This window comes from Gopherus flavomarginatus, chromosome 18 (genome assembly GCF_025201925.1).
Source record: "Gopherus flavomarginatus isolate rGopFla2 chromosome 18, rGopFla2.mat.asm, whole genome shotgun sequence".
Lineage (NCBI taxonomy): Eukaryota > Metazoa > Chordata > Testudines > Testudinidae > Gopherus > Gopherus flavomarginatus.
This window is the reverse complement of record NC_066634.1, coordinates 18,357,757-18,482,461: the sequence shown is the minus strand read 5'-3', so window position 1 is coordinate 18,482,461 and position 124,705 is coordinate 18,357,757. Positions and strand designations below refer to the sequence as shown.

The following is a 124,705-nucleotide window of genomic DNA, read 5'->3' as shown; positions in this document are numbered from 1 at the left end:
GTAGAGGGGCCCTGCAGACTGAGGCCAGGGGCACGTCTGCTAGCTGGTTACAGATTGTTCTAACTGAAGGAGTGAGCTCTGAGAAGAGACGGCTGGATTAACCCATCGCTGGGCCCTAGACAAATGCACACTTCTGGGCTCCTGCTTTCTAATATGAACACCAACAAACAGACGTATAGGACACTCTGCAGCCAAGCTCACCCGGTTGTGGATCTGCTGGGCCCGGCTCTTGTCTCACTGCTGTGGGTGCTGCTCACCATGATGGGGGCGTAGCCTGGCCAAACCTGAGTGGTGCTACAACCCTGTCAGCCGGGTCACAATGCCACTCACTCAGGTTTGGCCCACCCACCCCTGTCATGGTGAGCCTCACCCCCAGAAGCAGCAGGATGAGCAGCTGGTCCCAATGGTCCACAGCAAGGCCAGACCGGCCATGAGCAGCATCCTGTATAGCTGTTTGTTGGGCCAGCCCCTACCTGCCTGGGTGCCAGGCACATGTCTAGTTTGTTTATGTGTTAATCTGGCCCTGTGAAGAGATGGCCTGACCTTCCGCAATGCTAAAAAATAAACAGGGTGATTTCCTGAATGGCTCCATGCTGCCTAGAGCCCTCCTTGATTACTTGAAATGAGGAGCTTGGATTCTCCCAGGTTCAACTGCAGCTTGGGGAAGAAAATGGTGAGGTGGATGGTTTGGTTTAAATGAAAAATCGGACACCACCTCAATGAGGTGCTTACGGTGGGGCCTTAGACCCATCTTCTCCCTGTGGATGACAGTATAATGGAGCTGTTATTAGTGCCTGACTCTCACAAAGCCTCCTAGCTGGGGTGACAGCCACCAGGAAGGTGGTTTGGAGAGTGAGATGGTGGTGATGGTACCCGGATAAGGGTCAAAGGGGGTTCCTACCAGGCTCCATAAGAACTACATTAAGGGTCCGGGAAAGAGGGGCTCACGGACCAGAGTTAGGTGTGGACCAGTCCTTTTAGAATGAAACAGCCGGACAGGAGAATTAGGGTGATGAGACAGCAAAATGAAAAATTGGGACGGGGGGGGGGGGGGGAATAGGAGCCTATATAAGAAAAAGACCCAAAAATCGGGACTGTCCCTATAAAATCGGGACATCTGGTCACCCTAAGGAGAATACCATACAGATTTGCACTGGAGCATGGCTAATGGTGAGGCTCAATAGCCTGAGGTGAAGGACATAGTCCAAAATCTTGGCATCTAATGGGCTGACACTGTATTAGAAAGGAAGCCCAGATAGAAAATCTTTCCCACTACATGATCAATCTATGGATCAGGGCGCTTCCTCCTCTCTATAAGGATTTTTTTTGTCTTCTGTAAAGCAGACCCTGGCTGTAGTGCACAATCAGCCAATCTTCAAGCCATGAGATGTAAAGAGGTTGGATCTGGAAGGAGAATTTGCCTCTGCTCCTCTGAGATAATACATCTGGCAGACTGGAGCCTTGCAGACAGTGCAGTAGGTCTGTGAAGCAACACTGATGCTACAAGTATTACTGTGGTCACATCCTACTTGATCTCTTTTTATGACCCTGAAATCAAGGAAACGGGAGGAAAGGCATATAGAAGGCCTTAAGACTGGGATATGGGGGAAGCATTTAGGAGGGAACCTGGGCTGGTACCTGCTCTGGAGCAGAAGAGAGGGCATTTGTTGTTCTTGTTAGTGGCAAACAGGTCTACCACGGGGAAGCCCCCTCTGTGGAACACAGGCTTGAGAACAGAGACCACTGGTGGCTGGCGGAGTACTGTCATTGAGGTAATCCTCCAGGTTGTTATTTGTTCCTAGTCGGTGAAGGGCCATGGAAGTTTCCACAATTTGATTCCCTTTGCACAGAGCCCCCCCCCTCCTCCCCTACCCTGACCTGTTGATATAATACATTGCAGCGGTGGTGTGTCTGTCAGGATCTGTACTGTGGTCCCTTCTGTGACGAAGTGGGACTGGTTTTAATGTTTCCTCTGAATACTGTGTTGGTGCTTCAGCTCTGGCTGACCCTCTGTCGCCTGGCAACTAATGGCCAGGCCCTTCCTCCCAGCAAGGGGATGCTAAAGGTGTTGGAGATAGAGAGATCAGGTGACCTCCTGGCCCGGGAAAGAGACAAAGCTGAGAGAGGAGGGGCTGAAGGGGATTTGGCAGTCTGGAGCTGGCTGGGGACGAGGAGTGAGGGCAGACGTGGGGGTCTGCCTCGCTGGGCCCCAGAATGGATCTAGCCGAGGGGACTGGTTCTCTGTACCTACAAGCTCTGTTTTAGACCGTGTTCCTGTCATCGAATAAATCTCTGTTTTACTGGCTGGCTGAGAGTCACGTCTGACTGCAAAGTGGGGGTGCAGGACCCTGTGTCTTCCCCAGGACCCTGCTGGGGCAGGCTTGCTGTAGGAAGCGCACAGAGGGGCATATGCTGAATGCTCCAAGGAGAGACCCAGGAGGTGAAGACGTGTGAGCTTCTTGCCCTGAAGATAGTCTGCTCCAAGGGAGAGGAGGCTCCCCAAAGTCCTGACTGGCTTTGTGGGGAGCCATTCCAGAGCATCGCCCAGGGATTCCGTGACACCTTCCAGCACAGTATTTCTTGTGGTCTCAGGTGGGCTGCTGCTACTGCCAGGCATTTTGTGAATACTTCTGGAGTATAAACAGGCAGGACAGTCGTACCCAGTATCGGTAGCTGTTGTGTCCCACTGGAAACTGGAGATATTTTCTGTGGGCTGAATGAATCACTGTGTGAAACAAGCATCCTGAAGGTTGAGGTGGTAGAGATTCTCTGTCCTCTATGCCCTAGTGTGGGGGACACATGGACATGCAGGACCCAGGCATGGACCCAATGGACACTACTGGTCAAAAGATTCCAACCTCATGCATGTGAGATGCATGCGCACCATACTGGATCCAACTGGACAAAATATCTAGAAGAACCCCACTTCCTGCAAAGGACAATAGAACCTTGATTTTACAAACTCCAGCTTTGGGAACGACCAGTTTCATGAACCCCTTTTCCTGACCAGGAAAAAAAATCCTCACATAACAAAAGTGATGTCGATGAAGACTAAGTCAACATCCCTTCACATTCTGATGCCTTCAGTGCACTGGAAATTGCTCTGCAGTAGCCTGAAGGACTGGAAGAAAGCAATATAGTGCCCTACATCACAGATCCACAGGGTCTGGTCTAGGCCCCAACATGTAATCAGTGACATGGAGTGACCCTTTTAGTGTGCTGGGCCCCCAGCATCCACACACTTCCACAGGGGTAGGACCGTGGACTCCATAACTGAAACTGGGCCTTTGGGTACCAGTGATCCCTGAGGTTCCCTGCTGCAAGTCCAGACTCTTGTGGGAGGCTTTTACAGTGCCCCTTCAGGACGCAATGCTCCCAGTAAGCATTTACAATGACACCAGGCAGCCTTTTCAAAAGAAGGTAATCTAGTAGTCACCTGGCCTACAAATCTGATAGTCGTTAGAGGAAGCAAAAGTCAGGACAGAGTTCAGCCTGGCCAACATCAGGGCTCTACCCCAACAAGCTCCTGTAAGCTCCATTTTGGCCCTGTCTCTGTACCTCTGTGTTTGGTTCCACATGTGTGTGCTGTAGGTATCTCTGAGCTCAGCTTTTAACATGGCCACCAACCACTTTTCCCCTTTGTTCTCCTGCTCGGAGCCCTTGCTTAGCTTCCCTGCAGAGAGGTGGGGGAAAATCTCCTTCCTCATGCCAGTTGGACACTCGCTAGATGGAAATATCTTGGCCATTGGGGTTTCCATTTTCTCTTTGGCACTTTCATTCACACATGTAGACTTTATTCAGTTTATTATTGACTCTGATTTCCAACCAGGCTGCTGAATCAACACCTCATCCCGTCTCTTTATACTCAATGCAAGGCAGTGTAAAGCCCAAGGGGAAACTGAGACGCACATAGGTATCATAAAAATATTACCAAAATTCCCACATTTGTCACACCACACTCATGCACCAGACCGACTCTTTTTGAGATGTTCAATTCTAGGAACTTTTCAATCCTCGATTAGTTTATAAGAACGGCCAAACTGGGTCAGACCAAAGGTCCATCTAGCCCAATATCCTGTTTTCTGACAGTAGCCAATGCCAGATGCCCCAGAGGGAACGAACAGAACAGGTAATCATCAAGTGATCCATCCCCCATTCCCAGCTTCTGGCAAACAGAGGCTAGGGACACCATCCCTGCCCATCCTGGCTAATAGTTCTTTTTTGAACCTTGTTATAGTCTTGACCTTCACAACATCCTCTGGCAAAGACTTCCACAGGTTGACTGTGCATTGTGTGAAGAAATACTTCCTTCTGTTTTAAACCTGCTGCCTATTAATTTCATTTGGTGTCCCCTTGTTCTTGTGTTATGAGTAAACAACACTTTCTTATTTACTTTTTCCACACCAGTCATGATTTTACAGATCTCCATCCTCTTAGCTGTCTCTTTTCCAAGCTGAAGAGTCACAGTCTTACTAAGCTCTCCTCATACAGAAGCTGTTCCATACCCCTCATCATTTTTGTTGCCCTTTTCCAATATATCTTTTCTGAGATGGTGCGACCACATCTGCATGCAGTGTTCAAGATATGAGTATACCATAGATTTATATAGAGGCAATATGATACTTTCTGTTTTATCTATCTCTTTCTTAATGATTTCCAACATTCCGTTCCCTTTTTTGACTGCTGCTATACATTGAGCAGATGTTTTCAGAGAACTATCCATAATGACACCAAGATCTCTTTCTAGAGTGGTAACAGCCAATTTAGACATCATAATTTTATATGTAGACATAGTAGAGACTGTTTTCCAATGTGCATTACTTTGCATTCGTCAACGTTAAATTTTATCTGCCATTTTGTTGTCCAGTCACCTAGTTTTGAGAGATCCTTTTGTAGCTCTTTGCAGTTTTCCTGGGACTTAACTCTCTGGAGTAGTTTTGTATCATCTGCAAATTTTGCCACTTCACTGTTTACCCCTTTTTCCAGACCATTTATGAACATGTTGAATACGACTGGTCCCAGTACACACCCCTGGGGGCCACCACTATTTACCTCTCTCCATTCTGAAAATGGACCAATTGTTCCTACCCTTTGTTTCCTTTCTTTTAACCAGTTACCCCAATCCAGGAGAGAACCTTCCCTCTCCTCCCAGGCAAGCCCACTGGCCTGCTCAGGGGCGGCTCTAGATATTTCGCCGCCCCAAGCACGGCGGCATGCCACGGGGGCGCTCTGCCAGTCCCGCGGCTTCGGTGGACCTCCCGCAGGCGTGTCTGCAAAGGGTCCGCTGGTCCCGCGGCTCCACCGAAGCTGCAGGACTAGCAGACCCTCTGCAGGCACGCCTGTGGGAGGTCCACCGGAGCCGCCTGCCGCCCTCCCGGCGACCGGCAGAGCGCCCCCCGCGGGATGCCGCCCCAAGCACGCGCTTGGCCAGCTGTGGCTGGAGCCCTGCTGTAACCATTCTGTGGGCACCGCTCTCTGCACCAAAGGGCCGTGCCAAGGTCACCAGGGACCTTCTGGCCAGGGCTAAGCCAGCCCCTGACCCAGCTTCGCCCCCCGCCCCCCGGGGGTTGTGCTTTGCCTCCCTCCGCACCGGCCCCTCCCTTCGCCCAGTCCCAGGCGCCCGCCCCGTTCCCAGAGCTACTGCGCTGCCGCCGCCCAGCAGGGGTCAGGCACCTCACCCCGCCAGCTGAGCCCAGCCCGGCCCCACCCCGCGGGGCGGGGCAAGGGCAGCCATTGGCTGAGGAGATTTGTTCACGTGATCGACACCAGCGACACTCTCTCTCACTGTCCCGTTTCCGGTTCCGGGTCAATGACCGCGGCCTTCGGAGGTGAGTGGTTGTTGGCGCCGCTGGTAGGAAGCTTCCGTGCGGGGCAGGTGGGGGCCGGGGGGGTGATGGGAGCTGGGCACGTGCCCCCCCATCTCCCCCGGGCGGGGCGGGGGGGGGTGATGGGAGCTGGGCACGTGCCCCCCCATCTCCCCCGGGCGGGGCGGGGGGGGTGATGGGAGCTGGGCACGTGCCCCCCCATCTCCCCCGGGCGGGGTCGGGGGGGTGATGGGAGCTGGGCACGTGCCCCCCATCTCCCCCAGGGAGGGGCGGGAGTGTGTGTGATGGGAGCTGGGCACGTGCCCCCCCATCTTCCCCGGGCAGGGCCGGGGGGGTGATGGGAGCTGGGCACGTGCCCCCCTATTTCCCCCAGGGAGGGGCGGGTGTGGGCCGGGGGGGTTGATGGGAGCTGGGCACCTTCCCCCCTATTTCCCCCAGGGAGGGGCGGGTGTGGGCCGGGGGGGTGATGGGAGCTGGGCACGTTCCCCCCCCATCTCCCCCCGGGCAGGGCTGTTGGAGGCCGGGGGGGGGGTGATGGGAGCTTGGCACTTTCCTCCCCAGGCAGGGGGGGTGACGGTAGCTGGGTATGTTACCCCCTCCCCTGGGTGGGGACCGAGGTGTGTGTGACAGTAGCTGGGCACATTCACACCTCCACCGCCCCCGTGCGGGGGGTGGGGGCCAGGGTTAATGGTAGTTGGGCAGGCTCTGGGGGTAATGGTACCTGGATATGTGGGCCCCCCCCCCCCCCGGTGTCGGGCGAGTAGAGGATGGGGCTATCAATAGCTGGGTATAATGATATAAATTGGGTTCTCAACCTTTTTCTGAGACTGTGTGTGCCCTCCCCCCGCTATAAAAACTCCACTGCTCAGCTGTGTCACAGCTGCTTTTTTGCATATAAAAACCAGGCTGGCATCAGGAGGTAGCAAGAAGGACTGTTCCCCAGGGTCCCAAACCAATTGCTGAGGCGAGTGAGTATAATGCTCGCACTGCTTGGTGGACCCACTGAAACCTGCTCCTGCTCCCCCAGGGAGCCTCAGATGCTCTGATTGAGAACTGATGATATAAATAAAAGAATAAAGTAAGCTGAGCGAGTTCGGGCCACTGTGTGATGTGAATGGGGAGAAGGCTGAAAGTAATCTAGGTATGAGTGGGATTTGGTAGCAGCCTTCAACTACCTGAAGGGGGGTTCCAAAGAGGATGAAGCTCGGCTGTTCTCAGCGGTGGCAGATGACAGAACAAGAAGTAATGATCTCAAATTGCAGTGAGGGAGGTGTAGGCTGGATATTAGGAATAACTATTTCACTAGGAGGGTGGTGAAGCACTGGAATGGGTTACCTAGGGAGGTGGTGGAATCTCCATCCTTAGAGGTTTTTAAGACTCATCTTGACAAAGCCCTTGCTGGGGTGATTTATCAGGGGGTTGGACTAGATGACCTCCTAAGGTCTCTTCCAACCCTAATCTTCTATGACCCTAAAATGTAAATGAATGTTTTGCTTCAGTTTTCAGTAAGGATTGTACTCTGGAACATGTGCAGGAATGTGCCTGGGAGACTGTCCTGGAAAGCAGTTACCCCTGAAAAAAATGTGTGACCTCACATATTATGGCCAAAAGAGCTATTGCATCCCAGGACTATATAGACAGAGGATTCTCAAGTAGGAGGAGGGAAGTTCTTTTACCCTATGTTTGGTGCTGATGTGACCATTGCTCTAATTCTGTGTCCAGGTCTGGTGCCCACAATTGAAGGATGTTGATAAATCAGTGAGGGGTCAGAGAAGTCCCACGAGAACAATTGAAGGATTAGAAAATATGCCCTATAGTGATAGGCTCAGGGAGCACAATTGATTTAGCATAACAAGGGGAAGGTTAAGGGGTGACTTGATCACAGTCTACAAGTGCTTACATGGGGAATGAATATTTAATACTGGGCTCTTCCGTCTAGCAGACAAAGCTATAACATCCAGGGGCTGGAAGTTGAAGCTAGATACATTGAGACTAGAAATAAGGCTTACATTTTTTAGTGAGATTAATTAGCCAGTGGAACAATTTATCAACGGTTGTGGATCTCCATCACTGACAGTTATTAAATCAAGAGTGGCTGTTTTTCTAAAAGATCTGCTCTGGGAATTATTTTGGGGAAGTTCTCTGGCCTTTATTATATAGGATGTCAGATTGGATGGTCACAGTGGTCCTTTCTGTTGTTGGAATTTATGAATTAATAAAGATATTGAATAACATTGGTCCCAAGACCAATCTTTGAGGAACTAAACTAATAACCTTTCAGTTCATCTTTCAGCACAAGCTATTGTCTTCTCCCCTTAAGTCAGTTCCTTATCTGCCTTACAGTGCTTATCCTGATCTTCCCTAATTTAACTAATAATTTCCCATGTGGTATTGTGTCATATGCTTTACCGAAGCCCAGGTATTTTAAATCTACTGAACTTCTCTTATCTGAAAAATTGCTTATTTTCTCCGTGAAGGATATCTGATTAGTCTGGTGTGATCTGCCTTTGGAAACCCATATTGCATTACATCCCCATCACCATTTACTTCTAGGAATTTAATTATTATTTACTTCACAATTCAAAGCCTTGCATTCTACTGAGGTCAGACTAACAGGTCTGCAATTGCCGAAGTGATTTTTTTTCCCCTTTCTCAAACATAGGCACAATGTTAGCTGTTCCTTGGTGATATGGTTCAATGCCTACGTATGAATATTTATTAAAAATTCTTGCTACCAGATTAACTAGCTCATATGCCAGTTCTTACAGTATTCTGGGAGGGAAACTATCCAGTCTCACCGATTTGAGAGTATTAAGTTCTTTAAGTTCTTGTTCCACCTCAGATGTGATAATTAGCATTTCTAGACACTCATTTCCATCAGCTGTGCTGCTTTCGTGCACATGTTCCATGTTTTCCTCGTCGCTGAGAACCCAGGCAAGTATACATTTAGTTTTTGGGCCACACCTAGATTCTTTAGTCTTCTTCCCATCTGCACTGCATAGTGGCCCAACCTCATCCTTTCCTTATTTTCTTTTTATTTATATAACTAAGAAAGCGCTACTTATTTAGTTTAATGTCTTTGGCAGGAGCTAATTCGGCTTGACTTTCAGTAAGCCTCCCTTTATTCCTATGTTTTCTTACCTCCATGATGTAACTTTCTTTGCTTTATCAACCCCTTTTTCCATTCCCTAAAAGTTCTCCGCTTACTCCTAGTAACCTTTTTAAGGTGACTATTTATCCTGCTGGCTCTGGAGTCTTTCCCTACAAATTTTTTTCCCTTGTGATGCAAATTTCAGATAGTTTTCGATTAGGTGATTTGAAAAAATTCCAGGCCTCCTTCACATTTAAGTCCTTGAACTCCTCGGTTCTGTTGACTTCCTTAACGAATTCCCTTAATTGCTCAAAAGTCTGCCCTTTTGAAATAAAAAATCATAGCTGATGACCTGGTTTTGATGACCTTTCCATTTAGTTTTAACTCAGTCAATTTGTGGTCACTTGTTTAACGTTATTTCTTACAACCAGCTCTTCTGTGATGTCCTCATTACTTACCAAAAACATGTCTAAAATTGCATCACCTCTTGTTGGTTCAGAGATGATTTGATGAAGAAAAACTGCTGTCATCACATCCAGCAATAAGTGGGCCTAACTAGTAGCTTTTATTCTGTAATCTACAGTACAACCTCAGAGATATGAACACCAGAGTTACGGACTTACCGGACACCCTGTGGAACCGGAAGTAATCAGGCAACAGTGGAGACAAAGAGCAAAAAAACAAACACATACTGTTCTGCCTTGGGGTTTAGCCCTGGGGCTCAGGGCTTCAGCTGGTTGAGGCTGTGGAGTGGGGTGGCTCAGGGCTTCTGCCTCATAAGAACACTGAGGGAGGAGCACTGGGACTCGGGGCTTCAGCCCAACAGGAGGCGGCGGGGCTTGGGGCTTTAGCTACAAGATGAGTGCTAGTTTCATCCCCAGTGTTCCCCCTGTAGCTAATGCCCCAAGCCCTGGCGTCCCCCATGCTGAAACCAGGAGCAGAGCCACAGGGCTGAAGCCCCCAACCCTAGTGCTCCCCCCAGGTCTAAGGCCCTGAGCCCTGGTGCTCCCCCAGGGCAGAAGCCCAGAGCCATGATCCCCCCCCCCACCTGGAGCACTGACTCCATGCCCACTGTGGCTGAAGTCTGTAACATCTTGTTCAGAGTTATGGAACATTTCAGAGAGAGACCAAGGACAGGGTATGCATGTTAATCAAGGAGGCAGGAAAAATAATAACAAAAAATGTGGAAATGGCAGAAGTGCTAAATAACTTTTTTGTTTGTTATTGCCAAAATGTTCAGTAGTAATTGGACATCTAACTTAATGAATGCCAGTGAAAATGAGGTAAGATCAGAGGCTAAAATAGGGAAAGACCCAGCTAAAAATTGCTTAGACAAGTTAGATGTCTTCAAGTCACCAGGGCCTAATGAAATGCATCTAGAATACTCAAGGAGCTGACTGAGGAGATATCTGAGCCTTTGGTGATTATCTTTGAAAAGTCATGAAAGACTGGAGAGATTCCAGAGGAGTGGAAGAGGGCAAATATAGTGCTAAACTAATAAAAGGGGACCAAGGACAACCCATGGAATTGCAGACCAGTCAACTTAACTTCAGTAAGATAGTGGATAGTGGAGCAAATAATTAATTGATTTGAAGACACCTAGAAGCTAGTAAGGTGATAAGTTAACAGCATGGATTTGTAAAGAAAAAAATTGTGTCAAGCCAACCTAAAAGCTTTCTTTGAGAGGGTAACACGCCTTGTGCATGGGGTGAGGAGAGCGGTAGCTGTGGTACATCTTGACTTTAGTAAGGCTTTTGATACTGTCTCGCATGACCTTCTCATAAACAAACTAGGGAATTACAACCTAGATGAAGCTACTGTAAGGTGGTTGCACAGCTGGTTGGAAAACCATTCCCAGAGAGTAATTATCGGTGGTTCACAGTCAAGCTGGAAGGACATAATGAGTGGGGACCCGCAGGGATCACTTCTGGGTCCAGTTCTGTTCAGTATCTTCCTCAGTGATTTAGATAATGGCATAGAGAGTACACTTATAAAGTTTGCGGATGATACCAAGGGTGGGAGGGGTTGCAAGTGCTTTGGAGGATAGGAATAAAATTTTAAATGATCTGGACAAACTAAAGAAATGGTTTGAAGTAAATAGGGTGAAATTCAGTAAGGACAAATGCAAAGTACTCCACCTAGGAAGGAACAATCAGTTGCACACAGACAAAATGAGAAATGACTGCTTAGGAAAGAGTACTGCGGAGAGGAATCTGGGGGTCATAGTGGACCATAAGCTAAATATGAGTGAACAGTATAACACTGTTGCAAAACAAGAAAATGTTATTCTAGGATGTATTAGCAGGATTGTTGTAAGCAAGTCACGAGAAGTAATTCTTTTGCTCTACTCTGCGCGGATTAGGCCTCAGCTGGAGTACTATGTCTAGTTCTGGGTGCAACATTTTGGGAAAGATGTGGACAAATGGAGAAAGCCAGAGAACAGCAACAAAAATTATTAAAGTTCTAGAAAACATGACCTATGAGGGAACAATGAAAAAATTGGGTTTGTTTAGTCTGGAGAAGAGAAGACTGAGAGGGGACATAACAGTTTTCAAGTACATAAAAGGTTGTTACAAAGTTGAGAGAGAAAAATTGTTCTCATTAACCTCTGAGGATAGGAGAAGAAGCAATGGGTTTAAATTGCAGCAAGGGCAGTTTAGGTTTAACATTAGTAGAGCCCTATGCAGATACGAAATTTATATCTGGAAGCGACTCTCACGTTCCTGGACAGGAGTCCCTCCATGCAGTGGTGTGTGTTTCCTGACCAAGAGCACTTGCACACACACAGCGTGAGCTGAGACAGCTGCCGGTGAGCCTGATGCCCACCCCGGTGGGCGGGGCTAGAGGCAGTACAGCCACAATGGAGGAGCTGCCTGGACTGGCCACTGGCTCCTGCGAGCGGCAGCCCAACCTGCTGCTGCTGCCACCACTGCAGTTCCTGGTCGAGCCCTGCAGCTCCACAGATATAACATTTGTATCCACGCAGGGCTCTAGACCGTGTTTCTCAGATGTTGCCACTGTGGCCGCAGGCTTTTCTTGCAGCCACAGCATCCTGTGGTGGGGGTAGGGTGGCCACAAGGAGGGGTTGGGCCCCTACCCCCAGCTTGAGGCACAGATGCTGGATGAGCAGACAACCGGTGTGAGTTCTTCACCTTTCTGGGGGTGGTAGGGCTCAGGTTTCCAGCTTCAGCACTGGTGTGGCAGGCGGCAGGTTCTGGCTGTGCGGCAGTGGGCTCTGGCCCTGGGCTCTGAGCATGGGGCTTCGGGCTCTAGGTTTTGGCTGCCAGGGCTGAGTAAGTCTGCTGTGAAAAGTGATATTTGTATGTTTGTTGATGTCACTTTTCACTGTCTCCCAGCTAGCTAACAAGTCTGCTGCTGTGAAAAGTGATATTAACAAACATACAAAGCAGACTTACTGGGTAGCAAGTCTTAAAAAACCAAACACATGACCTCAAAGGCAAAGGAAACAACCAAAAGAAAAAAAGACAAGATTGTGCAGAGCACCCTATTTGGGTTTCTACTCTAAAGAATAGAGACAAGTATGTTTTGTTTTGAATCTGCCAAAAAAAAACCCAGCAACCCTACATAAATAAATTACAATGATTTGGACATGGACATGTGCATATTTATTTGTTTTTTCCCTAAAGTTAAGTATTTTAGGAAAAATCGTCAAAGCGGCCACCAGCAAGAGTTGGTGGCCGCACTCTGAGGCCACCAAAAAATGTGTTGTGAGAACCCCTGCAAGACATTGGGAAAAACTTCCTGTCAGTGTGGTTAAGCACTGGAATAAATTGCCGAGGGAGGTTGTGGAATCTCCATCATTGGGGATTTTTAAGAACAGGTTAGACAAACACCTGTCAGGGATGGTCTGTACCAGTGGTTCCCAATCTATTTACCATTGTGGGCCACATGCAGCCCATAATGTATTATGTGAGCACATCCAATGCTACCTGTATGGCCCTGAGGATGTCGCATGGGCTGCAGCTATGTGCTTATTGGGCCGCAAGGGGCCCGCTGGCTGCAGGTTGAGAACCACTGGTCTAGGTAATACTTAATCCTCCCTTTCAGTCCTACGGTTCTATGAAATTTGAGTGTGATTGTGTGACCGGGTTGCTTTTAATAGGGTAGGGGACAAGGCTCAGCAGCCCTGGTGCTCTCTTCTGATTTGTGTGTCATGTTCCTAAAAGCTCGTGCCTCAGGGCTTCGGCCAGCTGCCTGCTGGGGTTAGGAAGGGATTTTGTTTTCTTCAAAGTATTCTGGGCTTTTTTTTGGCCTGCTACCTCTGATGCCTCAGGCATGGCTCTAGGTGGAGAGGGGATATTGGGTGAGGATGGCACTGAGCACTGTCTCAAGTGCTTGGCTGGCTGGTTCTTGCTTACAGGCTCGGGGTCTCCCTGGTTGCCATATGTAGGGTGGAGGAAAAATTTTCTCCCAGGTCAGAGTGGCAGGAACCTTGGGGTTTTTCATCTTCCTCTGCAGCATGTGGTGCTTGTCCCTTGCCAGGATTATCTGGGTGTATCTCACATAATCATTTCCCTGCCATTGTGGGGGCCCCTCAGTCCCTCCTGTTCTCTGCCTGTGGCATGTAATAGTCTTGTCTTCTGTGGGCTGCAATGCTTAGGTTTCATTTCGGTTGTTGGGTTTTGTGGTGTTGGTGGCCTGTGACACAGGAGGTCAGACTAGATCATCTGGTGGTCCCTTCTGATCTTAAACTCTATGGGTGCTGCTGCCCCTCCCACCAGTTTGATGGGGGATGCAGGGTGCTGATGTCTGGGCACCGTCTCCCTGGTGTGGGGCGGGGCATAGGAGGTTGCCAGTGTGTGGGTGCTGCCCCCCATGTGGGGCAGGGAATGGGGCGGGTGCTGGTGTCTGGGCACTGCCCCCTAGTGTAGGATGAGATGGGTGCTGCTGCTGTCTAGGTAAAAGCTACTCAGCTTTAACTTTTGCCCATCCTGTGCCCTTTCCATGCAGGAGCTTGTCAACTTCTTCAAAGAGAAGCAAGACGTGATGTAGCCGCCGCCGCTCTTGGATTGGGAATATTCCTTCAGTAGGTCCATTAACAGTGAGGAAAGCCTTCTGCCCTTAACCTCAGGCTGGAGATGGCAAACTTGGAGCTAACAGAGCTGGGCTCCTGGGGGTGGGGTCCCTAGTAAGCTTGGGGTAGAAGCAGCAGCAAAGTCTGCTGAGCCAAAGGAGCTCCTGGCTAGCCTGACTCTCCTCATGTCTTTGCTGTGATACTGAATATGAATGTGTGGGCCAGGGCCCGTAGTAGAGACCTTTCCCTGCAGAGTGGGAAGAACTCCTAGGCCAGGTTGGGGGCAGCCCAGCTCCTGTTCTGTGCTGGGGTCAGTGAGGTGATTCTAATGAACCTGTGCTAAGGGCAGAGCTGCTCCTGCACACAGCGTGCCTCCCCTTGAGGGAGGGACCCCCATTCCCCCACGCAGAGAGACCCCTGGCCTTCGCTCTGTTTGTTGTAGCCCTGTGGTGTCCCTGCCCAGGTCACTGACCTGCAGTGTTCTCTTTGTTCAGGCTCCTCTTCCCTTGGCTTATGGGCTGTGCTAACTGAGCACGCGGCTGCTGTTCCCAAGTCTCCACGCTGTTGTTCTGTGAGTATCGCCCTCCTCCAGCTTGTGACCTCTCTGAGGTGTCTCTTGAGATTAGCCTCCTTCGGCGGGGCACTCAGAGTGTCTCTGCGGAAGGGCTGGGTAACTGTTCCGGGGGGGAATTTGTGGGCAGGGAAAGGCCTGCACGTGAGGTGTGAAGTGGACTGGAAGGGAGCTAATGGGGCTTTTCAGTCCTTTGACGCCATCCAAGGGCTCTTGGGGCTTGTCCTGATGTGAGCGCAGCCCATGTCTGCAGGGTGTCTTTGGGATGCTCATGATGGAAGCACCAGTCTGGCTTGGCCATCCTTCCTTTGAAGGCTGAGAGCCAGTGGCAGCCCTGGGGTCAATTCCTGCCCCATCACAGACATCCTGTGTGATTCTGGGCAAGTCACTTCATCTCTCTGGGCCTCAATTCCCCTCTGTGCAATGGGGGTAATAGTCCTGCCCTGCCTCACTGGGGCATGCGGATAAGTACATGAAAGACTGACGTGCTCAGATGTCATGGTGATTTGGGGGGAGGGGGGGCGCGGGGGAGGGCGGCAGAGAGGTACCCTGACCGAGTAGGTGTTCCTGCTGCCCTGCTCACTCCCTCTTGTGGTGTATTTCCTTTGAATTAGCTGTCCCTGTGCTAAGATGTTTTTCTCCTTTCATTTCCCGCCTGTGTCTCTAATCTCTATGCATTGTCTTGCACCAGTAACCTCACTACTGTAATATCCTTCCAGCCTAACTGGCCAGCCTCAAAGCCAAGAGGCTGTTTTTCACCTGCTCAGGCACAGACCAAATAGACCCCTTGCTGCAGTTATTGCCAGAGGCTGGGACTGGAGGACGGGATGGATCGCGCCATAATTCTGTTCTGTTCATTCCTGCTGAAACGCTGGCACTGGCCACTCTCGGAAGACAGGATACTGGGCTAGATGGACCATTGGTCTGACCCAGTCTGGTTATTCTTATGTTCAGCCCACTTCTCCAGGATGCTGCGACTCTCCTATTCACGGCCCTTGCCTGATGCTCTCCTCTGTACTCTTCTGCCTAAGACTTTGTGTTCCTGGGGTCTCTCAGGGCAGGTGCAGTGTAGGAGATTTTAACAGCCTCTCATTCCTGGTCCTGGAACGAGGAGAGCAGCATGATGCTTTTCTGCCCTAGAATACTTAGCCTGGTCTACGCTCCAAACTTACATTGGTGTAACTGTGCATCCGACAAAGTGGGTATTCACCCATGAAAGCTCATGCTCCAATACGTCTGTTAGTCTATAAGGTGCCACGGAACTCTCTGCTGTGTTGCTCTGGAGTGTGGAAAATCCACACCCCTGAGTGACGCAGTTATACTGACCAACCTTCTGGTGTAGACAGCACTATATCGATGGCAGGGTTTCTCCTGTCAATGTAGCTACTGCCTCTTGTAGTATCTTCACTAAGTGCTTCAGCAGCACATCTGCACCAGTGTAGGTGTAGACAAGCCCTTAATGTCTTGAACCCTGTGACTGGCTCCCTGGGGCTGAGGCTTGGGGAAGTATTTGATTGCAGCCATTGGTGATGGCTGTGGCATCCACTGCAGTGTTCTGCAACCGTGTTTGTTCCTGGCTTAACCCATAACGCTCAGTCACTGTGCTTGCTGGTGTCTGTGTGCAGAGTGGAGTCTGCATTTCTATCCTCAGCTGTGTGCACACATCCTAGAGGGCCCCTCAGTCTCTGGGAGTGCTGAGAGGTTGTTGGTTTTACTCAGTTCTGTATTCCCTCCCTTTGACAGCTTTCAGAGAGCAGGATGTGGCACGAAGCCCGGAAACATGAGCGCAAGCTCCGTGGGATGATGGTCGATTATAAGAAACGAGCTGAGCGTCGGAGAGAATACTATGAAAAAATAGTGAGTGTCCCTGCACAGTCCTGGCCCCGCCCCTGCCATCCCGATCTGTGGCCCTTGCTTTCGGGTTGGGCAGCGCTCCCATTGCTTTCTCTTCGCATGTCTGGCTTTATGCAGCTTTATATATTGCTGCTCAGTTGCAAAGCATGCACAGGAACTGTCCAAGGTGTGTGTCTGCTATTGCTGGGACCTTCGGCCCTTCCTCATTTCTGTGACTTCACTCTTGCATTAAGTTTTTGCCTTTAACGGTGGTTAGGCCAGGACAGGTAGTGCCAACTCTGTTTGTCTCAGGCTAGAGACACCTCTGTACGGTGGGGTTTTGCTGTTGATCAGGTGGCTACAAACCACATTATAGTGTCTCGCAGGGAAAAATTAAAAGAGTTGAGTCTCTGAAAGTATCGGCTTTCCCTGTGCAGAGTGTGGGCCTGCACTCTGAGCTCTGGCAATATTCATTGTGCCTCCCTCCAAAGCCGAGGAAGGAGAAATGGAATGAGGCCTTGTGGCAGCCACTCCCATTGCTTTGAAAGCTCAGTCCTCCCCTGAGAGCTGCAGTCCCCCTTTTCCTAAGTGAATTGATACATGCTGAATCCCATACCAACGTCTGACTTCCTGAGCAGCCGCTGCTTCAGGACGCAGAACTGTCCCAGAGGTGCTGTGACCGCAGAGCAACATGCCCGCTGTTCCAAGGAGAGAGATGCAGAGTTGTGATGCTGACTTGGGGGCTGTGTGGTTGTCATGGTTTGTTGGCCTGCTGTGCTCTTGTGAGGTATTATGTAGAATTGAATTCTTGCAGGTTCAGTTTCCTTTCTGGAAGAACAGCAGGATTACAGGAAACATGTCACATGCAGGAGTGCCTGATCTGCGGCATGACTCTTTGGCCTGCTTCCCTGGGGTGTGTCCCTCTCTAAAATGCAGTCCTGCTCTGAGCCGTGGTTAACGCCATATCAAGTCTGCTCAGTTTACATGTAAAATGGCTTTTTTCCTAGCTGCCAGCATCACAGAATTCATCTGGGATCTGTGAGCAAACCCTGATTCTTTTGTTGCACAGCAACACCAGTAACAAAGGTTCTGCAGGCCAAGCTGGGTCTGCTGTACTGCGTGTGCAGTCCCGTAGCCTTTCCTGAATGTGCTCAAGTGCCGCTGCCTGCTGCCTAGGAAGCAAACTGGGTGACGCATTCGAAGGAATTAAATCCAGCTCCTTCCGTCTCGGCTGTGCTGGCTCTGCAGGGCTAAGAGCAGTGACAATTGTTGTCACTAATGGCATCAGGCTTGCCTGTGATAAGCACATGAAGCAGATTCGAGTAAGCAGGGACTGCTTCTGTTGTCGCTCTTCAGTGTAGCTCGGCACTTTAACTGCTGCTGCCTGAGATCCCCAGGAAGTGTTTAACACCCCCCTTCACATGGTACTGTCAGACTCTCTGCTCTGGAGGGATTTCACTTGTAGCTTTAATGAATCCTCAGACCTCTTACAATGGCTTTGGACTCAGCCATACAGTGTCTGCATAACTTGGTGCCTTGCTCAAACTGACCAGATCCCGTAAAATGCCAGCTTTATACATCTTGGTGTTTGTGCTTCTTCCAGAAAAAGGACCCAGCTCAGTTCCTCCAAGTGCATGGCCGGGCGTGTAAGGTCCACTTGGATTCTGCCGTTGCTCTTGCAGCTGAAAGTCCTGTCAACATGTGAGTAGCTTGAGAGGGCCCTGCCTGCTAGCTCTGCACTGACAGGCTGGGAGCATAGTGAAGCAGATGGGGATTGTGGCTGGAAGGCCCTCGAAGGGGCACCATCAACTTGTTCTCCCTCTGGTGCGGCTGTTGTGTTACTAGTGGGATCACCTGAGGTGACCGAGTGAAGGAGAAGAGGAGGAAGGTCTGGAGTGTTCCTGTTTGTCTGCTTTTGTGGGTGGTCCGTGATGCTGGGTCCCTTCTGTGGTCAGTTCCTTCCCCTCATGTTCACACAACACTTAGAAATCTCTTTAAAAAGTGGGAAGAAGTGGCTGTAAATCCCCCAGAATTGGTGGGAGGCTTGAGGCCCGTTGCACCTGAAGCTCCTTTGCTGTCTGCACTTCAGGCTGACTGTCCCTTGAGCATGCTGCCTGCCAGCACAACTACGCAAAGATCAGTGTTGGCTTGCCAGGAACATGCCATCTTGTGAGTACAGTTCTGTACCCTAGGGAGTGACACACACACACATACGTATCCTCAGGGCATATGATCAGCAACTCAGCACAGGGATCTTGGGTCTAATCCCCAGGAACAGTGGAGCCTGTGGAAATGGCTCCCTGTAATATGTCAAGGTACATGAGTAGGGCCCTGCCAAATTCACAGCTGTGAAAAACACATCACGGACTGTAACATTTGATCTCCACTGTGAAATCTGGTCTTTTGTGTACTTTTACCCTATATTATACAGGGGAGACCGGCATTTCTCAAAGTGGGGGTCCTGAACCAAAATGTGGATTGGGAGGTGAGGGGGTTTGAAAGGTTATTCGAAGGGAGTGGCAATAACGACCCTCACTTCTGCACTTCCTTCAGAGCTGAGTGGAAAGAAGCAGCAGCTGCTGGCCAGGCGCCCAGCTCTGAAGGCAGCACTGCCAGCAGCAGCACAGAAGTAAGGGTGGCAGTGGGTGGCTGCTGGCTGAGGGCCCAGCTCTGAAGGCAGCACCGCCAGCAGCAGCACAGAAGTAAGGGTGGCAGTGGGTGGCTGCTGGCTGAGGGCCCAGCTCTGAAGGTAGCACTGCCAGCAGCAGCACAGAAGTAAGAGTGGCAGTGGGCGGCCGCTGGCTGAGGGCCCAGCTCTGAAGGCAGCAGCTCAGAAGTAAGGGTAGCAATACCATGCCATACCATTCTCACTTCTGCGCTGCTTCTGGGCTCCTGGCCAGCAGCTGCCACTTTCTGGCTGAACAGTTCTGAAGGCAGTGCCGCCAGCCGCTGCAGCGCAGAAGTAAGGTTGGCAATACCACAACCCCCCTACAATAACCTTGCAATGCCCCCAGTACCCTCTTTTGGGTCAAGACCCCTACAGTTACAGCATCGTGAAATTTCAGATTTAAATATTTATGATTTTTAAAATCCCGTGACCATGAAATTGACCAAAATGGATCGTGAATTTGGTAGGACCCTGGCAAAGCAAGGCCTTAGCCAAACCTCTCTGTGGAGCTGGGGTCCTGCTTCAGGTTTGTGTTGGGGATGGGAGACCACAGGGAACTGTTCTCTCTGGCACAGGCTGACTATGGGACAGTGGTTTGAGGGGAGACTGTCCAGGCTCAGACCCTCCCTCCTCAGGGCTCCTTCTGACTCTTTATCCTCCCTGAGGCCAGGTGGCCTCTTTTCAAACTGAGGCAAGTTCAAAGATGTTGCCCATTCCCCACTGCTCCCCAGGAGTGGGGCAAGTGCTGGATAGAGGCACCTCTGAAACCATGCTCTGCCTGGCGTTTACCTTTAGAACAGTGGTCCCCAACCTTTTCGTCTGGTGGGTGCCAGACGAAGGACCACTGCGGCTGTGGAGCATCCACCGAATTTCGGCGGCAACGCCTCTTGATGACGCTGCTTGCCATCGACAAGCATCGTCATCGAGAGGCGTCCCCACCGAAATGCTGCTGAAATTCTGCCGCGTTTCAGCAGGTGCTCTCCCGGGGGCCAGGACCCGGGCGCTCACGGGCACCGCGTTGGGGACCACTGCTTTAGAAGAAGCAGGAACATCCAGTCAGCTCTTCCCCACGCTTGTGGGGCACTCGTTGATGGGTGGGCAGTCAGCTGGACTGGCTGCATTCTTTGCTCTTCATTGGAGGGCTGGGCATGTCAGATCTTTCTGCCAGCTGCCAAGTCTGAATGAAATACCCGGGAACAAGGAGTTCTAAGGTGTTTGGCTCCACCTCCCTCCCCTCCTGAGTGCTCAGTTTTCACGAGTGTTTTCCAGCAGATTGAGTACGCTGTGTGGACAATTCCTAATGTAGTTATTGAGCAGAGACCCCTCCCCTGCACCTTATTTTAAAGGACCCCACAGGCCCCAGGATTTTCCTTTGGCAGCACCTCTGAGGAGATACCCGTTACACGTAACAAGTTCACTTGTCGTCCTCCCCACTGAGGGGTGAGTAAAGTACAAACATCCAAGTGCACCAGTGTTTTTATGCTGGACCATTTCCACCTGCTGAGGTGAAGAACAAGACTCTCAAAGGGAGGGCGCTAAGGCTCAGGGTAACAGGTGGCCGCTGAATTAAGGGGGGAGGGATAGCTCAGTGGTTTGAGCATTGGCCTGCTAAACCTAGGGTTGTGAGTTCAATCCTTGAGGGAGCCACTTAGGGATCTGGGGCAAAAATCAGTACTTGGTCCTGCTAGTGAAGGCAGGGGGTTGGACTTGATGACCTTTCAAGGTCCCTTCCAGTTATTAAATTAATTTAGGTGGAATAAATGGGTCAAAGAATCAAAGGTGGTCACGTGACCTGGTCAGAATGTTAAACAAGGTTCAGGGTTTGGTATGCGGAGACCTCAGCCTGCTCAGTGCCATGGCAAACATACAGTTAAAAATCCCTGTAGCCTTTTATTACAGATAAGAACAAGTAGAAACAATTGAAGCATTTGAAATGTAAAGTATTGAGGCTTTTATTGCAACAGCATCTCTTGTTTTCTTTCCCTTTAGCTGGAGACCATTTTTAGAAGGGGAAAAAACCCTTGTGGGATAGTCTGTTAGATGAAATCAAATATAAATCTTTTTTGGGGAAAAGAGAAAAGACGGGCTGGAGCTGTTGTTGTTAAGGTTTAATCCTGTTTCCTAGAAGACAAGACAAATACTGTTAGAAAAACACAGGCACACCGCATCATCCTATCAGCCCCTTTAAGACCTGGCAAACTTGTACCAGCATCAGGCTATGTAGGGCCTTTCCTTTAGTTGCCTGTCTGATCACAGGCTTACAGTGGTGTTTGCAAAATACACCTCTACCCCAATATAACGCGACCCAGTATAACAACAAATTCGGATATAACGCGGTAAAGCAGTGCGGCGAGGGGGCTGCGCACTCCAGCGGATCAAAGCAGGTTCGATATAATGTGGTTTCACCTATAATGCAGTTTCACCTATAATGCAGTAAGAGTTTTTGACTCCCGAGGACAGCGTTATATCGGTGTAGAGGTGTATACAGTCTTTGCCTACTAAGCCAGATCCTTATTAAACAGAAGGCACGGAGAGAGGGATAGGACAGAGAAGGACAAGGGTGCACAAGGAGGTGCGGGACAACAATCTCATATCCCTGATAGTGTTTTGGGGTTTAGCTGGTGGAGGTGGTACTGTCATCCGAGTCCCTCTTTTTGGTCTGGTCTGGGATTAGAATTCTCTTGGGATTAGAATGCCCAAGGCTCAACGGTGGTATGGTGGATACCAGTGTTTCAGGAGGTGGTGGGGGTAGCAGCCATCGCTCCTCCTTGATTTAGTCACCCAGCATTGTTCTTGTTGGTTTTTTCCCACCCAAAGTCATTCCTTTTGAGGACCCCAAGACGGAGTGATGGAAGGAATAGCACACCCCTTCGTTATCTTGTTCATCAGTTTGGCTTTGTTGTTGACACACCAGTGTGGGGTTATTGATTTCTGGTCCCACACATTTTTGTTTACCTGACATGATGTCCATCTCACATACTTGAGTTCTATCAGGAGGTCTTTCTATTTAGACTCATTTTGTTTTCTCTGTCTCACTTTGGCACCACTGACAGTTATTGTTCTAGATTATTGTGACATTTGATGAAGTTTTAGCCACTTTCCCACAGTTAGGCTTATCCCTGGGGTAGGCTGACTAGACACCGATTGTCACTGCGAACTGGCTCTGGCTAAGAGTGTATCCCATTGTGTACCATGCAGCAGAGCCAGTGCACAGACGTCACAGGACTGAACTGCATTGGATCTAGACTGACTTCCTCAGCACCTCTGGCTTTCTCTTCATAGCAGTTTGTCTTGCCGGCAGGTCTGTCATTTGTACCCAGTTGAGGTGCTAAATGACCATGGTTTGTCTGTTGCTCTCTTGCCTGCAGGATGCCCTGGCAAGGGGACACGAACAACATGATTGACCGGTTTGATGTGCGAGCTCACCTGGACTACATTCCCATGTACACCCCACCACTGCTCAACCCAATGTAAGCCATTTCCATGGAGTACTGCTTGGGAGCTCTTCTCCGGAAGCCCCCAACCTCTTCCTTTCTAGCAGGGCATAGAATGCTGGGTGATCAGTGCAGGCCAGTGGGATTTGGGAGCATTCTATGTTGTTGCTGTTGGTATCCTTTAGGGCATAGGGTTGGTAAATGTAACCTGACCCCTGACTTTTCAGGCTGTCCAACACCGATGGTGATGGGGAGCTGCAGTGGGTTCTCCAAGGGTGGATCTGCTTCACATGGCTCTTGAAGGACCATGTGGCACTGGGTTTCCATGTTTCTGATCGGTTCTGGGTTAAGTGTGCTTAGCTTCCAGGTAAAACGACTGTCTCCTCCATCCTCCCTCCATCTACCAGCTCTGTAGACCTGAGTCCTACCAAGGTCTCTTTTCACATGTCATTGCTATAATGTTCCCTCAAAGGAATAAGGGGACCAGGGCAGCTCCATGGGCTTGCCCAGGTATGACTGGTGGGAACAAAGCAAGCAGGACTGCTGTGGTTGAAGAAAGGATCGGATTCAGCTCCCTTAGCTCTATTGGCTCTGCTGCACTAAGGAAAGCCAAAATCATTGATGGCGGGAGGCCCTAAAGCCAGCTGAGACTGGTTCACACATGGAGCAGAGCTAAGTAGAAAGCTCCATTTACAGAGTCCATTTTGGAACAGAACTTCACTAAATGGGGTTTTTCCCTTGAACAACTGATCTCTGGTACTTGCAGCTCTGACCCCGGCATTAAAGGGAGCTGGGATCTACCTTAGTTTAAAAATTTGATAAGAATTGCCAAGGCAGATGACTCTGGAGTCTGCCAGATGAAAGGAGCAGGCTCCATCCCTGCACAACTCTGCCCATGTGGCTCCCTGCTTCCCATCCTGGTTTAGAGAGAGCTACATTGAGTGGACTGGGCTGGAGGTGGATTTATTTGGCAAATGGCCAGTAGACTTCTAGATGGGTTCCCTTCCTGCCCATCCCTCCATCTGCCACTCCTCCCATCCAGATTTCAGACTTTGCAAAGTCTGTACCGAGGCCTGCAGAAACAGCTTCAATAGCTAAATTTCACTAGCCAGCTCTCCCCTCTCAGAGCTTGTCTTCACTGAACTTAATGTTTCTAAGCCAAGTCAGCTGTAAGTGAGGACGACCCTGCGTGTCTCCCAAGCACCCCAGATTTCCCAGAACTCCAGGCATGTTGTCACCCGTGAAACTTTAGGCCAACTGGTTTTCAGGGGAGGTAGAGTTGCACCAGGTTTGTAAAGGAGAGCTGGCTTCAGCCTTGCCTATGGAAACTCCCGTGTAATCGTGCAGCCTCCTGCTGAACTCCGTTAATAGCCCAGGGAAGTCATTGATGCACGGGGACAGCCACCAAGGAGTTAATGTTGCACTGTTTGAAAAATGGAGTTAGCAGAATCCTGCCGCAATTGCTGTAGGGTCCAATTTCCATAAATGCTTTGCTGAGATGTGACGTGGGAGCCTGAATCTCACAGGAAGTGACTTGTGGAAATGGGCCATGGGCTGCTAAGTCACTGAGATGCTTCTGAGCCGGTCACCTTTTAGTTCTGTCCTGTCTGCCCAGTCGTCTCCTGGTGCCAGTGTGTGTTCTTCCTTCTCAGCTCTCCTGAGCAGGAGTCGGACGAGAGGAAATGTAACTACGAGCGCTACAGGGGTCTGGTGCAGAACGACTTCGCTGGCAGTAAGTGTCTGTTGGAGACCACTGTCCACTGGGGCACGGAGACATCCCTGGGGGCGATGCTGTGAAGAGAAGCTGGCTCTGGTGAGAGGTATCAGCTGGCAACAGCAGGGCATGGTTCCTGACACCGCTCTGTGAACTTCTGCTCTGCTGTGCTCTCCCAGGAGCCCCCCCTGGAAGGGAGGGAGGGACCCTCCCTCATGGCCCATTTGGCTCTTGGGTTCTCTGCCAAGAATAACACTGAAGGGGCAGTTAGTGCACATTTGGTAACTTGCACATGTCACCCAGCCCTTCACCTTGGAGTCCGCAAGCAGTCGTCAGCTGGTAACAGCTTTTAGCCGCTCCTGGGCCAGGCTGCATTCCAATCAATGGCTTCTAGGATTCAGGATCAGCAATCCATCCCCGTTCCCCTATGCTCTCCCAGCTCTCGAGGCAGGGATCCTGCTCTGCCCGTGTGGTTTGATGATGCATACAGGAGAGGCTCCCTCTTACCTGTATCACCTCTAATGAGCCCCGACGCTCAGCTATAATCAAGGCCTGTTGGCATGGGTGTTTGCCCTCAAGCTGGCATGTAACTCTCTTGTCTATCTGTCTGTCTGAAGTCTCGGAGGAGCAGTGTCTCTATCAGATCTATATTGATGAGCTCTATGGGGGACTCCAGAAGCCCAATGAGGATGAGAAAAAGAAGTGAGTATGGGGGTTCGGTGCTGGTCCCCAGTGGCGTGCGTGCTGAGCTGCCCCTCTAGGCATGCTTTGGAGGAGACAGAAGTGAATGTATTTGTGCCCCAAGTTGGATCAGAATGAACAGCCACTGCCCTCTGAGCCCCATCTCCCCGGGTCTGTGGGGAATCAGTCCTTCCTTCCTGCCCTGCCTCGAAATTAGGCTTTCCAGGGAGTGTGGGAGAGGCTGATACCTGATGCTGCAGAGGAAGTCCTCCCCTCCTCTTCCTGAATAATAAAGCTGCTGGACGGGAGTAGCACCGGGGACAATTCCTTCCGGACCCTGCGGTGCTCAGCTTGTCCTGAAGCCGGAGACTGGGTTATTTCTGCCTCGGTGCCAGTAGTCCGACTAGTCAGACTGCATGTGTAGCACCGCCAACGTGGTGGCTGCTGGCCAAAGCCCTGCGGGAGGGCCCTGCCCAGCGTTTGGGAGAGCTGGAATGTGAAAAAAGGCAGCCCTTTTCCCCTGGGCCTCCTCGCCGGGTGCCTTAGCATGGCTTCAGGGGAGGGCAAGGTGATTCACTTAGGTGTCTGGGGCCAGGGGAGGCCTTCGGTGCCCAGGGGTCTTTCTGTAGTGGTTCTCCGTTAACTACGCTTTGGGTTTTCAAATGTAACTGGGGCAACAGGGGGGTCAACAGAGCAGCCCACTGAGAGCAGAGGAGGCTGGTGCTGCAAGACTCCAGGGACCTCGGGTGGGTGCCCCGTGCCCTTGCCCTGGCAGCACACGTTCACAGCCAGTGTTTATGCCCAGGCTCGCGGAGAAGAAGGCCTCGATTGGCTACACATATGAGGACAGCACCGTAGCTGAGCTTGAGAACTCCTTGGAGAAGCGGGGAGACGAGGAGGACTCTGAGGAGGACAGCAACACGGATGAGGACGAAGTCATTCCGGATATCGGTGTGTCTCTCTTGCCCAGGCAGTTTGCCTCGGGATATCGCCTGTCCAGGCTGTGCTTGGGCAGCCCCACTGCCCCACCCCACATGCACAGACCGACTTTCCCAGGCTTGTGCTTACAAATTCATCCTTCTGGTGCCAACTCCCCAGTGTGTTGGGCACATGCCTGTTTTACGTGGTGCCTGGGTGTATCTCTAGGGGAGGGGTGTAGGGGAGCAGTGTGTTGCAGTGCAGTTGTTCTGGGGAGTCCTGGCTAACATGGGGAACCCCAGCTAACCCTTCCCAGTCGCCGCCTCCCTTCGTGCATCGGTGGTGTTTGCAGGTGCCTAGGGTGGTGGCTGGGGTTGTGTGCTCCCCCCTCCCCCCAGCAGACTTCTCTGCTGCTGCTTTGGGGATTGTAAATAGCTCCTGGGGAATAGGAATCTGGTGGCTGACCTCAAAGCCCCGGGTTGGGCGGGAGCTGCTGTCCCTGCTTCCCCAGCTGAGCTCAGGTAGAGCTGCTGCAATGTGTTCCAATGGGGAGGGTGAGAGGGGCTGCTCCCCAGCTCTACCCCCTCAATCCTGTGAGCAGTGGGTGGAGGACCATGCTAGGGAGGGGGCATGTCACTGAGCACAGCACCAGAAATGGGCCTCCTGAGAGGCCCAAGAAAGTCCTGTGGCCCCCAGTTTCAAACCTCAGCTGCATTGTGGTACAGCAGATACTCCAGCAACACCCCAGGTGGCCCTGGGGCAGCTGGAGAGCAGCCCAGCTCTGCTGTCTGCCCCGAGCGCTGGCGAGGTCTGCAGGCACTCTGACGCCAGTACTCTGCTTGCAGATGTGGAAGTTGATGTGGATGAGTTAAATCAGGAGCAGGTGGCTGACCTGAATAAACAGGCGACCACGTATGGGATGGCTGAGGGGGACTTCGTCAGGTAAGGCCCACATGTGAGTCAGGGCTCAGAGCCGAGCTCCAGGTGCACCACCTCATCTCAGAGAGCTTCAGATGCTCTGGGGGGTTGGATTGCCGTAGTCACGAGCCACATAGGGGAGCTGTGGCTACTGCGGGCTGTAGCGGGCAGATGTCCCCACTGTGGGTTGGTGTGGGGGCTCCCGTGGCAGCAGGTCCTTGGCAGCCCTGGCTTATGTGAAGCTGCTGCTGCCCCTCTGCCCACATGCACTGAGAAGGTTGCTTTGGGGCAGATGTGTGCAGCTGTCTGGATGCTGTAGATATTGGCCAGAGGCTGGTGCAGCCTCAGGGCAGCCTCGTGTGTTTGGCTTGGCTGGCTGCCTGCTGCATCACCTACGATACGTGTGAAGGGCCAGCCCTCGGTGGGGAGGAGCATCCAGCTCTGGCATCAGCACTGCTCCCATCGAGGGGCAAAGCATCAGACCCAGGTGGCAGGAGAGCCAGGGAGAGGTGCAGGGTTAAACGCGGCTCCTCTCTTCACTGTTGCACCTGGGGCAGCAGTGGCTGCTTAGTTAATTTTAGTGTAAGACCCTTTGGATGGCACCTGTCCTGCTTTCCAGGGGCAGCCCAGACGCTGCTGCTGCTGCTGCATGGGCTGCTCCAACGTGGAGCTTCCTCCCGTGTGCCAGTGGCACCCTGGTACCGATGGCACTGTTCAGCTGTAGGCCCAGCTTAGCCCTTGACTCTTCCATTGAAGGCCCAAGCGCTCTGGTAGCAGCCTCTGTGCTAGAAGCAGATGCTGGGACTGCGTCAGGGTGGGGGCAGAGCAGAGGCTCTTGTTTGCCATCACTTGTTGTGGCAGTGAAGTCCCTTTGTCACAGCGCACCCATGCCCCCGCGCTGTGTACCTCCATCCAGGGGCTGGGCAGGGCAGGCTCTGCGAGCGCTGGAAACAGCCACACTTAGCCAGCTCTCTTTCCTTTTCCGGAAGGATGCTGCGGAAGGACAAAGAGGAGGCAGAAGCCATTAAACACGCCAAAGCCCTCGAGGAGGAGAAAGCCATGTACTCGGTAAGGCGCAGCCCTGGGGAGGGCTGTCCCAGCCAGGCCTCTTCCCGGCCCTGCTCTGATCTGTCTGTATTTCCCAAGCCTGGCAAAGCTCCTTTCTCCATGGGTCAGCAGTGCCCTCTGGAGACCTCTTATGCTTTCCAGGTAGGCCCTGCTTCCCGAGGGTTAGCAGTGGGACGCAGAGGAGGTTTTAAAAGACCTGGCCATGTTAGCTAGGGCTCCCCACAGCTGGCCTGCACCCTGGCTGGGGCAGCTCAGCCCAGAGGAGCTGGATGGGGCAGACTCTCATTTCCTACCTCCTAGTACTGGGATAGAGCAATGGAAGTGCTGAGCCTTGGGCTGGGAGTTCCTGGCAGGCTTTCCTCCACCACTCAGTGCTGGGCCTTTCTCATCTAGGGCCGTCGCTCTCGCAGACAGAGGAGGGAGTTTAGAGAGAAGCGCTTAAAAGGAAGAAAAATCAGCCCTCCCAGGTAAGGCAGTGACAACATAACGACCCCCTGCAGCAAACTAGTCAGCCAGAGGAGGCTGGTGAGCAACGGTGCTGGGGCAGGGCCTCTGGCACTGGCTGTCCTGGGCAAAAGGGCTCTTGTCTCCCGTGTCTGGCCCCTGCTGCGCTGTCAGGGCAGCTCCCCCGACACTGAACACTCCTGCTGGAATCGTGGTTATTTCAAACAACCGGCTCTGAAAAGGCTCCGTCCACATGGATTCTGCTAGTGCAAGCTTGCCAAGGGGCCAGGCGGTGTGATGCTTTCTTTGGCCAGGGGTCTGTGTGTAAGGTAGGGACTCTCTTGCTCTCTCACGAATTTATAAGTCAGTGATCTGGTAAATTCCCTAGCTCTGTCCCTTAAGGCCTCGGGGCGGCTGGCTTAGCTCCAGATGTTCCATATGCTTCCGTCCCTGCTTCTCCTTGTTTGGACTCTTCTCCTCTGAACCCTTTTAGGAGGGAGGCTGGTGTCACCGTTCCTTTGTGGGTCACAACTGAGAATACCAAACAGAGGACAAACTGCTGAGAAATAGGGCAGACACCCTTCAAAACTGGTGGTTATTCTCCTATAAGATATATCAAACCAGCAACAAAAGGAAACTTCTGTTTCACCATTTTCACCACACTGGCTAACAAGAAGTCAGAAAAACAGTCTCCTTAGCCATTCCAGTCCTTGTATCACCATCAAAAACACTGGACTTAATGAGTGGTTATTCAAAACCAATTTCATCAAACAAAGGGTTCTTTACCCAATAATCATGCTGTTGCCAATCCTTTAATACCTAAAATCTAAAGGTTTATTTATAAACAGGAATGTGAGAATTAAAATTGGTTAAAGGAATCAAATACATACAGTAATTGCAAAGTTCCTGAATCAGGCTTGTAGCGATGATGGAATAAAGTGCTGGCTTAAGTCAAGTCTCTGGCTGCTTGCAAATCATTGGAAGGTCCTCGAACCCTTGATTAGAATGCTCCCATTAGTATGAGTTCATAGTCCAGAGGTCTGAGCAGGCTAGAGGCAAAATGGAGATGTTTCTAGGGCCTTTCATAGCTTCTGCCAAGTGAAGGGAAACCCATTGTTCATATTGTGGAAAATTACAGGGAACAAGATGGTGTTTGGAGTCACATGGGCAAGTCACATGTCTGTGCATGCTTTGCTTCGTCATAGTAAAGGCTGTCACAGGAGGCATCTTCCCTTGTGAGTTAAAGCAGCAAAGAGTCCTGTGGCACCTTATAGACTAACAGACGTATGGGAGCATGAGCTTTCGTGGGTGAATACCCACTTCGTCGGATGACATGCATCTGATGAAGTGGATATTCACCCACGAAAGCTCATGCTCCGATACATCTGTTAATCTATAAGGTGCCACAGGACTCTTCGCTGCTTTTGCAGATCCAGACTAACACGGCTACCCCTCTGATTGTGAGTTAAGTGCTCTTCAATGGCCCATTCAACTTGAAAAGTTCCTTCACAATGTCCTGGCTAAACACCTTGTGGGTGTTTCCACATGAGCAAACATTTGATATGCAGGGACATAGTTAATATTCATCACTTCAGATACAAAAATGATACATGCATAAAAATAGCATAATCCTACTCAGCAAATCATAACTTTTCTATTGACACCTTACTTTGACATACTTCTTATAAGATCTGTTGCTATTATATAACAGTTGTAGCAACAATCATCTACATGGTCATATTGTAATCAGACAACGAACGTCACACCTCTAACCCTAAATTGGTGCAGGAAGGGGTGTCCCAGACACTGCTGAATATATCATAGGAGCTTCCCATTCTTGGTTCTGTATTACCATAGCTTCCAACCCAGTGTTGGAAGTATCAGTGTCTAACAGAAATGGTTCATCAGAATCATGTTTGGCTAAAACAGGCTTTTTCTTTGTAAGGTTCATTCTGGAAGTAATAATGTTATTGAATTCCTTTACAAACCAAGGTAAGACTTGGTTAGACCATTAGTGGATTGGATCTGCTCTTGCATGTCTCATATGATCTTGCCATGAGCTAATGAAAACAGGTAATTTATCCATGCAAGCTCTGGCAAATGTTTGGAACCCAGTTAACATCAAGTCAATGTAGATATTAATGTTCTCCGTAGTGTAGGAATCTTGGCATTTAGCCATGAAAGCAATAGGGTGACGTGACATGCTTTAGTTTCCCTTTTCATGCAGCACGTTAGCTCTATAATGCCTTCTCTGATGTGAAAAGTTTTAAGACTGGTGTGTCGGAGAAAAACTCAGTTCTCGCTTTTTGTTTGGGTGCAGCAGAGTCAGATACTGTATTCTGTTTAGCAGCTACAACAGGACACTAGGACATAGGGTCTCCCCTTCCTATACAGGTCTCTCAACAGGTAAACAATTACAGCAAGCATTTATACTTTTGTTATAGACAATAATAAGCAACAGCTGCATTTTGTTTATACATAGGTCATCCTGATATCTTGTTTTTCTCACTTAAGAGATGCCAGTCTACATATTGTATTATCTACACAAGGTCAAAAAACAACTTCTCACAGTTCTTTTCCACTCGCCTCACACAATCCTTGCTTTTACAAATCTCACGTTATTAGGGTTACAGCCAGCCTAACTCTGGCTAACAGAGACTGTCATGCATTAAGATCCCCTACAGATCCATGTCAGTTCTTTCTGTACTTCCGCAGGTGGTTACAGGCACTAGCTGTGAAATATCAGTATCACAAGGCCTTTTAACATAAAGTGTGTTGTCATGTAAAGAAACAATAAACCTTAAAGGCTTCTAGCACATGGTGAGTTCTTATGTACCACTCCCAACATGTTTAAGGGTTTTTTCCGAAAGATTGTGCACACTGTACATTTTTACAGTTTTTGGTATCAGCAACAAACAAGGCACAGGAGTTAACATTAGCAATAATATTAACATCAGATCCGTCACATGTACATTTACAAGCATTTTTTGTCATGCCACGCCTCTGCCTCAAGACAGTTGAGGTTTTGGCATTTTAGGGTTAACTAGTGGCTTCCATTAGCAAGATGAAGTTTTTTCCTTCCTCCCTGTCCTGAAGGGTCAAAATCTGACCTCTTTTGTGTAACAGAAACCATTGGCTGACTAGATGTGTCCTCTTTGCTAACAGCTATGGTATGGGCAAGCCTTTCTCCTCGCCACTCCCCCTCAGACAGGTAATTTGCATCAACATATTTTCAGATTCTTAACCATTACCAATTGCAAGGCTGGACTCTGTCTTAAAGAGATACCATCCATTTTCACTAGCATGTTAGACTCAAGGTTCTTTTGTCCTTCCATTACCAACTTCTGCTTCCACACAGAATCAGATGTCAAGTCCACTAAGACTTTTTAAAAGTCATATCTGAAGTGTCTAGAGGGGGAAAGTTTGCCTGCCATCCCCTGTGTTCTCAAGAGATTACAGAGCAGGACAGCTGTGGAGTTGATTCAGCTACTCAGTCCTCCCTCTGAACCTGAGTCACAGACGATTCACTCACAGAATCGGTATCAGAGGGGTAGCGTGTTAGTCTGGATCTGTAAAAAGCAGCAGAGTCCTGTGGCATCTTAGGCTAACAGTTAGCCTATAAGGTGCCACAGGACTCTGTCACTTTTTACAGAATCAGTATGGAGACATTCATGTTCCAACAACGTCGTCTTCCCCCAAGCTGGTCAAGCACAGCCACTTGGTGTTCGTCATAGGGCCGTTCAAATTCCCTGACAATTTTCATTCCGTCTGACGCCTTCTCTAAATTATTCACACTGGGTTTTTCTAAAGCAAAGTCAGTGGATCTGTTTTCAACAGAAAAATTCTGGCTGTTAGGAACTGAAACAAATCTCTCAACAAACTGTTGCCTTCTACGGACAGAAATTCATCCTGATCTACCTCAATTAATTCACTTCCACACCCCTCAGTTACAGCAAACTGCTTTGCAAAAACAACCATGAGGATTCCTCTCCTTAGAAGCTTCTTTAAGCAACAATTCACGTTTATCTTGCTCCACAGAAGCATTGCTCTGCGGAGCCACAACCAAACTCCTGATTGTCTGATTACACTCAGTCACCTCCGGCCCATTAGGAGGATTTTTACACAACACCTTTTAGGCAAGCTGCTGGACTCCATAGTTAGAGGCATTCTCCTTCCCTTTGCAGCTTTCCTCGGTGGCAACACACAGGTTACCAGGCTCAACACACACTAGCTTAGTTACAAGTTTCCACACTGTCAGTGGGTAACGCAGTTCAATCACTTTCATGCTCTCCTTGTGCCCTGGCTGTGATATCAACCCAATTAAACAAAGTTGTCATATCTTTACCCAGCAACACACTAGCAACAGGCAAAATAGAAGCACCAAAATTGTCTGGTCCCAGGGACTAACTGGATGTGACCTAGCTGCAATGTCATTCTCCCCAGCAAACACAAACTTAGGAAACTTCCTTCCTGGGCTTTAGTTAAATCCAGAACTGACTCTGATGCAACTGATAATTTTTCAACCATCATAGGCCGACAGGCTTCTTCTGTCCTCTTGCTCTTTGTGATGCACAGCAGTTCTCAGCCTGCGGGGACGCATGCAGCACAGTTAGCGCACAGCTGTGGCCCAGCTCAGCTGTGTGCTAAAGGCCAGCCCGCGGGCCGGGGGTCTGCTGGGTTCTGTACTGCCCAGCGCGGAGAGGTCCGGCCGGGCTGCCCTGCAGGGCCAGGGCTCCCAGCCCCACCCCTCACGAGCCCCGAGGCTGCCGCTGCCCTGCCACCCGGCCAACGCAGTCCAGATAACACATTGTAGGCCGCAGCTGGTACCTCGGTGTTCTCACCTCCACGCAGAGCCAGTACAGGCCGTGTGCACCAGGGTTACCTTCCCTGTCTGGGAGAGGGCTCTGCTCCATTCAGTAGATGAGGTCTGTGGGGGGCTGTGACCCTAGTGGGGCGGGTTAAACCCAAGAGGAGTAGCTCTGCCCTGCGTCCTGCAATGAGTGGGGCGCTGGGGAGAGTGAGCGGCATGGCTGTGCTGCCAGCTGGTCACTCTGCAGGGCACCTGGCTGCTGGTCACGTGGCAGGCTGTGCTTCTTGGATCTCTCCATGATCATTGCCACAGGCTCTCCATAACGTGTTCTCTCTTTGCAGCTATGCGAGGAGAGACAGCCCCACATACGATCCCTACAAACGGTAAGTGCCTGTAGCTGCTGGGCATGGCAGGAGTGGTTTGCTCTGCCTCTGCTACTCCTGGGGGAGAGGCCACTGCAGCAACAGTCTCTGGGGATTCTTGTAGTTGACAGATTCTGGCTGTTTCTGAGGGGCCCTTGGGCTGGGGGAAGGTCACCCCCTGCTGGAGCAGGTGCTGCGGTACATGCTGGGTCTGCTGCCGCCCTAGGAAGGTCCAGAAACTGCATCTACCCCAGTGTGCTGTCTCTCTGGGGGAGCTTTTGGTTAATTCCACCTCCCACAGTGAAGCAGCCCATCTGTTCTCCCTTTATTCACAGGTCACCTTCAGAATCCAGCTCCGAATCCCGCTCGCTCTCTCGCTCGCCTTCCCCAGGCCAAGAAGAGAAGATCACGTTCATCACCAGCTTTGGGGGCAGTGACGAGGAAGCAGCCGCTGCTCAAGCCGGAGGAGTCCCTGGGAAAGCTGTCTCCCTTGGCAAGCCGCGCTCCACCCAAGTGCATCAGGGCAGCGCTGCGGCAGGTCATAGCGCCTCGTCCCGGTCGGTAACTCCCTCGTCTGGCTCGCTTTCCCAAACCTTAACACCAGAGACTCAGCAGGGGCTAACGGCCCATCTACGTGATCGGCCTGCACCCTCTGTGCCCCCGATGGGCACCAAGCCAAGCTGCCTCTGTTTGGAGACCCTGTCCAGTGAGAGCTCTTGGCATCCAGTCCTTTCCAGCTGCCATTTCATTGTCAGCCCTGCCCGTGGGTTGGCCAGGTGCTGTGTGGGGTGGCCAGTTGGGGGCACTCTCCAGGAGACTGAGCAAGAGGCCTGTTTGGGTAAACAGTGCCTGGAAGGCCCTGAATAGCCAGATCCTCGACCTGTGAGAGGAACTCTGTGGAGCAGCCTGTCCTGAGGCCCAGGGAAGGGACCTGGCATGTCAGTGAGGGGGAGAGATTCTAGGACATGAGAGATCTGGCAGCTGGAAAGGGGCAGCTCTCCTACTTGCCCACAATATCCCTTCCTCTCCGCTCCTTGCATTTTCTTCCCCCTCCCCCGAGTTGCCGTACTTCTTGCCCCTTTTCTCAGTGCACTGGCCTGTCCCAGCTCTCTCTCCAGAGGAGCAGGGCACATGAGTGCAGGCTGAGAGCTCACAAGGTTGTCAAGGGCCTCGTATGCACCGTATAGACCAAGCTTGCGCCTGGCCTCAGGGCCGTGGCTGCATCATTGCCATTGTGTGTCTGTGGCTAACTAGCTTGAGCAGAAGGCTCCGCTCGCACCCCGTTGCACAGTGCTTGGCCAAGGCTGTGTAGGGAGATAGAGCTGCAGACACTCTGCAGAGCCCCTGGGTGGTGCCCTCAAGTGGAACTGCATGTCCTGGTGTCTGGGCTGGGACTGCCTACATTACTGCCCCCTTGCAGCATTGCCAAGAGCCAGAATCCCAGTTTGCCCCAGTAGCTCTGCCCCATGGGAGAGTCGTCACACGTTGGAGCCTTCCTGTGGCCCACGTGGCAGGATAGTGATGGTCCACTCCCCCAGCCCTCAGAACTGCTAAGCCACTTGTCTGTCTTAGGCAGTGAGGCCATGGGAGGGGGCTGTGAGAAGAGCCCAGCGTTCCCGTCGGTGTTTCTCAGAACCACTTCACTCCTAACTCACTGTGCCAGCCAGAGCTGAGCCTGGTGTGGCGCCTGTACCTTGTTGGAGGACCCAGGCCTGGGCACGGTCTCAGCCCTTAAGGGGAGGGGCATGATAAGACTTCAGGCTTTTCCCCAGCATTGTGGTAGGATGGTGTAACCAAACCCGCATTGAGCCAGGGCTGACCAGCCTGTACCATTACAATTGGGTTTCCCCTGCGTGCTCTAGGACCATGGAAGTCACTGCTAGCCCTGTCCTCCGCAGGGTCTTCTGGGGCAGATGGGAAAGACCAGAATGGACTTTCTAGCCTAATGAGCCTTCACAGCCTCTGGCTGCACGAAGGCCTTGGCCCCACCATTCTCCCTGCAGCCTACCTTTGAGGGTCCTCAGTGGGGAATGGATGGTGGAGGATTCTGGTAATGGAAGGACAGACATGAGTTACTGAGCCCCTAGCCCCTCCTCTTGGAGGGCGCCCCCTGTCAGTGAGCCCTGGACACCCCCAGATGCTCTCTCACTGTGCACGAGGGAATTGGGCAGCAGGCAGTTGCATTGCAGCCGCTGATGTGTGAGCCCTGCCCCTGGGGACTGGAGTGGAGACGCTAGCCACCAGGGGGTGATGGTGCAGAGTAGGTGGGGCTGTTCCACAGGGTTCTCTTCGCAGCTGAAGCATAGGGACGCTGCTGGGGGAGCAGGGGCCACTGAACATGCTGAGAGTCATTTGGGGCACTGCTGTCTGTTTCTTAGCCCTCTCCTGGGCCAGCATGCAAGGATCCTGGCAGCAGTGAGGGGGAGGGTTTCTGATGCCTTTGTGTGGCCCCGCAGCCCAATTGCCATTGTCTCCTGGCTCTGAGGAGCTGCTATATTGAGAGTGGCTCGGATCTGGCCTGGGGGAAGAGCTGGTAACAACCATCACAACATGCTTGTTTCTCCTTCATGCCAAGCCCTGCTTCTTGGCGCTGGCTGTGCTAGCTGGGGGCAGAGACCAGGGGCTGAGTCTGAGCTACTTAAGGGTAGGGCAGGGATCTTGGTGCACTGTGGTTCTTTGGCACCCCGTGTCACGTCTCTGCCCTCTGTGAATGGCTTGCGTTGTCTCTGTCCTCTATAGGAGACACTCCTCTTCCTCTTCCTCATCCCTATCCTCCTCGTCCTCTTCGAGCTCCCGCTCCAGCTCCCGCTCCCACCGAGCCGGTGGGCACCACCACCGGTCCAGCCGGTACTGCCGCTCCCACAGCCGACGGTATTCCCGCTCCCGCAGCAGGAGCCGGCGCTACTCCGGAGGGGGCTCACGGGATGGCCGCCGGCGCTCCAGATCACACTCAGCTGATCGGGGCCGCCGGTACAGCTCCCGTCGCAGGTCCAGGTACGTCTCACCCGGAGCTGTGCAGTCAGCCGGGTGGGGGATTGCAGGAATTTCCAAGCATGGCTTGTTCATCCTTCAATGGGGCCCCACGCTGCTGCAGCCTGCAGGAAGGCGCCTGTGGAGGCCGAGGTAGGGACAGGCTGGGTGGGGGTGAGATGGCAGCTTTACACCCTGGGTTCCTCCTCCCTTCTCTGTACCTCGAGGAACCGCTGCAGCCCTGGCCAGAGGCCACTGACCCTCTGGATGGCGCTATAGTAGACAACGTCACTTCCCACAGTTATCCGCAGCTGTGGAATTGGCAACCCTAATGCCATACTACTGCTCCACTTCCAGGAGGAGGGAGGCTGGCATGCACGGTGGCGTAGGGAAGGCCTGGAAGCCTGCGTTCCCTGGCTATGTCCTTTGCACTTTTAGGAGCCATTCCCGGTCCGGGGAGCGCTATCGCCGGAGCGGCCGAGCAGGGAGACACTGGAGTAGCAGTCGGAGCAGCAGGAGTGCCAGCGATTCACGAAGCCGCAGCAGATCAGCTTCTCCAGCAAGAGAGAAACTGCTGAGGCCTGGAGCTTCCCCAGCCGTGGGGGAGAAACTGAAAAAGTGAGTGAGTGGAGTCCACTCTGTTCTAGCTCTTCCCCTGGCCTCCCTTCTGCATGCTGTGTTTGGCCTTGAGCCCTGCAGCAGAAGGGGCTTTTCCTGCCCCTGCCCCTGCCCTGGGGAGCGCTGGCACCCGGCAATGTGGGTACGAGAAGGAGACTTGATGCCGAGCTCTGTGTGAGCTGCCTGGTCTTCCCGTGTCTGATGGGGGAGGTTAGTGCTGGGCCTCTCTCTCCCAGACAAGGACATGGCGTCCCATCTGCTCCACAGTGCTTCTGATCACAGCTTTTTTCCCTCTCTAGGGCTGACACTGCTGGTGGTAAAGAGACAGGAGCTGCCAAAGTCAGTAAGAATTTAACCTCACCTGTTTAATTCACATCACTGCAGAACAAACTAAGGGACCCTGTAGTTCACGGGAGTGAGGAGATGCAGGGACTTGTCTGAATGAAGGGCTCCTTGACTGCGTTTGAAACCCAAGTCCCCTATCCCTGGGCTGGAAATCCTGAGCCCTCTCCTCAAGGTGCAGGCCTGCCAAGCCAAGTAGCTCCTTAGAACTGAGAATGGATGGCAGCCATCATAGGCAAGTGCCAACAACCCTGCCTCCGGGCAAGGGGGTTAACGGAGGAGTCTCAGCTCTGAGTGACAGGTGGGGATGGGTTTCGGGTCACTGTCCCTTTTGCTGAATTCCTGGGAACAGAAGACACCTTCCCTGCTCCTGGCTCCACAAAGAACCTGGTCCACTGGGTAGTAGCCAGTCCATAGTGTAGGGGGGTGGGACTGGCCTGTAAGGGGGCTAACCCTGATCCCCTACCTTGAATGACCCCTGTAAGTAGATGAACCTGTGTCCTCTATTGCACTGACTAAGCTAGAATGCAAGAGCTCCAAGGTTTGGGATCATTACTGTCCCTGAAAACCAGCCTGGTGCCTCAGACCCCCTGGCGGCTTCACACCCACCCCTCCCTTGCCAGCTGTGCTCTCCGGACCCTGCTGGTCTGGGCCTTGGGCTGCTCTTCAGCGAGTACCTCGTGACTGTGCTCCTGCTGCCTGCCTGGGTGCAGGTGCACAAAGCAGTAAACAAAGCACCGCCAATAGGAGCTTTGGGAGACTCATTGAGGGGAGAAGGTGCTTTGAGCTGCCAAGGGGGCTGGGGCCAGGACACGCCCTCCCTTCCCAGTTGTTCGGTTCCTGGAACAAACCTCCTGGTGTTTTCGGACTCCGGGCCTCGCAGCTGTGGGATCCCTGTGTCATTCTGGGTCCTGCTGCCCATTCCTGGGCGGTAGGTTGGAATGGCTTGACCCAGGGTTAGGCTCCTGATCTAAAGCATGGCCCTCCCAGCCTGCATGGCCCTGACTCCAGGTGAAGCCCCTAGGAAGGAGTTCCAAACATGGAGGGAGAGGTGCTAGATTGGAAGCAGGGGGCCCTGCTGTACTCTGCAAGGCCATTTCATGGCCAAGTCAGCCCGCAATGCAGAGAGGCGCTTTGTGTTCCGTTGACCCTTGTGTCCTTGAGATCCCGAAGAGGAAGGGAAAGCAGGCTCACTGCATTCCTACCTAGGATCCAGGTGTGCACCGGCTCTCCAGGAATGGGCAGCAGGGTGTTGGCTTCCCTCCATGTGTCTGGGAAGGGGTGGCACCCAATGAACTCCTGATGGTCTAGATCCCAAGACTGGGTCCCTAGGGAAGCAAGATGCCTGTGTGGGGGTGTGCAGTGGGATCTTCTGCAGAGCAAGGGAGGGCGTGCCCTAGGGGTTACCCTGGCATCTCTCTGCCTGCCGCTCTGCAGGTCATCTCCAAGCCATCACTACCACGGGGAGCCTTTGTGTGACGCTTAGGGCTCAGGCTGTCCGATGGATGCTGTCTGTCAGAAAGGAGCGAGCGAGGGGTGTATATAGGCCAGGCACCTTCTTGGTATGATTTGAATGTGGGGAGCTGGTTCTAGCCCCAGGGCAATTGTCAAACATGTTTTCTTGTCTGCTTAATACGCTGGGCTAATCGATCAAATTTGCTAAAGCGCTGGGGAAATGTCAATCCACATGACTGACAGCCAACAGCAGCAATCCACACGCTCAGTCTTGGTGGACTAACTTCTTGCATTCAGAGAGTAAGTCTTGGGGATGAGCTTCTGCACTTCCGCCAGTGGGCTAATGGAGGTGAAGTCCTGGCCAGCCTGGCCCTCTGTGAATGGAGCTGGGCTAGGGTGGCCAGGGCTCCCCAGCACTGCAGGTGTTAGACACATTCTTTCTTGGCTTGAATCCCTGCAAGAGATCAGTGCTGTCCCCAGAGACATGGAGCTGCTGCACGGGTTCACTCTGATCCTGCCTGTGATAACTCTTGGTGCTAATGGTCAGGAGAGCGCTAGGCTGAGCACAGCAGTAACGTAGTGGGAGTCTAGTATCCAGCTGCCCCACTGTGGGTTGATCTGGCTTGCCATAGGAGCACTTCCAGGGCCCTACCCTGAAGGACTGCAGTAGTCCCATGCTACTGGCGGATTGGGGAGGGCGTGTCAAAGCCTGGGTGCACTCTTGTGGCAGTGGCATCCTGAGTGCCGGAGGGCTAACCTGTCTGTAACCTGTAACTTAAGGCATGTTAAAGCTACCCAGGTCACATGCTGGGCAGACTGAATTTCCATGTGGGGTTGGAGGGTGTTAAATCAGAGGAGTGCTCCAGGGCTTGGCTTCCTTTGCTCCAGGGAGCCCAAACTGTGGCACCAAGGCTGCTAGCTGGCCATGAGTTCCAGGGTTTCCCTTAGATGGGATTGAAAGCTGCACACTCTAGCAGCCCCTGGAGTATTGCTGGTGCTGGTCTCCCCCCGGCTGCATGAACAGACGTGGCTGGCTGGGCTGAGTTCCTCCAGTCCCCAAGCCCTTTTTGTGGCTGTTAGAGGAGCAGCAGCCTCTGCCCAGCTCCCATCTACGCTAGAACCAACCGGAGAGTGGCCCTTGGCCCCTCCTTTGGGTGCCACTGGGTGCCTTTGAGTGGGTCCCTGCTGGCCTAAGTTGAGTTGCATATTCTGACCAGTGAAGCCTCTTGTTTCTGGCTGCCTGTCCACAGGGCCGTTCCCCAGACCTGAGAGGCCCAGCTTGGCACGCAGCCTGAGAGTGCTCCCAGAAAAAGGCAGGAAAGTACATTGTCCTCCTTCTCACCCACCTTGGAGTGATGTAAATGCAGTGTCCAGTCAGGCCAGGGACCCAGGCACCATTGCAGGCAGCTCCAAGAAGAGCCCTCTTCAGTGCACTTCTGCAGCCAGGAGAACAAACCAGGGGCTAGGGTGCAAAGGATGGGATAGAGATTAACGGGTGCAGACTGTGCAGCACTGGTCACCCCATCTCACACAGGACACCCTAGAACAGGAGGTTCAGAGGAGAAGGGGGACTTGATCATAGTCTACAAGTACCTGTGTGGGGAACAAATATTTAATAACTGGCTCTTCCATCTAGCAGCGAAAGGCCTAACACGGTCCGATGGCTGGACGTTGAAGCTAGACAAATTCAGATGGGAACTGTGAGAGTCATTATCCATTGGAGCAACTTACTAGCAGTCATGGTGGATTCTCCATCACTGGCAACTTTTAAATCAAGATGGGATGGTTTTCCAAAAGCTCTGCCCTAGGAATTATTTTTGGGCCGTTCCCTGGCCTGGGTTATACACACTGGTCCCTTCTGGCCTTGGAATCTACAAATCTGTAACAATGGTCAAAACTCTTGGCTGGAGGGAGGGAAAAGATTTGGCTTTATTCCCTTAGGGTATGTCTACACACTGCAGTTGGAAGTGGGATTGCAGCATGTGTAGATACACCTGAGGTAGATTTGATCTAGCTCCCTTGGTCCCTAGAAGCAGCTGGCCTATGCCTCCACCCCTTCCGCTGTGACTTCAGTGCCATTGTTACTCAAGCTAGCTTGGATCAAATTCAGTCAAAGCTAGCTCGAAGATGTCTACAATCTCACGTCCTGGCTGTAGGGTAGACCCTCCTCTAGAGGAGGTGAATAAGAAGCGACAGGAGAAAGTCTGTGAATTACTGACTGGTCGAGAAGGGAGATTGGGAGCATTTCCCTGCCTCACAGCACAGGAAGGGAACGTTCCATGAAATTAGAAGGTGAAAATTCCAAACTGATGAGGACATCCACAGACTGACTCTCATATTTTATTCAGAAGGAACTCATTGACACAGGATATTGCTGTGGCCAAAAACTTGGCAAGATGCAATGAGGGACTGGCTGTTTCTGACAAGAATATCCCGAGTTACTCTAGTCAACGCAACACAGAACATGGGAAGTGGGGGAAGACTCTCCTCCTTCAGGGTCTAACCCAGTCTGTAGGTGTCAAGGATCAGGATGAGACCTGCCGGGGCAGGTTGCTCCCCCATCTGTCTGGTGCAGGGTTTTCTGTCTCTTCCTCTGAGGCATCTGGTGTAGGAGATGCCCTCCTCAGCAAGAGTGCGTCCGGATCTGATCCCGTCTGGCAGTGCCAATGTCCCTGTGCCTTCCCTTAACACGTCTCTGTTTAACTTTCCTTGTAGCCAAAGCTGACTCCGCAGGAGAAGCTGAAGTTGCGAATGCAGAAGGCTCTCAACAGGCAGTGTAAGCAGGACTGGTTTCATCATGCAGTTCACTTGCCACTTTGGCCTGGCCTTGTGGCAGCTGCTTAAAATCTCTCTCTGTCTCTCTCTCAGTTAAAGCTGACAAAAAGGCAGCACAAGAGAAGATGATGCAGCAGGAACATGAAAGGCAGGTACGTGACCCAGCTGCACCTTGACATGGGTCAGTCTCTCTGCCTCTAACCACTGGGCTGCGCCACTACTCCCATTTCACACCCCTGAGTGGAGTGTCCGGCCATTTGGAATGGCCGCTCCCTGCAGACCCCTCTGCCTGGTTAGGAGCGCTCATGGATGTGTTACCCAAGAGCAGAGGTAACATCCACAGCAGTGGTCCAGGGGCGCAATAGGCAGGGGTGGGGAGTGAAGTCAGGGGAGCACTGCTGTGCTGAGGGGAGTGTGTGTGTTTTGGGGTTCACCCTGAGCTTGGGAGGCTGTGCCTCAGCTGAGCTTTGAAAGGCTCTGCCCACAGAATGAATGTGTAGCAGCTGCCTCTTGGGGGCACCTCGCTGCCTGTGCATGCCACGTGGCGGTTGGCTGATCCGTGCCTCTCTCTTTCAGGAGCGAGAAGACGAGCTGCGAGCCATGGCCCGGAAGATCCGAATGAAGTAAACTCTCTTCCTTCCCCTGTTGTGCTCTGGGCGTGTTCTCTGCAGGTTGTGCACTAAGCCCTCTTGTTTTTCTGCAGGGAGAGAGAGAGGCGAGAGAAGGAGCGGGAAGAATGGGAAAGGCAATACAGTAGGCAGAGCCGCTCCCCATCCCCACGATACAGTGAGTACCCACTGCTTGGCACCGCCCTGGCAAATGACTCCTGTGCTATCAGAGAGTGGGGGCAGGCACAGACTGGGGGGCAGGGAGTGTGATGGGTTCGGTCACAGAGACCCCCTTGGGACTGTCACCTCGTGCTGAAATTACCTCTGAGCCCGTTTCCCCTGCCAGCTTGGGCTGCCAGAACTCTGCCTTGTGGAGCCAGACGTGTTAGCCTGCTGCAATACAGACCCAGGGTCTGGACCAGGCCCCCAAAGCTGCAGGCTTTAAGTGAAAACCACTCAGCAGGTTACTGGTCTCCAGCACCCAGTTCCCAGTGGGATCCGTTTTACTCTGTAAAAAAGTTTATACAGGGTAAACCCATAAATTGTCTGCCCTTTATATCACTGATGGAGAGAGATGCACAGCTGTTTGCTCCCCCAAGCATTAATCACTTACTCTGGGTTTACTAATAAACAAAAGTGATTTTATTAAGTATAAAAAGTAGGATTCAAGTGGTTTCAAGTAATAACAGACAGAATAAAGTAAGTCACCAAGCAAAATAAAGCAAAAATATGCAAGTCTAAGTGCAATACATTAAGAAACTGACTACAGGTAAATCTCACCTTCAGAGATGTTCCAATAAGCTTCTTTCACAGACTAGACTCCTTCCTAGTCTGGGCCTAATCCTTTCCCTGGTACAGCCCTTGTTAGTTCCAGCTCAGCTGGTAACTAGGGGTTTTCTCATGACTGGCCTCTTTGTTCTGCTACACCCCCTTTCATAGCTTTGGCACAAGGTGGGAATCTTTTGTCTCTCTGGGTCCCCACCCCTCCTTCTAAATGAAAAAGTACCAGATTTAAGATGGATTTTAGTATCCTGTGACATGGTCACACGTCCTGTGAGACCCCCAACCTCCGTTCTTCCAGGGCTGGCCCACACGTACACAGGAAGGTTTGCAGGTAAACAGAGCCATTTACAGGTCATTGATTCTGAAGTGCCTTAATGGCTTCCACGTAATATGTTTACATCAGTAATACAAGTTTATAGCTTAGTCTCCTAACTCCAGACAGAGAAATAATACATGCAGACAAATAGGATGAACACACGGAGTAGATCATAAGCTTTGTAATGATACCTTACAAGAGACCTTTTGCATAAAGCATATTCCATTTACATCATATTCACATTCATAAGCATATTTTCATAAAGCATATGGAGCCCAGCGTCACAGGGAGCAGCTGTGGTTTGGGGGCTGGCTGTCTGCAGAACTGGGGAGAGAGCTGCTCCTCGCTCCAGCATTTACTGTGATGGTGTTGCAGTGGCCGTGGGCTAGGCTGGGAGGTGACTCTATGCTACATGTGTCCAGCAGATGTCACTTTTCATCCTCAGCCTGTGCTCTGGATACTGGCTGGGTTCCCAGAGATTAGGGCCTAAATCTTCAGAAATGGCCAGTGATTTTGAGGCCAGTGGGAGACCCCTCCACCCTACTCCCAGTAGCCTCGAGGTCAGTCTTCTGCAGTCCCTCAGAGCAGCTTCTTCAGGGGTCCAGGTGTGTGCGTGAGGGGGAAGCATGATGTGTGGTGTTCTGGGGGAACAGTGCCATTTGGGTAACGTCCAGCCTCACTAATGGCTCGTGCCCCTGGAGAGCCAGCATCCCAGTGGGAGTTGGCTGTATCCACGGCTTCCCTTTTCGCCAGGGGTTAAGAACATAAGAACGGCCAGACTGGGTCAGACCAAAGGTCCGTCTCTCCCAGTGTCCTGTCTTCCGACAATGGCCGATGCCAGGTGCCCCAGAGGGCAGAGCTAAATCAAGATTAATAAAAACAATCAATATTTTTTATATGTGAGAGTTGAAAAGTGGAATTAGCTTGTTCTGTTTCCATCTGACTAGTAGGACTGCGAGAGTTAGGTTACCTTCCCCTGCTTGGAGGGTCAGGCCTGTACCATTCAGTACGTCCTTTCCCCAGAGCAGTTGGCTGATCTCCCTATCAGCCAACTGCTTCCCGGTTAGTCTCCAGTTGCTGAACTGGATGGCTCATGCTTGACTCTGCCATTTGCTAACTGTTAAGAGAATTTCAGAGCTTACATAGCATTTTTTCTACTAAGATGTGTCACTCTTAAAATGCTCATCTGTTCTGAGAGAGAGGGGGGCAGGGCATTGTTAACATCCGTTCTGAAGTCACATGGGAGCTTCTGGGAATCCCACCCTGAGATGCCTAAATATAGGCTTCAGGGTCTCAACTTAGGCCTCTACTTCTGAAAATATTGGCCGATGTATTTAAAAAAAGAAAAGGTCTTTGAGATGTGTTGCTCATGTCAATTCCAATTAGGTGCGTGCCTGGCAGCCGGAAGATTTTTCCCTGGCGGTATCCATTGGGTTGGCCTGGGCGCCCCCTGGGGTTGCACCTTTATGGCACTCAATATAGGGCCCTGCCAACCTGCCATCCCCTAAGTTTCTACTTACTGCTAGTGACGGTTAGCACTAACTCTAACTCTTGCTTTGGCAAGTGCCTCCAGTCTTGCAGTGTCTTTTTGTAAATTGTGACTATAGTTATCCTACTTGTTGTGGTAAGTTAGATCATTAGGTAGTTTCTTTGCTAAGTTTCATTTTGGGAGTACCCCTCTCCCCCAATGCTCTCCTGGCATCGGGGCATGCCTCAGTCCCTGGGTTTTAAAGCCTGCGAGGACTGTGGCAAGTCTGTGCCCAGGAGCAACCCACACACTTTGTGTCTGAAGTGTTTGCGGGAGCACCATCAGGAGCGCTGCAAGATTTGCAGGGGGGTTTGCCCCAGAACCCTTAAAGACTAGGACCAGTGTCTCAAGATCCTCCTTATGGAGGCTGCGCGCCACCCTCAGTCGGACCCCGGCTGGGCAGAGCCGACCCTAACACCTCCTCATCGGTGCGGAATGCGCTGGCGCCGAGGAAGAACTCAGAGAGATCCTCTGCACCACCCTGGCTCTGTCCACAAGGCCTCACCACAGGGAGGCACCGATCTCAGTCTCCGGTGCCCCAAAAGAAGAGGAGGCTGGAGAGGAGATGCTCTCTTCCAGCTGAGCTCAAGGAGCAGTTGGCTGAGAGACCCGCGTCAGGCCACGCCACCTTGGCCCCGCCACCAACCAGGGTCACACCGACTCCTGCCCCCACGGGGATCCAGTCGAGTCTGGACCCTCATTGCTCACCTGCCAGCCACAGCTGAGAGCTGCAGCTCCCCTCCACACCAGAGGGGTGTTAGGTGGCAAGGGACCTGCTGGAGCTTACAGCGCCGTCCTCCCCTCCAAGGAGAGACAAATCACCAGGGCCAGTTCGACCTTCGGTGCTGTCGAGGGACAAGCCATCACCATCCTGCATTGCCCTGCCACTTACTAAAACTATCAGTGAGGCCACTAAGACCTTGTGGCAGACCCTGGCCTCTCTGCCTCCCATGGCAAAGAGGAATAAGCAAAGGTACTTTGTTCCCTCAAAGAGAGATGAGCACCTTTATACGCACTCTCCGTCAGATTCCCTGGTAGGGGACACGGCTAACCAGCATGAGAACCAGGGCTATCGGGCGCTCCCAAAAAAACTGGAAGATGAAGAAATTAGACCTGTTTGGCAGGAAGGTCTATTGAATGTGGGGGTTGCAGCTCCGCATTTCAAATCAACAGGCCATCGTCAGTGGATACAGCTACAACACCTGCGGAGTGATGGCCAAATTTGAGGAGCTGCTGCCACAGGACTTCAGCGCAGAGTTTTCTGTGCTGCTGGAAGATGGCAAGCTCATCACTCGAGCCACCCACACCATGGCAACAGGGGGTAGCCATGATGAGGAACTCCTGGCTGCAAGTCTTTGGTGTCCCCTACGAGGTCCAGCAGACTATCCAGGATCTTCCCTTTGAAGGCTCAGCCTGTTTTTCAGAAAAGACAGACGCAAGGCTCCATAGCCTGAAGGACTCGAGGGCCACACTCCAGTCCTTTGGCCTGATACCCTCACTATACAGCGGAAACATTTCAGGCCACAACCTCCATCATGGTTCTACCAGCCACAGAACAGACAGGATGGCTCTTGGAGGAACAGGAATGGCAGGAAGAGGCCGTACCCTTCCCCACACCAGGGCTACGGCCAGTCAAAGCTGTCTTCAGGCCAGAAGACGACCTTTTGAAGGCACGCTCAAGGACGGCGCACCAGCATGGACACTGGATCCACCCCACCTTACCTTCTTGAACAGATTGTTCCCTTTCTACCCTGCATGGACCCATATTACGTCGGACCACTAGGGGCTCCACATGATAGGAAGGGGATACTCCCTCCAGTTCTTGGCCCTTCTACCCTCCTTCCCTGTCCCTCTTCAGGGGCCCTTCTCAAAAGCAACACCTCATACAGGAGGTGCATTTGCTCCTGTTGCTGGGGGCAGTGGAAGAGGTTCCTCAGGAGCTGAAGGGCAAGGGCTTTTATTTCTGGTATTTCATAATGCCAAAGGCAGCCAATTTTTGCATGGTCTCCATTCTCCCTTCATTGGATCCAGGGGGCTGGTATGCCACCCTCAACTTGAAGGACGCGTACTTTCACATCGTAATCACAGTCCCACAGGAGGTACCTCAGATGTGTGGTGAACCACAATCACTACAGTTCACGGTCCTCCAGTTCAGCCCCTCAGCAGTGCCTTGAGTGTTTACCAAGTGCATGGCAGTTGTGGCCACGTTCCTGCACAGGCGACAGGGTGTTTCCGTACCTCAACGACTGTCTGATCAAGGGCTGCTCCAGAGAGCAAGTGGAGGCGCAAGTCGGGTTCATAACAGCAGCTTTCGACGAACTAGGCCTTCTCCTGAATGTGCAAAAGTCAACTCTGTGCCTGGTCCAGCGGATCGAGTTCATAGGGGCGGTATTGGACTCCATGAAGGCCAGGGGATACCTCCCAGAATCGCAGTTCCAGGCCCTGGGCAACACTATTTGAAATCTCAGGCAGTTCCCTACCACAACTGCAAGGAATTGCCTAAAGCTTCTGGGACATGTGGCTGCTTGTACCTATGTAGTACAGCACGCCAGGTTCAGACTCCAGCTGCTCCAATTGTGGCTGGCCTCGGTATATTGGCCAGTTCGGGACAATCTGGACAAGGTCGTCACCCTGCCTCGTCTGGCCCTTGACTCCTTCCTGTGGTGGTTCGACCCCAGGTGGTATGAGTGGGAGTTTCCTTCACCAGACCTGAGCCATCTCTCTTGTTGGTGACAGATGCATCAGCCTTGGCGTGGGGTGCACATGTGGGAGACCTCAAGACACAAGGTCTCTGGTCTCAGGCGGAGCTCACTGTCCACGTCAGCTTAAGAGAGCTGAGAGTGCTCTGCCTAGCATGCCAGACATTCCAAGTTTATCTGGAAGGGAAATGTGTATTGGTTATGACAGACAACACCACAGCCATGTTTTATATAGACAATCGGGGTGCACGCTCCTCTCCCCTCTGCCAGGAAGCTGTGGGACTTCTGCATAGCTCATTCGATACAGCTGGAAGCATTGTACCTCCCCGGAGTACAGAACGAGGCAGTGGACTATCTCAGCAGGTCGTTCCACAGCCACAAGTGATCCTTGCACCTGGATGTTCTGAACTCCCATCTTTCAGCAGTGGGGGTTTCCCCAGATAGACCAGTTTGCCACATGATGCAACAAGAAAAATCAGTTTTGCTCCTTCCTGAACCACAGCCCAGGCTCCATTGTGGGCACGTTCCTCCTTTCATGGGAGGGCTACGTCTTGTATGTGTTCCCTCCCATCCCTCTCGTTCACAAGATGCGCCTCAAAGTTCAGAAGGACGATGCCTCAGTCATATTGATAGTTCTAGCCTGGTCCTGTCAACATTGATACGCATCTGTCCTGGAAATGTCCGTGGAAGCCCTAGTCACCGTGCCGCTCTTCCCAGATTTTATAATTCAGGATCCAGGCCATCTCCAGCACCCAAACCATGAATCGTTGCATCTCACGATGTGGCAGCTCCATGGCTGAATCCAGTGGACCTGGTCAGACAAGTCCTCCTTGGCAGTAGGAAACCTTCCACGAGGGCTACTACCTGGCCAAGTGGAAGAAATTTTCAATTTGGTCGGCGCAACCCTGTCTGTCTCCAACGCTCGTGTCCATTCCCCTCATACTGGACTATCTGCTCCATCTCAAATAAGGGCTGTCCATGTCGTCAATAAAGGTTCACTTGGCTGGCATTTCTGCCTTCCATCCAGGTGCAGAGGGACAATCATCTTTTGCCAACCCTATGGTCAGTCATTTCCTGAAAGGTCTCGACAGGCTGTATCCGCACATCTGACAGCCAGTCCCAGCCTAGGACCTCAATCTGGTCCTTTCCAGACTAACGGGGCCACCTTTTGAATCGCTGGTGACATGTTCTCTATTGTACCTCTCATACAAGATGGCATTTCAGGTAGCAATAACATCAGCCAGGAAGGTGTCTGAACTTAGGGCCTTAACATCAGAGCCTCCTTACACTGTGTTCTATAAGGACAAGGTTCAGCTCAGGCCTCATCCAGGTTTCCTTCCCGAGATTGTCTCCCAGTTTTCTATCCTAAGCCGCACTCAAGCAGCAGGAAGCAGAAATTTCACTCACCAGAGGTTTGGCGGACATTGGCATTTTACGCTGAGTGAATGAAACCGTTCCAAAAGTCACATTCAACTGTTTGTTGCCGTAGTGGACAGAATGAATGGGCTTCCAGTGTTCTCCCAGAGGGTCTTGTCATGGATCTGGGAGTGCAATGGCCTGGCAAAGGTACCTGCCCTTCTGCTTACAGCACACTCCACCAGGCCACAGGCCTCATCAGCAGTGTTCCTGGCACATGTCCCAACCCAGGAAATATGCAGAGTAGCGACATGGTCATCATTACACACTTTCACTTTGCATTTAGAGTTACCCAGCAGGCACGAGACAATGCAGCCTTTGGTAGAGCGGCGCTTCAGTCAGCGAACCTTTGAACTCTGACCCCACCTCCAAAATTTAGGCTTGGGATTCACCTAATTGGAATTGACATGAGTAAGCACTCAAAGAAGAAAAAACGGTTACCAAGCTTCTTGTAACTATTGTTCTTCGAGAAGTTACTCATGTTCATTCCAATACCCACCCTCCTACCCCCCTGTCAGAGTAGCCGGCAAGAAGGAACTGAGGGGGTGGCGGATACTGCTGGGGAAAAATCTTCTGGCAGCTGTGCCCACAGCGAGCGCACACCTAATTGGAATCAATATGAGCGACCCATCTCAAAAAACACTGCTAAGAAGTGTTTAATGAAACTGCCACCATCGCCTGCAGTGCTGCAGACACTTACCTGCCTGTTCACCTTGCAGGGTCAGATCTGTACTGTTCAGTACGTCCTTTCCCCAGAGCAGTGGGTGGAATCCCTGCATTTCTCAGTTAGTTCACTATAAATCAGCCTCCCCGAGCCTAAAGCTGCTGGAAAGGGCTGTCCCACTCTCCAGAGCAACCAGGTTATCCTTCTCCTGCCCACCAAGCAGCTGCCCTGTGGGCACAATAGCATCTCCTAAGCCCATGCCTGCCAGTGCAGAGGCTTCATCTCCAAGTTGTAACCCTTGCCCTTTGCTTTGCAGGTCGGGAATATGGTTCCTCCAGGAGGTAGGTTCAGTCTCCCCTCGCCTGGTATGTGGTAACCAGCTGCCTGCAGCTCCCAGCCCTGCCCATGGAGGAGCTGTGAGGGCAGCCAGTCCTGAGCCTTGGGGCAGGTGGGCACAGGGAACACATGACACTCAGGACCCCGTCCCCTCATAGACCTGGCGTGCCCTGCTGGCCCGTGGCATTCAGCGGGCTCCTCCAGTCGCTGCCTCATGCTGCTGGCCCTGCTCACACCCTTGGCTGTTCAGCTGCATGCAGAGGCAGGGGGTGTCCTGCCCCTGCAGCAGGGGGGAGGGGGGGGCACGGGGCAGGGCAGGCTGTGGTGAGGGCAGGCCCGGGTGCATTCGGCCAGCGGTGTCCATGACAGCTTGGCTGCCGCGTGCAGAGCAGTCATGCCTGGGCGGGAGAAGTGAGGGGAGCTGAGCCCAGGAGGGAGCCGTCACTGTGGTGCTGCTTGACTGAGGCAGGCAGCGGTTTCAGAGTGGCCCAGTCCCTGTGTCACCTCTGACTCTCTCCCGCTGAACCCAAACACAGTGAGGCCCCTGTCAGGCTTTTTCATGGACCAGAGAGATTGATGTAGCTCTGATGCCCCTATAGGGAACTGGGGGGAGTGCTGTGTGGCTGCTAGTGAGCAGCTGGGGACCCTCCTTGCCCCAGGGCTGCCCCGGCTGCACATTCCCCTCCTTGCTTTAACCAGCCTGTCTTCTCCCTTTGCAGGCGTTCACGCTCCCGGTCCAGAAGCCCTCACTACCGCCATTAGAGCATGGGTCCCAGCGCAGCACTGGTCTCTGCCCCCTTGTGGTGCGATCGGCTCAGCAGGCCCCGCCAGCCCTGCTGTGTAGCAAAGCTGTACATTGCTGTTCTGTTTTTAAGATGCCAGTATCGGATAATAATAAAAAATCCGCCTTAGTCCTTGCAGGAGCCTTAAACTGGGCATCTGGGCCAGGCCTCAACTCGGTCTCCCCTTTGTGTCTGAAAGGACCTGCACCCAGGGTAACTGCAGAGCTTTCCTGTGACACCGGACGGGGGAGAGGTGGAGCTGAGCATTTTGACTTTGGGAGGGGAGTGGGTCTGCAGTGTAAGGGAATTGGGGCTAGGGGTCAGTATCTGTAAGCTGTGCCCTTCCCCCTGGAATACCTGTGGCCTGCCCCTGCAGACAGCAGGGATGCGGGAGGAGTGAGGCTTAGACCACACAGGGTGGCTTAGGCTGTGGCTTTCCTAAGGAAATGCCAGTTCCCTCCACCCCTAGGCCCTCTTTGCTAGATGGGCTAGTGGGTGCCCTTAGGGGATGCAGGCCCAGAGTGCTGAGAGGGGAGGCTCCTTCTGGGGTGTTAGAGGGTTTATTCCTTCACCCTCTCACTTCCCTGGTCCTTCTCGTGTGAACAGAGAGCAACAATACCCAGAGTCCGAAGGTGCAAACAATTCGATGTTTATTAGGGTGAACTTCCAGAAAGCTTAAATTCAAGTTCCTTTTTCCTTATTTTCATATCCTGACTTAGTTCCTGTTTGCCCCTAACGTATATAGTAATAATCTCAGCTATACCTTAACCAATCATTTTACTGAAATTTACCTAACAAATCCTAACATTGTAACATAACTAACCCAGGGGTGGCCAACCTGAGCCTGAGACGGAGCCACAATTTACCAATGTACATTGCCAAAGAGCCCCAGTAATATATCAGCAGCTCCCCATCCCCTGCTGGCAGCCCCCTCAATCAGCACCTACTCCCATCAGCTGTTTCATGTGCACAGGAAGCTGGGGAGGAGCGAGGGCAGGGAAGGGGCAGGGGCTTTGGGGGAAGGGTAGAGTGAGGGGCAGAGCAGGGGGTTTTTGCAATGAGTACCCCCCAGCACATTGGAAAGTCAGCATCTATAGCTCCAGCCCTGGAGTCAGTGCTGAGGTAAGGAGCCACATCGTAACCTCTGAAGAGCCGCATGTGGCTCCGGAGCCCCAGGTTGGCCCCCCCTGAGGTAAACCACCTTAATTAGTTCACACCCAGCAAAATTAATTCTACAGCAGACAAATAATGCAAATAAACAATAGCAGAGTGGGGACTATAATGACAAAACAACACAGAAGTGAGGATTTCACAGCTACATCTATAAAGACATGAGGGTTTCCTAACTGTCTATTGATAAGTGAGTTCTTACCAAACAGAAAACTATCAAACGAAATTTCTTTTTACATCTCCTAGGCTCTTCCCTTTCTCTGGAGGTGATAGATCGGCTCACCGCTCTAACAGCCCCTGCTTCCCTTATTTCAATATGACTGGTTTGAAATGTGTGCGGATGTGACCGTTTGCTTCCCAGCTTATGGCTGCTCCCACTGCTTAGCCAAAGGCCTTAGTTTAAGAGCAGGGTGTCAGACTGTCACAGTGAGAGAAGGCCCTTAGGCAGGCAGAGAGTGACTTTGAGTCTTTCTTTTATACCTCTATAACTAGCTACATGATAAACATACACCTACGGTCTTAAACTACAGGCCTTGCAGACAGGCCTGAATATCCATATCCTAACATGGGGTAGTAGCTCTCCATGCACTAGCCTGGGCCTTATCTCCAGAAGGTTCTGTTCCAGTTGGGTATGGACCTGTGCCTACGAAACCTGTACATGGCAGGTGCAAGTAGGGTTTAAACTGATGGAAGTGTTAAACCAGAACAACTTATGCATGCATACAGATCAGAATCCCAACCAAGTGCCTGATCTGGTACCTGCAGAGTGCTATTACCTAGCTCTTTAAATGCCACTGCGAGGAGGCTGGGTAACAAAACAAGAAGAATTGCAATTCATAGACCTGGGGGACTGGATGGGACTTCGAGTGGTCATCTAGGCCAGTCCCTTAAGTATTATCTAGACCAACCCTGACAGGTTCTAACCTGTTCTTAAATGCCTCCAATGACAGAGATTCCACAACCTGCTTTGGTCATTTATTCCAGTGCTTAACTGCCCTGACAGGAAGTTTTCCCTAATGTCAACCTAAACTGCCCTTGCTTCAATTTAAAGCCATGGCTGCTTCTCTCCTCCTCAGAGGTTAACAAGAACAATTTTTCTCCGGCCTCTTTGTAACAACCTTTTATATACTTGAAATCTGTTACATCCCCTCTTTCTTTCAAGACTAAGCAAATCCAATTTTTTCAATCTTCCCACATAGGTCACGTTTTCTAGGCCGTGGCTCCGAACCTTTCCAGACAACTGTATCCCTTTCAGGTGTCTGATTTGTCTTGTGTACCCCCAAGTTTCACCTCATTTAAAAACTACTTGCTTACAAAGTCAGACATAGCAATACAGAAGTGTCACCACACTATTACTGAAAAATGGCTTCCTTTCTCATTTTTACCATATAATTATAAAATAAATCAATTGGAATATAAAGGTACATTTCAGTGTATAGTACATAGTATAAACAAGTCATTGGCTGTATGAAATTTTAGTATGTGCTGACTTTGCTAGTGCTTTTTACGTAGCCTGTTCAACTAGGCAAATAGCTAGATGAGTTGCTGTACCCCCTGGTAAACATCTGAGTACCCCAGGAGTACACGTAGCCCTGGTTGAGAACCACTGTTCTAGACCTTTAATCAGCTTGTTGCTCTTCTCTTCACTTTCTCCAATTTGTCCACATCTTTCCTGAAATGTGGCACCCAGAACTGGATACTCCAGCTGAGGCTTAATCAGCAGAGTAGCAGAATTACTTCTCGTGTGTTGCTTACAACACTCCTGCTAATTTGAGCTGATTGGTATTAGTGAAACCTGCAGGAATGATTTACATGCTTAGGATATTAAAGATCAATGGTTGTAACCTATTTAGGAGGAGGAATAACATGAGCAAAAGGGGAGGGGAGCTTGATGTCAAAAGGGCATTACCTGTCTGAGACACTGATAACAGAAGGTGGTGATGGTGAATGCTTATGGATCAACGTCTAACAAATAAAGCATGAGATGGGGTATGAGTTGGTGTCTGCAACAGCCCACCATACACTAGGGAACAGGCTGACTGGCTCCTTACACACCTATCTATAAAATGTAGGGAAAAAACAGATCCTGGGAGACTTTGAGTGACACATGCTGGAGGTCTCATGCTGCCTGTATTAAAACATCCTTGTGTTTTTTGGGGGTGGGGGGGAGCAGGGCTTGCTGCTTGGCCCCTCTTGCTATTTAACATCTTTATTAATGACCTGGAACAAAATTAAATTATCACTGAAAAAGTTTGCAGATATCAAAATTGGGGGAGTGGTAAATGAAGAGGACAGGTCACTGGTTCAGAGCAAGCTGGATTGCTTGATAAACTGGGTGCAAGGAAACAGCGCGTGTTTTAATACAGGCCATCCCTACAGGATAGGGGACTAGCCTGGGAAGCAATGACGCTGAAAGTGTGTTTTGGGGGATGGAGGGAATGCTGGATAATCAGCTGAACTGAACTCCCAGACTACTGCTGTGGCTGAAAGAACTAATGTGACTCTGGGATGTATAAGTAGGGGACCCTCCAGCAGGAGCAGAGAGGTTCTTTTACCTCTATTTGGCACTGGTGCCAACGCTGCCAGAACCGTGTCCAGTTTGCATGTCTGCAACTCAAGAAGGATGTTGATAAATTGCATAGGGTTCAGAGAAGAGCCATGAGAATGACTAAAGGATTAGGAAAACTGCCTTATAATGAGACTCAAGGAGCTGAATCTATTTAGCTTAACAAAGAGAAGGGTAAGGGGCAACTTGATCATAATTTGTAAGACCTCCATGGGTTCTTAATTCAGACATTACCAGTCACACCATCCAGTTACTCAACTGTAAGTCAGACTTCAGGTCTCACAAATGAAATGAGGCCAGGGGGAAGGAGAAGAAATGTTACAATTGTGGTAGAAGCATGTGTAACAAATAGGAGGAGTTGGAAAGGCTCGTGTGTGAGAGAAATTCTGACGTGGTGTAACTGAAACTGGCTGGAATATTAAAATCACTGGCTGCAGCTCCGGTAGGAGGCTGAAGGGGAATAGCTAGCCCCTTACATTATTTATCACACACACCACTTTTGGGTCATCTGTAAACCTTTTCAGTGATGGTTTTTATGTTCTCTTCCAGGGCCTTAATAAAAATATTCAACAGCACAGGGCCAAGAACTGGTCCCCGAGGGACTCCACTGGAAATGGACCCACTTGATGAGGATTCCCTGTTTACAGTTACATTTTGAGACCGTTAGCCAGTTTTTAATCCATTTAATGTGGGCCATGTTCATTTTATGTTGCTCTGGGTTTTTTTTAATCAAAATGTGTGGCACCAAATCAGATGTTTAACAGACATCTAAGTATATTTCGTCTCCCCGAGTACCTTTATCAACCAAACTTGTAATCTCATCCAAAAAAAAAAAAATGGTTAGTTTGACAGGATCTGTTTTCCATAAACTCATGTTGATAAATTGTTTGCTGGTGGCAGAGAACAGGAGGCACTGAGGTGCACAGTGCCTGAGGCATTTGCAAGGGTCTTTGAGATGTACCCAGAAAACCCCAGCAAGTAACCTGCACTGCTCACTTCAGAAGAAGGCAAAAAACCCCAACCCTGCCAATCTGACTTGGGAGGAAAATTCTTTCCTAACCTCATATATGGTGATTAGTTAGACCTTAAGCATGTGAGCAAGAACCAGCCAGCCAAATGCCTGAGAGGGGAAAGCAACAGTACCTAGCACCCCGCCCAGTATCCCATCGCCAGTTGTGGCCATCCCCAATGCTTCCAAGGAAAGAGACAAACCAATAACACCATCACAAGCCCATGCCCAGACTACACTGGGGGAAAAATCTCTGACTCCCAGTAAAACTAGACTAGATCCAGAAAGTGATGAGAGAGGTCTGGGAAACTTGCCTTACACTGAGACTTGAAGGAGCACAATATCTGTATTTTAAAAGAGACCATTAAATGGTGGCTGGATCATGATCTATAAGTATCCACATAGACAGAAGTTATCAGATACTAGAGGGCTCTTTAATGTCACAGATACAGGCAGACTAAGACCCAATGGCTAGGAGTGCAGACAAGTGGATTGGAACAGGATAATTAATTTACTAAAGGTTGTAGTGGATTCTCCAGCACTTAGAATATCAGGGTTGGAAGGGACCTCAGAAGATCATCTAGTCCAACCCCCTGCTCAAAGCAGGACCAATCCCCAGACAGATTTTTTACCTCCGTTCCCTAAATGGCCCCCTCAAGAATTGAGCTCACAACCCTGGGTTTAGCAGGCAAGCTCAGTCCCAAGTTTGGAATGCAGGAATCTTGCCGTGATCCCCTATGGTTTAAAAACATTAAAATCTATAAACTCTTCCGTTTTAGCAGAAACATCCAGTGCATGTGCTTACCAAGCAATCCCAAGAGCCAGCTACAGCTACCAACAACCAGTCCTCCATGATAGGGTTGTTTTCCCCTATTCACAACACATCTATGGCTCACTATGCTGAAGCTGGGAGGACACCACAGAAGTGTCCAGCAAACAAAATGGGGGCAAGATGCCTGGCTTGTCTCATTTTCACAATTAACTTGAAGCACAAATATTCCCCAGGCACATGCCAAGCACAAACTCCAGCTGCTCAGTGCCTGGGAGGGAGGGCCCTTGTTTTAGGGGCCTGATCTTCAGGGTCCTCGGCAGGTTCTGAAAATCAGGTCTATCTAAGACATCTCCCATTGGATTTCCAAGGAGTGCAAATGGAACCTTTAGTCACTACCGAAAACCTTGGCCAATTATCTCATTTCCAGGTCAAAGGGGTGAGCCCATGGCAGGTTCCGGAGAAGAGATTGAAATCCCTGCTCCACTGATGCCAATTCACAAAGTGCATTAGCTTGCCAACTTTCATCTCAAACAGCTAGGCTCGACCGCTCTGCCCCGTCAGGCCAATAATCTATGCAGCCACGATAACTTGCAGCCTCCCCCTGCAAGCCAGCAGGGTCCTCTTGTCCTTCTAAACTGGCCAAAAGGAACCAGGGAGATCAGATATTAACTACAATCTGAAAAATTTGAGCTGGAAAATCCTATTGCATCTAGAGAGCTGCCCCTCCGCCCATGCCCGATGGCGCTCTGCAGACTTCTACCAGCTTCCCAGGAGACCAGTGCACAGCCTGAGACCTTGCTCCTGGCTCAGCTTCATCCCATTACTTTTCAGCCTCACCTCAATCACAGTCCAAACAAGGGCGGACATGTTTTCTAACGCTGCCTAGGTCACCACAGTGGCACAGGCCTCACCTCTGTACATCGAAGCTCTGTTCTGCACCCTGCCCCACACTATGTTCTACAGAGGCCCAGGGGGCTGGCAGTTCAAATCTTACAGCAGCAGAAACTGGGAGACTTTGGTTTTACTGCTGCAATATCCTTCCCTCCTTCGTGAATCCCACACTGGGCTGGGTGTCTAGACAGAAGGGAGGAGAGGGGTGCAGCAGTGATAGAAACCTGAGGAGCCTTGTCTTTTTTCCGCAATTTGAATAGGTGCTCATAGTTACTCACAGGGATGCCAGGTGCTCACCGAGCCACCCAGACTGGTAACCTTCAGTGAGCAGATTTGGTGATCATGAGCTATTTGCAGAATGATCACTTTGGCCTCTGTGCTCCAAAGTGGTGGAAACTTTTCGGGGTTCTATTCAATGGGGCCAAGTGGATTATGAGATATCACGTTTCTATAACTAGCAGTTAAAAGAAACAGAGATGAGTTGTGCCAAATGGATGCCGCTCCATGCACCCCCACCCCCACCCCCAAGCTCATTTCCACTCCAATTCAGGGCCATCTCCAGAGCACCACAAATGGGTAGAGGAGAAGCATCACTTTCCAGCTATGATGCTGGGGCCTGCAGATTCACCTCCACTCTGAAAGGTGAAGTAAGGACTCTGCAAGCTGTACCCGAGTGTGTTTTTATTAGAAAGCAGGACAGGTGGGAGGCAGGGTGCCTGTGGCAGTCACAGCTCGAAGGTGTAGGAGATGATGTCCGAGCAGCGGAGCAGCGCCTCCCTGTGCACACCCAGTGGGGTCTGCAGGTCAGACACCTGGAAGTTCAAGATGTCGATGTCTGAGGCGTCGAAGAAGGCCGAGACGTTGACTCTTTCGTACATTGTGAAGTGGATGGTGTGGCCAACCATGGCAATCAGGCTGCGCAGGTACTGCTCCCGCAGAGCCACGCGGGCCTGCTGCTCCCGTTCCAGATCTGCCTCATTCCCACAGCCCATAGTGGAGATGCTGATGGGGCTCAGAGCCTGGTACCGAGGGGAGTTGGGGTCAAAGCCACGGCTTGTGCCATCCGGCCCATGGGGCAGGCGGATCACGCTGACTGGCACCTTCATGGCAGGCTCCTGGGGGCAAAGGCAGCAACACATCAGCTGGCAGCACAAGTCCCTGTGCTAGAGCAGTGGTTCCCAAACTGGGGTTCGTGAACCCCTGGAGGTTTGTGAAATGCTACAGGGGGTTCTTGGGAAAAAAATCCCTAATGGTGGACAGAGCTATCCCTAGGAACCCCGGGCAGCAGGGGGCCAGCAGCCTGGAGCCCCTGGACTTTCGAGAGCTAAGCAGTTCAAATCAAGCATCTCTATCACGCTGAGGAGATTGAAACTCCAAGACTCCTTATAAGAAACAGAAAGGGAGGTGAATATTTTTTGCTGTTTTTAAAATTAAATAGGCAGCTAGGATTGTTTTTTAAATCATTACGAAGAACAAGTTTAAGCTTTGTTGTAACGTGCCCTGTTTGCCTGGACTGCTCAAGACCTGAATGCTTGTATAGGAGGAACTCTTTTTTGGGTTGGCTTCTTAAATACCTTCCTGCTGTTTCACATCTGATACTCCTTGATGAAACATGGGAGCCTTGTGTTATAACAGGCTTATTCAAAGTGATACAAGCTAGAAAAGTGAGAGCTTGGAAGAGTGTTGCCGTTTTTATAATGTAATAAAAATACTGTAATGATAAATAATAATAATAAATAGTGTGTAATAAGCATGTCATAAAACAAATTTTATATTTCCAAGATCACTGCTTTTATAATTTATACTCAGGTAAAGCAGAAAATCCATGGAAATATTAATTTTTAAGAGGGGGTTCGCGAGACTTGACATGCTAATGAAAGGGGTTCATTGGCTGTTAAAGTTTGGGAACGACTGTTCTAGAGCAATGCCTTCCAAAAGCTAGGGATGTAAATAGTGGTTAAAAAAATATAACTGTGTAACCGATTACAATTTTGTCGGTTAAATGTTTAACCAGGGAACTAGCAGTGCGGGGGGTGCTGCAGCACCCTCATGTTTCACACAGGGCCCTACCGCCCGCGCCCAGGGATGTCCTGAACTCCAGCTAGCAGCAGACGATAACTGTTCACTGAAAAGCATGAGTCTTACTGATTTCAGTGAACTGGCTAAATAAACTTTTACATCACTACCACAGACCTGCCTAGGCAGGGCGGCCAGAGATACCTGGGCCCCCGGCTGCCACCCTCTCCTCTCCTCTCCTCCCCCCAAAGATACCCCTACCAGCAACCCCCCTGCATCACCCAACTTCACCCCCCCCAAAATACCCCCCACCTGGATACACTCAGCCCCTGGCTGCCACCTACCCCTCTCCTCCCCCCAGAGATACCCCTACCAGCAACCCCCCTGCATCACCCAACTTCACCCCCCCCAAAATACCCCCCACCTGGATACACTCAGCCCCTGGCTGCCACCCTCCCCCCAGCTCCTCCTGAGATACCCCCACGAGCAACCCACCCCCCAAAAACCCATTCCCCAGCTCCCACCCCACTCACCCCTACCCAGCTCCCTCCGGAGAGACCCCACCACTGTACCTGCGATACACACAGAGCCCCAGACTCCCAACTACTGCCCCCAGTCCCGCCCTATAGCGCCTCCCCTCACCACCCCCCGGCTCCCCCCGCTGGCCCCCAGCCCTGATACCCCCCCCGAGATCTCCCCGCCGGCCCCGATCCTGACCCCCCCGCACAGCCTCACCCCGATCCCCCTGCGAGGTGCCCCCGTTCGCACCGCAACCAGCCCGAGTCAGACCCGAAGGCTCCGGCCCGGCCTCACCCCGCGGCCCGCTGGCGGCTGCCGGAGATCCAGGGCCTCGGTGCGGCAGCGAACAGCGCCCGGCCGGGAACAGGAACCGCCCGCCTGGTTCCGCCCCGCGCCGGGCCGCCCCCGGCATGGCCCCTGCCCCCCGACAGCCGCCCCGCCCCCCCGCCGCAGCCCCACCTGCCCCCCCCGCCTCTGCCCGGACACCTGACCCCCCCCCCCGCTCCGCAGCCCCCCCTGCCCGGACACCTGACCCCCCCCCCCCGCTCCGCAGCCCCACCTGCCCCCCCCGCCTCTGCCCGGACACCTGACCCCCCCCCGCTCCGCAGCCCCCCCTGCCCGGACACCTGACCCCCCCCTCCGCTCCGCAGCCCCCCCTGCCCCCCCCGCCTCTGCCCGGACACCTGACCCCCCCCCGCTCCGCAGCCCCCCCTGCCCGGACACCTGACCCCCCCCCGCTCCGCAGCCCCACCTGCCCGGACACCTGACCCCCCCCCGCTCCGCAGCCCCACCTGCCCCCCCCCGCCTCTGCCCGGACACCTGAACCCCCCCCGCTCCGCAGCCCCACCTGCCCGGACACCTGACCCCCCCCTCCGCTCCGCAGCCCCACCTGCCCGGACACCTGACCCCCCCCGCTCCGCAGCCCCCCCTGCCCCTCCCGCCTCTGCCCGGACACCTGACCCCCCTCCGTTCCGCAGCCCCACCTGCCCGGACACCTGACCCCCCCCCCGCTCCGCAGCCCCACCTGCCCCCCCTGCCTCTGCCCGGACACCTGACCCCCCCCGCTCCGCAGCCCCCCCCGCCCCCCTGCCTCTGCCCGGACACCTGACCCCCCCCCTCCGCTCCGCAGCCCCACCTGCTCCCCCCCCCGCCTCTGCCCGGACACCTGACCCCCCCTCCGCTCCGCAGCCCCCCCTTCCCGGACACCTGACCCCCCCCTCCGCTCCGCAGCCCCACCTGCCCCCCCCCGCCTCTGCCCGGACACCTGACCCCCCCCTCCGCTCCGCAGTCCCACCTGCCCCCCCCCCCGCCTCTGCCCGGACACCTGCCACCCCCCCGCTCCGCAGCCTCACCTGTGTGATGCTGGAGCAGCCTCCATGCTGGGCTCCCAGCCTCAGACAGAGCTCCTTCTGTTACTAACTCTTTTGCTAAAACATAGTGCTCAGCTGGGGAGAGCAATACGCTTTCTTACAGAAGACTGGGAGCATCTATTTTAGCAGTCAAGCATTATATTTATTGCACAATAATTAGTAATGCACTTGCACAAATTAAGTGAAAAGGAATGTGTGTGCAACAACTGCAAAAGTATCCAAACGAGGTATATTTGTGCTAAAGAACTGGAAAAATCAGACCAAAAGCATAGCTTGTGTTATAGAAGACTTGGTCCCTATTACAACTGAAGACAAACTAAGTTAATCTGTGTATTACATGTGGATACAAGATAAATGTAAAACAAACAAGCATTTTATGTTAACCAAATCAGCTGTTTAAGGATGCATCCCACAGACCAAAGGTACCAGAAGAGATCAGTTTCAGAGTGGTAGTCATGTTAGTCTGTATCAGCAAAAACAATGAGGAGTCCTTGTGGCAGCTTAGAGACTAACACATTTATTTGGGCATAAGCTTTCGTGGGCTAGACCCCACTTCATCAGATGCATGGAGTGGAAAATACAGCAGCAGGTATAAATACATGAAAAGATGGGAGTTGCCTTACCAAGTGTGAGGTCAGCCTAATGAGACAATTCAGTTAACAGTAGAATACCAAGGGCGGGGGGGGGGGGGGGAAATAACTTTTGTAGTAGTATTGAGAGGGGCCCCTTTCAAACAGTTGACAAGAAGGTGTGAGTAACAGTAGGGGGAAATTAGTATGGGGGAAATTAGATTTAGGTTTTGTAATGACCCAACCACTCCCAGTCTTTATTCAGACCTAATGTGATGGTGTCCCATTTGCAAATTAATTCCAGTTCTGCAGTTTCATGTTGGAGTCTGTTTTTGAAGATTTTTTGTTGAACAATTGCCACTTTTAGGTCGGTTATTGAGTGTCCAGGGAGACTGAAGTGCTCTCCTACTGGTTTTTGAATGTTATAATTCCTGATGTCAGATTTGTGTCCATTTATTCTTTTGCATAGAGACTATATGGTTTGGCCAATGTACGTGGCAGAGGGGCATTGCTGGCACATGATGGCATATATAACATTGTTAGATGTGCAGGTGAACTAGCCCCTGATGGTGTGGCTGATGTGGTTAGATCTTATAATGGTGTCCCTTGAATAGATACGTGGACAGAGTTGGCACCAGGGTTCGTTGCAAGGTTTGATTCCTGGGTTGGTGTTTTTGTTGTGTGGTATGTAGTTGCTGGTGAGTATATGCTTTAGGTTAGGGGTTTGTCTGCAGGTGAGGACTGGCCTGTTTCCCAGGGTCTCTGAGAGTGAGGGATCGTCCTTCAGGATAGGTTGTAGATTCCTGATGATGCGCTGGAGAGGTTTTAGTTGGGGGCTGTAGGTGATGCTAGTGGCGTTCTCTTACTTTCTTTGTTGTAGTAGGTGACTTCTGGGTACCCTTCTGGCTCTGTCAATCTGTTTCTTCACTTCACCAGGTGAGTATTGCAGTTATAAGAACACTTGATAGAGATCCTGTAGTGTTTGTCTCTGTCTGAGTGATCGGAGCAAATGAGATTGTATTTTAGAGCTTGGCTGTAGACAGTGGATCATGTGATGTGGTCTGGATTAAAGCTGGAGGCATGTAGGTAAGTATAGTGGTCAGTAGGTTTCTAGTATAGGGTGGTGTTTATGTGACCATCGCTTATTAGCACTGTACTGTCTAGGAAGTGGATCTCTTCTGTGGACTGGTCCAGGCTGAGGTTGATGGTGGGGTGGAAATTGTTGAAATCCTGGTGGAATTCCTCAAGGGCCTCCTTCCCATGGGTCCATATGATGAAGATGTCATCAGTGTAGCGCAAGTAGAGTAGGGGACAAGAGCTGAGGAAGTGTTGTTCTAAGTCAGCCATAAAAATGTTGGCATACTGTGGGGCCATGTGGATACCCATAGCTGTCCCACTGACTTGAAGGTATATATTGTCCCCAAATCTGAAATAGTTGTGGGTGAGGACAAAGTCCAGCCACCAGGTTTGCTGTGATAGTATTGGGGATGCTATTCCTGATGGCTTGTAGTCCATCTTTGTGTGGAATGTTTGTGTAGAGAGACCAGCACACAGAGAAGAAATCCCCAGGTATCAGGAACAGAAAAATGAAAGTGCTTTATAAATAACCAACTGGTCAACTACACCTCAGTCTACCATATATGGACAATTAAGTAGGAAATCAGCTAGAAACCACTAGCTGGATCATGTCCAACTGCCATTTAAACTGTATATTATTAAGCAAAGTAAGTTCACGTGCCTGTGGTTTTAAATCTTTATCCCAGAAATATGTATGAATTTGGCTACTGTGTGAAAGCAACTGTGTTATTGCTGTACACTTTTACAATGTACATAACATTGCTAAACGCTTTAACCAAACAAGTAAAAATTAACAAATTAATGACAGCAAACAACATGAAGGCAAGGACAAAAACAATTGGTAAAACAGTTATTTGTGCTATTTATGGAAGTTCCGTAGTAAATACCATAACCAGCTCATTGGGGAACATTAAAAAAGGAAAATCACCTTATCTTATTAGTAATAAACAGCTCACTGGCATTGCCCTCAGTGTATAGCAAAAACACAGTGGTAAACTCGCAATATGTGAAATTATGTAGACAAATGCCCAGTCAGTACCAGTCATAATTTGGGGTCAGTGACACGGAATAACATATGCCTCAGTTAGGATGCAAAACAATCTCATTCAGTGTCGGGTCATTAATATTAAATCGTGGCACAGCAATAAATTAGTTACTGTCCATTCAGTAGATTATCTGGAAGACAACATCTACAGGAAACAACTGGATCTAAGTCAACCATTGATGTCTCACAGAGCAATGCAAACCGAAAGAGCATCGCACCATGGCTTGATATGCCAAGAACGTTCTTGACTTTGCAACTCCAGTGTGGCCACAATAATTCAGGCCAATCCAATTGAACAGAGAAGCTAGCTGCTCCTGTCCAGGAAAGATTACCAAATGGTAACAACAAGTAGTAAGGGTAAAGCCTATAACATGGATGGAAAGTGCTGTGTAGTAACTAATCACAAGAAATTTATATATGAAGGCCTCATTTGTGATATCGCTACTCCAAATGTTTTGTTTTACTCCTCATACGCACAGCACGGTGGGACACACTGTAATAGTGCCTATCCCAGTATTTTAGAACAACTATAAAGCTACATTCCTCAGTCAACGTCCCAGACCTAACATCCTCAGGCTCACCGCAAGGCACTAAAAACAATTGGAAAGTAAGAGTCTGCGCGATATTAGGACCATGCTTTGTTAACAGTAAATCTGGCCAAGTACCTATGGTCTTCTTGGGTGATTCAACTGAGGCTTGTGGTACCAGCTCCCTCGCCAGAGTTAGTGCAGCATGCAGAGAGAACACACATGCAGACAACAACTGACAACACCCAGCACTTTCCCTGAGGTCTCTCTCAATTATAGACTCATAGACTTTAAGGTCAGAAGGGACCATTATGATCTTCTAGTCTGACCTCCTGCACAACACAGGCCACAGAATCTCACCCACCCACTCCTGTAACAAACCCCTGACCTATGTTTGAGCTATTGAAGTCCTAAACTTGTGGTTTAAAGACTTCAAGGTGCAGAGAATCCTCCAGCAAGTGACCTGTGCCCCACGCTGCAGAGGAAGGTGAAAAAAACCCAGGGCCTCTGCCAATCTTCCCTGGAGGAAAATTCCTTCCCGACCCCAAATATGGCGATCAGCTAAACCCTAAGCATGTGGGCAAGACTCACCAGCCAGACACCCAGGGAAGAATTCTCTGTAGTAACTCAGATCCCACCCCATCTAACATCCCATCACAGACCACTGGGCATATTTACCGCTAATAGTCAAAGATCAATTAATTGCCAGAATTAGGCTTTCCCATCATACCATCCCTTCCATAAACTTATCAAGCTTAGTCTTGAAGCCAGATATGTCTTTTGCCCCCACTACTCCCCTTGGAAGGCTGTTCCAGAACTTCACTTCTCTGATGGTTAGAAACCTTCGTCTAATTTCAAGTCTAAACTTCCTGATAGCCAGTTTATATCCATTTGTTCTTGTGTCCACACTGGCACTGAGCTTAAATAATTCCTCTCCCTCCCTGGTATTTATCCCTCTGATGTATTTATAGAAAGCAATCATATCTCCCCTCAGCCTTCTTTTGGTTAGGCTAAACAAGCCAAGCTCTTTGAGTCTCCTTTCATAAGACAGGTTTTCCATTCCTCGGATCATCATAGTAGCCCTTCTCCGTACCTGTTCCAGTTTGAATTCATCCTTCTTAAACATGGGAGACCAGAACTGCACACAGTATTCCAGATGAGGTCTCACCAGTGCCTTGTATAACGGTATTAACATCTTCTTATCACTACTGGAAATTCCTCACCTGATGCATCCCAAAACCGTATTAGCTTTTTTCACAGACATATCACATTGGCGGCTCATAGTCATCCTGTGATCAACCAATACGCCGAGGTCCTTCTCCTCCTCTGTTATTTCCAACTGATGCGTCCCCAGTTTATAACAAAAATTCTTCTTATGAATCCCTAAATGCACTTTTCACTGTTAAATTTCATCCTATTACTATTACTCCAGTTTACAAGGTCATCCAGATCTTCCTGTAGGATATCCTGGTCCCTCTCTATATTGGAAATACCTCCCAGCTTTGTGTCATGCACAGACTTTATTAGCACATTCCCACTTTTTGTGCCAAGGTCAGTAGCAAAAAGATTTAATAAGATTGGTCCCAAAACCAGTCCCTGAGAAACTCCACTAGTAACCTCCTTCCAGCCTGACAGTTCACCTTTCAGTATGACCCGTTGTAGTCTCCCTTTAACCAGTTCCTTATCCACCTTTCAATTTTCATATTGATCCCCATCTTTTCCAGTTTAACTAATAATTCCCCTGTGGAACCATGTCAAATGCCTTACTGAAATCGAGGTAAATTAGATCCACTGCGTTTCCTTTGTCTAAAAAATATGTTACCTTCTCAAAGAAGGAGATCAGGTTGGTTTGGCACGATCTACCTTTTGTAAAACCATATTGTATTTTGTCCCAATTACCATTGACCTCAATGTCCTTAACTACTTTCTCCTTCAAATTTTTTTCCAAGATCTTACATACTACAGATGTCAAACTAACAGGCCTGTAGTTACCTGGATCACCTTTTCCCCCCTTTCTTAAAAATAGGAACTATGTTGGCAATTCTCCAGTCATATGGTACAAACCCTGAGTTTGCAGATTCATTAAAAATTCTTGCTAATGGGCTTGCAATTTCATGTGCCAGTTCCTTTAATAATCTTGGATGAAGATTATCTGGGCTCCCCTGATTTAGTCCCATTAAACTGTTCCAGTTTGGCTTCTACCTCGGATGTGGTAATATCTACCTCCATATCCTCATTCCCATTTGTCATCCTTCCGTTATTCCTAAGCTCCTCATTAGCCTCATTAAGACTGAGGCAAAGTATTGGTTTAGATATTGGGCCATGCCTAGGTTATCCTTAACCTCCACTCCATCCTCAGTGTTTAGCGGTCCCACTTCTTCTTTCTTTGTTTTCTTCTTATTTATATGGCTATAGAACCTTTTACTATTGGTTTTAATTCCCTTTGCAAGGTCCAACTCTACATGGCTTTTGGACTTTCTCACTTTATCCCTACATGTTCTGGCCTCAATAAAGTAGATTTTCTTGCTAATCCCTCCCAACTTCCACTCCTTGTAGGCTTTCTGCTTTTTCTTAATCACCTCTCCGAGATGCTTGCTCATCCAGCTTGGTCTACAATTCCTGCCTATGAATTTTTTCCCCTTTCTTGGGATGCAGGTTTCTGATAGTTTCTGCAACTTTGACTTGAAGTAATTCCAGGCTTTCTCCACTTTAGATCCCCAAGTCCTTCAGTCCAATCCACTTCCCTAACTAATTTCCTTAATTTTTAAAGTGAGCCCTTTTGAAATCAAAAACCCTAGTCACAGATCTATTTTTGTTTATCCTTCCATCTAGTTTAAACTGAATTAGCTCATGATCGCTCGAACCAAGGTTGTCCCCTACAACCATTTCTTCTGTGAGGTCCTCACTACTTACCAAAACCAAATCTAAAATTGCATCCCCTCTTGCTGGTTCAGTAACTACTTGATGAAGGAATCCATCAGCTATCGCATCTAGGAAAACCTGAGCCCTATTATTATTACTAGCACTTGTCCTCCAGTCTATATCTGGGAAGTTAAAGTCTCCCATGATCACACAATTTCCATTAGTATTTACTTTATTAAAAACATTAAAGAGGTCTCTATCCATATTCAGATCAGATCCCGGTGGTCTGTAGCACACCCCAAGCACTATCTCAGCGGGGGCTCTAGTAGCTTTCTTCTCCAATGTGATTTTTCCCAGACAGACTCTGTCTTATCCATTCCATCACTTCTTATTTCTTTACAGTTTACCTCAACATTGATATACAATGCTACTCCACTACCTTTGCCTTTATTTCTGTCTTTCCTAAACAGCACATACCCTTCAATACCTGTACTCCAGTCATGACTACTATTCCACCATGTTTCTGTTATCCGTATAATATCCAGTTTCGCTTCCTGTACCAGTAACTCTAGTTCTCCGTTTTGTTACCTAGGCTCCTCGCATTGGTGTACAAACATCTTAATTTATACCGTTTGGCTTCACTCGCATTTTTTACCCGATTAGGCTCAGACGTTCTACCGCCAGTATCACCTATTAGAATTGTATCTACACTACCCTTCCTCCGTATGTCCATTCTCCTATCCGTGACAGTATCCTTTCTTTCTTGCTTTGTTTTCTGCCCTCTCAATGTTAAAATCCGGCGTGGAAATTACCTGGAATCTCCCAACCATCTCCCCCCAGTTCCTAGTTTAAAGCTTTCTTAATCAGTTGTACCAGCCTCCATCCTAGAAGTCTATTTCCCTCAGGTGAAGTCCATCCTCTGTCCATGAATGCCTCCCAGTGGCCATACACCCTAAAGCCCTCCTTATAGCACCATTGCCTGAGCCATCTGTTGATCACCATAATTTGTCACTCCTTTGTTGCCTTTCTCTAGGAACAGGCAGAATCCTTTAATAGGCAGCAGATTTAAAACAAATAAAAGGAAGTTCTTCTTCACGCAGCGCACAGTCAACTTGTGGAACTCCTTGCCTGAGGAGGTTGTGAAGGCTAGGACTATAACAGTGTTTAAAAGAGAACTGGATAAATTTCTGGTGGTTAAATTCATAATGGCTATTAGCCAGGATGGGTAAAGAATGGTGTCCCTAGCCTCTGTTTGTCAAAGGATGGAGATGGATGGCAGGAGAGAGATCACTTGATCATTACCTGTTAGGTTCACTCCCTCTGGGACAGCTGGCATTGGCCACTGTCGGTAGACAGATACTGGGCTAGATGGACCTTTGGTCTGACCCGGTACAGCAGTAATTATGTTCTTATTATATAATCCCACTGAAGATCACCTGAGCCTCGATTTCCTTAAGCATCTTCCCCAGTCTGGCATAGTCTCTCTTGATATGTTCCAGCGAGAATCTAGCCGTATCATTTGTTCCCACATAAAAGAAAATCAGTGGATTCTTTCCCGCTCCTGTTAGGATCCTCTTCAGCCTCAGGTCCACATCCCGTATCTTAGCACTGTGCAGACAGCACAGCATTCTGTTCTCTGGTTTTGTGTTAGTATTTTATAATTAGAAAGAGAAAAATCTGAGGTTTTGTGTTAGTATTTTATAATTAGAAAGAGAAAAATCTCAGGCCATGTTAAATTAATAATAGATAACTGGAGAGAAAGTGGAGCAAAATTGTGGAGTATTTTATATCCATCATTGATATTTGTAGAGACATAGGTCACACGCTACACATTCGATAATATGAGAGAAAACCACCAAGATCTGAGGGAATTCTATATTGATACTAAATAACTAAGGGGAAAGGGAATTTATATGACTGGCCAATATATAAACAGAAAGTAATAGTTTCCCCCCCGCCACCAATCATTCACATGGGTAGTAGGGCGCCCTTTGAGGAGCAACTTTATGAAGGCAAGGGGGAGTGGAGGCTGGAGCAGTCAGGAGGCACTGCCCTGCTCCTGTTCACACCCACTGGGCTAAGAGTCACAAAGGTGGTGGTGACATCTCCTCCTCTCGCTGGGTATTGCCTGGGACCCTAGCCCGTGGGCAAGCTCAGAGGTTTGCCCCAGACGTCCTGGGTGACCTTAGTCTCTCTGTGCCCTGGTTCCCCTCCTGTACAATGGGGTAAGAACTCCACCTCACAGGGGTTTGATGTGGCTAAATATGCTAATGGTTGTGAGGTGAGAAGGCTCTACAAGGCCCAAAGAGAGGTTTGCAATGGGGGAGCCAGGTGAGATGGGAGAAAGGGGATTTCTACACAGAAGGAGATGGGGAAGGGGAGCTCTGCAGGGATGATGGGGGTTGAGGGGCCGGGGCAGGAGGATGCCTGGGTGGGAAGGGAGTTGAATAGAATTTGCTGCTGTTCCTCCTTTTCCACCCCTGCAGGGTTCTCCGGGTGGGGTGTGAACAGGAGCAGGGCGGCAGCTCCTGTCCCAGCTTTTTTTAAAGCTGTTCTGGCTGAATACCCCAGGCCCAATCCAGCTCCCACTGAAGCCTGTGGCTAATCTCCTCGTGTGATGCCAGGGCTGCAGCCAGCTGGCGGGGGCTGAGGAGGTCGAATGGGGGCTTGTTTTCCCCCTGTGCCAGCTCTCCCTGCTCCCCGCCGGCAGACTCCAGCTCTGCCTCTCCCATCACTTTTGTTTGTGTCTGAGGAGCTGAGGAAGCCTTGGGGACCCCTTCCTGGCTCCATGGCCAATAGCAGCATGTTGACCTTTGCTGGTTCCAAAGTGCCTTGCACTCCTCGCTCAGCTGGCAGAAGGAGGAGGGGGTGTCTGGGGGTCAGGCAGGCAGTGGGGTGCAAAGAGGGACCTGGAGCTGGGCAGGGGCTGCAGACAGGACTCTGGGGGAGGGGCAGAGAGCTCTGAGGGGTCGGGGCAATGGGATGGGGGAGGGAAGGCGGGTGTAGCTGAAAATCCGTGTGCTGGTGAGGTAGTGGAGGGCGATGCATGGGCTTTGGGCTGGGGATGTGTCTGCTGAATGAACCAGGTGCTGCTTAATGAACCAATTCCACCGCTCTGCTGGGAGCCTTTGGTCAGCACCTTTGCTCCAGCACAGGGGTGGGGATGGGGTGAGTGGGGGATGGGGCCTTGGACAATGGGCAGGGCTAGGGATGTTTGGTTTTGTGCGATCAGAAAGTTGGCAACTCTAGTGCTAATCATCAGCGGTGAGCAAAGGAACTGCCAGGGCTGCACCCCGACTAGCGAGAGAGCAAGGAAGCAGGGGGGGTGTCCCATTTGTTCCCTCTCCATGGCCCACCCTGAGAGATGCCTCCCAGCGCCTCCTTCCAGGGATGCGCCCCTCAGTGCTGGGGAGCTCGGGTGGGATTAGTTCTTCAAGAGGATAAAAGGACATTAGCAGTTCCTGCTCCAAAGCACCAAGAGAAGTATTATTGGCTAGCAGCCAAGAACCTGCAATTTCTGCCCCCTTGTTTTTTCTCCACCAGAGCCCCCTACCCCATCTCGGGCACCAGCTCCTCTCCCAGGGGATCCCGCACCCAGCTGGTGCCCAGGTTCTGCCCAGGCAGGCTCCCAACAGGGTACGCTCAGACATGTGGGCCCCAACTACAAATCTTACTCCAATTTTACCGTGCAGGGGCGTACGGTGACCAGATGTCCCGATTTTTGGGTCTTTTTCTTCTATAGGCTCCTATTACCCCCACACCCTGTCCCGATTTTTCACACTTGCTGTCTGGTCACCCTACAGGGGCAGCATCAGTGTGTTCCTGGTGGGCAGGCTGAGGTGCGTGTGTGTGTGTGGGGGGCTGAGCTGAGCCTTAGCCCTCCCTCACCACAATGCCTCACCCCTGAACCTCTTCCTTGGCCCACTTGGAGGACAGTTCGCAGTGCTGCCTTGGGGTTGGGAGCAGGGAGAGAGAAACAGGAAGCAGCGACGGCAGGGGGCAGTGCCCAGGAGTGGGTCAGTCCAGGTCACTGTGGGCCGCCCCGGTCCGGATCCTCCACCTGCTCTTGGTGGTGCAGCCCGGCCCGTGGGGACATGGCCAGGGGCTGCTCTCGAGTCCCCCGGCCCCGACCCGGCTTATTCCTGTCCCACTTCTGGAGCTCAGCGCCCACCAGCGACTGCCGTTCTCTCCACTCTTGGAGAGCAGCAGCTGCTATGGGGTGGAGGAAGGGCTAAGACAAATTTTGGGGTGGCCTGAGCCCCCGTAAGTTGACCCCCAGCACCGCCCCTGCCCCAATACCCCAAACTGCCTGCTTTTCATGTGCAATAAGTAGGGCCCTACGGAATTCACGGCCATGAAAAACGCGTCATGGACTGTTTGTGAAATCTGGTCTTTTAGCCTACACTATACAGATGTCAAGGGGGAGACCAGTGTAGCTCAAATTGGAGGTCCTGACCCAAAAGGAAGTTGCAGGAGGGGGTCTCTCCCCTGGCCCTGCCTGGAGTGGGCCCCGGCCACCCCTTGCCACATCTCCCCCCACGCGTCTCCCCCACTGCACCGCCGCATCCCTGCCTGAGAGAAAGAGGCGGCTCTCCGGTGCCTGCTTGTGCTGCGGGTGTATACCCTACACTACACCAGCTCCTGGCATCAACTGCTGTCTGCTGCCCCAGGGTCCTCGTGCCCCCCACTCACAAATGGCAGGGCAGGCTGCCCTTACCCTGCCCTTCCGACTTAGCCCTGAGCCTGTCCAACGCCCCAAACCCTCATCCCCAGCCCTCGACAGAGCCCTCATCCCCCCACATCCTGATCCTCTGCACCAGCCCTGAGCCCCCTCCTGCATCATGAACCCCTCATCCTCAGCACCAACCCTCATCCCCCCGCACCCCAATCCTCTGCCCCAGCCCTGAGGCCCCTGCATCATGAACCCCGCATCCTCAGCCCCAACCCTCATCCCCACACACCCTAATCCTCTGCCCCAACCGTGAAGCCCCTCCTGCATCATGAACGCCTCATCCCCAGCCCCAACCCTCATCCCCCCACAACCTAATCCTCTGCCCCAGCTCTGAGCCCCCTACTGCATCATGAACCCCTCATCCCCCCCCAAAACCTAATCCTTTGCCCCAGCCCTGAGCCCCCTACTGCATCATGAACCCCTCATCCCCCTGCACCCTAATCCTCTGCCCCAGCCCTGAGGCCCCTTCTGCATCATGAACCCTGCATCCTCAGCCGCACAGCTCTCACCGCTGTACCCCCTCCTATCCCCAAACTCCCTCCCAGGGCACGCACCCCCTCTCCCTTCCCACACACCCCTGCCCCCAAACTCCAGAGCCTGCATCCCTCACCCCTTCTACCCCCCAACCCCTAGCGCAGAGCCTGCACCCAAACTCCATCCCAGAGCCTGCACCCCTCCTGCACACTAATCCCCAGGCCAGGATCTGCACCCCAGATCTCCCCCCATACCAAACTCCCTCCCAGAGCCTTAGGCAGGTGGGGGGCGGAGTTTTGGGGGGGCAAGTTCTAGGCACCACCAAAATTTCTACAAATCTGCCACTCATGGCATCTTTTACTTCCCTCCAAACCAGAACCCCCCACAGGACCCCTGCCCCTGCTGGTGCTGAGCGGGAGGGTCTTGTGGCTCAGCAGCAGAGAGCCCATTTGGGAAGGTTCCCCCAGCGAAGGCTGGAAATCAGAGTCCCTGTTACCAGAATAAAGTCCCCAGGAAGGATCGACTAAGTCTGGTACGAGGGATTATTTTATTAGCAGAACCACGGCCATCGGCTACGTGGCACCCAGGCGTCCAGGACACAAAGTGCTTACAAGGGGAACAAATTCCTCTGGCAGAGGGGGTACAGGGAGGGCGCCCCCTAGGCAAGCTGGGAAGCTGGGAGGTGGGTGACAGCAGGAAGCCTGGGCCTCAAGGCTGAGACTCACCAACTCATCACAGCAGTGGCTGCACAAAGCACCACCAGCTCCTGTATCTCTGCACGCCCCTCCCTGCTGCATCCCTGGTGGGGGAGTCACTGCAGCCCCCCGCCGCCAGGGGGCTGTCTGGTCACTGCAGGGCACGGGCGGGGGGCGGGGAAGCTTTCCTCTTGCGCTCTAATTGGTCAGGGCTCTGTCTCCGCTTCCTATTGGATGTGTCGGGGGGCGGAGCTTCCCAGGGCGGGGTTCGGAGGCGGGGGGGTCCCGGGGCGGCTCTCGAGCAGCACGTGGAGCGGACTGGAGCGAGAGGGTAAAGGTGGTGGGGGCCCCCCCGCTTAAATACACCCCTCCCCCTCCCCCTCCCCACGTGCCTTCACCCCTCCTCTTCTAGCCCCTGCCCCCAATACCTCCTATCCCCCTCCTCTTCTACCCACCCCCAATACCTCCTATCCCCCTCCTCTTCTAGCCCCTGCCCCAAATTCCTGCCATCCTCCCCCTCTTCTACCCACCCCCAATATCTCCCATCCCCTCCTCTTCTAGCGCCCAGCCCCAAATTCCTGCCATCCTCCCCCTCTTCTACCCACCCCCAATATCTCCTATCCCCCTCCTCTTCTAGCGCCCTGCCCCAAATTCCTGCCATCCTCCCCCTCTTCTACCCACCCCCAATATCTCCCATCCCCTCCTCTTCTAGCCCCTGCCCCAAATTCCTGCCATCCTCCCCCTCTTCTACCCACCCCCAATATCTCCCATCCCCTCCTCTTCTAGCCCCTGCCCCAAATTCCTGCCATCCTCCCCCTCTTCTACCCACCCCCCATACCTCCCATCCCCCTCCTCTTCTAGCCCCCGCCCCAAATTCCTGACATCCTCCCCCCGTCTAGCACCTGCCCCCAATAACTACCATCCTCCCACTCATCTACCCACCCCCCCACCTCCCATCCCCCCCTTCTAGCCTCCTGCCCCAAATTCCTGACATCCTCCCCCTCTTCTACCCACCCCCCATACCTCCCATCCCCCTCCTCTTCTAGCCCCCGCCCCAAATTCCTGACATCCTCCCCCCGTCTAGCACCTGCCCCCAATAACTACCATCCTCCCCCTCTTCTACCCACCCCCCACCTCCCATCCCCCTCCTCTTCTACACCCCCCCAATACCTCCCATCCCCCCCCTTCTAGCCCCCAGCCCCAAATTCCTGACATCCTCCCCCCTCTTCTAGCCCCTGCCCCCAATAACTACCATCCACCCCCTCTACTACCCACCCCCCAATACCTCCCATCCCCCCTCCTCTTCTAGCCCCCAGCCCCAAATTCCTGACATCCTCCCCCCTCTTCTAGCCCCTGCCCCCAATAGCTACCATCCTCCCCCTCATCTACCCACCCCCACCTCCCATCCTCCTCCTCTTCTAGCCCCCTGCCCCAAATTCCTGACATCCTCCCCCCTCTTCTAGCCCCTGCCCCCAATAACTACCATCCTCCCCCTCTTCTACCCACCCCCCATACCTCCCATCCCCCTCCTCTTCTAGCCCCCTGCCCCAAATTCCTGACATCCTCCCCCCTCTTCTAGCCCCTGCCCCCAATAACTACCATCCCCTCCTCTTCTAGCCCCCAGCCCCAAATTCCTGACATCCTTCCCCCGTCTAGCCCCTGTCCCCAATAACTACCATCCTCCCCCTCATCTACCCCCAATACCTCCCATCCCCCACCTCCTCTAGCCCCCAGCCCCAAATTCCTGGCATCCTCCCCCCTCTTCTACCCCCAACACCTCCTATTCTCTCCCCTCTTCTAGTCCCTGCCCCCATATTCCTCCCCCCTCTTCTACCCACCTGCTCCCAAATACCTCCCATCCTCCCCCCTCTTCTAGCCCCCATCCCCAATAGCTCCCATCCTCTCCCCTCATCTACCCCTCAAATACCTCCCATTCTTCCCCCTCTTCTAGCCCTGCCCCCATATTCCTCCCACCTCTTCTAGCCCCCACCCCAAATACTTCCCATCCTCCCCCTCTTCTACCCACCTGCCCCAATACCTCCCACCTCTCCTCTCCCAGCCCCCCTCTTCTAGCCCCCTCCTCCAAATACCTTCCACCCTCCTTCTCCTCTAGTCCACTGCCCCCCAAATACCTCCCATGGCTTCTCTTCTAGCCCCCCCTCCCCCAAATATCTCCCATCCTCCCCCTCTTCTTGCCTCTTGCCCCCAATACTTCCCACCCTACCCCCCTCTGCCCAAATACCTCCCATCCTCCTTGTCTTCTGGTGACTTCGCTCTCAATCCAGCGCCAGTCCCTGTGGGAGTGCCTGGACTTGGAGGGGAAGGATCCCCAGCCTGAGCCCGGCTCTCCAGGTTGTGCCTCCTGGCCGGGGGTGCTGCTGTGCAGGTGGCAGCTGATGGGCATGAGTTGGGCCTGAGCAAATATCAGGGCAAGATTAGGCCAGTCCGGAGTCCTGGTTGCATCATGGCATTGGGCTCTGCTCCCCTTGCTGTGTCTCTGCCCCACCTGAAGTGACAAGGGTGAGGCTCCCCTCCCTGAGAGGCAGGGGCATTGGTATGGGGCCCTATCCCCAGGAGTGGCAGCAGGCCCTCTCTTCTCTGGTATGGCAGGGCTGACAGCCCTTGCAGGGGCCATACTACCCCCAGCAGCTGAAGTGTGGGCAGGTACTCTCCCCCTCCTGTCACACACAGCTCTCGGGGGGTGGGCTTGGCCAGGCCCCCTGAAGCAGTAGGGCTGGGAGTCAGCACCCAGTAACGCTGAGGCAGTTCCCCCACACTCAGGCTCTTGGCAGACTCAGGCAGCGTCAGTCACATCCCGAGTAGCTGCCCCCTTGCAGCCATGGGCTCAGGCAGTATTGTCACCTCAGTTACGCTCGGGTTACATTTTTTTGAGCTTTTCTTGCTAACCCCAAGAATAATAATTTGCTTTCGGGTGCAAGGTGAGGTCCTGCTGGGGTCTTGTGACTCTGGGAGCTGGGGGCCTCTGCCATCCCCCCTGGTGGTTTGGGGACAGGCCAGGCACATCGCAGGGAGCTTCCAGTAAGTTTAACCAGGCGAGACTGAGATTTGGACCCTGTTAGTAAGTGGTGAGAGCCGTGTTGGGGGCGAGTGTGTGGCTGCAGGTTGTGGGGAAAGCTGGACATCATGGCGTAGTGTGGGGTTGGTAGAAAGGGCTGGGGTTGGATGGATGGTGTGGCATAGTGGAGGGTGAGGGTGAGGCTGGGGGTGTGGTTGGCTGGATAGCATGGCCTAGCCTGGGGATACAGGCGGTGGCTGGAGGGCTTTCTATGGGGTGGGCAGTGAGGCCGGGGTGCAGTGAGTTTAGCTGGAGAGACTCATGCCTGCATTTCCCCCTAGCCTGTGTCAATATCCATCCCTGGTGTCAGTCCCCCTGCAGAGCCCTTGTCTGGGCCCATTCCGCCCTGTGTCCCCTGTGAGTGGCTGTTCCTGAGAACGTGTGCCAGAAACCCCAGGGTACTGCTCACTGCATCCAGTGCTCCCCGGCCAGCTGCTCCATATGGAGACGGGGAACCCAGGTGAGTGTGAAGGTCACGCTGAGCAGAGCAGCACTGGGCAGTTGGCCCCATAAAGCCAGGTGGGGACCCCAGAACCCCCAGCCTGTGCTGATAATGCTGAGCAACAAAGATCTTTAATCTCTAGGGAGTTAGTGGCTAAACGGGGAGTAGAACCCAGGCATCCTGGTTCTCAGCCCTCCCCTTGACCTCCTGCTGTAAGCACTAGACCCCCCCAAGCGCCTCTGAGAACTGGGGAATAGAACCCCGGAGTCCTGGTTCCCAGCCCCCTGTCCCCCGCTCTAACCACTAGACTCCACTCCCCTCCCCTCCCAAACCGGAGAATAGAACCCAGGGGTCCTACCTTGTGCAGGGGATGCTGTGGTGCTCCCTAAAGCGACCGCTCCTCCTGCCTCTTGGGACTGGCAGCACTTTCTCTCTTGTCCTGTAGCCTCAGAGCAGTGGCTAGAGGCCTATTTCCTGAGACCTCGGGTCACAGGCAAGAGCCTGGTGCCCCCGGGCAGCCCTGTCTGGCCCCACTGGGCCCAGTCCTGGGGGTTCCCCTAACTGTTCTCCCCCAGCCGTGCCCAGGCCTGGGCATCCCTGTCTGGTCCCATCGGTGCTTCCCATGCCACGTGCCCCTCCAACCCTATTGCGTCGCTCTGAACCCTGCCCTCTCCCAGGCCTTCTCCTCTGGCCTCTCATGCCACATGCTTCTGTGCCCTGCTCATGATTTCCCCCCTCCTGGCTCTCCATGGTGCCACCCCCCAGCTCCCTGCGTGCCCGGTCTGACCCCGTCGCGCTGCTCCCCCCAGCTCCCTGCGTGCCCGGTCTGACCCCGTCGCGCTGCTCCCCCCAGCTCCCTGCGTGCCCGGTCTGACCCCATCGCGCTGCTCCCCCCAGCTCCCCGCGTGCCCGGTCTGACCCTGTTGCGCTGCTCCCCCGGTGTGCTCAGTCCCTCTGCTGCTGCCCCCCATGTGCCCAGTCTGACTCTGTTGCACTGCCCCCCCCCCCCCCGTGTGCCCGGTCTGACCCCCACCTGGCATAAGGGGGTTACACTGACACCCATCCCCGCAGTGTCTGGGCAGAGTTCTTTGATGCCCAGGGACCAGATCTGCTCTCTTCACACTCCCCATCCCCCTGCTGCAGAAAATGTGCTCTCCCACGTGCATCGTTGTGCGGCCCTCACCAGCGACACCTTCGACCGGCTCCTGGCAGGGGATCCGCAGTACTGGAGCTGTAAGAGCAGTGTGGCAGCCTTCATCCTGGAGCGAGGTGAGGCGCATCTGGCAAGGCCAGGCCCTGCCAGCCCCCCCACTAGCCCACAAGGCTGGATGGCTGCAGGAGAAGCTCACCCTTCCCCTTGAAGGAACCGGTTGAGCAGATGCATCCAGGCGGCAGATGGCCTGCAGGGGTCTGACCCAGGCTGCACTGTGGTGTGTGTTGATCAGAGGTGGCGCTCTCCCCGGCAGGAGAGAAGCACCCAGCCCTGTGGGGTGGGAGGTTGGGGTCTATGGACTGGGGAGAATCCTCCGCAGGTGAAAGAACAAATGGGTGGCTGATCATAGATGGGTTGGTGCGTTCCCTGGTGCTTTGAGCCAGGTCTCCTGGGTTCTATCCCCAGTTTTCAGAAGGGAGTGTCATTTAAGGGTCGGAGCCAGGAATATAAGCTAGGAAACCTGCCCGCTTCCTTCTCCCAAATTCTAAGTGATGCAGAAGTCCCAGAACCAGGAATAGAACCCAGGAGTCCTGGCTCCCACTCCCCCAGCTCTAATCACTGAACTGGAGGAGTCACAGTAGTTTAAGGCTGGGGCAGTGATGAGGGCAGGTAACCCCTGACCCCATTGCCTCCACCCTCCCTCCTCAGTCTTTGTCCTCCTGGTGCCCCAGCGCTGTGGTTTAACCCTGCCCTGCCCTGCCCTGCCCTGCAGAGGTGATGGACACGCAGCAGGGTTGCAGGGAGACCTTTGAGCTGGTGGCGCTGGGCACTGGTGATACCTGCTACGGTGGCTGGCTGGATTTCAGAGGCTGGCGGCTCCAGGACATGCACGGCCTGGTGGTGGCTCGCCGGGCACTGCAGAGGTGAGATGTGCTCTGGTCACTAAGCTGCAATGTGAGGCTGGCTGGACGGGCTAGAGATGGGGAGGGGCCAATGGGGTCTGGAGGAGCCAGCCCATAACAGTCAGGGAGGGGCCCGATTCTCCTTATCGAGGCTGGAGCCTAGTAGTTATAATAGGAGACTCCCTCCCATAGCAGGAATCAGACCCTAACTCCCAGCCCCCCTGCACTAACTACTAGACCCACTCCCCTCCCAGAGCTGGGTATAGAACCCAGGAGTCCTGCCTCCTAGCTCCCCTTCTGTAACCCACTGTATGGACAGGATGGACGAGTCCTTGGGGGAGGAGATGAATTTAGGGTGTTCTATGGGCTGGAGAAGTTGGGGTGACGAGTGCTGGGTTTGAAATTGATGGGGGCAGCGAACGGGATCTAGTCGTATATCCAATTGAGGGGGTTTTATGGGTGGATGTGAAGGTTGGGGAGATCAGTCCGGTCCTGTGGGGGTGGGGGCAGGGGTCCAAGCTCTTGTGGGACCAGTCCTGGCGGTGATGGGGGATCTCTGCTTCCCTCCCCGGCCCAGCAGGTACCTATACAAACAGCTTCTGCTGTGGTGCAGCGTGAAGGAGCCAGTGGACCGGGAGAAATGCATCTTCCAGCCCTCAGCAGAGCAGGGGCTGCTGGCCCTCAAGCCGAAGGTCTTTGTGCACCTGTATCTGAGCTGCGTGCCCACAGGGGCCTCCGAGAACTTCCCGTGAGTCTGGGGGCTGGAGGGCGATGCTGGGGAGTGCCAGGGGACACAGGTGTGGGGTGGCATTGCTGTGGGAGGGTGAGCTGGGGGGTTAGAGCTGGGGATCAACAGTGTGGTGATGGAGGCAGAGGAGTGGGAGGGAGCTAGGGGGCAGGGTGCTGCCATGGCGTAGAGGAGCATGGCAGAGATGGGGAGTAGTACTAGGCAGTGGCGGGGACCAGGGCAGTGAGGTGGAGCTGAGGGGCAGTGGGGTGGCAGGGAGGTGCTGGGGGTGTGGTGCTGAGGATGGTGGGGATCTGCTGAGGGGCAGATGTGTGGGTTCATGCTGGAGGCTGCTGCCATGGGGCTGGGGCCTGTTCGTCTTTTCTCCCTAGAAATCAGCCCTTTTTCTAGTGGCTGATAAACCCCAAGTTGCCCCCAACCCAATGGCCCTGTCCCCTGCCCCCCTCTGACCCGCCGTGCCTGTCCCCCCACCCCACTCACTGCAGCATCCCGTTCCCTGGGAGGAAGCCCTTGGGCAGCCTCTACGTCCATGCCAAGGGCACGCTGACGCCCGTCTCCAGCTGCCCCGCAAGCCTGCTGGCCGCCTGCGTCTGCTGCGCCTCCGGCAGCGACAAGCTGAACCGCTGGAGCGTGCTGGGCCTGCAGGGGGCGCTCCTCAGCCACTTCATGGAGCCGCTGTACCTCTCCAGCATCATCCTAGGTGAGAACTGAGGCTGCTGTGGGCAGCGGGGCTGAGGGGGGGGGTGCTGTGCTGCACGGGGCTCAGTGGGGAGGTGTAATGCGTGGGGGGGGGCATCAGTAGCAGTGCCAGGCTGCAGGGAGTGGTGTGGGGGGCTAGTGGGGAGCACAGTGGTGCAGGGGGGTTCAGTAGGGGCACTGTGCCGCAGGGAGCAGAGCATGGAGGGGGCTTGATGGAGGCACCGTGCTGGGAGAGTGGAGGGGTCTGCTCGGGAGAGGATCTGTGGAGTGGGGGCTCAGCAAGGGGCGCTGTGCCGCAGGGAGAGAGGGGACAGGGTCCCAGCAGGGGGCGCTCTCCCTGCACAGCGCTGACGCCAGCGTGGCACAAGGGGGCGCTGTGCCGCAGGGAGAGAGGGGACAGGGTCCCAGCAGGGGGCGCTCTCCCTGCACAGCGCTGACGCCAGCGTGGCACAAGGGGGCGCTGTGCCGCAGGGAGAGAGGGGACAGGGGCCCGGCAGGGGGCGCTCCCCCTGCACAGCGCTGACACCAGCGTGGCACAAGGGGGCGCTGTGCCACAGGGAGAGAGGGGACAGGGTCCCAGCAGGGGGCGCTCCCCCTGCACAGCGCTGATGCCAGCGTGGCACAAGGGGTGCTGTGCCACTGGGCGGGGGGCTCAGCAAGGGGCGCTGTGCCACAGGGAGAGAGGTGACAGGGGCCCGGCAGGGGGCGCTCCCCCTGCACAACGCTGATGTCAGCGTGGCACAAGGTGGTGCTGTGCTGCAGGGAGGGAGGGGACAGAGACTCAGCAGGAGGCGCTCTCCCTGCACAGCGCTGATGCCAGCGTGGCACAAGGGGGCGCTGTGCCACAGGGAGCAGGACAGGGGGGCTCAATGCCTTGGAAGGGGCCACACAGCAATGGCCTCACAGCTGCTTCTGCCTCTCTCCTCCCCCTGCCCAGCGGACCCCAGCCCCACCCAGCCTGCCCTGAACTGGGTCATCAACGAGCGGCTGCAGCTGGGCCCCGAGGCCGACCTGCCAGCCCCCTATGCCCAGCACCAGGTCTGCTTCTTCCTGGGACCCCACGTCGGCCCCCTTAGCTCCAGCGCCGAGTGCAGCAGGCTGAGCCTGAACTGGTGCCGTGGGGACGCAGCCCCAGAGCGGGTGGACGGCACCACTGGGCTGCCTGTGCTGAAGTGAGTGGTGGGGTGGGGATCACGGTGCGGGGGTGGGAATTAATCTCTGGGTCCCCTGAGTCCCCTGACTGGTCCTCTAGTGCCAGCAGGATTGAGGATGCTGGGGGATGATCCCCAGTTTACAGGGGTGGGGGTTGGGCTCCCCCCAGATGGTGTGTCTGCCTCCTGCAGTGCCCCCATCTAAGCCCCCCTCCCTGGCGCTGGGGGGCTCCGGAAATGAGCACTGGAGCCTGGTTCACCCTCCAGTGTGGCTGCAGCTGGGTGTTCGCCCAGAGCTGCCCCAGCCCAGTGGCCCGTGTGTAACACGAGCGAGTGTCTCCGTTCCTAATGGCAGAGAACAGTCGAGGTGCCGGTGGTAACTGGCTCCTCTGTGGCTGGCTGTGGATGGGTGGGCGGGTGTTGGGGCACTGGGGCCGAAGTGTGTCTGTCCCCAGTCTGTGGATAAAGCCGTGTCACTAGCACCCACGGCTGTTAATCAGCAGCTGGAGCTGCCTTTGCCTCCTCTATCTGAGCATCTCCTTCTTCACACCCTCCCCTCCAGAAACCCCGCCGCGGAGGACCAGGTCTTCCCCAGCCAGATCTGCAAAGCCGCCATGCTGCGATACTTCAGGGAGGTGGCGCAGCAGATGAACAGGAATGCCCTGCTGGCACTGCCCACTTACCACCAAGCCAAGGTTGGGTGCTACGGGGGGCAGGGATGGGGAAGGGGGCATGTTATATGAGGTGAGGGCTGCCAAGTGTGGAAGGGAAGACACTGGAGGGTGGGTGTGAGGTTATGTCAGGAAGAATGGTAGGAGTCTGGACTCCTGGGTTCTGCTCCCAGCTGTGGGAGTGGGGAGAGGGTTATAGTGGTTAGGAGAAGGGAGATGGGGACTTAGGGGCAGAACTCCTGGGTTCTGTTCCCATCTGCCACTGACTCTGCATGTGACTTTAGTCAGATCACTTCTCCAGTTTATGCCTCAGTCCCCGTTCTGGTCCATTCCCCCGCCCCCAGCTCCGGCTCTGTAACGTGGGGCTGATTCTCACCCCCGTCTGACTGCGAGGCCTAAACCCTTTTGCTCGAGTCCTTTAGCCCCGCCATGCCCCGGCCAGTTCACAGTGTGCCTCTTTCTCCCTCTTTAGAGCCAGGCTGAGTCTTACCAGAGCGCCAAGGAACAGCTCTTCGCTCACCTGACCTCCCAAGGGCTTGGCAAGTGGCCTCAGAAGCACCTTGTGGACAACTTCACCGGCTAGGCAGTGAAATAGCCCCAGGGGGGTGTGGCCACCTGCCTCCTGGAAATGCCCCTGGGCTAGGGGGGAAGGAATAAAATCCAGAGACTGTTGCAAATTTCGGGAGTTGGGGTTAGGGCTTTTAAACTCTGTTTGCCGTGCTGCGTGGGGAAGGGGCGAATGCCCACTTTTCATTTGATTTTTCTTTGAATTGCGAGGGCTGTCGATTGCCTGGAGTGCTCCCGCTGGTTCAGCCTTCTTGGCACAGAGCAGTTGCCAACCTGCTTTCACGGATGGGTTAGTGCCGGTGCATTTAGCCCAGAATTTCTCCCTCTGTGTCAGCCTTGTCCAGCGTTTAATTACAATCCTGTTACCTAGATTGAGCTGCTTTTAGTCTCGCTCGCGCACTCGCTCTCAGGCAGATTTTCCAGCCCTGGAATCATTCTCGTGGCTCTTCAAGCCCTCTCCAGTGTGTCCACAGCCTGTCTGAAGTGTGTCCATCAGACCTGGACGTGTGCCCCAGGCTGCATGGAGAGGTCCCACCCCCCGTCCTTGCTCCTACAGGATCCCTCTTGGCTGTTCACCCTCTGAGCCCCGACGGTGCCCGAGTGCACCTGTGCAATGGTCTGCTGCCAGACGCAGCGCAATCCGGTTGCTGCCTGTGGGACGCCAGGCTGCAGCCCCACCCCGAGACGGCTGCATGCGTGCGATTGTGGGCCCTCACTGGCTGGCCGGCCTGTGTAGCTGCCTGCACTGGTCGGAAGTGAAGCGTGAGCCCTCGCCTTGAATATTATGCAGCTGCTTCCTGTGCTCAGAGGGTTTGGCCTGGCTCCTGAAATCAATAGGAAAGGGGGCATGGTACCCTGGGGCAGTATGTGTGGGTGCGTGGCTGTATGCTGGGGGAGGGAGGGGACACACCAATAAGTGGTACGTGCCTAAATACTTTCAATCGGAGGGTCGTGGCCCTTCCACAATCAGATGCTTTGGACGACGGCTGTACTGAGCTGCCGCGGCCACACCAGGAACTAAATCCATGACACCGTCCCATCTCTCTCTGCTCCCTGGATAAATTAAAGGCTCCCGAGTGGCCAAGCAGAGATCTTGGCCCCTCAGGACTGTGCTTTGGTTAGCTTTATGCTTTGGACTCCTGTCTGGCTTCCCGTTCCACAGCTGTGCATGACTCGCTTCACTGGCCCGTTTATTTTAAACTTTCGTTCTGCTCCAAAGCTGTTTGAGTCACTGCAGTCTGGCCTTAAGAAACGCAAGAACCTCAAGGAGCGAGCTGGAGCCTGCTGGGTGGGATGCAGGCAGGAGGGAGCATGGCCCAGGGGTTAGAGCACTGGACACCTGATTCTGTTCCTAATGCAACGCCTGGGCCTGCTGGGGGACCATGGGTGAGTCATTTCTGTGCTCCTTGCCTCAGTTTCCCCATCTGTAAACTAGAGGCAAGGCTGCTGACCGGCTTTGCAAAGTGCTTTGAGCTGGACTGATGCACAGCTGTAGCTGAGAGCTAGGAATCAATGGTAGGTGGAGCCTTTAATTTATAAGGTACCAGCAAGCCCTGCAATCTCAGCAGTGTTAAATACTGGGAATAAATTGCTGGCCCTTGCCAGCATGTGCCGTTTCTAGGCCCTATGACCTACTGCCAGTGGTGGCTGGTGACAGTCAAGCCCTGGCAGACAAGCTCCTGTTCAGAGCATTAACGTTATTTCAAAGGCCATAAGATGAATACCAAGAACAATTTTTCCAGGGAGTCCATTAATCCAGCTGCCCGTTCCAGCCCTTCCTCACCAACACCCATCACTTCCAGCCCCATCAAACACACATCTCTTAAATCCCCCATTCCTCAGGACAGGGAACGTCTGGCTCTCCTCGTCCCTCCCCAGGAGCTCTCGGGGGTGGGATCCATCCTCGTTCTGAGCTGTTCCAATGGTTCCCTACCCACCATGTTACAAACCTGCATCTCATTTCCCAGCTGAGACTCCCCAGTCACGGGTTCTCTCTCTGCATTAGCAAGACGCCGGCTGTCAGAAATCACCTGCTGCTGCAGGTCCTGTGACACCCACATTGCTTCACCTTTCAAGTTTCCACCCAAGCTTGAATTTTCAAGCTACCCTTCCAGACATACTCAGCCTTGAGCCGGGGGCGGGAGGAGGAGAAATTCAAGCACTCATGCTCTGCCTGCAATGACATTTGTGAAGAGACACAAATTGGGTGCGGGAATATCATTCGTTGACACACTTCACATGCTCGGAGTTTAGCTGATCGCCATATTTGGGGTCGGGAAGGAATTTTCCTCCAGGGCAGATTGGCAGAGGCCCTGGGGTTTTTTCGCCTTCCTCTGCAGTGTGGGGCACGGGTCGTTTGCTGGAGGATTCTCTGCACCTTGAAGTCTTTAAACCATGATTTGAGGCCGTCAATAGCTCAGACTTAGGTTAGGGGTTTGTTACAGGAGTGGATGGGTGAGATTCTGTGGCCTGCATTGTGCAGGAGGTCAGACTAGATCATAATGGTGCCTTCTGACCTTAAAGTCTCTGAGTCTATGATTCTCTCGGGGCTTTGGAGTTCCACAGGGCTCCTCGTCAGGCCAGCTGCAGAAGAGCTCACTGCAGCCCCACAGCAGTCTCTCACCAGCACAAGTTGGTCCACTGAACCATGTTCCCTCCCCTACCTTGTCTCTCTCATGCCCCAGGACCAACCCAGCTATGCCAATGCTTTTTTCTGAGCCGGCAAGACAATTTCACCCCCCTCCCTCAATTCAATTTCACACCAACTACATGAAGATCCACAGTGCAGGGCCACGTCAGACTCATCTCTCAGACGAGCCAAGACACTAAACAGATCTATGCTCCTGTGAGGCTGCGTTAAGAGAGGATGCAGACTATGGAGCATCTTGAGAAGATTCCTGCTTGTCCTGGGCATCGCAGCCTAGGTCCTCGTTCCTTGGGCTGCATAGCTGCATTTCCTTAACAAGAAGCCAACTCCAACCAGGAAGGTGCTGCGCTGTGCGTACTCCAGCATTCAGGGATTCCTTCCCGGATGGTTTGGAGCATCATTTCTACCCCAAGATCTCCCCCCACACACATCACCAACCCCATCTCGCTCACCAACATCACCCCCTTATCACAAAAGCCTGGGTGGGGCTAGCTCATTTTTCCTACGGGAGCTGTGAGCCAGCTGGAGCTGGAATTGGTGCTTCCTTCAGCTGCTGCCCCATGACACCCAAAGGGTTAATTTAGAGGGCGCTGATTTAGACTCCAGGATGGACTGGTTGATTTCCAGCATCTTTATGGTTCTGACCCATGTTTCTTTTGGAAAGAAATATGAGTCGATAACCCTTTGAGACATTTTATAAATATGACCAAACAAATCAAATCCTAAGGCTGAACTGGTATAAACACTGCGACACTAACTATGGGTTGAACACAGTTGTCAAGCTACGGGCAAATCAGTAAATCAGTCAGCAAATGATATTGCATTCGAATCAAGACATTGGTTTAGTCGAAGGATCAGAATAACACAACAGATAATCCACATTCATAAATCCTAAAAACAGTCATCCAAGGAGCGGCTGCCTGTTCAGATATAAACCCCTGTCAGAAAAGTTCATCCAGGCTGTGCAATCCACACTGAACTGGCTGAATAGTTCAATTATTGAAACCAAATGACTGTTCATGTTTAAACTACAATCTCAAAACCAATTAAAGCTTCGTCTTTAGATTGCACAAATGTGTGGGTAATCCTGCTCCTTCCCCCTCTAACACAGATACAGACCTTAGTGAGGCTTTAATAAGCAGAAGTTTAACAGTTCTCACTGAGCCGTTCATACCTGACAGCTTGGTTTCTTTAGATGCTTTCACAGGATGAGGAACGCACAGTCAATGATTTTGTAGGGCAGAGTTTTAGGAGTAGTTAGATTTGGGGAACTATTCTTTCCCTGTGCAGATTTGACAGGTGATCAACACAGATGCATGTGAAATACACGTTGGAGACACACACTGTGACCCAATCTAATTAGAATGAGCAGACTTTGGGCTAATCTCAGTTTGGAAAAGTCTCCCTTAACTCAGAAGTTTTCTTAATATAGCGGTTGTTACCAACCATAGCATGGACGTGTGTCCGCCAAAGGTAGCAAAAAGGAAAGAAAAGCCCAGTTTTGAGGCGGCTTCCAAAGCTTGGCCTCAGACTTTAACAGCCGGCCTCCTCAAAAGGAAAAAGGGTCCCTGCGCTCCTCAAAATAACTGGTTGCAAAACTTTTTAACAGAAAAAACTACCCACTGCATCATGCATCCATCACCATTCTTAAAAACAAACGTGGACATTTCATGACAGATGTCACCTCTCGTATGCAAATAAATAAAACCTGAACTTAGCATAATACAGCTGTCAAAACAACAAATATGCCTTTTTGGGCCTTGTGGTGAAAATGAGCATGTGAGACAGGGTGGGGGAGAGCAAGCGACTGAGGAGGGGAGGGAATGGAGTGGATGGGCCAGGAAAGACGCAAAAATAAACTAAGAAATAAAATCTCTACATCCCCTATAAATCTGAACTAAATTTTGTCAAAGTTACATGACCAAACAGCCTGCAGGAAAGAGAGAAAACCTGCATCTCAAAGAGGTAAAAGACACTTTCGGTTTCATATAAAGTCACGTTCCAGAGCAGGGTAAATGTGATGATTCTGAACTAGGACAAGATTCTCCCACTGTGGTCACCTCTGACCTATTCAAACCCGTTTCACTCAGCACTGTCTCATTATTACGGAGTTGTGTTATTTAAGAAAATTTTATCATCATCATCCTAATGGGAAAAAAACAGCAAGCCTTTCCTTCGGCAAATAATCCCAACTCAGCAGGAAAATGACCAGAAGTGGCTTTGGAAATCGAGCCGAACTGGGATTTAACCTCATAATGCTCGTGTCATGTTTGGGATTAATTGAATTCCCCTTTCTGGTTGGTGACTCTTTAATCTGCAGCCTTAATGAGTCTGATTTCAGATCACAGAAATTAAAGTGTGAGCCCCAAGCACAGAGACCTGAGAACACTGCATCCACAGGCACTGGCTTCCAATTGTCTTGGGGGGGGCGCAAAACCCCCACTCAAACCCAGACGCTGTCCCCCACTCCACCCCTTCCCGGAATGCCTCACCCTCCTGCCTCTTCCCCATCTCTTTCCACTTCCTCCTCTGAGTGAGCCCTGTCCCCACTCCTTCCCTTCCCTCTCAGTGCCTCCTGCATGCTGCAGAACAGCTGATCCGTGGTGTGAGAGGTGCTGGAGGGAGGGAGAGGAGTTGATCGGTGGTGCCATTGGCAGGTAGGGGGTGCTGGGAGAAGGTGGGGAGCTGGCTGCTGGTGGGTCCTAAGCACCTGCTAATTTTTATCCATGGGTACTCCGGCCCTGGAGCACCCATGGAGTCAGCACGTATGACTGCATCATATGACGCTTGGGAGGTGGAGGGTAGGATGTGAAGAAAATAAACTCTACGTGGCTCCGACAGACGGTAACATTGCTGTGGTGATGGGGAAGGTGGGGATCTAGTTCAGGTGTCACAGAGACTGAAACGACACTTTTCTTCCTGTCCCTGTGTCACAGAGTTCCCGGGCGATGCTCTGGAACTGCTCCCCACAAAGCCAGTCAGGACTTTGGGGAGCCTCCTCTCCCTAGGAGCAGACTGTCTTCAGGGCAAGAAGCTCACGCGGCTTTACCTCCTGAGTCTCTCCTTAGAGTATTCAGCATATGCCCCTCCATGTGCTTCCCACAGCGAGTCCACCCAGGCGGGGTCCTGGGGAAGCCAGAGGGTCCTGCACCCCCACTTCGCGGTCAGACATGACTCTCAGCCAGCCAGTAAAACAGAAGGTTTATTTGATGACAGGAACATGGTCTAAAACAGAGCTTGTAGGTACCGCGAGCCGGACCCCTCGGCTGGGTCCATTCTGAGGCCCAACGAGCCAGACACCCCTGTCTGCCCTCACTCCTAGTCCCCAGCCAGCTCCAAACTGAAAAACCCCTCTGGCCCCTCCTTTCTGGCCTTTTCCGGGCCAGGACGTCACCTGATCTCTTTGTCTTCAACACCTTCAGTTGGTACTTTGCAGAGGAGGGGCCCAGGCCATCATTTGCTAGGAGACAAGAGTGTCAGGCATTTATGCTCACTGGTCCTTTGCTCTGCAGCAATCACACACCCTTATCCCACCACCTAGATACTTAAGAACTGCATTGGGGAAACTGAGGCACCCACATAGTCTTCAGAGAAAACATTAAGAACATTCCCAGTTTGTCACACCCTGGTCCTGCTCTTTGTTATATTTAAAAATATTTTAAAAGATAAAAAGGGTACACAAAAGAATTGCTGTTCAGCTCCAGGCAGTGCAAGTGGGAATGAGACACCCTGTCCCAAGAGGGGAACTTGGTGGCTCTAAAGCAATGGGAGGAACAGTAGAAATGAGATACGATGGGTTTCTTTAGATTAGGAAAATGATGGCGGGTAGGTCAGGTCAAGAGGAAACATGCTGAGTAACCCCAGCCACTACAAATGGGCTGTGCCTTTATTGCAGGAAGTTTTGGGTTTTTACGATGGGATATTTAACTCAAACCAGCTATGGCCGTGGAAAATCCTTGTGGAGATCCATGTAGTTAGTTGAGGTCATCCTTATCTTTCCCACCTGTGGCTGATGGACATTCCTGGTAGGACTCATAGGACAAAGGAGTTGATAGAAAGGACAGTGGGCTACACCCTGAAGAAGGGCAAGCTGCAAAAGGCAACAGTGGGCAACTTATCTGGGGGACCCATGAGTGACACAAATGGTGCAAACAGCCTTAAAGGTCACTATGTGGTACTGAAGAAAAACAATCTCTTGTCAGCTCTAGACAAGGTTTTTGGGGGGGTTCTCTGTTGACAAAGAGCTGAGCTCTCGTGGAAGTGTTTCAAACCACACTAGAACAGTGATGAGCTGCCAAAATGTTAGGAACCGGTTCCCTACCGGGTTTTCGGTGGCACGGCTCTGTCGGGTGAAGGACCCGCCACCAAAGACCCGGTAGGGAACCGCCTGGTGAGTACACCTCCCACCCATGTCTTGCCCCTGACTCCCCCCCTCAGAAACCGCAACCCATAATCCCCCCTGTTCCTTGTCTCCTGACCACTCCTTCCCGAGATACCCAACCCTAACTGCTCCCCAGGACTCTACCCCCTGCCCAACTCGCCCTGCTCCCTGTCCTCTGACTGCCCTGACCCCATCCACCAACACCCCGACAGACCCCCAGAACTCCCATGTGGTGCCTACCCAACCCCCCCTTCCCCATCCCCTGATTGCCCCCCAAGAGCCTCTGCCCCATCCAACCCTCCCCCCTCATAGCTCCCTGTCCCTGCCTTATCCAACTCCCTCAATCTCAGTCTCTTACCCCTGCCGGGGCCAGGCTGGAGCCACACCACGCGGCCAGAGTTGGGGCTGGGGACCAGAGTCAGAGCCCGGCTGGGGCCGGAGCCGGAGCCACGCCACATGGCCGCAGTTGGGGCCTGGCCCGAGCGGGAGCCTTGCGGCTGGAGTTGGGCCTGGGGCCAGAGTCGGGGCCTGGGCCGTGGCCTGGCCTGGAGCTGCGCCATGTGGCCAGAGTCGTGCCGTGCGGTGCCTGGAGCCCTCCTCGCTCCCCATCCCTGCCCCAGTTCACCTGCAGGAAACCCTGCTTCCCGCGAATCAGCTGATTTGTGGGAAGCAGGGGAGAGGGAGGAGAAACCGGGGGGAGCGTCAGAGGAGGAGGCGGAGCTAGGTGAGCTGGGGCCAGGGGCAGGCAGGGAGCTGCCACAGATTTTGTTAAAATTAAAAGCCTTTTTCAAACCAGGACAACTGGTTCTAAAAGGGCCTCTAAATTTAACAGCTGGTTCCCGTGAACTGGTGGGAACCGGCTTCAGCTCCCACTGCACTAGAAGCACCTACATGTTCTCTGTCCTATGTGGCTCTTCTGATATGCAATAAGGAGTAAGTGCAGAAGGAAAGTTTCACTGCACTCCCAGCATTCATAGGGGCTCTAGGTGTAAAAGGGTTTGCACTCAGACTGAAGGTTTGACTACACTCCCAGCATTCATAGGGCCTCTCTCCTGTGTGGAGTCTCTCCTGTTTAACAAGGCCATTGTGGCAACTGATGTTTTTCCCACACTCAAGGCACGTGTTGTTTGTCTCTCCTCTGGGAATTCTCTGCTTTCCTTGAGGTCCTTTTGTGTTCCCTGACAATTACTGGATTTATCCACTTTCTCCCCTGCTTGGTTTCCTGGCTGTCTTCCTGGCCTGTGCTGACTTTCCCAGGTTTCCCCCTGCTCGTGACTCCTGGACACATCCCCTTTAGATCTTTGTGATAATGTTCTGTTCAGCTCCACTTGCTCAGCATCTTCCTGCGGAGAATTCTGTTCTGCATCCTCACTCACCATCCCACCACCTGCTGGGAAACCGAGAGAGAAAAGCCTCAGAAGCAGGGATGGAAAAGAGGAGAACAAACCAAAATAAGAGCTTCAGAGCTGAGGAAATAAATCAGGAACTGATCTGAGAGCGAGAGGAAGACTCAGGCCATGTCTACATCTAAAATTTTGCAGCGCTGGTTGTTACAGCTGTATTAGTAAAGCTGTATAGGGCCAGTGCTGCAGAGTGGCCACACTTACAGCAACCAGCGCTGCAAGTGGTGTTAGATGTGGCCACACTGCAGCGCTGTTGGGCGGCTTCAAGGGGGGTTCGGGGAACGCGAGAGCAAACCGGGAAAGGAGACCAGCTTCTCCGCGGTTTGCTCTCGCGTTCCCGGAACCACCCAGCAAACCGCAGGGAAGGAGACCTGCTTGCTCGGGGAACGCGAGAGCAAACCGCGGCGAAGCTGGTCTCCTTTCCCGGTTTGCTCTCGCGTTCCCGGAACCACCCAGCAAACCGCAGGGAAGGAGACCTGCTTGCTCCGGGGTTCGGGGAACGCGAGAGCAAACCGGGGAAGGAGACCAGCTTCTCCGCGGTTTGCTCTCGCGTTCCCGGAACCACCCAGCAAACCGCAGGGAAGGAGACCTGCTTGCTCGGGGTTCGGGGAACGCGAGAGCAAACCGGGGAAGGAGACCAGCTTCGCCGCGGTTTGCTCTCGCGTTCCCGGAACCACCCAGCAAACCGCAGGGAAGGAGACCTGCTTGCTCGGGGTTCGGGGAACGCGAGAGCAAACCGGGGAAGGAGACCAGCTTCGCCGCGGTTTGCTCTCGCTTTCCCCGAACCACTCTGCAAACCGCAGGGAAGACCTGCTTGCTCGGGGTTCGGGGAACGAGAGAGCAAACCGGGGAAGGAGACCAGCTTCGCCGCGGTTTGCTCTCGCTTTCCCCGAACCACTCTGCAAACCGCAGGGAAGGAGACCTGCTTGCTCGGGGTTCGGGGAACGCGAGAGCAAACCGGGGAAGGAGACCAGCTTGATTACCAGAGGCTTCCTCAGGTATGCTGGGATACCTGCTTATTCCACGGAGGTCAAGAAAAGCGCTGGTAAGTGTCTATACTTGATTACCAGCGCTGGATCACCAGCGCTGGATCCTCTACACCCGAGACAAAACGGGAGTACGGCCAGCGCTGCAAACAGGGAGTTGCAGCGCTGGTGGTGCCCTGCAGATGTGTACACCTCCAAAGTTGCAGCGCTGTAACTCCCTCACCAGCGCTGCAACTTTCTGATGTAGACAAGCCCTCAGGAAAAAGCAACAACAGGAAATGTGGAAATGGTGGAAGTGCTAAATGCTTTTTTTTGTTTCAGTTTTCATGAAAAAGTGTAGCAACAATTGAACACAGTGAACACCAGTGAAAATGAGGTCGGATCTGAGGCTACAATAAGGAAAGAACAAGTTAAAAATGACGCAGACAAGTTAGGTGTCTTTAGGTCACCAGGGCTGGATGAAATCCGTCCTAGAATACTCAAGGAGCAGACTGAGGAAATATCTGAGCCATTAGCAATTGTGTTTGAAACCTCATGGAAGACGGGTGAGATTCCAGAGGACTAGAAGAGAGCAAATATAGGGCAGGCCTACAATTAAAATGCTGCACTGGCACAGTTGTGCTGCTCTAGTGCTTCAATTAAGATGCTCTAAGTCAACAGGAGAGAGCTTTCCCAGTAGCTAATCCCCTTCCCCAAGAGGCACTTAGCTATGTCACCTGGAGGAGTCCTGTTGACATAGCACTGTCTACGTGAAGAGTTAGGTTGGTGTAACTGTGTCACGCAGGGGTGCGGTATTTCACACTCCTGAGCAATGTAGTTATACCGATAACTGTAGTGTAGACCAGACCAGAGTGCCAATCTATAGAAACAAGAATAAGGACAATCCGGGGAATTACAGACCAATCCGTTTAACTTCAGTACCTGGAAAGATAATGAAGCAAATAATCAAGCAGTCAGTTTGCAAACACTTAGAAGATAATAAGGTGATAAGTAATCGTCAACATGGATTTGTCAAGAACAAATCATGTCAAACCAACTTAGTCAGTTTGTGGAATTCATATCTTCCTCCACATTGTGGGAGGGAGCGAATTTCATGAGCTGACGCTGTACAGTTTTCTGTGCAGTGCAAGACAACACAGTTTTGGGTTTGCACCCCAGAGGGGGCGTGTATTTGAGTGCCGGGCAATTCCTGAGCTGAGTCATCCCACACAGAGCTGATGTCAGTGTCTGTGTCTTTCTGCAGCTGGGTGTGGCCCTACCTGCAAGTGTGCTAGAGGAGGCTTGAGGGTCTGGCTCGGCAAGGCAGTGTAAGGGAACCCAGACAGGTGGAACCAGTGGGCTCAGGGGTACTCCAGTACATCAGGTGGCACCCCGAGGGGGGACAACCTGTCACAAGGGGGGTTAGGTTGGACATTAGGAAAATCTTCCTAACTGTCAGAGCAGTTAAGCACTGGAACAAGTTACCTAGGCAGGTTGTGAAATCTCTGTCATCGGAGGTGTTTAAGAGCGGGTTGGACAAACACCTGTCAGGTTTGGTCTAGATAATACTTAGTCCTGCCATGAGTGCAGGGAACTGGACTAGATGACTGATCGAGGGCCCTTCCAGTCCTACACTTCTATGATTCCCTCAAACTCTTCCAACTAAGGGAGAGAAGAGGTGTTGGGGGGTGCAGGGCTCCAGGTAACTGGCAATATGGCGTGGGGTCAGAAGTTTACATTCTCAGGCCTATGACTGCCTTTCAAGCTAAACAATATGTTCCTTTAAAGTTAGCATGAGTACATGTAATCATTTATCATTTTCTTGTGTTCTTTTGTTTATGGTGCAAGATGTAATCGATCAAAGGGAGCGGTCAGTAGTATGGGTTAAGGATATAGTTAATTAAAAGATCCGGTAGTTAATGAATTGTAAATGATGAATTGTCGCACCTGTGAACATCTTTGTAAACAAGTAAGGTATATAAGACATGGCAACGGATAGTGATGTGTGCATAATCTGAGATTTTATATCTCCTTGCACCTTATTTGACTCAAATAAAGATACTTGCTTCTCCACTCCGGTGTGGTCATTGGGGGTACGCACACCAGGCAAATGAACCCCAACTGTTGCCCTCCCCCGCAACAGAGGGGAGCAATTTTCCCTCCACATCCCATGCAAACACTCAGGATGAAGGGAGGTGAGGGAGGGAGCTACTGACATAAATCAGTCGGGGTGGGTAAGAACCCATGAGCCATCTCTGCCTGGAGGATATGACACCTACTGAGGACAATCCTAAACTCATAGAGCTCACAAGGTCTTTGAAGGGAATCCCAGCTATTTCCATCAGGTACTGACAGTTTTTGAGTTGGCTGAATGATTCCTCTCCTGTGCTGCTGCCTCTCAGGGTCTCTCTTTCTCCTGAGCCCTGGAGATCCGGGACCCACGGCTCCTCCTCCCATTCCAGCTGGGAGATCACGACAGGTTTGGAAACAGGAAACCCTGCCCAGGGGAAAGGAAACAATGGAGATCAAGTAAACTCTTGAGACATTTGTCACAAAAATGTTCCTTTGTTTTAACCCTGGTCCGTTGTAAAGCCATAAAATCCCAGGAACAGATGCCCAGGTGCTCAAAAGTGCAAAGCTCTCTGCTTATGAGGGATTTAACTATCCTCATCTGTGCTGGGAACACACACAGCCAGACACTCTCCCTGAAAGAGGCCCCTAAGACACAGAGAAGGTAACTCTACGTGCCAGATGGTGAGGACTCTAAGAAGACGGACATTGCCCCAGAACTGCTTCTGACTGAGACGGAAAGAGGCCAAGCGACAACGGGTGAGGCATAGGTAAGGGTACAGCTCTGTCATGGAGGTTACAGAATCCGTGACTTTCCGGGACCTCTGTGACATCTTCTGCAGAGGCAGGGCTGGGGCAGCTGGCAGCCCCGGAGCAGCGGCCCCAGGGCTGAAGCAACAGCTGGAATTGGGTCAGCCCTGCTGGAGCTGGTGCAGTGGTGGGACTGGAGCAGCTGCTGGCAGTCATCCCCAGGGAGCAGAGACCCTGGAGCCTCTGGAGCAGCTGGCCACCAGTCAGCCCCAGGATTACCAGAGCAGCTTGCCAGTGGTCAGCCCCGGGGCCACCAAAGAAACTGGCTGGTGGGCTGACCGCTGGAGCAGCAGCCACAGGTTGGAGCAGCCGCCGGAGCTGGCTCAGCCCCTGCTGCAGGAGCAGCGGAGGTGTTGGACAGCTGCTGGAGGTCAGCCCTCAGCAGTGCTCCAACTGTTAGTCACTGCCCCCAGGGTATTTTTAGTAAAAGTCACGGGCTTCTGTGAATGTTAGTTTATTATCCACAATCTGTCCCTGACTTTCACTAAAACTGCTCAGGACAGAATTTGAACTTTAGTCCCATGGAAGCACATGAAAAGATGGGAGTTGCCTTACCAAGTGGGGGGTCAGTGCTAATGAGGCCAATTCAATTAGGGTGGATGTGGCAACTGTTGGGGATGGGCCACATCCACCCTAACTGAATTGGCCTCGTTAGCACTCACCTTCTACTTGGGAGTTGCCTTACCATCTTTTCATGTGCTGTATATTTATACCTGCCTACTTGTTTTCACTCCATGCATCTGATGAAGTGGGTTATGAAGTGGGTTATAGCCCATGAAAGCTTATGCTCAAATAAATTTGTTAGTTTCTAAGGTGCCACAAGGACTCCTCATTGTTTTAACTGTGGTATGTAACCTATCACTTAAACTAGCCTTTGTATCAGATGACTTGACGATAACTAAATAATGCTGATTTTTCAGAAAGGCTCCCAAGGCAATCCTGGCAATTACCTGCTGATAAGTCTAACTTCAGCATCAGGCAAATTGGTTGAAAGTATAGTAAAGAATAGAAATATCAGACACATAGAAGAACATGATATATTGGGGAAGAGTCAACACAGCTCTTGTAAAGGGAAATCATACCTCACCAATCTATTAGAATTCTATGAGGTTGTCAGCAAGCACGTGGACAAGGGTGATACCTGGACTTTCACAAAGCCTTTGACAAGCTCCCACTCCAAGCTAGCCGGACCATTGGTCTGACCCAACATGGCCATTCTTATGTTCTTATGAAGAAGGTTGTCACTGCACACCACTGATCCAGACTCCCAAAGGTGTCTGCACTCAGCCTGACTTGCTGGGTAAGCATGGTTGATATATAGGGTATTGTACCCGGGGCCTGGTCTAGGAACTGGAAAACTGTAATTCCACTCCAGAAGATAGACTCATAGACTTTAAGGTCAGAAGGGACCATTATGATCATCTACTCTGACCTCCTGCACAATGCAGGCCACAGAATCTCACCCACCCACTCCTGTAACAAACCCCTAACCTATGTCTGAGTTATTGAAGTTCTCAAATCATGGTTTAAAGACCTCAAGATGCACAGAATCCTCCAACAAGTGACCCGTACCCCATGCTGCAGAGGAAGGCGAAAAACCTCCAGGGCCTCTGCCAATCTTCCCTGGAGGAAAATTCCTTCCCGAGCCCAAATATGGCGATCAGTTAAACCCTGAGCATATGGGCAAGACTCACCAGCCAGACACCCGGGAAAGAATTCTCTATAGTAACTCAGGCCTTGGCTACACTTGGAGGTCTGTAGTGCTGGGAGTTACAGCTGTCTTTGTACAGCTGTGTAGGGAAAGCGATGGAGTGTGGCCACACTGACAGCTACCAGTGCTGCAGTGTGGCCACATTTGCAGCTGTGTTGGGAGTGGTGCAGTATGGGCAGCTATCCCACAGAACACCTCGTCCCATTTTGGCGCCGTGGGTTGTGGGAAGGGGACGGAAGGATGCGGGTCATTCTGCTTCCTGTCCCAACGCCCCGTGATGCATCGCTTTGCATCCCAGCAGTCCCTGTTTTTCCATCCACATTTGGCGCTATTGTGACTCTCCCAACGGTTTCTGTGCAGCGTGATTTCTGTGGGAAATGGAGCCCAAACTGCTGAGGACTTTGCTGATGAGTGTCACCAGCACATCATGTTTGGCAGTTGAGCTATTCCTTAAGCTCCAAAGTGATGAGGAGTCCGACGATGATTGCGAGTCGCCTGACACATACGACACGACATTGCTTGTGGCTTTCACGGAAATGCTCAGCACCGTGGAACGCCGCTTTTGGGCTCGGAAAACAAGCACTGAGTGTTAGGATCACATCGTCATGGAAGTCTGAGATGACGAGCAGTGGCTGCAGAACTTTTGGATGAGAAAAGCCACTTTCATGGGACTGTGTGCTGAGCTCGCCCCCACCCTGTGGTGCAAGGACACGAGATTGAGAGCTGCCCTGCCAGTGGAGAAGCGGGTGGCTATTGCAATCTGGAAGCTGGCAACTCCAGACAGCTACAGATCGGTCGGGAACCAATTTGGAGTGGGAAAGTTGACCGTCAGAGTCATTTTGATGCAAGTTTTCAGGGCCATTAATCGCATCCTGCTAAGAAGAACCGTGACTCTGGGGAACGTGCAGGACATTGTGGATGGCTTTGCACAAATGGGTTTCCCTAACTGTGGAGGGGCAATAGATGGGACGCATATTCCTATTCTAGCACGACCCCACCTAGCATCCGAGTACATTTATCGGAAGGGGTATTTCTCTATGGTTCTCCAGGTGCTTGTGGCTTACCGTGGGCATTTCATTGACATTAACACAGGCTGGCCTGGAAAGGTGCATGATGCACGCATCTTTCGGAACACTGGCCTGTTCAGGAAGCTGCAGACCGGGACTTTTTTCCCAGACCAGAAGATCACAATAGGGGACGTTGAAATGCCCATTGTGATCCTTGGAGACCTCACTTACCCATTAATGCCTTGGCTCATGAAACCGTATACAGGGAAGCTTGACAAGAGCAAGGAATGGTTCAACTACAGGCTGAGCTGGTGCCGAATGACTGTGGAATGTACTTTTGGCTGTTTAAAAGGGCGCTGGCAATCTCTGTATGGGAAGCTAGACTTGGGGGAAAGCAGCATCCCTGCGGTTATATCCGCGTGCTGTACCCTCCATAATATTTGTGAAGGGAAGGGTGAAACATTCAGTCAGGCATGGACCTCTGAGGTTCAACGCCTGGAGGCTGAATTTGCACAGTCAGAGAGCAGGGCTACTAGAGAGGCCCAGCACAGGGCTTCAAGGATCAGGGATTCCTTGAGGGACGAATTTGAGGCTGAAAACCAACAATAATGTTTGGTGCCTTGCACGGGAATGAAGTGCAGTGGTTCCAATGTTAGTAGGAATCTGTTTTTCCTAAGCTGATTTGCAGTGCCTGTTTCTTTCCTGGGCTAAGGTATCTTTGACTTTCTGCAATAATAAAGACTGTTTTCAAAGCCAAGAATTCATTTATTGAAAAGAAAATAACTTTATTGACAGACGCACAACATTTTGGGAACCTAAAAGGGCAGAGGGGTGGGGTGGGGAACTGTACAGTCACAGGTTTGAATATGTCCTGTCTGGAGTGCTGTGCAATGACTGCTGCACTTCAGGATGCCTGTACTGCATGGTGAGGGGGGTTGAGTGCAGAGGGTAAGGGTCGTAGTTCTCAGGGCTGGTTGGTGAACGTACAGGTGTTGGAGGCAGAGGGTAAGGGTCGTAGTTCTCAGGGCTGGTTGGTGAACGTACAGGTGTTGGAGGCAGCTGGTGGAGGTAAGAACCTTGATGCTGGGGAAGGGGGTTTGGAGCTGACATTGGGATACAAGGGAAAGAGCTTTGGGATGGGGCGGGGCGGTAGTGCTCTGCCTGCATGGCTACGAGCGCCTGGATAGAGTCTGCTTGGCGTGCCAGGATGTTTATCAGCTGCTTTTTGCTTTTCTTCCTGGCCGCTGCGTTTCTCTGGCGGATCCTGCTTTCCCTTTCCCTCCAGTCCTGCAGTTTTTTATTCTCTCTGGCAGAGTGATCTATAACTGTCTGCAGCAGGTCGTCTTTGCTTTTTCGTGGCTTCTGCCACAGGTTATGGAGTCTTTGAGCTGCTGTTGACACGGGCAGCTGAGAACTCAAGGTCGCTTGTGGAAGGAAAAAAAGGCAACAGTTAACAGAGGCAGCTTTGTTTATATCTCAGACAGTTATTCCCACACAGTAAAGGAGTTTACAGTCTTCATTTTAGCATAATTTTCCCATACCAAATAGAGTGCACATAACCCACAGGAGCCCTGAAATGGTGAGTAAGGGGGCCTGATTGCTTCAGGGCTGTGCTGGGGTTTCTGTGCATTGGGGAAAGCAAACAGCTGTGGGGGGCACCTACACTGAACACTCTCCCAACATTTCCCACAGGAGTTAATCGTGGAAGATATCTCGGTGCTTCGGGTCACCTGGGAAGGGGGAATGATTGCTTCAGGGCTGTGCTGGGTTTCTGTGCATTGGGGAAAGCAAACAGTTGCGGGGGGCACCTACACTGAACATTCTCCCAACATTTCTCACAGGAGTTAATCCTTGAAGATATCTCACGGCTGCAGATCACCTGGGAAGGGGGACTGATTGCTTCAGGGCTGTGCTGGGGTTTCTGTGCATTGGGGAAAGCAAACAGCTGCAGGGGGCACCTACACTGAACACTCTCCCAACATTGCCCACAGGAGTTAATCCTTGAAGATAGCTCGCTGCTGCGTGTCACCTGGGAAGAGCAGGAGGGTCTTCTACAGCAATGTGGATTCTGCCCTGGCCCCTATGCAGCTTGCCTGTGTGCAGCAATGGTCCCTCTAACCCTCGTGGCACAGTGGTGCGGACGCGTTAACTTGACTGGGACAAGGACCACAGTGGCTCTCCCTATAAACTTGTGGAAGCGCATTGCCCACGCTCTGGCTGAAACTTTTGAAGATATTACCGAGGCCAATTACTGTGACGTGATAGACCACATCAATGGGCTATTCCACATCTAGGCATGCATGCATGCGGCCATAACCCTCCCTCCTCTCCCGAAACATTTCCATCCTGAAAATAAAAGCTGCTTACTGGGAACCCGCTCCTCTGCTTGTCCTTCACCAAGTACCGGCTGCTGCGACTGGCTGCCTTCCTCCTGGCTTGAGAAGAGCTCCTGGCTGCATGCCTCCTGGGACTCCGGGATGTCTCCTCCCATCCCAGTACCCTCACTCTCGGTTTCCTCCTTCCCCCCACCTCCGCCTCCACCTCTCCCCTCCGCTCTGAAGTGTCCATCGTGGTCCTCGGATTGGCGGTGGGGTCACCCCCAAGTATCACGTCCAGCTCTTTGTAAAAACGGCAGGTCGGGGGGGCAGCACCAGAGGGGCAGTTTCCCTCACGGGCTTTGCAATAGGCACGCTGCAGCTCCTTCACTTTAATCCTGCACTGCAGTGCGTCCCGGTCATGGCCCCTTTCCAGCATGGCCCTTGAGATCTGCCCATAGGTATCGTAATTCCTACGGCTGGAGCACAGCTGGGGCTGCACAGCTTCCTCCCTCCAAACACTGATGAGGTCCAGCAATTCGCCATTGCTCCATGCTGGGGCTCGTTTGGCGCGTGGAGGCATGGTCACCTGGAGAGATTCACTGATTGCACTCCACACCTGGCTGAGCAAACAGGAAGGGGATTTTTAAAATTCCCGGGGCATTTAAAGGGCAGGTCACCGGAGGCCAGGGCAGTAGAGTGCGAACTGATGAGCAGAGTGGCTGAACAGGCATTCTGGGATACCTCCGAATACCTCTGGAGGCCAATTACAGCGCTTTTGGTGGCCATGCTGGCAGAGCAGCGCTGCATCAGCAGTGCTATAGTTGTTATTCCCCAGGCCGAGGTGGAGTACAACCAGCGCTGTAGCCAGGAAGATACAGCGCTGTATGTGCCTTGCAAGTGTGGACGGTGAGTAAGTTGCAGCGCTGTAAACCCACCACCAGCGCTGCAACTCTCCAGTGTAGCCAAGGCCTTGATCCCACCCCATCTAACATCCCATCACAGACCACTGGGCATACTTACCTGCTGATAATCAAAGATGGAAAGACCAGAGGCCTAACACCTGAGGGGGGTACTCGGAGAGAACAGGAAGGGGATAGAGATACAGCTAGCCCTGTTATTCACTCTGACATCCACTTCCCTTCCTCCCACTGCTGCCAGCTCTCCCCAGCTCCTGGGACCCCAGGAACATCCACTTCTTGTGTTTTCTTCTCTACTCCTATTGTCCTCAGTGCTTCTATCTACCAGTTCCCTCAAATTTCTGGCTCCCCAACCACTTTCCAACCCCACTTCCCATTGTCCCAAGTGTTCTTTGCTCCAGAGTCCCAGGAGCTCCTGCCAAAAAAAAGTATTCCTCCTCCCCCTCCCCTTGCTAGCACCCCCTTTCCTGGAGCAGCTACCATCCTCTATTCTCACTATCACCAACCCTCCCAGCTCCTTGAGATCCTGGTCCAGCACTGTCCTATTGCTCCCAGCCGCTCACTGTATCCCAACTCCTTACAGTACCTACTGCATGGAATCCCCCCTTCCCACTGTCCCCAGATCTCTTGGCTCACTGGTGCGGTTTGCCCCAAGCCTCCCCGCACCCCAGCCTGCCACCATTCAGCCCCTCCCATAACAGCACCTAGTAGCCTGAGTAATGGCCCAGGATCCCCTTGTGCAGGACATTCTACGAACACTGAAGGAAAGGACAGGTCCTGCCCCAGAGCACTGGCAATTTAAGACTAAGATGAGAGACGGATGGACACAGATCGATGCGGGTGGGGAACGAAACAACGAGATGTGTGGGTCACTCTGCTAGGCAGTGCTCTTAGCACACCAGCATCCTAGCCATTGTTATATTTTGGTAGGCACCATGGAAAAGGTGAGTTGTGGGGAGGGATGGGAAGGAGGACAAGGAGGAAGCTTGGGGGATACTTTTGAGGAGCTCTTCCCAAGCATGAGGAGCAGTGGCGAAGGCACAAAGGGGCTTGTTTGAAATGTTAACAAGTGGGTGATGGAATATGGCACCATGGTCCGGTAAGAGGTCAAAGTCAGCACTGCGACATTTGGTCTTAAAAGTTAAGATTAGCAGCTTATGTTTGATTCAATAGAGGCAGGGGAGCCAGTGGAGAGACTCAAAGGAAGGGCTATGTCATGCATTGTCAGTGTCTTATATGCACCATCCTTTATACAGTCTCTCTCGGGAGCACCTCTCCACTGCATCAGGGACCAAACCTCCCATGTCCACAGATTTGCTGGTCTGGGGGAGTGTGGGCTCTTAAGCCCACCCACCCCGACCTTGGCTTGAGAGCCTGAGCTCCAGCCCAAACCCAGCCCTGAGCTCCAGACCTGTAATGTGTAGATGTAGCTTTCTTTGAGGCCATCCCCCACAGCTTTACTATTCAGAGACCAGGCCTCCTGGTGGCAACACCCATTTTTTTCATTGTGGCTCTCCAGGGAGTCCAAATGATTTCAAATTCCTGCTAATCACTCGCTCGCTGCAGGAGGAGACGTAAGCAGTAGGTATTGGCAGCATCACAAGAAGAACCTGGCCTTTATTAAACAACTGGAATAAGGAACGGAAGGGCCATTAGGTTGGTCTGATGAAACAAAACAAATCAAAATTTATGTTGGCAGAATCATCTGCCCAGCTTTTCCAAATCCTTCTCAATTTCATCTCACTCCCCTGTTTCAGTCCCTGTGGTCTCCTGGGCAGCAGCAAACTCCTCTTCACACCCAGTCCCTTTATCCCAGGTTGCACTTCCTTTGTGTTCCCATGTTCCGCTTCCCTTGTCTCCTAGTCATTACATATTAGTGTCCAGTTGTTGTTATTGCAGTTCAGGGTGACTGCACCTGTATTCCCTGTCTATGATCCACCAAGGGCACCCACTCTCAGGCTTCGAGCTCCCCAGCTGTCACCTCTCTTGGGCAGTGACACACGTCTCACTGCCTCCTGACAAGGGTATTTCCAGGCTGCACTATCCCCTGCCTAGGCTCTGAATGCCCCAGAAAGACATACTGCCCTAGCAGGCCTGCCTTGCCTTCCCTTCAGAGATGGTAACTATGTAATTGCACACGGATCTGTCTAAGCAAGCGCATTAATTCTTAAGGAGAAAGCAATACAGAGAAAATATTTATTAAAACGGCAAAAGAACTTACATGCCTGCTAATAAGCTCACCAGAGATCAATCGCTACAACTCCAACAAGCTCTGTGGCTGGTAAGCATTTCTTCATGCAGACAAAGGGTTTATCCTGGGGTGGGCAAACTACGGCCCACCACGGGTCGCTTCCAGCCCACCAGCTGTTTTAATGCGGCCCTCGAGCTCCCACTCTGGTGCTCCAGCTGAGGAGCAGGGTTGGGGGCTGCTCTGTGCAGCTCCCGGAAGCAGCAGCATGTTCCTGCTCCGGCTCCTACACGTCGGGGGAGCCAGGGGGTGCCGCTTCACATGCTGTCAGTGCCCCAAGTGCCGCCTCCATTGACTAGGAACCTCGGCCAGTGGGAGCTGCTGGGGCGGTGCTTGTGGACAGGGCAGTGCGCACCAGAGCCACCTGACTGTGCCTCCACGTAGGAGCTGGAGGAGGGACATGCCGCTGTTTCTGGGAGCTGCTTGAGGTAAGTGCCACCCCAAGTCTGCACCCCACACACCAACCCCCTGCCCCTGCCCTGATCCTCTCCTGCCCTCCAAACGCCTTGGTCCCAGCCCGGAGCACTTTCCTACACCCCAAACCCCTCATCCCCAGCCCCACCCCAGAGCCTGCACCCCCAGAGGGAGCCTTCACCTCCCCCATGCCCCAACCCCCTGCCCCAGCCCTGATTCCCCTTCCACCCTCTGAACCCATCAGTCCCAGCCCAGAGCACCCTCCTACACCCCAACCCCTCAGCCCCACCCCAGAGCCCGCATCCCCAGATGGAGCCTTCACACCCTGCCCCCTGCACTCCACCCCCTGCCCCACCCCGAAGCCTCCTCCCGCACCCTGAACTTCTTATTTCTGGCCCCACCCCGGAGCCCTCACCCCCTGCCAGAGCTCTCACCCCCTCCCACACCCCAGCCCCAATTTCGTGAGCATTTATGGCCCACCATACAATTTCTTTACTCAGATGTGGGCCTCGGGCCAAAAGTTTGCCCACCCCATGTTTATTGTTTGGTTACAAACTCAGAAGATGCACTCTCAATTTTATAGGGCCATAAGTGCTGGAACTAGGGATGCTGGGAGTGCTGCCGCACCTCCTGCCTTGCAGTGGTTTCCATCATATGTAGAGTTCACAGTTTGGTTTGATGACGCAGCAGCCCCACTACATAAATTGTTCCAGTGCCCCTGTACGGGGCCTCAGTAGGCCAAAGTCTCTCCCAACCTTCTCTAAGGATTGGGCCCCTCTTGGACCAGAGTACCTGTGTTCTCGATGAGAAAGAAGGGCATGAGTCAGTTTAAATTCAGGCTATTGATCCAAAAATCCTTTCTGCATCTGTTGGTCTCTGGAGAACCCAGTTTGCATTGGTATATGTGAGCCTCTGCAGGTGGTGGTGTTTTTCTGGTGTTGTTACAATATGAATAAATTTGCCTGAGCAATACTCACTGCTCTTGCCTGGAGGAACTACCCTTTCTCATTGCAACCCTTCTGCCCGTCTGAGTTGGCAGCAACAAGGGCCGGGTTCAGTATCTAGGGGTTCCGTTTCAATAATGCAATGCAAAACCGGCTCTAGCCCCCACCCAGTGACCTGGGACAATTACATACCACCCCCCTGGGCACCTCTAAGAGGCAATGCTTCCCCTCTTGCAAGCACAGAGTCTGAGTGTAGCAAAAGCCTTTTAATAAAGGAGGGAAACAATGCAGCATTATGTTGGGGAAACACCACAAACAGGATTCATAACACAAACCATGAGCAAAAGACCCACCCCCAAGTAAGTTTGGCAGTGTCCTTTTCTCCTCAGGGTCTTAAGTCCAACAACCCAAAAGATTACCCCAAAGTCCCAAAAGTCTAACACTCCAAAAGTCTCTTGAGTCCAGCAACCCAAAAATCACCCAAAAGTCGAACCCCAAAGTCTCTGTCCCTAGTCAGCGCAGCTCCAGTGTTCAAAAGTTTATCTGCAGAGTTTTACCTCCCAGACAGGGGGGCGGGGGTAGAGGTGTTAAGGGGCACCTTAACACAGTCCAAGACCAACTGCCCTCACCTTTCCATGGGGGTTCTGCTGCAGCCTTTAATGCAAGCCACTCCAATCATCCCACAAACTGCTCTGCCAGCTGCTCAGCAACATATCTTCAGGCCCCCTCACAGCACTCAGTGATTTCAGCTTGAAGTAGTGAAGCCTCAGTGCTGGAGCACCATTGGCCCAAAGTAAATTCAGCTTAGCAGCCTGTAACTACTCTCCTAAAATCAGACCCTGAAGTTCTTTTCCACAACTCACCACCGGATGTCAGGGTAGAGCTCATCCTGACTCTGCTTACATCAGAGCAATACATGCAGTCCCTGTTCCGCATGGATACATAAACAATTCATGCAATAGACTCCAAAGACATTGAATTTCATTCAATAAGGTGTGACCAGGATATTGCAGGAAATTGCTATGCCTGTCACAGCTAGGTCTTCCATTGTCTTTTCAGGGCGCTCCATTCGTATGTGGGCAGTTCTTGATAATGCATGTATAACAATCTAAACAAGCCTACATTACTGTGAGTCATTCGTTCCCATGTCCCAGAAGAGGAATTAACTCCTTCACACCCAGAGCATGACAATGCAAAGAGAGAGTGGAAGCAGACTCATACATATTTTCATTTAAATAAATAAATAAATAAAATACTACCAAACAGTCCCACTTTCTCCACAGGGTGATGTGGTCAAAGCAAAGGGCTAGGATAATGAATCATAAAATCATAGAAACGTAGGCCTGGGAAGGACCTCCAGAGGTCATCTGGTCCAGTGGTTCTCAAATTAGGGCCACCGCTTGTTCAGGGAAAGCCCCTGGAGGGCCGGGCCGGCCTGTTTACCTGCCGCGTCCGCAGATTCGGCCGATCGCGGCTCCCACTGGCCGCGATTCGCTGCTCCAGGCCAATGGGGGCTGCAGGAAGCGGCGCGGACTGAGGGATGTGCTGGCTGCCCTTCCTGCCAATTGGCCTGCTGACCCTACTTAAACCAGCACCAGGAACCGGAAGCTGTCTGAATAACTGGGATTCACCCTGCTCTGGATTGAGTATCTTGTGGCTCTCATGCTCACTCCGCTGGCTTGACTTCCGGGGGCCCTGACCTGGCTTGGCTCCTGGCATCTGAGCTGTGGTTCTTTCTGATTTGTCGCCTGCCTTTGACTCCCTGGTATCCTGACTTCGACTGATGCTGGTTACCAACTTGTGGTTCTGAACTCTGGTTTGTCTCCTACCTCTGATCTCCCAGGATTCTGCCCCAGCTAGCTCTTGGCTCCTGACTGTGGACCCCAGCTCTGACCACTTGGTCTGGTTGTCCATGACCCAGGCCTGACATCAGTACAACAATAACTGGATGAAGTTCTATAGCCTGTGTTATACAAGTCAGACTAGATAACCTAACAGTCCACCCTGGCCTTAAAATCTGTAAATCTGGAATAGATATTGGAATACCAGCATTTCTCCGCATGCCTCCAGCTGTGTGCACTGTGTCAGCAGCGACGATAGGTGAATGGTGGAGGGATTAGTGGAGCAGCTTGACAGAGTTGTGACTGTGATAAAAGACAGGTGTATGTCAACCCCGAGAGAACGGGTGTGCCTCATTTAAGTGCTGATTATTGTAGGTTGTGTCAGTAAAGGTGCACAGGGATTAAATAAATTAAGGGAGATATACCTATCTCCTAGAACTGAATGGGACCCCAAAGGGTCATTGAGTCCAGCCCCCTGCCTTCACTAGCAGGACCAAGTACTGATTTTGCCCCAGATCCCTAAATGGCCCCCTCAAGAATTGAGCTCACAATCCTGGGTTTAGCAGGCCAGTGCTCAAACTACTGAACTATCCCTCCTCCCCTGTCAGCAGTTTGGTGGCATATACACAAGGGTGAAGAGGTGGCAACATTTTGCAAGTCTAAGCTGGTTTGTGTGGATTGGGCTCACTGGTTCAGTGCAGGCCAGGTGTAGGAAACTTCCATTCACTACACCAGACCCAAACCCAAGTTTGACCTTTGCAAAGAGGAGGTGTTAGACTGTGCCATGCTGCTCCTGTGCTCTGTTCCCAGAGTGCTCTGTGGCGTGGAGGGCAGAGTGCTTGTATATGTGTCATTGGCACGTGGGGATGTTGCAGAAACAGGATGTTGCAGAAACAGGGCAGGGCTGGAGTTGCACGGTGAGGGCGTGAACCTTAACTCTTCATTTCTCCTTCTAAGAACCGAGGGGACAAGAATCCTCACCCAGCGAGGTCACATTCTCATAGTTCTCCTGCATGACGTCTCTGTGGAGGGCTTTCTGAGCGGGGTCCAGCAGAGCCCATTCTTCCCTGGTGAAATACACAGCCACCTCCTCGAAGGTCACCGGCTGCTGAAAGAGCAAGGGTCCCCCACTCAGTGCCTGCTGCCCAGTGACAACCCCCTATCACAGGAGGAAAGGTCCAGTCTTATAGAAGCTCTGGGAGGTGGGCCGTCAGCAGAGTGCCACCCCTACCCCACTCACAGCAGCCAGGAGACATGGGGGCGGGGAGAGACCCCCTCACCCCTCCCAGAAGACAGAGGGGATGGGGGTCTTTGCATTCCTCACACACGTACTAGCCAGAGGCAGAAGAGAGGTGCCAACTTTCTAATTTCCCCAGGGTGGCTTGATCCCTGCTTCACCCCAGACTCTGCCCCCACTTCACCTCTTCCCCCAAAGCCCCACCACTGCCTCGTCTCTTCCCAATCTGCCTCTTCCAAGGCCTGCTTCCAGCCCCGTTCCACCCCCTCCCCCAAGCATGCCCTGCCCTTGTTCTGCCTCTTCCTGCCCCAGCTCCTCCCCCTCCACTGACCAGCTGATCCTCGGCGGGTAGGAGGTGCTGGGAGCCGGAGGGAGGGGGGCTGATCAGTGGGGCTGCTGGTGGGTGCTGAGCACCCATTGTTTTTTTCCTGTGGCTGCTCCAGTCCCGGAGCACCCACAAAGTCGGCACCTATGAGGCAGATACAGGAAACAGAGCTGCTAGCATGGTGCAGGGACAGCTCCCTGGTAGGAATCTCAACCCCCTTCCCATTGCCATCAGCCAGATGTGAGGGGACGGGTTATCTCCCCGACACCTCACTGATGGGGGTCCCCTTCATATCTCACAGCAGCCCCTGGTTAGTAAATTCACATGCCAGCACTTAGAGGCTGGGGAGTTTTCCCAGTGCAGTCCAGGTGGTTCTTTCCTGTTCCACAGTTCAGGGCTTCTGTACCCCCAAACAGGGGCACTGGGACAATTTTTATAGTGGGGGTGCTGAGGGCCACTGAACCAAACTTTAAGAAACTACTTCAAGCCAGGGGGCACTACCACACCCCCAGCACCGCCTAGTTCCAGCACCTATGTCCCCAAAGCTCATGGGTCTGTTCCTAGGACCCAGCCCCCAGGTCAAATCATTCCCAGCAGGTTTGTCACACCCTGTCCTCTCCCTTTCTCCACCTTTTCCTCTCTCTCAGACAGGAGCCCACCAGCAACACCCCGATCATCCCTACCTGAACTGGCTCCACAGCCGCCATTTCCCTTCCCTGTCGCCTGGGAAGAGGGGATGAGCAGGAGCGAAACATGGATGTTATTCCGCAGCCTGTCAGGACAAAAAGGGCAAGTGGGCAGATTGCAGAAAAGGTTTTATTTCAATTTACTTCACGATTCCCCACAGGCTCTTTCCCTGCAGAGCTGTTCTCGACTCTGCCATGTAGGGCAAATGCTTGGTTGCTTTATCACAAAGCAGGCCTGGCCCCCTCTCACCAGTACTAAACCCACTGAGACATTTTTAAACCCTCCCAGGAACAAAGTCTCTGAACCAAATGCTGATCTCATTTGTCCCTATGTTAATCTGGAGTCACTCCTTGTACTTCCCTCCAGTGACTCTGGATTAACACTAGTTTCAGTGAAACAAGGCTTTGGAGCGATGAGGACAGAATCCTTTTAAACAGGTCACATCTGGCGTAAGGACTAGGCAACAGTTTTCCCTCCAAAATGTTAAGTTCCTGCAGTACAAAATGTGAAGTGCGGCAATGCAGCAAAAGTTGTGGTGATTGTAACAGAGCTGGTAATTTCCTTGGTAAGTGTTACTGAATGAAGTAAGCATCTTTGGAGACCATTGCATGAAATGCAGAGGTTCTGTATTATTGTGGGCCAGATAGATCAAAGGACTATATTGAACAAGGTGGCTGACAAGAATGGTCTTTGGGGACAAGATGTGTGAACTGGATTTCCTGGGAAATATCTTGAATGCAAATCCCCCACCCCAGTTTATGCAAAATCCCAGCCTTCTGAAGCTATGCCCTGAGGAGTGGGCCTTCATCTGCTGGCCACCTGTTATTTGAGGCCAAGATCAAAGGCCAAATCTGTATAGAGGCAAGACTGAACTATTTGTGGTTGTTCTGGTTCTAGTTAAGGCTGTTATGAACTTGTAACAACAACAAAAAAGCTTTGTGGAGTTTGAGGGCCTTGCTCCTACTACAGCCCCTGCTGGAGCTGGGGGCAGGGGCCGATTTCTGGTAAACTTATGAGCATGCATGTAGGTTTTTATTGTTTTTATACTGCTGATAGCCTCTGGAGACAACGCAAAGTGCAGACGCTGGCCTGTGTAGGCAGTGGTGGCTTGCTGGGGATATCACAATGTAGGCAGGGAGCTGTGCAGGCAGGAAACACTGTGTTCAGGAGGAAAAGAAACACTGGACACTGCATTAGAGAGGTGATGGCTGGGAGCCAGAAGCCTTAAAGTGGGTGCCCTTGGTGGACCATGCAGTGGAGATACATGTGCAGTTGCCCTGAACTGTGAAAGTGATTTCATATCAGTATTTGCTAAAAGGATATGACATTAGCTCCCCACCTGCTGGCCACTCACACAGGGAGCACTGGGTGATGCTTTTTTAACAGGAGAATGAAGGGTGTGAAATTTCCATGCCGTCACTGGCTAATAGTGGCCACTGATCCACCCCAGAGGTGGTTGCATCTCAGCGCTAGGGAAAGCAAACCTTCAAGGAGACAATTTGTCATAAGATTTTGGGGATACTTGTGGCTATTCATAGTGTATAAGGCCAGAAGGGATCAGTAGATCACCTGGCTTGACACCCTGTATATCACAGACCACCAGCACGAGGCAGCACTATCACACTAACCCAGAGACTGAAATCAGACCCCAGCATAACATCCCATGGGAAAATTAACTATTATGTTCCAGGGAGACACTAAGAGGGAGTGAGGACCGTCGATGTCTGAGCCCTCTACAATGGCAGGGAGATGATTCAATGAGATACACAAAGACAATCCTGGTGATTGACCAGCACCCAACACTGCAGAGGAAGGTGAAACCCCCAGGGTCACTGCCAGTCTGTCCTCGGGGCATAGCCGGTGCAAGGAAGTTTTGCGCCCTAGGCGAAACTTCCATCTTGCACCACCCCCCCAGCTAATCCCGCCCCCCTGCATCAGCTAACTCAGCCCCCCTACCTGGGGAACCCCTCCCCGCAGCAGCTACCTGCCTCTGCAGCTAACCCCGCCCGGGGAGACCCCACCTCACAGAAGCTAACCCTGCCTGGGGAGATTCCAACCCGCCACGGAAGCTAACCCCGCCCAGGGAGCCCCTCTCTCTGCAGCAGCTAACACTGCCTGGGCAGACCCTCCCCGCAGCAGCTAGCCCCACCTGGGGAACCCCCCCTCCCCCACGGCAGCTAACGCCACCTGGGGAACCTGCCCCAGCTCACCTTGGCTCTGCCTCCTTCGCTGAGCACGCTGGCGCTGCTCTAATTCTCCTCCCCTCCCAGGCGTGCAGGATCGATTGGAGGAGACTTAGAGCGGGGGGCTGTGTGCTCAGCGGAGGAGGCAGAGTGGAGGTGATCTGGGGCAGGGAGCGGCTCCCCTCTGCGCTCCCCCCCGTTACTGCGGGCCGCCCTCCCTGTGCCCCCGCCCCCCGCCCCAGCTCACCTCCACTCCACCTCCTCGTCTGGGCGGGCTTTTAGGTGCCCCCAACCACTAGACGCCCTAGGCGGCCGCCTAGTTTGCCTAAATGGTTGCACCAGCCCTGCCTGGGGGAAATTCCTCCCTGACCCCATCCACTCAGAGCCTGAGTACAAGAACCAGCCAGCCAAGCACTTGAGAGAGAGAACGCTCAGTGCCACCTCAGAGGCCTGGGCCTCTCATTCAGTGTCCCATCTCCAAACATGGCTGTCTCTTACAAAAATCAAATCCCATGGAGGAAAATAGAACGAAACATTAACTGTGGCAAGTCATGGGAAGTAAAACTAGGCAAGGAGGCCGAAAATGAATCTGAAGAACAATTAGCAAAAGACACACAAACTAAGAGCAATTGTTTCTAATGCACATCAGAAGCAGGAAGCAGCCAATGAGTGGGGCCACTGGACTATCAAGGTGCTACAGAACACAAAAGAAAGACAAGCCTATGGAGGAGGAGCTAAATGAATTATTTGCATAAGACTTCACTGCAGAGAATGTGATGGAGATTTTCACACGTGAGCCATTCTTTTTAGGTGACAAATCTGAGGAATTGCTCCAGACTAAGGTATCAACAGGAGGTTTTGGAAGAAATTGATGAACTAAACAGTAATAAATCACCAGGGCAAGATTATATTCAATCAAGAGTTTTGAAGGAACTCAAATAAGAAATTTCAAAACTACTAAGTGTGGTATAAGCAGCAAAGAATCCTGTGGCACCTTATAGACTAACAGACGTTTTGGAGCATGAGCTTTCGTGGGTGAATACCCACTTCCTCAGATGCATGTAATGGAAATATCCAGGGACAGGTATATATATGTGTGCTAGCAAGCAAGCTAGAGATAACGAGGTCAGTTCAATCAGGGAGGATGAGGCCCTGTTCTAGCAGTTGAGGTGTGAAAACCAAGAGAGGAGAAACTGGTTCTGTAATTGGCAAGCCATTCACAGTCTTTGTTCAATCCTGAGCTGATGGTGTCAAATTTGGTATGTTACTTACTGCTTAAATCAGCCTCTGTACCAGATGAGTAGAGGATAGCTAATGTAATGCCGATTTTTAAAAAGGCTCCAGAGAGGATCCTGTCAATTACAGGCCACTAAACCTACTTTAGTACCAGACAAGTTGATTGAAACTCTAGTAAAGAACAGAATGATCAGACACATAGAAGAATATGTTAGGAAAGAATTAGCACGGCTTTTGTAAAGGAAAATCATGCCTCACTAATCTATTAGAATTCTTTGAGGGGGTCAACAAACATGTGGACAGGGTGATCCAGTAGATATAGTGTACTTGAACTTTCAGAAAGCATTTGACAAGATCCCTCACCAAAGGGTCTTAAGCAAAGTAGGCAGTTCTGGGACAAGTCGGAAGGGATCAGTAATTGGTTAAAAGATGGGGGGCGGGAAGGTAGGAATAAATGTTCATTTTTCAAAGTGGAGTAAGGTAAATAGTGGGGTCCACCAATGCTATGTACTGGGTCCTGTGCTGTTCAACATATTAATAAGTGATCTGGAAAAAGGGGTAAAGAGTGAGGTGGCAAAGTTTGCAGATGATACAAAATTACTCAAGATGGTTAAATCCAAAGTTGACTTTGAAGAGACACAAAAGTATTTCACAAAAGTGGATGAATGGGCAACACAATGGCAGATGAAATTCAATGTTGATAAATTCAAAGTAATGCACATTGGAAAACATAATTCCAACTATACATATAAAATGATGGGGTCTAAATGAGCTGTTTCCACTCAAGAAAGAGATCTTGGAGTCACCGTGGATAGTTCTCTGAAAACCTCCACTCAATGTGCAGCGGGAGTCAAAAAAGCGAACAGAATGTTAGGAATTATTAGAAAAGGGATAGATAAGACAGTAAATATCATAATGCCACTATATAAATCCACAGTACGCCCACATCTTGAATACTGTGTATACTTCTAGTCACCCCATCTCAGAAAAAGATATATTAGAATTGGAAAAGTACAGAGAAAGACAACAAAAATGATTAGGGGTATGGAACAGCTTCTATATGAGGAGAGAATAAAAAGACTGGGACTTTCATCTTAGAAAAGTGATGACAAAGGGGAGATATGATGAAGATAAATAAAATTATGAATGGTGTGGAGAAAGTGAAGAAGAAACTGTTATACACCCCTTCACATAACATAAGAACCAGGGGCACACAACAAAATTAATAGACAGCAGGTTTAAAACAAACATACGGAAGTACGTCTTCACAAAGCACACAGTCGACCTGTGAAACACATTGCCAGAGGGTGTTGTGAAGGCCAGAAGTATGAATGGGTTCAAAAAAGAATTAGGTAAGTTCCTGGACGATAGGTCCATCAATGGCTATTGGCCAAGATGGTCAGGGACCCAACCCCATGTTGTGAGTGTCCATAAACCTCTGACTGCCAGAACCTGGGACTGGAGAACAGGGGATGGATCAGTCAAAAAATTGCCCTGTTCTGTTCATTCCCTTAAAGCATCTGGCCCTAGCCACTGTCATAAGACCAGATACTGGGTTAGATGGACCATTGGTCTGACCCAGTATAGTCATTCTTATGTTAAAGGAAGGAGACCAAAAAAAAAAAAAAGACTTTACTGGGGGGAATCCCTTCCTAACCCCTGCAGGTGATTGGCTGAAGCCCCGAAGCATGAGATTTTAGGAACATAAGACAAACTGGATTGGAGCCCCAGGGCTGCCAAGCCCTACCCCCTTTCATCAGAAGCAACCTGAAATACAATCCTACTCATAAATTTGTCAAGCTCTCTCTTAAAACTAATTAAGTCCACCACCTGCCCCTGAGGAGAGTGAATCAAGGTTGGTCATGGGGAATTGAATCCCCCAGCAAATTCCAGCAGGGAGAATGACTCAGGTTCCATTGAAAACATGAGCTGTTGCTGTAATTAAAAGGCCCTGGGAATACCTCCAACATGGAAAGGATTTTTTACCTGATATTTCATAATTATATAGAAAATGGCAAAATCTGAGGTTCCGTATGAATGTTCAGTAATTAAAGAAAGAAGGGTGGAAATGGAGGTATTTTGAATCAATCTTCACAAATAAGAAAGGAAAGTGGGAATATGAGAGGAATTGTATGTTAATAGGTCACAACAGGAATAGAAGGAAAATTTGAATGAATTTTCTTATCAGTATTTTATCAATAGAGAGAACCCCCCCCAACATTTGCTATGCAATCCTTGAAATATTCAAGAATTTGAGGAAATGGCAAAATCTCAGGAGATTTTAATGTTAACATTTTATAATGAGAGAGAGAGAGAAATATCACAGCAGATATTAAATGAGTATTAGATAACTAGAGAGAGAATGAGGCAAGGCTTTAAGGTATTTTATAGCAATCTTGGGGAGTTTTATGTCAGAATTGGGGAGAAGTGGGTCAAAACCTAAATATTTGATAATAGGGAGAAACAATAAAATCTGAGGGCATTTTACATCCATTTTACAATGAGAGAGAAAAGTGGGAACACTTGAAATGATTTTATATGACTGTAACCAAACACCGCCCTATCCCCGCCACACACACATTCACAGGATGAGCAGGGAGTCCTTTGAAAAGCTGCTTGAAGAGGACAAGGCAGGGGAATATGGAGAAGGATGGCTTCCTGGCAGCATGGAAGGGTCAGCATCAGGGGATGAGCAGGTGACTGGTGGGAGCTGCATAAGGCAGTTGAGGGGGGCAGTTGTTGGGACTGGGTAACCTGAGGCTGGGTGGGCAGTCTCCACTGGGGACTCTAGTTCCTCCCTTCTCCTTCTGTGCATCTTCCATGCCCGATGGCTGTCAGAGAATGACCACCATATCCCACCCCATCCCACCCCCAGCGGCGGCTCCAGGTACCAGCGCACCAACCGCGTGCCTGGGGTGGCAAGCCGTGGGGGGCACCCTGACAGTCCCTGCGAGGGTGGCACTCAGGCACTCTTCGGCAGCATGCCTGCAGTCCCGCGGATCGGCAGCAATTCGGCGGTGAGTACACTGAAGCCGCGGGACCGGGGACCTCCTGCAAGCAAGCCGCTGAAGGCAGCCTTCCTGCCGTGCTTGGGGTGGCAAAAAAGCTAAAGTCGCCCCTGCCCACCCCACAGGCAGCCGGATCTCGAGGCTCCCCCAAGCAGCACCCACTAACCCCCTTCCCATCTGGGGAATGACACAGGACAACAATTTCCTGCCTAAACAAGGACAATCTGCTGCAGAGAAAATGGGCAGCAAAATATCCAAAATCTGAGGAGATTTGAAATTGACACTGGAGAATTATAGAGAAAATGGGGCAAAATCTAATAGAAAAGAGGTCAGTCATTTGAGAAAAAAGTGCGCGGGGGGAAATCTACATGGATTTTACCTCCATATTCAATAATTAGAGCGAAATGGGGGAGAATTGGAGAGAGTTTTCATCAGTATTTGGGAGGGAAATGGCCAATTCTGAGGTGATTTCATCCTCCTTTGTCCCTGCTATCCTATGTTCTCTTCTCCTCTCGCTGCAATTTCCTGACTACACAGAGATAGTTAAATCTACATGTCTCTCTCCCCTCTCCCTTCAATCTCTGTTTTATTTTGCCTCTCTTCCCTTCCTCACAATTCCACTCCCAAACTCAAAGGGGAAAACCCACTGGAGACAGGTCTCCTTGCTCCCACCCTCCATCCCAGTTTTGCTCCTGGAGCAGATCCTGACAAGAGCTGAGAGCCACAGTGTCACTGTTGTTAACACAGCTCCAATGACTCCCGCAGGAGCATTGGCAACAAGGGAGCAGATTCTGAGGCAGTGAAATGTGACATTCCAGGAGCATTTGTGCCTGTCCAGTCCCCAGCTCTTTCACTGAGGTTTCACTTCATCACCTGGTGTCCCCGGCTCAGGGGTTGAAGTCAGCAGAGCCGGGAGCTGCCCTAGGGGGCTGGTTCCAGCCAGGGAAAGTCCCCACCTACTGCTGGGCTGAGGGTACATTGATGGGGCATCATGCCGTGGTGCGGGAGAGGCAGCAGGGGCCTGTGCTCTTGCAGCCATTAGAGACAGGAGTTGCTCGAACAGTTCTCTCTGTTGGGCTCTGTCCTCCTCCCTTAGCCGCCGTTCCTGTTCCAGGAACTGCTTTGCAAGTGCCTGCTCCCTGGCTGAAACGCTCGCCTCCAGCTGGATGGCGAGCCTCAGCCTCTCCACCTGCCTCTCAGCACGTTGTTGTTCCAGTCTTTCATCCCTCTGCTTCTGGTAGTGCACCTGCTGCTCTATCCGCTGAAGAACATGGGCCATGACTTCGTCACGGAAACGCTTTCTTTTGGACCGGTCTGCGAGGGTACGCTGGGCCAGGGATGGAGTTCCTGAAGAACAGCAGGCCGTGTAGCTTGAGGGTCCTGAAACAGGACAAGGAAGAGAGGGTTAGTGTCTAAACTAGCTCGGCGGAGGAGACAGAATCAATAACTGAGGAATCCCAAGGACATTAAATATAACAGTTCTGAAGTGAACCTACCCATATTGTGAAGGGGACACTTCAGTCCTCACACTGTCTCTTGACACAGCCTTGTTAATCACAGTGACAGATATATAGAAGCAAAAGTTTAAAATTAACAACTTTACTCTGCTTCATAAAAAACTTCGTCACTTATTGCAGTATGGGGGAGGGGTGTATAGCGCCCTCGCTGCAAAAGGCTTTTTCTGTCGTTTCAGACCTTTCCTATTTCAGAAGGCATAACAGTTCTTCTGGTGCCCTCATGGCAGAGAGAGATGTTATTCCAAGCTGCTGGAGGGAAACCTGTAGTGTAAGCAGCAGAAGTATTCAAATTGGCAATTAATCTTTGATTATTAGTAGGTAAATATGTCTAGTGGTCTGTGATGGGACGTTAGATGGGGTGGGATCTGAATTACTACAGAGAATTCTTTTCTGGGTGCTGGCTGGTGAGTCTTGCCCACATGCTCAGGGTTTAACTGATTGCCATATTTGGGCTCGGGAAGGAATTTTCCTCCAGGGCAGATTGGCAGAGGTCCTGGAGGTTTTTCGCCTTCCTCTGCAGCATGGGGTATGGGTCACTTGCTGGAGGATTCTCTGCACCTTGAGGTCTTTAAACCATGATTTGAGGACTTCAATAAATCAGACATAGGTTAGGGGTTTGTTACAGGAGTGGGTGGGTGAGATTCTGTGGCCTGCATTGTGCAGGAGGCCAGACTAGATGATCATTATGGTCCCTTCTGACCTTAAAGTCTATGAGTCTATGTAAGTGATGGGGGAGAGATTGGGGAGAGGGGCCTGGAAAATTCGCTCTTCCACTCAGTGTGACAAACTCTCTAGAGTTCCTGCTTCAGGAGAGGTTTGGAGCTATGAGTAGCTAGGATTGGGTCAGAATCTATGAGGGAATTAACATGATGCTGTGTTAGCTCACACATGGCTTATCCTGTTAGTACTGTATGCAAAATTTTCTGAAATCTGCAACTTTACTCCACCCTTGCCTGGATTATCTCTAATGGAAATGGACTAGATTTGGTCATACAGAATACTGTTTCCCAAATACACACACACTCAGTTCGTTGTTTGTTGACAGGCAGCTGCATAAACCTAGGAGTGATTACAGAGTGGCAAATTTCTAATTACTGAAAGGAAAACAAGAATGACCATGGCAAATTGCTGTGACTTAAAATAACCATTACAGCTGCTGTGTGGAAGTTGGAAATTCCAAGCCCCCACTGTGAACTCCACGTGATGGGGGAGAGGAAGGGGGGGATGCCTAGGGACTGTAATACAATCTGCCGTTACTAGCCAAACACTGGTAGCTCAGGGTAGCTTACTGGTTTTGCATTGCTTCTTAAAGCAGAAATCGCTCCCATTACTGTAATAATACACTTTGAATTGGAACCATACACTTACCGGCGGGTTCTAGGGCTGCTTCTGTCTCCACCGGGCTGTTGGCAGCAGTCTGTTCTTCAAAGGCAGGAGGATCAAACAGCTCTTCTGAATGGGGACTGAGAATTTGGTGTTGAGCCTGATCCACCGCCTGCTCTGGAACTGGCTGCATTAAAAAAGTCACTTCATGATCCTGGCTGGGAACCTGCTGCTGCCTGGAATTGGGGGACAGCAGGGCACCATCCCCACTCACCAGGTCATCATGAAGCACAGTTGGCTCTGTGCTGGGCACAGAGCTCAGGACCCGGTCAAAGTCATCATAAAATGGGCATGTCATTGGTGAGTTGCCCGAGGAGCAATTCTTATCCCTGGTCTTCCTGTATTCTCTCTTTAGCCTTTTAATCCGCTCCCTGCACTGGTCACTTGTCCGGAAAATCTGCAGAGCTGCCAGCTTTTTAGATATCTGCTGGTACAGGTGGTCATTTCTGGTGCTTTTGCTGAAATCCACAGTTTTACTGGCCTCACACCACAGATTCACCAAAATCTGGCTGTGCTCAAGTGACCAGGAAGCAGCTCGCTTTACAAAAGGCTTGAATGGATCAGTCTCCATTGCACACCCTGGAGGATTTCTGATCGTGTGCTTGCAGATCAGTGCTCAGAAGACAACTGGTTAACTCTGACTTGCTGCCATTCGCAAGGGGGGGCGTCCGTTTGCAATAGAGTGCATTTCAGATTGCTAGCATAGAGAGGACTAGAGAAGTTGTCCTTATGAACTCTGGGATACATACAGAGACTCCCAGAACCTGAATCAAGCCAGGGTCATGTCTACACTGCAAAGCAATAGGGCTCAGACTCCCAACCCTTCAGGGTCCTGGGACCCTGGATTCAAGCTCAGGGTTAGCACAATTGCAGTGTGGAAGCAAGTGGGCTTTGCATTGAGCCTGAGGTTTATATTGCAGTGTAGAGACAGCCTTGGTCACTTTCCTGTTCCCAAGGCATTCACTCTCCTGTAGCTGGATTAGCTCCTACAAGGGCTAACAGGAGCAAAAGCTGTGGTGTGTGTGTCAGTAATGCAGCAGCTCTGGGACTCACAGATGCAGGAGGAGGAGCAGAGATGGGGACTAGTTCCCTCTGGAGAAAGTCCCTGTCAGTGTGTGTGGCACGCTGCAGCCCAACCCAGGCTGGTATTGAAGGAGACATGAAGAGGCTGGAACAGCTGGGAGCAGGGGGTGCTGGCAGGGAGGAAGGAGAAAGAACAAGACACCGAGCAGCTCCTGGCTGTGGGTGCTCTGTGAAACACAAGATGCTGCTACCTCCAGTGTGACCAGGGAGCCCTGGCTGAGCAGCTGCTGCTTTCCCAGCCAGGTCTGTGCTGGAGAGAGACCTTCCTTAAAGTTCTTCCTGTGCCCAGCTGAGGAAGGGACTGTCTCCAGCTGGAAACATGCCCCCCGGGCAGCCCCAGGCTCTGCCAACACCAATCCCTGAGCCGGAGACACCAGCTAATTGAGAGAGACTTGGGGAAAGGGCTGGAGATGGGCAGGAAAGTGACTTTCAGAGTTCACAGCCTTTGGGAATCTGCTTCCTTGTTAACGTGCCTGGATTGTAGGTGCCTTGACAGCAATGAAATTGCCTTCAGTCTGCGTCCAGCTGCAGTCAGGATATGCCCAAGGGGCACTGGCCCTAGCTGCCCTGAGTCTCAGACATAGGCTGGCCCACTCTAGCCCCAGCCTGGGCCACGGGGGAAGAGTGGGAAGCAGGAAGGGACCTCGGGGCGGAGTTTGGGCAGGGACATGCCTGACTGCTTGGGGAGAATGGTACAGGAACACCCAGAGTTCTCCAGTAACTATATAAATACCTCCTTCAGAGATGGTACAGGAATGCACTGACCCCTCATAAGACAAGGCTGGGATGAGAGGACAATGGATGGGGATGTTTTGTTTGAACTCGCAGGTACAAGGTGTAGGGTTGGTAACTAGCCACGTCTGGTGTGGAACATGTAACTTGTCTGTATCAGTGTATAAAAGGAGAAGTCATAGGAGGGGCATCTTTGTCCAGCCAACGGGGCAGCGTCCTGGTGCCCTGACTGAGCTGGTACCATGGTCAGGGGCATATGTGTGTTAGTGCACCTGTAACCATGGAGCCAGGATGCTGGTATCCTGCTTTGCCGACAATAAACCTGGCCCAGTGCCTTTGTCTCTGAATTGTGCCTATGGTCTTTCCTTATGAGTAACACCGAGAGCTGCTGCTGAATGAACACACAGCATGTCTGCGAGCGCAGCTGACATCGGGGCTCCAAGAACCGTAACAAAGCGGCTGCAGCAACAACCCTGGGAAGCCTGATCAATAACATCCGAAGCTGCTGGCCTCCCTTGGCCATTACTGCCAGCAGAATCCACTCCCTGCTGAAAATGGGGCTGTGAAAGGAGGCAGAGGGGGCAAATCAGAAGGGAGGGAGGGGGAAGAATTTGTGCAGGGCAGGCAAGCTGAATGCATTGGTGGGTCAAAATGTGGAGGCATGGGAAATGGAGGGGCAAAGTCAGGGCCAGGGAGTAGGCGTGGGGTTAAGAAAAGGGGAGGTGCCTGGCAGCCAGTGGCAGAAGGCATGTCCGGGAGAGGGAGGGGTTAGGGGATAACAGTTACCTCACAATGCAGGGAGCTTTCTGAAGTGTTTGCACTCAGTGTGTGGAGGCAGAAGGATGTTCTATCTCCGTACCCACTCTCCAAAGCTGTGTTCCCTAAGGCACAGTGCATCCCTAGGCCTAGACGAGGCAGCTGATCCCGATCTGAAATGATGTATGGAGCTGCTGAAGGAGACTGGAAGCAGTGACATATTGTTTACACACACAAACAAAGACAGACCATCACACCACAGACACACACCCACCACAGACAGACACAGATACATGTGCATGCATGCACGCGTGCACACACACACACATACACAAAGACAGATGGACACACCACACCACACACACACACACTACCTCACCCAGACAGACACAGATACATGCACACACACCCACACACACACAGATGCACACCAGAGACAGAGACAGTGAGAGAGAGAGACACCCACGGACACACACATACACAGCACACCACACACAGACACATCACAGACACATACACCACACCACACACATGCACACAGACACACCACATCACACACACTAGACACAGATATAACACACAGAAACATACCACACCACACACACCACATCACCACCCCACAGACACACACCCCACAGACAGACAGACACACAGAGACACCACACATGTGCACACAACACACAGACACGCACAACACGCCGCACACAGAGACCCACACACCACACCACACCCATGCACACAACACAACACACACAATAACAATTTGTAATCTTCATACGTGTTTTTGGTGTTGAAACATGAGCATCCTCAGTGCCAGCGAGGGAGCAAATGGCACAGGGGAGCAGTTTCTTAGTTACTGTTATTTCTATTCCCTTGGCCCAAGAAGCTCCAGTCTCACAGCCCAGGACCTGCTGTGCTAAGGACGGTACAGGCCCAGCCCTGAAGAACTGACCCCCCAGGCACACACAGGGTGGGGGGCAGGGTAGCAATGTGATGGCAGCAACTGGCATGTTAGTGCCAGTGGTGGATTAGCCATTGGGCCAATGTGGCCCGTGGTCAGGGACCAGGGGCGGCCCCAGGCACCAGCACGCCAAGTGCGTGCCTGGGGCGGCAAGCCACTGGGGGCGCTCTGCCGGTTGCAGCGAGGGCAGCAGGCAGGTTGCCTTCGGCGGCATGCCTGCAGACGGTCCGCTGGTCCTGCGGCTTCGGTGGTCCTCCCGCAGGCTGCTGCCGAATCCGCGGGACCGGGGACCTCCTGCAGGCACGCTGCTGAATCCGTGGGTCTGGGGACCTCCCGCAGGCTGCTGCCGAATCCGCGGGACCGGGGACCTCCCGCAGGCAAGCTGCCGAAGGCAGCCTGCCTGCCATGCTTGGGGTGGCAAAATATCTAGAGCCACCCCTGTCAGGGACCCTGGCCAATTGGGGGGCCCCGGAAAAATGGGCACCCCCCATGCCCCAACCTGCTCAGCACGCCTGGCGCTCCAGCCGGGGAGTGGCAGGAGTGCTGGGCAGGCAGAGTGGGGAAAGCCCCTGTGCCCCGACTCCACTCCCCAGCAGACTTGGGGGGAGGACGGGGGTGACTGCAGGAGGAAGGGGTGAGGAGGGACCCCCACTTGCTCTGGCCCAGGGCCCCACCAACATCTAATCCGCTCCTGGTTAGTGCTACCGTTTTTTTGGGGGGGGGTTAATTAGGCTGGGAGCAGCTAAAGGGGAGGGAGAGGGACACTGAAGGGAAGGGCTGATGGGGACAGGGATGGGGAGTAGAAGAGGAAGAGTCAAGATGTGCACTCTCCTCTACAAGGAGCAGGTCAGACTCCACAGATCTACAATGCTCTGAAGATAAGAACGGGCATACTGGGACAGACCAATGGTCCATCTAGCCCAGTAACTAGACACCGAGCCATTGACCACTACCTGTTGAGCATGACGATGTAGCCAGCTTTCTATTCACCTCATCCAATCCATACTTCTTTAACTTGCTGGCAAGAATACTGTGGGAGACTGTATCAAAAGCTTTGCTAAAGTCAAAGTATATCACGTCCACCACTTTCCCCATATCCACAGAACCCATGATTTCATCATAGAAGGCAATCAGGTTGGTCAGGCACGACTTGCCGTTGATGATGAATCCATGTTGACTGTTCCTGATCACCTTCCTCTCCTCCTAGTGCTTCAAAATGGATTCCTTGAGGACCTGCTCCATGATTTTTCTGGGGACTGAGGTGAGGCTGACCGGTCTGTAGTTCCCCAGATTCTCCTTCTTCCCTTTGTTAAAGATGGGCACTATATTTGCTTTTTTCTAATCGTCTGGGACCTCCCCTGATTGCCACAAGTTTTCAGAAATAATGGCCAATGGCTCTGCAACCACATCAGCTAACTCCCTCAGCACCCTCGGATGAATTGCATCTGGCCCCAGGGGCTTGTGCATGTCCAGCCGGAGGCTGCGTTGGGCAGACGAGGAGAGGTTGCTAGCACGGCAAAGCAGTGTAAAAGGCATCCCAGGTTGGAGAATTGAGGGCACATAGCTGTCCACCAATCTAGATTGTACCCTGGGTAATGTCACAGTCACTCAGAGCATGGTGGGTCACATCCTTTCAGGGTTGAGTTGCAGCTTTTACACTGGAGAGGAAATTTCCTTTCTCTGACTCCTCTCCATGGGGTGCTGGCTCTGCTGAGTCAGGCTGGCTCAGCTCTCACCCCTGGCTGGGTCTGGGGGAGGGGTCTCTGTGGGTTCCTGGCTCTGAGCCCTGTCCTTGGGCTCAGATACCCAGGAGCATTATGGGATAGCAGCCTTCAACTACCTGAAAGGGGGGTTCCAAAGAGGATGGAGCTCGACTGTTCTTTGTTAGGGTGACCAGACAGCAAGTGTAAAAAATCAGGACAAGGGGCAGGGGGTAATAGGTGCCTATATAAGAAAAAGACCCCAAAATTGGGACTGTCCCTATAAAATTGGGAAATTCCCCATCTCAGTGGTAGCAGATGATAGAACAAGGAGCAATGGTCTCAAGTTGCGGTGAGGGAGGTCTAGATTGGATATTAGGAAACACTATTTCACTAGGACGGTGGTGAAGCACTGGAATGGGTTCCCTAGGGAGGTGATGGAATCTCCATCCTTAGAGGTTTTTAAGGTCAGGCTTGGCAAAGCCCTGGCTGAGATGATTTAGTTGGGATTGGTCCTGCTTTGAGCAGGAGGTAGGACTAGATACCTCCTGAGGTCCCTTCCAACCCTGATATTCTATGATTCTATGATTTATTAGGTGGCGGGGGGGACTCACTAGGGTTTCCAAGGGCAGGAGGAGGGGGTGCTGTCACTTGCTGACAGACGCTCACACGGGATCCCCAGTGATGGGCTCTCAGCTGAGTCTCTCCAAACCCTCTTTATAGCATTAGCCCAGCCCCTCCCCTGGCCCCACTGACCCTGTGGGGAGGGGTCAGAGCAGGATAGGGAGGGAAGGCAGGCTGGCAGCTGCTCTGGCCCAGAGTGAGGAGCTCTGGGACTGGGGTGTGCATGGTTTGCTGCAGAGCTTGGCACCAGCCCTGAATATGGACCTGTTTCCCGAGTTGGCCTGGCCATGCCACTGGGGGCCCTGGGGAGAGACAGAACACTGGTGCTGATGGCCCAGACTTGGCGTCATGGAGGCCACGGGCCTGGCCCTGTGGAACCATGTCAGGCCTTGAGGCCTGACCCAGTAATGGGTGTCACACCTGGGGGACCAGTTAGAGCAGGGGTTGGCAACCTTTCTGAAGTGGTGTACCGGGTCTTCATTTATTCACTCTAATTTAAGATATCGCGTGGCAGTCATACATGTTAACGTTTTTAGAAGGTCTCTTTCTATAAGTCTATAATATAGAACTAAACGATTGTTATGTGTAAAGTAAATAAGGTTTTAAAAATGTTTAAGAAGCTTGATTTAAAATTAAATTAAATGCAGAGTCCCCCAGACCAGTGGCCAGGACCCGGGCAGCGTGAGTGCCACTGAAAATCAGCTTGTGTGCCGCCTTTGGCACCCGTGCCATAGGTTGCCTACCCCTGACCTAGAGAGAGCTAGAGCAAATGAACTCCAATTAAATTCTGAATAAGAGCATCCGCATGGGGGTTTAATGCAGTTTAACTAAACCACTTTAAAAGTTAATTGGGATTAATTTTCCAGAGTGTCTCCTTGTAGAACAACTGTAAGTTCATGTTTTCTAGCTTCTTTTTACAGCCATAAGGGTGAGGAACTTGCTTTTATTTAAAAAGGAAAACTGAGGTTCCCATTTAATCCCATAATTCCAGGAGCTGGCGTGTTAAGAAAAACATCAAATATTGCAACACTCATAATAAAATTCCCCAAACTGGCAACACTGTGTAGTCCTGCTGCTGTGCGTTATAAACCTGCTGCTATGTGCTCCTAGCTATTGAGGGGTTATTGTGACTAAGGGTTCGTGTTTGGGACCATTATTGTTAGCTTGTGGGGCCCAGTTGGGCAGTTTGTACCTTGGGGATTTATTTCTAACTAGCCAGTTCCCCCAGCA

General features: G+C 52.0%; 4 protein-coding genes across 8 annotated transcripts; 2 read left to right on the top strand and 2 right to left on the bottom strand.

The window, feature by feature from the left end:
• Positions 1-5,805: 5,805 nt before the first annotated feature.
• On the top strand, positions 5,806-50,800 carry CLASRP (CLK4 associating serine/arginine rich protein). Of its 3 annotated transcripts, XM_050927801.1 has the most exons (23): positions 5,806-5,828; positions 13,888-13,963; positions 14,446-14,522; positions 16,266-16,379; positions 17,959-18,056; positions 22,392-22,493; positions 24,110-24,189; positions 24,789-24,873; positions 25,658-25,803; positions 26,616-26,712; positions 27,678-27,756; positions 28,150-28,223; positions 33,352-33,393; positions 33,708-33,929; positions 36,112-36,366; positions 36,781-36,960; positions 37,260-37,299; positions 41,473-41,533; positions 41,626-41,684; positions 42,109-42,155; positions 42,236-42,318; positions 49,863-49,887; positions 50,602-50,800. In XM_050927801.1, the coding sequence occupies exons 4-23, from the start codon at positions 16,281-16,283 to the stop codon at positions 50,642-50,644; spliced, it is 1,917 nt and encodes a 638-aa protein (XP_050783758.1). In that variant the 5' UTR covers positions 5,806-5,828; positions 13,888-13,963; positions 14,446-14,522; positions 16,266-16,280; the 3' UTR covers positions 50,645-50,800. The 3 variants fall into 3 exon arrangements, 2 of the variants coding, with proteins under 2 accessions (XP_050783758.1, XP_050783759.1); XR_007770206.1 differs by lacking the exons at positions 5,806-5,828; positions 42,236-42,318; positions 49,863-49,887; positions 50,602-50,800 and having other exon boundaries at positions 37,260-37,303; positions 42,109-42,148; XM_050927802.1 differs by lacking the exons at positions 5,806-5,828; positions 41,626-41,684; positions 42,109-42,155; ... (1 more) ...; positions 49,863-49,887; positions 50,602-50,800 and having other exon boundaries at positions 37,260-37,303; positions 41,473-41,537.
• Positions 50,801-57,736: 6,936 nt separating this feature from the next.
• On the bottom strand, positions 57,737-59,977 carry GEMIN7 (gem nuclear organelle associated protein 7). Of its 3 annotated transcripts, none has more exons than XM_050927916.1 (2): positions 59,902-59,977; positions 57,737-58,187 (listed from the first exon to the last, which is right to left on the bottom strand). In XM_050927916.1, the coding sequence occupies exon 2, from the start codon at positions 58,176-58,178 to the stop codon at positions 57,798-57,800; it is 381 nt and encodes a 126-aa protein (XP_050783873.1). In that variant the 5' UTR covers positions 58,179-58,187; positions 59,902-59,977; the 3' UTR covers positions 57,737-57,797. The 3 variants fall into 3 exon arrangements, with proteins under 3 accessions (XP_050783873.1, XP_050783875.1, XP_050783874.1); XM_050927918.1 differs by having other exon boundaries at positions 59,878-59,972; XM_050927917.1 differs by lacking the exon at positions 59,902-59,977 and adding an exon at positions 59,824-59,900.
• A 16,343-nt stretch (positions 59,978-76,320) lies between these two features.
• Positions 76,321-82,477, top strand: ADAD2 (adenosine deaminase domain containing 2). The gene is made up of 8 exons (XM_050927842.1): positions 76,321-76,494; positions 77,620-77,745; positions 78,402-78,552; positions 79,112-79,279; positions 79,765-79,979; positions 80,916-81,150; positions 81,692-81,824; positions 82,273-82,477. Exons 1-8 carry the CDS (start codon positions 76,476-76,478, stop codon positions 82,381-82,383), a joined length of 1,158 nt encoding a protein of 385 aa, XP_050783799.1. The 5' UTR covers positions 76,321-76,475; the 3' UTR covers positions 82,384-82,477.
• Positions 82,478-97,943: 15,466 nt separating this feature from the next.
• On the bottom strand, positions 97,944-118,250 carry LOC127036686 (uncharacterized). Its single transcript, XM_050927804.1, has 5 exons — positions 117,605-118,250; positions 115,593-116,099; positions 108,289-108,377; positions 107,025-107,151; positions 97,944-98,785 (listed from the first exon to the last, which is right to left on the bottom strand). The coding sequence occupies exons 1-5, from the start codon at positions 118,188-118,190 to the stop codon at positions 98,214-98,216; spliced, it is 1,881 nt and encodes a 626-aa protein (XP_050783761.1). The 5' UTR covers positions 118,191-118,250; the 3' UTR covers positions 97,944-98,213.
• Positions 118,251-124,705: the final 6,455 nt, after the last annotated feature.

What these genes read in the sequence shown, in the direction of transcription:
- CLASRP (XM_050927801.1), top strand. Translation starts at nt 16,281, where the DNA reads ATGTGGCACGAAGCCCGGAAACATGAGCGCAAGCTCCGTGGGATGATG. An exon ending in AGAAAAATCAGCCCTCCCAG is followed by an intron (nt 28,224 to 33,351) that starts GTAAGGCAGTGA and finishes CTCTCTTTGCAG; the next exon opens with CTATGCGAGGAGAGACAGCC. An exon ending in GAATATGGTTCCTCCAGGAG is followed by an intron (nt 49,888 to 50,601) that starts GTAGGTTCAGTC and finishes CTCCCTTTGCAG; the next exon opens with GCGTTCACGCTCCCGGTCCA.
- LOC127036686 (XM_050927804.1), bottom strand. Translation starts at nt 118,190, where the DNA reads ATGGAGACTGATCCATTCAAGCCTTTTGTAAAGCGAGCTGCTTCCTGG. An exon ending in AGCAGCCCTAGAACCCGCCG is followed by an intron (nt 116,100 to 117,604) that starts GTAAGTGTATGG and finishes GTCCTGTTTCAG; the next exon opens with GACCCTCAAGCTACACGGCC. An exon ending in CCCTGAGCCGGGGACACCAG is followed by an intron (nt 108,378 to 115,592) that starts GTGATGAAGTGA and finishes TTGTCCTGACAG; the next exon opens with GCTGCGGAATAACATCCATG.
- ADAD2 (XM_050927842.1), top strand. An exon ending in AGCCTTCATCCTGGAGCGAG is followed by an intron (nt 77,746 to 78,401) that starts GTGAGGCGCATC and finishes CCTGCCCTGCAG; the next exon opens with AGGTGATGGACACGCAGCAG. An exon ending in CCTCTCCAGCATCATCCTAG is followed by an intron (nt 79,980 to 80,915) that starts GTGAGAACTGAG and finishes CCCCCTGCCCAG; the next exon opens with CGGACCCCAGCCCCACCCAG.
- GEMIN7 (XM_050927916.1), bottom strand. Translation starts at nt 58,178, where the DNA reads ATGAAGGTGCCAGTCAGCGTGATCCGCCTGCCCCATGGGCCGGATGGC.